The 107,706-nt window shown below is 50.1% G+C and overlaps 5 protein-coding genes across 7 annotated transcripts; 2 read left to right on the top strand and 3 right to left on the bottom strand.

Annotated features, from left to right (window-relative positions):
- Positions 1-588: 588 nt before the first annotated feature.
- On the top strand, positions 589-10,559 carry TGM2 (transglutaminase 2). The gene is made up of 13 exons (XM_072350521.1): positions 589-727; positions 2,212-2,391; positions 4,006-4,248; positions 4,961-5,079; positions 5,582-5,710; positions 5,949-6,129; positions 6,907-7,042; positions 7,128-7,231; positions 7,338-7,577; positions 7,661-7,933; positions 9,165-9,325; positions 9,404-9,540; positions 9,724-10,559. The coding sequence occupies exons 1-13, from the start codon at positions 718-720 to the stop codon at positions 9,878-9,880; spliced, it is 2,070 nt and encodes a 689-aa protein (XP_072206622.1). The 5' UTR covers positions 589-717; the 3' UTR covers positions 9,881-10,559.
- A 3,769-nt stretch (positions 10,560-14,328) lies between these two features.
- On the bottom strand, positions 14,329-34,969 carry RPRD1B (regulation of nuclear pre-mRNA domain containing 1B). 2 transcript variants are annotated; one of them, XM_072349927.1, is made up of 7 exons: positions 34,491-34,969; positions 33,113-33,242; positions 31,914-32,047; positions 27,224-27,339; positions 25,281-25,407; positions 24,267-24,442; positions 14,329-16,817 (listed from the first exon to the last, which is right to left on the bottom strand). In XM_072349927.1, the coding sequence occupies exons 1-7, from the start codon at positions 34,912-34,914 to the stop codon at positions 16,668-16,670; spliced, it is 1,257 nt and encodes a 418-aa protein (XP_072206028.1). In that variant the 5' UTR covers positions 34,915-34,969; the 3' UTR covers positions 14,329-16,667. The 2 variants fall into 2 exon arrangements, with proteins under 2 accessions (XP_072206028.1, XP_072206029.1); XM_072349928.1 differs by having other exon boundaries at positions 27,224-27,333.
- TTI1 (TELO2 interacting protein 1) lies at positions 34,945-45,879 on the top strand. Its single transcript, XM_072349926.1, has 7 exons — positions 34,945-37,380; positions 37,826-38,014; positions 38,706-38,851; positions 39,700-39,840; positions 40,822-41,026; positions 41,704-41,791; positions 44,800-45,879. The coding sequence occupies exons 1-7, from the start codon at positions 35,094-35,096 to the stop codon at positions 45,020-45,022; spliced, it is 3,279 nt and encodes a 1,092-aa protein (XP_072206027.1). The 5' UTR covers positions 34,945-35,093; the 3' UTR covers positions 45,023-45,879.
- A 1,661-nt stretch (positions 45,880-47,540) lies between these two features.
- VSTM2L (V-set and transmembrane domain containing 2 like) lies at positions 47,541-55,003 on the bottom strand. 2 transcript variants are annotated; one of them, XM_072350462.1, is made up of 4 exons: positions 54,787-55,003; positions 49,677-49,846; positions 49,297-49,347; positions 47,541-48,298 (listed from the first exon to the last, which is right to left on the bottom strand). In XM_072350462.1, exons 1-4 carry the CDS (start codon positions 54,893-54,895, stop codon positions 48,026-48,028), a joined length of 603 nt encoding a protein of 200 aa, XP_072206563.1. In that variant the 5' UTR covers positions 54,896-55,003; the 3' UTR covers positions 47,541-48,025. The 2 variants fall into 2 exon arrangements, with proteins under 2 accessions (XP_072206563.1, XP_072206562.1); XM_072350461.1 differs by having other exon boundaries at positions 49,297-49,350; positions 54,787-55,001.
- A 4,815-nt stretch (positions 55,004-59,818) lies between these two features.
- CTNNBL1 (catenin beta like 1) lies at positions 59,819-98,030 on the bottom strand. The gene is made up of 16 exons (XM_072350035.1): positions 97,843-98,030; positions 91,875-92,063; positions 89,752-89,858; positions 89,290-89,429; positions 86,874-86,971; positions 85,305-85,398; positions 84,336-84,427; positions 81,866-81,938; positions 81,532-81,590; positions 80,615-80,763; positions 76,196-76,377; positions 72,552-72,649; positions 71,382-71,462; positions 65,429-65,566; positions 64,711-64,783; positions 59,819-60,071 (listed from the first exon to the last, which is right to left on the bottom strand). The coding sequence occupies exons 1-16, from the start codon at positions 97,870-97,872 to the stop codon at positions 59,983-59,985; spliced, it is 1,692 nt and encodes a 563-aa protein (XP_072206136.1). The 5' UTR covers positions 97,873-98,030; the 3' UTR covers positions 59,819-59,982.
- Positions 98,031-107,706: the final 9,676 nt, after the last annotated feature.

Here is a 107,706-nt window from a genome sequence, read left to right as displayed (position 1 = left end):
GATGCAGAGCATACGGGGGTCTCGTGATTTCCGATGGGGTCGGGGTCTCTGCAGTGCTGATAGGGTTGGGGTCTTGGAAGTGTCAGTGGGGTCCGCAGTTCTGATGGGGTTGAGGTACTGGTGGTGGGGCCGTGGCAGCACTGGGGCACAGGGGGAGCGGCGCTGCTGGCAGGGAGCGGGCCGGGCGCTGTGGGGCTGCGGGTGAACCCTCGGAGCCCTCCGGCAGACCTTCCCTCTGGCATCGCTCGGGGCCGTGTTTACGAGAAGGGGGCGGCTGCGGCGGCTCCGAGGCGGCCGGGAATGGCCGGGTATGGAGATAAGAGACGGGGGAGGAAAACTTTATAAGGAGAAAACATTCCCCAGCTCCTGGCACCGCGGTGGGGGCCGCGCAGCCCCTCGTCCATCCCGCCTCGCCCCTTTTCCCGGAAAGCTCCGGGGCTGCGAGAAGGTGCAGCTCCGGGGGAGGGGCGGCAGGTGCGGGTCCGACACCCCTCCCTTCACTCCCCTCTACACGCCCCCCCCCCCCCCCCAAAGTGCCGTGGGTTGGGATTATTATTTTTTCTCTCGGTTGGTTAAAATAGGTGGGACCAAACCCACTCGGTTTCCTGGAAACTTTGTTTTCATTCCCCCCCGGCCCCGGCCCCGGGGGAGGGCGCTGCGTCCGCGCTATAAAGGCAGCGGGAGGCGGCGGCACCGGGACCGGGACCGGACGGGACCATGGCTGAAGGTAAGGGCCCGCCGCCACCGCGGGGCTTCGGCCTCGCTCCGGTTCCGTCCCCGCGAGCCGCGATCGGGAGCGCGAAGGGCGGCAGCGGATCCGTTCCCGGCCGCGTCGTGCGGGACGGAGCGTCGCTGTGCCACGTACGGGGCTCCGCGGGGCGCTGCGGGACCGGGTGCCCGCAGCTCAGCCCAGCTGGAGGAGGCGGTCCTCCCGCAGAGCTGCTGTGCCGGACGGGATCCTCCGAAGCGCTTTTGGGAGCCTCGTGCGGGGCGCGGACAGCCCGCACCTGTCCCGGAGCAGCCGGGGGCAGCGCTGCGCTGCGGGCTCACAGCCGTCCCACCGCATTCAGAGAGCTGGCAGCCGGGGGGGAGCTGCTGTGCACTGCTGTCCACTGTGCAGGGCTCCGCTCTGTGCTAAAACCTGCGGGGATGAGCCGGGATGGCCTGGAAAAGGAGCGGCTGCAGCCCTGCGCAATTGTTTGCAGCGTCCCAAATGCGGCTTCTCTTTCGGCACAGTGTCAGCGAGGCTCCTGCTCACACAGCGTGCGTGGTGGGGTAGCACGGAGCAGCGCTTCCCCTCACAGAGGGGGAGGTGACAAGGACGAGGCCCTTCCTGCGCTCTGTCCCCACTGCGGGGCCCCATATGGGCCTCCAGCTCTGCACCCGCACGCTGCGCTGCAGCAAACTGTGCCCGAATGACCTGGCGTGGGGTTCCTGTTCTGCTCGGGAAATGCAGCACTTTGGGTCAGCAATTCCCATCCAGCGCTGCCCAGGGACGGCTCTGAGATCACCGCTGCAGAAAGGCACAGCACAGCCCCAGTCACCCTATGGCCCGGCTGCTGCTGAGTTTGCTGTGTGCTCTCCAGCGTTAAATGCTCTCATTTGCTCTGGCAGCTCCACTCTGTCTGCACGGCGTTCAGGGGTCAGTGGCCCTGAATGATGCTGAGCAATGTCGTGTTGCCACGGCGCAGTGCTGGGGTTCCAGCTCCGCTCCCAGCACACAGCCCTGCGTCCAGCCTGGGAACCAACTGCCGTCTCTGTCACTGCATTTCTGCTCCATCCATCCCATTTCTCAGCAGTCACAACGCAGGGAAGTTGCCCGCTGCTGAGGCACAGAAACATCTCTGGCATTCCCAGCGCTCAGCCAAGTTCCCCATCAGAGGGCTTTGGAGGGGGACGCTGACAGCAAACTCTGGCTCAGAGCCTCCCAGAAAGCAAGAATGAGCTCTGGGCTTTGCTGTGCTGCTGGATGCTGCAAGATACAGAGCACGGCTCTGCAGTGGGGATGCTTGAGACTCAGGGCTGTGCTGGGCACAGCGTTTGCACAGGGCTGCCTGCTGCAGAGGGGACTGCTGAGGGCCCACAAAGACCCAGGGTAGGATTAAAGAGAAATCCCAAAGGCGGGGCAATGCTCAGGGCACATCCATACCCCGGGGCTGGGAGCACGAGGAGATGCTGCTGGGGCAGAACCTCACACGGTATCTCTTGCAGAGCTGGTGCTGGAGACGTTCGACCTGCAGTGTGAGCTCAATGGCCGCGAGCACCGGACAGCAGAGATGGGCAGCCAGCAGCTGGTGGTGCGACGTGGGCAGCCCTTCACCATCACCCTGACCTTCGCAGGCCGGGGCTATGAGGAAGGGGTGGACAAACTCGCCTTCAACGTGGAGACGGGTGAGTGTCACAGCTCCCATCCCAGGGTTGGGCTCAGGGTGCCCCCAGCATCCACGCACTCCAGGGTACAACCGAAGTGGGCCTTCAGCCAGAGGCTGTCTGCAGGGCTGGGACCCGTGAGCTGCTTGGCCGTGCTGTGTGAGCCCACATGGACAGCAGGGCGCAGGGGGAGGGATGGGGTGCTGCTCCCACAGCCACCAGCTGGGTGCCCACACCCCACATAGGGGTTAGGCTGAGTGCAGCTACAGGCAAACAAAGAGGAAGCTCTGTCTGGGGCAAGAGCTATTTTAGGGATGCTGTATCCTGCTGAGTCAATCAGGCCAGAACTCGGAGTGAAACTGCACCAGGGCTCACGCAGGGCAAGGCTTCCTGGGAAGATGAGCCTTTCTTTCCTTGTGGTGACACTGCAGTCATTCCCTGCACACCATGCACTCTGTGAACTGCATGTTATGGGAGCCCTGGGTGCAGCAGATCGGAGGCTGCAGGCTGGCTTCCAGCCACTGAGCTTGCACAAAATGGGCCAAGGAGCTCTGGCTGCAGCCAAGGCACAGCCCTGCTGGCACGGCCTGGAGCAGCACCCTCACCAGGGGCTGTACCCTATGGAGCCGGAGTGAAGAGGGGAGCTGCCATATATTTATCCCCCTGGGGACAACAAAACTGCCCCAAGATGTGTGCCACCTCCTGCAGCACAGAGGAGGATCAGCTCAGTGCAAAAATAGCGCCCATATATTTAGAGCTGATGGGATTTGCAGAGCCCTGCCCAGGCCCCCGGGATGCTGTGGCAGGACAGCAGGTTCTGCAGCCGGAGGAGGCGGAGGCGCAGCCCAGAGCTGCCAGAAGGACAGGGATAGCTCAGCCCAGCCTCCCCGAAAGGGCAGAGAGGAGAAACTGTGTCACTCTCATGAGTTCATGAGTATTCTCGGTGGCTCGCTGCTGTGCCGCCCTCTCTGCGGGTGTGGGCTGCTGGGGGACCGGCGTGCTGCTGCTACGGAACACAATGGCCACCAGCCAACCCCATCAGCACCGGCAACCATGGGCTGGGCTGGTATCCGTGCTCCCAGGAGCAGCGTTTGGAGTCGGCCACGTGGGGGTGGCTCGGGCTCAGGGGGAAGGCACGGATCGCTCTGTTCTCGGCTCGAGCATTGCGGCCGCTGAGCTCATGGCTCACCGTGGGCTGTGTGCACTCAGCGGAGCTCCTGCTGAGAGCAGCTCCGCGCTGAGGGCTCCAGGCTCTGCGCCAAGGGCTGTGCACTCACACCGTGACCCAGCTGCTTGTTGGGGGGGGGGGGGGGGAGCCCAGCAAAGCCTCACCCTGGGCTGTGTGCAAACCCCTCAGAAACAAAACCTGATGGGGAGGGCTCCCTGCCCCCATCCCAAAGGCTCTAAGCCCAGGTGGGATTTTGTCGTGGTTTTATGACAAAATTATGACAGATTTATGACAAAATGGTTTTACCTGTGACAGATCTGCATGGTTTTTCTGCCTGGCCCCACTCCTGACTCCCCAGTGGGTGATGTCTGTCCCCTCCAGCAGGCACAGGGGCATCCCTGCACTGCACTGCCCTGCACAGGATCCCTGGTGCTGGGGAAAGCTGATGTATGTCCCCTTGCTTGCAGGGCCCTGCCCCATCGAGACATCGGGCACCAGGTCACACTTCACCTTGACTGACTGCCCCGAGGAGGGGATGTGGAGTGCCGTGTTGCAGCAGCAGGACGGGGCTGTGCTCTCTGTCTCGCTCTGCTCCCCCAGCAATGCCCGTGTGGGCCACTACCGCTTGACACTGGAGGCCTCCACCGAGTACCAAGGCTCCAGCTTCCACCTCGGGGACTTCATTCTGCTCTTCAATGCCTGGCACCCAGGTGAGGCTCTCACCTTCCCAACACCAGGAAGGACTCAGGGTTCTTTCCCCTCTCTATGGATCCCCGCAGAAGGCCACAAACCTCCTCCTCTGCTCAGGACACGACTCCTTGTATCAGCACCCAGTACCTGATGTCCCTAGCAGCAAGACAGGAGGCAGCAGGGAGCCCTGCTGGAGGAGGTTAATTACAGCTGGCAATTGGCAGTCATTTGCTCACATCCTTCCGCTGCCCCAGGAGCAGCCCTGCTCTGCCCTGCGCTGACCTTGGCTGAGGGACCAATTTCCTGAATCCCAGTGCTTTGTGCTGGCTCTGGAGATAAGGGCGGCGAGGAAGCTTTGCTCACCCAGGGCTGTGCTGAGTGCTGATGCTGTGGACGTACGGGTTTTGTTCCTGAAAGCCTTTCCAGTAAGGGGTGTTGTTTCCAGCAGTGACCCCTGCGCAGGTCCTGACGTCCGCCAGAACTCCCAGTTCCCACCATTTGCTTCTCAGCCACGGAGGTTCCCGCTCCTGGGGGAACATCTACTGTGTGAAACAAAAGGGGAGGAAAGTGAAAGAGAAGTCAGGAAAGAATAAAAAAGGGAAACAGAGGCTCCCACTGATAAACATCAGCTCGGGTCAAACCGAGTGGAAATTTTGAGCAGCCTTTTGGACAGGAGCAGCCCCGCTCCCTGGTGCCCCGTCCCAGCGTCCCCATCCCTTGCTCTCCCCACAGAGGACACAGTGTACCTGCGGGAAGAGGATGAGCGCCGCGAGTACGTGCTGTCCCAGCAGGGGCTCATCTACATGGGCTCCCGGGACTACATCACCTCCACACCCTGGAACTTTGGGCAGGTGAGCGCAGCACAGCTCTGGGACCCCCAGCACCACACAGCAAACAAATGAAAACCTTATTGCTGAGCTGCCTTCAAAACCTGGGAGCACACGGAGAGCTCAGGGCTGCACGCTTCTAATCGGTGCCACTGGAGAGCTGGTGCTTGATAGCAGCTCCCCAGGGCTGCACCGGCCGTGCTGATAAGCCGCCAGTGCTGCGTGGGGGCCCTGGGGGCTGGAGGGGTGCAGCCATGTTCCACAGCTCACGACAGGGCTGTGTGCAGGGCAGCACAGGGCCACGACTGTCAGAAGACCCTAAGCCCAGACCCACCTGCAGGTGGAGAAATAGGGAGTTTTCCCCTTGAGATTTCTTTCCTCTCCACGCCTGAAAGCCGTGCATGGCAGCAGGATGAAACTCCTTATCACGGCAGCACAAATGGGACAAAGTGGTGCTGCCACTGTGCCATCCCCGCCAGCAGACTGCACACCTCACCCGTGTTCTTTCCCTTCTCTCTTGTACCAGTTTGAAGATGAGATCTTGACCATCTGCCTCAAGATGCTGGACATCAACCCCAAATTCCTGCGGGACCAGAACCTGGACTGCTCCCGTCGCAATGACCCTGTTTATATAGGCAGGGTGGTGAGCGCCATGGTGAGTGCTGCAGCACTTGCAATGCATGAGCATACAGCGTGCTCCTGCATCACAGCCACGTGCATCCTGGTGCAGTTCTTGCACCATGTAGCTCTTGCATCCCTCTGTGCTGCCTAACGAAGGTGGCAATGAGAGTAAGCTGGAGGCAGGCACTCCATCCAGCCTGCTCCTGGGCAGTGCACCCTGTCCCTTGGTACCCAGGGGCTGCACAGTGCCATCTCCTTGTGTCACCCCACAGGTCAACTGCAACGATGAGGACCACGGGGTGCTGCTGGGCCGCTGGGACAATCACTATGAGGATGGGATGAGCCCAATGGCATGGATCGGCAGCGTGGACATCCTCAAGAGGTGGAAGAGCTTGGGCTGCCAGCCTGTCAAGTACGGCCAGTGCTGGGTCTTCGCTGCCGTAGCGTGCACTGGTGAGCACAGCCCCCTATGACCCCCCTGCCCCCCCACAGCCACCTGCCACCCCACGTGCACTGCAGGGAAGGCCACAATCAGTTCACCTCGGTCGCTGAGCAATTAAGCTCACTGTTATTCCAATTTGTCAGGAAACTGAGGGAAAAAATGATAAAGAGCCGCTCTGGCTTTGCAATTAACTCTGTGCTGTGCCAAAGACAGCCCCGGCCGGGAGGGAGGGGTTGAATTTGTGGCTCAGGAGAAGGAAAGCGGTGTTGAGGTCAAGTTTGCAGTGAAGTAATGAATCCACTGAGAACAAAATAATTTCAGTGCCACCATCATAGTCAGTTCGGGACAAAAGAGAAGGAAAACCCAAGGCCATCCTCTGCTAAGTGCACAGACATGTAGGCACGTTGCAGCACTGCTTTACTCCCTGGGCTGCCAGTGTGTGCATGGTTACATATTTCATGTCCGTGAGACTCTGTAGAGAGGAGAGAAATAGCAGAGAGCTAAAGCAGGTTTTCTGCACATCAGAGGAGCTGACAGCCCTCCTCTGGAACATCACAACTGCTGCTCCCTGGAGTGCCTGCGTGCAGTGAGAGACAGCACTGAGATCCAACGGAGGCTGTTGCACGCTGCCTCCATGCTCCCCCAGAGCGCTCCCAGTCTCACTTGTGTCTGTTCCCCACTGTGCTACCAAACCCAGCGGTGTCCCAGCATGCTGCCACCCCTTATGGCACTATGGGACTGGTGGGTTACCCCCAGTGCCCGCCCCAACACCAGCCTGCTCCCCGCAGTCATGCGCTGCCTGGGCATCCCCAGCCGTGTGGTCACCAACTACAACTCTGCCCACGACACCAACGGCAACCTGGTGATCGACCGCTACCTGAGCGAGGCAGGCGTGGAGGAGCGGCGCTCCAGGGACATGATCTGGTGAGTGCTGTGAGAGCTGAGATCGCGGCATCCCCAGCACGGCTGGACGGGGCAGGAGCTGCTCAGTGCCACGCTTCCCTTGTAGGAACTTCCACTGCTGGGTGGAGTGTTGGATGACCCGGCCGGACCTGGCACCTGGATACGATGGGTGGCAAGCACTGGATCCCACGCCGCAGGAGAAGAGCGAAGGTGCGGCACGGCTGCGTCCCCCCATGCCTTGTCCTCAGATGGGGCATCCCCCTGGCTCCCACGATGGCCGGGTTTCAGGCAATAGCAGCTGCCCTGCTCCCTGCAGGGGTTTACTGCTGCGGGCCGGCCCCTGTCAAGGCCATCAAGGAGGGAGACCTGCAGGTGCGGTACGACATCCCCTTCGTCTTTGCGGAGGTCAATGCCGACGTGGTGTACTGGATCGTTCAGAGTGACGGCACGCAGAAGAAGAGCACCCACTCCTCAGTGGTGGGGAAGAACATCAGCACCAAGAGTGTCGGCAAGGACAGCCGTGAGGACATCACACACACCTACAAGTATCCAGAGGGTACGGCAGCTGGAGGGAACACAGGGTTGGCTCTGAGGAGGGGGAACGTCACTCAGCTGACTGGAGCTCTTCTTGCACCGCAGGGTCTGAGAAGGAGCGAGAGGTGTTCAGCAAGGCGGAGCACGAGAAGAGGTCGCTGGGTGAGCAGGACGAGGGGCTGCACATGCGGATCAAGGTGTCGGAGGGTGCCAACAACGGCTCTGACTTCGACGTCTTCGCTGTCATCAGAAACGACACGGACACGGAGCGTGAGTGCAGGCTGAGGCTGTGCGCCCGCACCGCCAGCTACAATGGCGAGGTGGGCCCGCAGTGCGGCTCCAAGGACCTGCTGAACCTCACTCTGCAGCCCCGCATGGGTAAGGCAATGGGGGGTGGGGGTACTGGGCATGGGGGCCATGCTGCAGCACCAGCAGCCAGCAGCTGTCCCACTGCCAAGTCCCAGCATGTGCTGGCAGCTCCCCAAAGAGGAAATTCTTCCTGCAGCCACCAACCGCACGCACTGTGCACACAATGGCTTGAGCAGCAATAATATCCGTGCAAATCTTGGCCTGGGCCCGGGCCAGGATGCTGCAGGATGGGCAGAAACCGCTGCAAGGCACACACCCAGCACCCAGCCATGTGAAGTGCTCCTTGTGCTCACTCACACTGCACAAGCACTTGTGGGTCACTGGCTCAGCACACTCCAGGCTGGCAGAATGCAGCACTTCTGTTTAATCCTATGGCACAAATGCAGCATGAGTGCCGTGCTTTAACCCAGAACAACATCCCACAGCAGCCCTGAGCTGCCCCCTGCTCTGCCAGCACCCAGACAGCCCTCACTGGCTGCAGCACTGACCCACCCCACAGCAAGCAGCACCTCCTTGGGGTTCCGTTCACACCGACTTCCCACTGTGGTTTTTAAATCTGATAAGAGGATAAAGGATGTTGCTCACTCAGGCAGGAGGCCGGTGATGCACTCAGAGCAGGGCGGAAGTTTCTGCTCTTGCACACCCACTGTGTGGAGGCAGCAGGCAGAGGAACAGATCCCAAAGGGCTGCATGGGATTTTCCCAGCAGCTCCGGCCCCCACAGCCCTGAACTGGTGGGAAAAGCAGTGCTGAGCTCAGGCTGTGCCCAGCAGTGCTGACATGCTCAGCATCCCCTCCGCAGAGGACACAACCTCTTTCATCTTCACATTTTCTGAGTCAGAGTTGTCCTGGCCTGAGCCCAATGCACTGCTGAACCCTGCTTTGCTGTTATTACAAATTAGCGTTGCCACCTGGTAATTAAACACCACTCTGATTTATATCACTTCCCTTCAGAACCTTCAGGGTTTGGAAATGCCATACAGCTGATACACTGGAACAAGCTAACTTGGAATGCCAGCCAAACTTTGCTCCCCTACAGGGACCTATAACAAACGCTATCAGCAGCTGCACACTGGGATGCAGCAACCAAACAATTTTTGCACCTTATGCAGCCCAGGGAAGGGGATGCTGCCTTTGCCCCTCAGGCACCTCCATGTTTGCAGACCCTCCTGCAGCTCCTCTGACCCAACCCTGTGTGCTGGCTCAGGAGCAGCACTGACCCTGCTCTGCTTTCCCTGCAGTACAGAGTGTGCCCTTGCGCATCCTCTATGAGCAGTATGGGCCCAACCTGACCCAGGACAACATGATCAAGGTGGTGGCTCTGCTGACTGAGTATGAGAGTGGTGACAGCGTGGTGGCCATCAGGGACGTCTACATCAAGAACCCGGAGATCAAAATCAGGGTGAGTGGGGCCTCAGATGCTCCATGGGAGCTCGGTCCTGGTGCGGTCCTGCAGTCCAACCACCCCCTTTGCTCACAGATTTTAGGGGAGCCGATGCAGGAGCGGAAGCTGGTGGCAGAGATCACACTGGTGAACCCACTGGCAGAGCCGCTGTACAACTGCATGTTCGTGGTGGAAGGCGCCGGCCTCACTGAGGGGCAAAGGATCGAGGAGCTGTAAGAACCACAGCTGGGTGGTGGGGAAAGAGCTGGGGGGTCCTGGGGCAGCTCCACTGGGACAGGGTGGGAGTGGGGCTGAGCTGGTCCCAGGGCTCACAGTGCCACAGGGATGCTGGGGGTGTCACGGCACAGGGGAATGGGGACCCGGGGACCCACACTTGACCTCTCCATCCCCTCCAGAGAGGACCCTGTGGAGCCGCAGGCAGAGGCCAAGTTCCGGATGGAGTTCGTGCCGCACCAGGCTGGGCTGCGCAAGCTGATGGTGGACTTTGAGAGCGACAAGCTGATGGGAGTGAAGGGCTACCGCAACGTCATCATCGCACCCCTGCCCAAGTGAGGGCCCCCTGAGCCCCCATCCTGCTCCAGCCCTGGGCAATGCTGCAGAAAAACAACTGCAAACCTTAGCCCGACCCACACCGAGGGCACTGGACTCTGCACCTCCAAGTACCCACTGCCACCACAGCCCCTCTCCATCACTGCCACTCCCAGGGGCTGGGGGACAGTGACAACCGTGGTAGCACTTGTGCAGCCAGGGCTGAGCTGTGCCTTCTCCTCCTCTCCCTCCCCATGGAGGAGGACACGGCTCCAGCTCCGGGCCCTCCTGCAGCAGCCCAGCAGAAGCCTCACTCCTTTCTGCAGCTCTAAACACACCCCTGGGACGCAGAGCACATTTCATAATGCAAACAATAGAAAGACAATCTTCTCCCGCACCGATCGCGCAGCAGCAGCACTCATGCCTGCCAGTTAAAATGCTCTGAATGCAATTTGGTAGAGAAAAGATTGTATACTGTGAGCACAAAGCTGTTTATATGCTATAGACACATATAGCATAAATCTATTTATAGCTCTATAAATACATACTGCCTAGAACCCTGCTGCATAGGTAAAGCAGGTTATTTGCTTTAATAACTGTTCCTGTCACCGCAGAGATGGTGTGGTGAGGAATGGGACGTTGCCTTGACGGGAATTAACTATGCAAGCACTGAATAAAACCTCTATTTTTCACTTTTAAAGCCATGCCTGGCTCTTGAGCATCCTTTCCACCAGAGGGGCCCAGCAGAGCCTGACATCCCTTCCCTCTCCCCACTCCTCCTGGCTTCTCACCTTCAATGCAGCACTGGGTCCACAGCGCAGAGATGAAGAGTGCCTACCCTACAGCATGGGAACCACAGCTCTGGGGGGCAATGGGATGGGGTTTGTGCCCTCACCCTGCAGCCAGGGGAGCCCGAGCCAGCCCTGAGCACCCACACCGCAGAACCTCAGGGATGGCAGTTTCAAAGCACGGCCCCAATGGTGCTCCAGAGGGTTAACAGGCACGAGCCCTGTGCTGCTCTCCCTTGGCAGGAGCATTGCTCAGAGCCAGAGATGATGCACAGCCATACTTTAAAGAGCATTTGTTACACGCAGCTCTGCTGAGCCAGGCTTCAAGCTGCTCAATGCCTGGTTTAAAAATAACCGGCAGCTCCTCTGGTTCGAAGCTGGGTCCTGATAAAATAAACATTAGCACAGCTCTTTCTGAAGGTCACTCCCATCCATCCGAAGCACAGTGGAGCAGGGCTGCTTTGACAAGGAACAAAGCTCACATGGCAGACACCAAATACTGCAGTTATGGTCTGGCTCTGGGGTTTGGCTCTTCCCAGAGCCGGTTTCTCTTGAATTATCCCCAGATACTTTGCAGCCCCCTGCACAGTGCCAAACAAATCCATGCTGTGGGCTTTGCCCTGTGTGTTTCCCAGCTGCCCCAGAGCCCTGCGCACACACACACACACACAGCCCAGCAGTCCCTGAGCACAGCACTGCACCATGGGCACGGCCACAGGCACCGCTGCTCTGCAAGCAGTGAGTTATAGATAGTTAAACAAGGACAGCACCCGTTGCTCAGGAGAATTCTTAATGCAGCATTAGCCCAAGTGCCAAAGCAAAGTGAGACCATTCACACGTGGAGGAGTGGTTATTAATACACCACAGCTCGCTGAGATGCTGACTGGCCAAAACTCAGCTGTAAGCTCATTTTAGTCCTGAGGACCTCTAGCTTGGCTTTATTGATGGACCGAGGCAAGGAAAAAACCAGCCATAAATCAGAGCGCTGCTGTTAGCTCTGAGGAACTGTCAGGTCTCAACAAAGGCCTTTCTGATGAGCAAGGGTGGACATTCATATTCACCCACGGTGCAGGCAAGAGAAAAACAAACCAGGACACAAGGAACAATGCAAAACGGGTCCTAGACTAGCACAGCCTTTACCCTCAGTTCCCTGCATAGCACACAAAACATCTTGCAACCCATTTGTGACTGCTGCAGTGGGGTACATGGCTGTCACTTGCTGTGCAGGTATAGCAGACACCCCATCATCCCCCTGGAACAGCAGCACCAATGCACACAGCAGAATCTGCACTGTTCTGCAGCAAGAACAGAGGGTACCAGTGATAGGACCCTCACAGCACTGAGTGAGGCCAACCCTAAACTGCCCTCTCCTGCAGGAGGCCCAGAGCCCGTCCCCCATCAGGACCCACTGACCCATAGAGCCCAGCCTGCAGGTGTGCAGAGCTCACACTGCTGCACTCCAACTCCAGGGCCACTCAGACTGAGCCTCCCCAGCCCAGCCCTCCCACCACCCATCTGACCGCTGTCTGAGTTGTGAAACCACCACTGGTATTTCCTGGAACACGGAGATTGGAATCTGAGTCTCTTTATTTGCCATATTTTAAGAGGAACATTTTTATCCTTCTTCTCTGTATAGAAATGACTACATTTCACTTGGCTACTCAGACAAGAGTTTACTTTCTAAGGCAATAGAAAGGTAATGCATTCAGTACTAAAGCAAATTCCTTTACCTTCATACTGCAGTAAAACTGAACCTCCGAGCCTTCCAGCTTCTGAGCACAGCCTATTCTCCTTACTTGCTTATCCAAAAACCTCCAGACCATGACTAGCCCCAGGAAATCTGGTGAATTCCAAAGTTGCAAACGATATCAAAAGTTCAGACGCAGCTGACACCTCTGGCACCTCTCTTAAAGGCAAGTAAAATTACAGGAAAACGCTTGTCCCAACCTCACCCCTTCTCAGCAGCCCACCACAGCATCTATGTGATGACTCAAGTATTTATATATATATAAAAATATATACATATTGTTGTAAACATACACAAATATTGTTTAAAAAATATATTGTTGGTTGGCTTTGTTTTGCACAGCCCTGAATGTGAAGTCACCTCTGACCTGATTTCTTCTGAAGCTACAGCTCTGGACAGGCTCTGATCTATAAAATAAGTTGCCCAAGGTATAAAACCTGTTTACACGTAACAAACTTGAAAAGTATTTATGGCATTTGCTTAGCTTTAAGTTTCCTAAGAACAGCCTGTCCTCATTTTCCCACTGCAGACGCTTGTCAGCAGCACCCACCTTCCTTCTGGCGCTACATACATTGGGGAATTGCCCCATACCATTCATAACAAGATTAATCACAACCCTTTTACCCACAAGGGTCAAGACTTGCCATTAAGACACAGCTCCTAATTCTGACAATCACTTTTTCCCCCACCTCTATCTCACATTATCCGTCATACCCCAAAAGCGAAGGTGCTGCTCCAGCTGTGTTGCAGACAAGGAATATACTCTTTCCCTAGTTGGTTTCCACACAATAACTGTTTTGTGGGGGCTACCCCAGCCTTGCTTCAACACTCTAATTATAACCTGTGATCTTACAGGCCTCAGCATTAGTTTACCGGAATGCAGTTCTCATTCCCTACATAAGTGTAAGCCGACATCAGTTTGTTACACAAATACCTGGTGAGCAGGAAGACTGAAGGGAATACCCCAATGCACTGAAGTAGTTAACTGCATAGGAAGCTGCAAAATAGGCAGATAGGTTTGGACGAATTTGTTTCAGCTCTGCAAAAAAAAAAAAAAGAAAATAAAATAAAAATAGAAAAATCTCAAAGGCAAGAAAGGACACGCAGTACTCAGCCACATTCCAGGTCACTGAAACCTCCCCAGCTCCTACAGACACCATACAAAGGCTGCTTTCCACTGGAAGGAATCGTTTCAGTCTCCCTTCTTCTCACAGAAAGCTGCAGATCAAACTTCCTGCAAGTCGATTACAAAAGCAGACTAAATATAGCCTCCTTAATGAAAGATCCGTAAATTGCTAAAAATCATAAGCAGCTTTGCTGACACTCTCCAAGGCACATGAAACAATTATCAAGTTTGCCCAGAGAGACTATTGAATAGCAGTTAATTGGAGTGAAGAACCCACAAGCTCCCCCCCAAAACCTCTAAGAGAATTAATACACAATAAGATGTGAAGATCCTCCTCCTCTACAGCAGAAAGGCTTTGATTAGACAGCATCAAAACCCTGTAGGAACAGCAGCAGCTCCCAATGCTTCGTACAGGAAAGTCAGTTTCCAAGCTCCTGTTTGGGTTTGGTTTCTGTTTGTTTGTTTCCAAACCTCATCCTCCATATAACCTGAATTAATTTATGAGTTAGGAAGCCGGGAGTCTTCAGTGCCTCATGCTCCTCATATCAGAGGTTAGTTCTGAAGAATGCTGCAATAAAAGTAGAATGCAATGAACTAAGAACGCTGCGCATCCATTCGGTGTAAGCACTGCCACAACATGCAGATCACAGCTCGACTCTGTCCAAATAATGGTCACATCTTCAAACTCTGCTGTAAGGACCGTTCAGCAGTTTCTGCCCTGTCAATGCAGAGGGTAAAAACACCCAAGCAAAACCCACAGTGAGTCCAAGCAGCACCTGCACTGCAAATGAAGCAAGTAAAACCAGCGCTATTCAACGACACCCTCTTTATTCAAAAATATAGATCTATGAGACATTTCAGAATATACTGCTGTCACAAATGGCAGCCAATATGCCTACATTAATTCCTAAAACCATTAATATACAGATTTTAGCATTAAAAAAAAAAAAGAGAGAGAGAGACAAACCTTGAGAAAATCTGTTTGACCTTCAGAGAAGGTTACTCAGTTCGCCAGGTGCCCTTTGCCCATAAAGTAAAATAAAACCTATGAGACTTTGTTTAAATTAAGCAAAAGAAAACACACGCACACTTGGGGGGAAAAAAAACAAACAACCAACAAGTCCAAACATTTCTAGAGTAAGAAAAGACAGACAGCCCGCTTCCTCACACGAGGTCTGCCCAGAACAACAGCGTGAGATGGCAACACATTTTGTCTTACAGTGGATATGAGTTCAATCCACAGTCAAAGCAATCACTGCTTAAAGCAACCTCAAGGTAACACCGGGAGCTGTGGCAGGACAGAAATTCATCTTCAGGTTTGGGATTCTGGAGCTTTGGTGGCTTTGTTTGGTTTCCTTTGAATATTATCTTTTTTTCCTATTTTATTCCCTTTTTAATGTTTGGTAAAAGCAGACAGCGTTGGGTGCCTGATGGAAGCGTCATTTGGTCCACAAATGGTTGCAAGATCAAACCAATTCATGGAAAAAAATAATTCACTGCCATTGTAAAGTTTCCTGTCAATGACAAAGGAAGAGCATTGCCTGGCTGGGCAACAGGGGTGCAAGAAGTTTCCTTTTCACAGGAAAAAAAAACAAAAGGAAAAGTGAAGCATCAGTAAGAAAAGCACAGGAGCTTTCCAAAAACCAAGCCACCAAACACATGGTGCTATTTAACTGAATGCCAATAGGCTACTTAATACTCCATAAAATAAATTAATGCAGACCAAGATTTGCATTTCTATAGGTATCTTCTCACGTCTTTGAGAACTGCAGCTTCAGACCAGAGCGAGGCACAAACGCAGCACACCAAGGTAACTCATTTCAGCCTCTCTGTGATAGAGCTTGTGCTGTCAGACCAAGTGTTTCCAGAAACTTCAGGTGTTCCACAGCAGGAGATATTAGATTTAAACAGATTATTTTCCCAGACAGGAATGGTTTTCAGTGATGAGAGTCCAGCTTGATAGACCTACCTCACAAACTGAAATCTAATGACATCCATGGCAGCTAGAACATTAGCTAGCAAATCAAAGAGTACTCTAATTTCCCCCCCCCCAATAATAAAATCAACTCACAATCTGTGATACAAAATTAAGTACATCCTCCTAATACATGCATAGATATAGCACATGTGCATATTGGATGTGTATATGGGTCTACTTTCTAGATTTAAAAAAAAAGGGGGGGAAGTTTATATCACATTTAACTTCTGTTCATCAAATAACTTGACTAAAGCTACAGGGAGGATTTATAGAATGCTTTCAGCATGACCACCTTCAGAGCAGATCTGCCACTGGGTGACGGCCAGTTACAATCCACCACACTCCAGCCTCTCAGTTAAACCAAAGCTTCTGTGATCGTTTATTTTGTATAATGAAGAGGAAAAATATAGTATAAATCTAAGGTAGCTAGAACAAAATTTACTTCCACTCTCGTTTAGGTAATATCCAGTTCTGCATGGCTCAGCAGAGCTTAAATTATGAAGCTCTCTAATTCACAAAGAAAAGCTGTTTATTTTTATTGCCTGTGGTGAGTTTCAATTTATGTTCATGCCAAATAGGAACTATTTTTTATGTGAGGCCTACAACAGCATGAGGAACTGTAGATTTAAAATATTTGTGCCATTGTTCAGTAGGTGCCTTTGTCCTTCACTGACATGATATAGTACCTGCAGACACAGATGCACGCACCCCTACGAAGCCCACTAGCCACTACTGCTTTCAGATACGAGCTTCAGAGACCCAGCAAAAACAGGCAAGGCGATCTGAAATAATACAATAGTTTTACAAAGGAAAATGTTATAACGGTCAGCCTTTCGTTGAACACTTTCCAGATATATATGTACACGATTCTCATGACTTTCGTGGGGTAACAAGTGCTAAGAGCAAACAAACTAAAGAGTAAGGAAAAATTATGAGAGAAAACTGCTTATACGGACTATCCCCACTCCCTTAAGAGCTCACAAAAACTCGCTCTTTATCCTGCCCTCCTTGTGAGCCAGTGTACACAGAGAGAAGGTGAGCACGAGCAGCCAAGAGGTTGAAAGCAGGGTCTGAAAGTTCTTTCCTACTGTACATCTGGGAAGACTGGATTTCCAGTCAACAGTCTTCTTACTTTTGCTGGTAATAATGGAAACTAGGGGACACCATTTGTTCTAGTCTGTTGAAAACAGGTCACCAGCAGACGGCAGAGGTGCCAGACCTCCTGTGACGTTGGGCAGCAGTGACAGATCCGGAAGGCTCTGGATGTGAGATTTCAGCTCCTTGCGGACCTGGGTTACCCGAGCAAGCTTCTGTTTATATTCCTGCAGGAAAGAGACGAGAGACCAAGCATCAAACACAGGTTAACTTACAGTGCTTTTAGTTAAGCCAGGATTGTTTGTTTAAATGAGGATTCTGGGAAAAGGTGGCAAGGTATTGGTTGTTCTCTGGGCAGCTACTGCACGACTGTAGAGCTGCCATCTGCACCCAGACTCACAACCTGCCCCAGTAGGAAGCCTGCAAGCTTCAGCATCTCAGAGCCACTGATCCAGCCACGATACCTCAGCAAAAGTTACGTGAATGTCCCCACAGACACTGAGACCTGGTGGAATATTTGACACGACTGTCATTATATAGTTGCTCTATTCCTACATTCTTCTCCAGACAACTGGCTTTTGTGCAGATCCAAAGGAGGAAACTGACATAGCATTCTCCAGACTCATCCCACTGACAAAGGCAGCAGGCTGAGGAACACCCCAGGTATTACTAATCTGCTGAAACACGCTTCCTCCCACCCCAGCTTGATGAGTTTTGAGAGTTCGGTTGTGAAACAGAGGCTTCTTGTCATGAGATAGACGATACATGTTAGCAACCCCAGCAGCTGTTACATTAGACTGGCATGTGAGCTCAGAACACAAGTGATCACTAAATATAAATCAGACAAAGGTTTGTCCACACTGGATTGAAATCAAGCAAAAAGGAGTTGCCAACATTTTTAGATTTAAATACAGCAAAGGGAGAAGAGCGGTAAGTTAAATTTCCCCGAAGCAGCAGCTTGAAAGTAGTTTTCCCACAAATGAGTTTCGGATTGAGTGTTAAAATCCCATTTTATGGACAGTTCTCTTCAATGTTTTTATAAACAATCCAGACACGGGACTAATGCAGACTAAGCAAGTTTGCAGATGGTACTAAATTAGGAGTTGTTGATTCCTGTGGGAGTGGAAAGGCTTCGCAGAGAGATCTTGCCAGATAAGAGATGGGCAGCCAGCAGCTGTCCCTGAGGTGCTGCTCTCAGACACCACGTGGTGGGACTCCAATCCACACAGGTCCCTTCCAACCTGGGATGCTCTGTGATTCGATGCAATATTTACCATTCTCAGATGTCTCTACAGTCCAAACCAAACCAGGTGATAGTGATCGGGATTTCATAATGAGAAGACAAGAAGACCTTGGACTCTGGCATGAAAGACCCTTATCTCGGTATGTTTAAGAGCACACCAACATACACTCAAGTTATTTAACACAGACTTCTCAATTAAGGGTTTATATTTGTATTATTTTCAAAGTTCTGTGACAGTTATGTAAATATTTAGAGTCACAAAATCCAGCTGTTTAAATAAAAAACAGCATTACGTAATTTCTTCTGGAACTCACTTATCTTTACCTAATGATGCGTGTCAGCAGGGGAAGCATCTCCAAAATGAAACTGGAAGAATTATGTGCAATAGGCTTCCATAAAGCCTGCCGTATCATTAATATACATTTCTTAATTACTTGGCAAAGAGAACAGTTTACCAGAGAACAGAAGTTTGTCTTTGAAGATCAAATGGAACCAGTGCATATGAAATCAAAATATGTTTCTGAAGGGTTTACAACTTTAATCCAATCTTTCTAACCTTCTCAATGATGGAAATTCTCTTCACCTTCTCCAAATATCAAAGCCAGCAGTTCCTGCAGGGTTACAAGCAATGAGTTTACATTCTCTCTTTTGTTACTTTGAATTAGAATAGTGAGAGCAGCAGAATTGATTACAACAACTCAGAACACACCTATTATAAATATATCCTGCAAGTTTCCAGCCAGCCCCAAACCAGAGTGTCCTTTAATACCTTTCAAACTTACATTCTTTTACAAGGCTCAGCGAGTTAACGTAACAACTCTGCTAGCATGCGTGGGTTAATACACTGAAATAAACTCAGAGCTCTACCAGGTACATGAAGTGTGCTGTTCACAAGTCCAGAGGGGAACAGCAACAACAACCACAAAACCACTCAAGAAAAGGTGTGCTCATTCATTTAGGGCTGCTGGGTTTTGGTTTGTATTAAAATAAGAATGCACCCAACATCCCCAGTCCTGCCACTCCAGGAAATATTTCAGCAGGGAAACAAGGCAAGGAACCAGAATTATGAAGACAAATAAATACCAGAAAGAGACAACAGGTTTCTAAGAATGAACACAGAATAAAAGCAGGTGAAGATGAAAGCCATCGAAGCACTGAATTCCTACATCTAACACTTTTCTCTAAGAGAACACAGAAGCCAGTGCTGGGAAAAGAGACTGAAAACTGTATTCTGTTCAAGACTGGGACTTCACAATTCAGGTGAGATGGGGTGATGGCACAATGCCACCTCCTGCCCATATGGAAGAGACAGCAAGAATTCTTGTCTTCCAAATGCTTACAGAAAGAATGTAGAGGAGGCTGGATTTAGAGTGGGGTTTTTTGTTGGGGGGGCGGTTTGGGGAAAGGTGATAGGGCAGAAGAATGAAAAATAAACAAACAAATCAGTCAATCAATACTATCATTGCAATTCAGGAGGGAGTGATGGATTCCAAGCCAAGAAAAGGCAGCACATCCTCAAGAATGACAAACTATCAAAAGTGAATATCAGCTGATTATTTCTTCCCTGTAGAAACTTTTATTAAAGGTAGGAAAAAAAAAAAAAAAAAATCAAGAATAGCAAAGGAGCAAACAAATCATCCACATTCAGTGAATGGTGAAGAAAGCACAAATTCCAAGAATAAGAAGAGAACTTCAGTGCTGCCTGAATTGCCCTGATCCATGAATAAGAATGCTATAAAAGCAGATAAACCCAACGTCTACCTCCGCTGGAAGATTAATGTCAGTTGTACCCTGAAAGAAGCAGGGCAGGAGGAATAGGACAGTCCTGGTGGAGTCTAAGTAAGGCCTAAATCCTACCTGTTTAAAAAAATAAAGACAAAAAACATACAGGAAAAAAGCCAAGAATACAAAAAGACCCACAGGGAAGAAGTAGCACCAGCCTCAAATACATTAAACACTGTCTCAGAAAGGACACTGTTCAGGAATGGAAACAATGTTCTAAGGGTGTAATCCAGGAATTAAGATTTCCTAGAAGAGATGGACTCTCACTAGGCAGATTAGATACACAGCGCTGACCACATTAGAGAACTGCCTCATGTGTGCTTAACGCTTCCCATCTGCTCTGGTACCGAGGTGTGCCAACTGCCCACAGTGCAGTGCAGGCCTGCAGAGGCTGAGCACCATTGCAGGGGCAATAGGAGCTGCAGCAAGCAAAGCACAGAAGGGAGTGCTTCTAAGAGGGCTCAGATGCAGCCACTATTGTCCCAGAGTTCTGAAGGCCTGCTGCAACATGGAAGAGATGCTACCAGCGAGATACAGCCCTGGATCCTCTTACCTTCACAGGAAGCACGAGGTGTATTTATTTGGATTTACCATTTGCCATACTCAGGAGCACACCTCAGCTCTGCTCAGGAACACATGGAAGCAGAGGCATGTAACCTCCTTCCAGGCTCAGTGGTTTTTCTCTCTCCCCACAGACCAAGTGGTGGTCATGTTCTGCATTACAGAACTGGAAGCAGCTTTTATAGAGAAACATGTTTTTCATTTAGCTACCTTACATGACAAGCTTCAAAACTGCATATTGCGGATTCTTGCGTAAGGTCCATCTACTCGATAAAAATCCACAAGAAATGAAGTGCACTTACAAGAAATCACTGCTTGCTGAGATCTTAGTTTGGACTCCATGCATCTAGCTAATTGCCTTGCTGCAGAGTAGGTTTTCATTAAGATTAACAGTATCTGGATGCTATTTGCCTTTTTTAGGCAAAATAATGAGATCTTTGCTGTAAGCAGGACTTTGAGACAGGAAAAAAAACTGGCACTGTGCCACATGAATGCCTTTGCTAATCAGTATTCCTCCTCAGTACGCAGAATTCTACATCCACACCGTCCAAGTGAATTGGATGTTTAGTCCCTGAAATAAACATGAAATCAGAATTAAACACCACTGAATAAACCTGATGGAAGCGTTTCATTCAGAATAAGCCTTGCTAGAACGTTACCAGACTGGCTGGTATTGATGTGATGGGAAATTCCTTCCAAGGAGCACCACACAGCTCAGTGCATCTCAGTGAGTTACACAGTACAGACTTCACTTGAGCTTATGATTTCCTCTAGGTCAGGCAGCAATATGCAAAATACCTAGTTAAGCATTACTGAGAATTTAGAAAGTGAACAAGAGCCCTCAGTCTCTGTTTCAAAATGCTGTAAGTAAATCAGAGACATGAAAGCAAAAGACCAGAGATGTCAGGGGGAAAAAAATGCACCAAAGGCTCAATAGACCTGAAAACTGCGTAGTGAGTGAGGTCTGGCAGTAACTGCAGTATCAGGCCTGTGATTCCTGGCTGAGGGGAAGTACTGTTTCAAGTGAAATTCAGTGTTCAGATATTGAACTGACAGAACCTACCATAGCATTCAGTAAATAAATCTAAAGGAATATTTATGCTTAAAATTACATGCCTTGTAATAGGCTGTTTGACATCAGCTTTGGTCCAGCTGCTTTCGCTCTGCAGCGCGCTGCCAGAATTGAAGGAATCCTTCCTTGCTGTCCTTGTAACTGTTTTTAGGCTAGAATCAAATCACCACAATCTTTCTTTTCAATAAAGCAGCCCTAATTGTTAGGCTTTCAATTTTTCTACTGCGCCCTGGAAATTGCTCTCTTAAAAGCAGCCTGTCCATGTGCTACGATCTCCAGGCTCTGTGCTGCCTTTCTCCCTTCCAATTACCGGCGTTTCTCAGCACTATGTTTTTTTTCAATCCTTACTCATGCCAGACCTCACCTGTGCTGAAGGGTAATTCATTGCCCAAGGCCACCTTTCTCAGCACACTGCCCCTTGGTAACAGTTTTTCTGCAACTGATGACAAGAGCTCTCTCTGCATCCCAGGGTTTTGGCATCACACAGGATTTTGTGCATTAGCCCATCAGGCATAAATACGCCCAGTTTGTAAGTTTTGAGAATTTGCTGTGCTTCACAAGGGATAGTATTAATAGGGTCATGAAAGTGTAGCTCTTCAGATAGCAAAAAGCTGCTATTCAGTACAGAAAGATTATCTGTTTTCATTACTATCACAGTGAAAGACATTACATTGTAAGTAAAACATGAGAAATACCCACGGTGACTCCTGAACCATATATTCACGTACCTTAAAGTAATACCAAGTCACACTAACACCAAAACCCCCCATTCCACTGATACCCTTACTGGATTAGAATCAGGATGTGAATGGTCTGCCCTTCTCATCTGAGGGTCAACAAACTTACTTCACAAGAGTCCAAACTCACAGTCAACAGCACCAAGGATCCTAGGAAAGGTATCTCAAGAGCACAAATCATTCCAACAGAAACTTATACTCAGATTGTTTTCCGTTGTTCCCTCATTTCAGCCTTTGCTTAAGAAAATGTTTTTTTCTTTATGGTGCTTCCTAACAGCCGCAAGAATTTCAGATACCGCCACTAAAATACTCATTAGCACTACAAAGAAAAACCCAGGCCCTTATCAAGTGGTACTGTGAGAACATCAAACAAACCCGATAAGCAGATATGGCCTCATCTGTAATCAACAACTTCCATTATTGATTAACCCTCAACAACTCGGCAACAATGGGGTGCTTTAATCAGCCAATATACCCAGCTAAGAACTGAGGTGAGCACAAATCGTGCCTTCATGTTAAACAAATATCAGCAAGCAGCATCTCCTACAACTAATTTTAGACTTCCATAGTACCAAGACCACCTTATTTTGGCAGAAGGACAAAGACTACTCTAATCGCTGATTAAAATCATTCTCGAGTTTCCAATGTATTAAAAACATGTTTACTTTTAAGAGCGTACAAACAACCCATCCTGCTACCCCACAGGATTATTCCTATCAAAGTAGCTCACTCACTGAGCTGCTTAACCTTCAATTTCCAATTTAATTTACTTTGTGTCTCTGCCAGAGTTAGCTTTCAAATAACTGTCCTCATCGGCATCAAACCACAACAAATACCCAAAATTGTACGAACGTTTCAGTCGGTGCATTAGAGACCTCCATGCTATCTCAAGCAGACTCAAGTGTACAAGCTGTTCCTCCATTTTTTGAGAGCATTGCTGTGCAACAGGTTGCCATTTGCCTTAAAAAAACCCTAAACAACAATGTATCATATTTAATTTCATGTTTTTTTAATATATGTATGTTCTACTGGACAAGATGCATCCTCTCAGCAAGGAAAAACCTGACCCGAGATTTCCACTAGCATTGAGCCAATCCATGCCAGAAACAATTTGTTGTTATGGCATCTTTCATATTTGTGTTTGAAAGCACTTCTTAAATGTCTCAGTCATAAGACAGATGTTACATTTGAAGAAATTCAAGCTAAACAAGCTAACAGAATCAACTAGCTGCACTTGCCTGGCTGATTTAGAAACACACTGCTTTGCCAGAGCAAGACTTTTCACAATCACAAGACATTTAGAAACTCCAATATAAACACACGTGGCAAAGAATACATTCAAAATGAAGTTTACCTCAGAACAATGTTGCCTAGCTGTCAGAAAATTAGGTTTGTCATGGTGGTAAACACAGCTTGCAATTGCTACAGCACAGTCTCCTTCCAGAAGACTTTGTCCTCTACAGCAACTCATGTCCCACCCAGCAGCAGCTGTTCATAATAATCAGCAGCCGACAGTGTAGAGGAAGCCCTTAATGTGCCGCCAAGGGGCAGTTTAACAGATGGCAGAGTGACATACAACCAAAATCATTAATTAAACTTCCATACCAGTCCCAGGGTGCACTGCTAAAAACTTCTCTGAGGAAGAACACTTCAGATAAATGGCTGCCTGCCGCAGCCCGTGCACTCGCCATGGGCTTGTGGCTAATGCTCAGGTCCAGCCAGAGCACTCCCATTTTCAGTTTCACGTCCTCCTCTCTCAAAAGAGCTATGGCAGGAAAAGCTTTTGGTATCAGCCCAATTTGTACTCTGCTATTGAAGCTGTAGGTAAAAACAGCTGTTAAACAATGAATGCCAGAAGATTTTGCTTAAACTGCATCTCTATTGGGTAGAGGTGAGAAGGCAGATGAAACACTCAGTAATAAGAAAAAAATAAATTAAATAAAACAAGCCACCAACCTACCAAAAATACAGCTGGCTATGCCAGAGGGAGCTTGACTTTCTGGGAATGGAGATTGCACGTAGAAAAGTGAGTATATGTGAAATGCAGCTCTACTTCTTTAAAAACCTTCAAGTGATGGGCCTTCCAAAGCCAACACGTAGTTAAAAAACCAAACTCAACTTGTTTCCTCCAGAGTTTTTATACCATTCTCCTCCCTGTTTTACTCTAAATGGAAACACCACCTACAACCATCATCTTTTAGATAAACACATACATCTGGAGTCAAGTGAGAGCATTTGGTGAGACAAACAGCATGCTAGCACCGGATCCATCAGTACTCACTTCTAGCTTCTTCTCTTTCTCTGTCAATACGTCCTTCTGGTTCTGCGTGTACTCGATCAACATGCGTGCCAGCTGGCGCCGGTCCTCCAGCTCAGCTGCCAGCCGCCCATTGTACTCAGCCAACAACAGGCACGCTTCGTCCACGGTCTTCGAAAGGCGCTCGGCCGCCTCTTTGTCTGCAAACAGGAAGGTTTGGTTTTAACTCTAGATTGCTGATTTCTGATAGAAGGGTGACAATTCACCATCTGCGTGAGCAGTAATGTGACATTCATAAATATACCTCTGGCTCGGTATGAGAACAATTCTGACTGCAGAGCACATGAAGGAAGCAGGCAGAGCTAGAGACCCAAGAATGGTGTTTTTCAACAACTGATGGGATCGACTGCATTTTGCTCTTGCAGAGATACTAACAATATGGGAGGGAGTCCTATAACCACGTTAATTCAACTGCTACTTCAGGCTGTACTGCTAGGATACAGTTCAACAAATTAGATGGCGTGTTCTTAACACCTTCCTATGAAAAGGTCCTAATTACCAACACAAGCGATCCCATGGATTGCACACCACTCCTGGACACAGCAAGAGTATCTTCCAAAATGATAAAGTGACTGTTCGTAGTAAGTTATAAATTAAACTTCTTCCAGGAACAAAAACCAAACTGGTTTCAAATTACTTCTCAAAAACAACTATAAAACTTGGTTCAAATAAAGGCTGAAAGACTTATGAGAGTGGTGAGTTTCCTTTTCCATAGCAATCACTGTGTACACGTTTACTCAGGCCAATTCTGACAAAACTCGGAGGTATGTACTGTTCAAGGTGCTCAAAAATCAATCATCCATTTGAGAACTCTAGCTCTGTTTCCTTTACATTCTGTCAAAATGCCAAGAATGACAAAACAAGGACACAAAAGCAGAATTTCACCCCCAGGCACTGTGATTATTCCAAATGAACATTATACATACATATCTGAAGTTTTTCCTTGGACCAAGGTTCTTTTATCTTCCAGTTTCATACCTGTAATTTTCTCCAGTAATGAAACATCCTGAACTTCCTGAGGCAGAGAGGCAATTTTTTGCCGCACTGTTGCATCTCCTGATGCTGCGTTCTCCAGGTCCTGCAGAGCTTTGATCAAATCCTCCGTCTACAAGACAAGTTAGCTCACATTAAAAAGAAGGTAACTTCTCTGCCAGTTCCTATGGATGTGTCCGCTCCCATCTAAAGTCAACTACTTAAAAGAAGCTGCTTCCAGAATGCTTTTTGCAAGTCATCTTTAAACAGTTGCTTCCTAACACAGGAACTATCCATTAAATTCACAGTACTCCAGCACTGAGGTAGTTGATGCACAATTAGAGTAGGATCATCATCTTCAAGACTCCACAGTGGAAAACTTATCATTCCAATTAAGATAAGTGATGGTTTAAGTCAAAGCCTAAAAGTACACCACGTGCCAGTCTGAGGAACAACCACCTGCCCTCTGCATAGCATCAGATTTGGGCTGTTTCTCAACATCTTTCTGATGTCTCTCTTAAGCTGACAGCAGCACGTACACACACCGCTGTTGAATTCCACAGGTGCATTCTGACATGCAAACAGACAGAGCCCCTTGTAACCGTGTAAACAAAAGGGCTCTGTATTTCCACAGTTACACTTTTTGAAGTTTCCTGAACTTCTGGTAGGTAACCAACAGATTCAGCTGCTAAAGCAACGTTCACACTGTCCTGATTTTGCTGACACTGCTATCCTTAGTTAGGAAAACCAGCTCTTTGGAAGTGCAAGGCACTCACACTGCACTCCACTGTATCTCTTCAGCTTCACCTCTCAACTGTTTTAACACACTGAGAAAAATACATCAGCTTAAATGAATACATTCAAAAGATATCCTAGTTTAAAAATAATGTGGATGAGAACAGCCTAGATAACAGCTCCGCTGACCCAATGTATCTACCCTATATAGCTCCAGAAAGCAGAGGGAAGGAAGGGAGACTTCATAAGGAGAAAGAAAACATTTCATTTCTTTAGTACAAGCTTTTGTAACCACAGTCCTTGCCCTGGAAATGCCATTGATACTTAAGCAGCATTTCAATAGTTTGAAAACTGATAAAAACACTGAAAACTTTCAAATAAGTACTTATGAAAGTCTCACCATTTTATCTGGAAGAGAAGAAGAAAAAAAGAAGCTTATTGCTTAACAGTTATAACTTCTTTGGAAACTCCTAATGATTTCCAACAGTAACAAAGACCACTCATCCTCAAGAGAACCCAAAAGTTGTGAGGCCTCTGGAGCTAAAAACAGCCAAAAAAAGCCACCCAACAAACCTCATTTATTTCTTTGACAACAGATTTATTTTTATTTTTCAAAGTTTACACTCTACCAGATGCACAGCGTCATTTTTTGTATCCTTTTCAAATGAACATATGTTAAACCATTGTGTATTTTGTAGCCTTACATGGTCAGAACGATCCTCTATTTCATTCCTATTGTTTCCACACCCCTAACAAAACAGCCTCAAGAAAAAAAAACACCTCATTTTCCTAACCAACTCCCACAGAAACCTATCAAAGTTTGAGCTTTTTCATAGACAACTGGAGATACGTGCTACCAATTAAAAAGACCCCAAAAACCTAGCTCTACTAGCATTAAAGCCTTAAGTTTAAGAGATTACCTGCTGATTTGAGATAGATTTAGAATACAGTTTGTTATTTTAGCAATCCTTTGTGATTTTTTTTTATTGGTACCAATACTCAGATCTTAGTTTGGACTACCTGAAATCATTTAGAATTGGCACAGCGTTTCAACATGAAAGAAAAAGAATCTGTTCCATTTCACACTGACATCTCAACCCCCAAGTGAACTTCCCCATCCAAAGTATTTTACTTGTTGGGAGCTCCACCTTGTGGTGGGACCACAAGGGAGGAGGCCTCCTGAATTTCTCCCACTCCCACTCCCTCCCACCTACCAGCAGTGGCCCAGCACTGGGGTCCTGGGGTGAGTAGCTCCCAGGGTAATCGTCATCTTCCTCCTCTTGTATTTGCTGAAAAGTCCGCTTCAAAGACGATTTCTTCTCTTCTGCAACTAAAGACACATGAGCAACTCATTTGGATACCAGATCTGCCTACGTTCACAATCTCTACTTCAAAACAGCCTGCACCCTGTGCTCCAAGGTTTAGGCCTCTCTGAAGAAAAGGACGACCACAAACAGGATCCAACACCTACATCACATTCCAAATAATCAAATACAAAATATCAAGAACAGGCTGATTTTACCCACACAGTTCTCTGCACATACACAAACTACAAGGTTACTGTCTTCTTACTGCAGTATCCACAGTGCACATCTTTGAGCCTCCTATGTTAGAAGGAGGAAAGGCAACTAAATGCCCCAAATTACCTATTAAACATCAGGTCTTCAACACTGCTAGGATTCCCCATTTAATACTATGTATGCTAGTAAGGATTTTCTACCAGTAGAAATGAAGCATGGATCCTAAGATACACGTGGACAGAGGAATTTCAAGTTCTTTTTTGCACCAAGCATTCGCCTGCTGTAGTCTCACAATCAATTGAGTAACTGCTGGTTATTCAACCTTTCACTCTTCCATCACAACAGACTCCAGGATAGCTCTGTCAAACTCAAGCTCTGAGGCATGATGTGATGGCAGCAGCAGCTACAGGCAGAGCGTGAACCAATCTCCCAGCAGGAAACCTATAACACTTGAGAAATAATTTCATAAGGCAAGACAGTGGGGTGAATGAACCTTAGCATAGCATATCTTGCCTTGAAAGAGAAGACAGTTTATTAAATGAGTCAGAAGTCTTAACATAGCCTTTGATCCAATTACAGAACCTCCAGAAGACAGACCATTCCTCAGACTTGCCACCACAATTTATAAATCAGGCTCATTTGTAAAAAAAGCAGAGGACAGAGACCAGGGAACATCCTTGGAATCAAACCTTGCCAATGGTGCCCTCAGTATTTACCACTTGTATGTACTTAACATAAAGTAATTAACCAACAGAAGATAAACACAAGAGAATCAATATAAGAATGAATGACCACAGCGCACACAGAAGCAAAAACATGAATGAGAATGGGGATTCAAATTGCTGAAAAACAGCTCCTGCTGTGCAGCCAACTGTTCTACCACAAGACGCAGTTTTATGTTTGGTAATGATTAACACAGAGGATTTGGCATTCCATTGAATTTTGTCTGAACAAGTTTGACTAAAAAGACACTACAGAAGCTAGGTGCATGGACACCTGCAGCCCTAAGCAACAGCAGCCAGCTGTTGGTATGCTCCAAAATCGGCCACTCCATGATGGGGGCATGGCAGCCAAGGGACACTGCGGCCAGGTGCCTAAGGAGCAAAGCAGGCTGCTTTGCCATAGTGCTTTGGGCATGAGTGGCATAACAAGTGTTTTTTAACTCCAACACTGGTAAACATGGGCAGTGAAAGGCCTCCCTGAAGAATACGGAATTACCATCTCCACTTCATCACAACAGAAAAAAAAGTAAACTTATTTGCAAATCGAGAGTATACGGTGGGAAGGGACCCCTGAAACAGAACAGGATGCCAGGCATGAACTACAACATACCCTGCCTGGATAGCCTTCAAAAATCTAGAAGTCAGTATTAATTTATCCACTGCAGTCTACATATATATGAAAAAGCCTGTCAAATCCAACAAGAGGATGGAAAGCGCTAAGAGCATCTAACACTGATCAGAATATAACAGTGGTGTTCTGCACACAGTTGATGAAACAACCAGGGTATCCCTGTGGAAGATGGAAAGATCCTTCCAGGAGAATCAGAGCCTGCTGATGCCAACATTAAGACAGAAGCCATTACTCAAGAGGATTTCAGTTTTCCTGCTTCTTTTGGGGTCTTTTTCACAGCTCAGAAATTGAACTACTCCCTAAAAGCCTTAGAAAGAGCAAATCACTCTCTCCTCCAAAATAACTGACAATTGCTGTCATAACAGCTCTGCAGTGAATCTCCAGATTGCTGTTGATCTCGTTGCTGCTGTAGTGCCAGGAAAATCCAGAGAGAATTGTAAAGGTATTCCTCCACCAACCAGCTTTTCAGCCTTCAAATCATCTCTTGTGGCTAGAGAAAACTTACAGTGTCAAATACTTCAGTGACAAAGGAAGACTTTTCCTACAAGCTGGCAAAGCAGGAGATCTTCCCATCTAGGCCACCCACCTCTTTGTTCTCATTGCCTGCAGACTAGTTTGAGAAGTAAAGATGCTTCTTTGATTTCCCTCCAGGATCATATGCACAGCAAAGAGAAACTGATTGTGGATCCTATGCTGAACATAGGATAGGAACATATTGAATAGGAAAACTAGGAATTTAAAACTTTGTTCTTAATCCTTTAGCAATTCTTATTGTTCAAAATAACCATTAAATTCATTTATATATTTTTTAAATCTCAACCCAATATAAAATAAACAAATGCCTATCTGAGGCAATGTTACTAACGTAACAAGAAGGAACTCCATCATGCTGCAATATGAAAAAATGAGGAGAACTACCTGCATACACTAGTTGCCGTGCCTTAGGCTGAACAAAACATACTCCTTGTCACAGGACCAGATGTTCTTATGCTGATAGTTTTGAAGAGCCTTAAGTTTGCATCAACCTGGAGATGCTAACACTACCCATCTCTGAGCTACACCTACCCCAGATGCTCACAAAAACAAGCAGATAGAAGGGCTGTGGAGGACTATCACCTCCCATTGTCATGACACATATTACATCTGTAAAACAAGTCATCGCCCGCCCTGATTACATTCACCACATCAAAGCCTTCTGCAATACAGATAACTGCCTACCAAACACCAGCTCATCTAAAGTCTATAGACATCCCATGTGAAACAAGACCTCGCCATGATTAAGGTGCATTTGAAAAGCATGACAGTGAAAACAAGGAAAGAAAGCTCAGAGCTCTGAGGGTTTTTTCAACTGAGGAAAGAAAACTGATTTTTAAAAAAACCAAATGAGGAAATCCACCACAGTGAACTGACAAGGCAGCAACACTTGCACTTCTGAAAAGGTCTGGGCTGTGCTCTCAAATAAAAGACAGCATATGTATGTCTTCAAGTACACAGCCGATTACTAAGGTCCTCACCAACTGAACAACAGCAGGCTCACTCTTCTTCCCCCAAAGCCCTCTTCTGAAGACCACGATTTCTCATCAACTGCTTCAAGTTCAAAAGATAACAACAGCAGCACTGATTGATACAATCTAACAACCAATGAGTAACAGTTCATTGCCAGTTCACCTGGAAGTCACAGCTGTGTTTCTTGGACACACTGTATCATTTTGTTTAGCTAAAAAATGAAACATTTATCTAGGTGACTTCAGAAATCAACAGTTTGAGCTAATCAGTTTGAAAAGAATTCAGGAATGTTAAGTTCCATCCTTTCCTGACAAACAGTTTCCTTAGGCCTTGTGACCAGTCTGGAAAGAACACAAAATGAACTATTCCACTTCCAGACCATAAGTATCTCAGCCCTCCCAGAACTCATTTCTTCACCTCCCAGCCCCAGAATGGAGACCTGCGTGGGAGGTCCTGATGGAAGAGGCAACAAGCCCTTCAGCCAAATCAGCTACTGTGGAAAAAGCAGATGCTACATATCAAAGCTTTTGTTGTAAACTACTAAAGCACCCATTCAATAATTTTGCCTGCAACGCATTAAAATCCTTCAAACCGCAGCCTTAGATGTCTTCACATACTTTACTCATGTTCATTCCATACAATTACCAACCTCAGAAGAAGGGCAAGACATATCTTCCTTGTTTTTACCATGTAAGAACGGCCTAAGAGTACTTTATTAATAATGAAGCTGTCTATCAAAGCATCATACCTCTACAGGAACCAAGCAAAACTGGTCAAGCAATCTGACTCTGGCTTACATAAAGATGCTGACAGCACCTTCAGCTGCTGAGTGAACAAATTCCCTTGACAAGAACAGTTGTCATTTTTTAATGACCTTTACTTTCCACAGGTCAGGCATCCCACTGCCACCCACTTCTCACTGCAGTAAACCAATAAACACAGACACCAAAGAACAGGCAGCATCTGTCAAAGCAGTACAAAAATACAGTAAATACAGGAAGTTTACACTAAGTTTCTCATCTTTCTAATGATAAGAAATCACAGAAAATTATTACTTTCTCCTGAGATGACTCCAGCTGGTGTAAGAAAAAAGACACAAGCTTCTGCAAATATATGCCAGCTTTCATTAGCTAAAAAGCCCTTGCCAAACTGTAATAAAACATCAATATGCAATAAGAACAACCATAATAGCCCAGCTAACTACCCACAGACATTTAGAGCAGGACAACGTAAAACTCCTATGGACATGACAGTCCCCTACATCCTGCCTGCTCCCTGGTGCAATCTGCTTGCATGTGCAGAGGCAGAAATTACCTGGAGACTTACTAACATCCATAGGGCAACATACCTGCAAACCAGAACATCAAGTTTTATATCATCACACTTCTCCCAAGAGAACCCTGCAGAATCTCCATGACCAACTCTGAAAACAACCCAACTACAGCAAAACAAAGCTTAACTCCTCACTGTCACTCCATATTTAATAACTAAAGTAAAATACACTACAAAAACCACATGCATTTACCTTTAGTTTGGGGACTGTTGGAGTCTTCCATAGAAAGTTTCAGTTGTTGTATGAACTCACTGCCATACACGCTTCTTTCTTGCCAGATGTTAAGCAATCTTTCCAAGGGCTTTTTGCAGCCCTCATCTGCTTCTCTGCTCAAAGATGAGAAAATAATTATTGTTCAGCTGAAAAACATACAGAGTATTTTAAGAGAGCATCTTACTTCCATTGCATCCATGGCAACACTCATACATTTGGAGAGATTCTCTCTCACCATCTAAGACAAACTCTGTAAAACACATTTGTGATCCATTTTTCCCTATTGCTGGAACCAAGGATCGCCTGAAAGCATCCCACATCCTCACCCCAATGTATGGGTAAGAACAGCTTTCAAGGAAAGAACCCGATATCTCTCTGAACTTCCAAGAACAGTTATAAAACACTTTCAAGTTGACACGCTTACAATTCACAGTGTTAACTTGAAACAGTTGTTTCAGTCAATAACATCCCAATTAAAAAGCAGGTTGTTTGGCTCATTAGGCACTTAAACATACTCATTTGGCACACTGAAAGTTAGACAACCATCCGGAACAATATGCCACTAAGAACATTAAAGTTGTTTAGCTGAGATAATAAGACTTATTACACTGTTTAGAGAAAATCTTAACTAAGCGATACTTTATCCTTGCTAGGACTGCGGCTGTCTCACGTCTCTCCTTTTATGTATGAAACCCTTCCTTTATCTAGCAAGGAAGCCAATGATCAGATAACTATTAAAACAACCAATAAAACAAAAGAAGCAACACCCAAACCAGAAGAATGATGAGGATGCTGCAATCTAAGATAGCAGGTCTGTTTTAGAGACTTCCAGTAATGAAGAAAAGACATTCATTAAGAAGCTTCAGCAAAACAGAAGCAGCTGTTCGGTTTTACTACACACAGAACAGACCTTCAAGATCTTCTGGTAACAATTAAAATAAAGCATACAGGAGCTGCACAGAGAGCACAGATGTCTGTATGTGAATCAGTGCCTCACAACTCTATACAACTTTCCCCACAGAGAAATATCACCACGGAACAGTTCCTAGGTGCAAAGCAGGCCGAACCCAACCTCTACTACAGACAAGGTGTGAACGTTCCTAATGCTTCAAAAAAGTCAACTAATTAGACTTAGTATTACAAGAACAGTTGAAGAAATACAAAATGCAACAACATACCTGGCAACATGAGAAAATGCATCCACAAGAACAGATTCAAACTCCCTGGTAAATTCAGGACCTTTCCTCTTACTGTTCTGGATGACATCATTCGCTAAGTATAGGAAAGTAAGTTTCCTACTTGATTTTGCTGGAAGGAAAAAATACATATAATAAAAATAAATAAATTATATTTATTTCTCATTCTTTGACCCAAAATCCTCAGCATTATTTTCAAAGTGACTTACAGCTTTTTAGCCTAAAAACAAATCTAACAACATTTCAATTTTACCATGGCAAATCAAAGGCTTTGAAGTCAAGCAGTCCTTCATCTCTTTAATTCTGTGTTTTCTTTTGGTTTCCACTAGCCAACTTATAAAACAAACCGGAGCTTCAGGGTTTTTTTCACCTAACACCTCATCTCTGAGGAAAACCCTACATTTGATTCTTGGGAAGTTTAAAAAGAGCTGCTCTAACCCATGTGTAATATAGTAAGATTTTTTTGTTCATTAGCTTCAGGAAAAAACAAAACAGCACAAAAAGCCCCAACAATTTGATACACAACATAACTCAGAACTGAATGAAACTGCAGAAACTCAGACGTTTTTCTAGATGATGCTATTTGGAAATAACTTATCCCGTAACTTTTCCCACTGTGACGCCACCAGACCCCATTTCACCATGGGCAGAGGCCATGAGGGACACTGTTCTCCTGAGCACATCAGCAGAGAGAGAAAACAGGGCTCTTGTTCTCACAGCAGGCCCCACTCAGACCTCTGGAAGTCCAGCCTGAACGGAAGGGGCACCAACTAATGGTCCCGCGGAGGCTCCTCCAGCATCACACACCCCAAGGGTGGGTGCTGGCAGCTGAGCAGGATGTCAGAGGTGGCAGCAACTGCTTTCAGAGCACCTCCGGTGTCCATAAACTCATTGCAAAGCTTTCTGGAAAGTCAATAGTGCTTCCTAAGGCAAACTTCAGCCCAGCTCTAAGCACAGTGAGTACAGAGCGTTTCTGGTCAGCACTATCAGTTTCACAAACCTCTGCTTTTACTTTGCTGAACTCTGACTGCCTCCGTACAGCTCAGCAACAGACAGATCTAAACCCACGATTTAACAGGTGCCATCTTTGTCTACAGCAGGAGGTTGGAAATAGATAAACTTTAAGGCGCCTTCCAACCCAACAGTTCTATGGCTCAAAACCCAAACCTTCTATTCTCTTTTCATAGCCCCACGTTCTGCTCTTCTCCCGAGTTCCAGGGCCGGGGGAAGCACCGCCTGAGGCCGCAGCCGCACAGCCCCGGGCAGGCAGACGGGAGGCAGCTCAGCGAGGGGAGGGACGTGAAGGCGAACGGGATGAGGGGCAGCCCCGCACAGGGCTACGGGCCCGCCCCGCGCCCACCTTTGCGGAGCTCCCGGTGCCAGACGGAGACGATGGGCCCTGCGTGCTTGCGGTGGTGGATGAGCCACAGCGACAGCGTCTGCACGCTCTGCTGGGAGTTGCTCAGCTCCGACAGCTTCTTTTCCAGCGCCGACTCCGAGAAGGAGGACATGGCGGCGGGCCGGCCCCGCGCCGGGCCTGCTCCGCCCGGGGGAGGGCGCGACGCGGCCGCACCGACAGCAACCCGGTGCCACAAGATGGCCGCCCGCCCTCTCACCCCGCCGCGGGGGGTCAAAGGGCAGCGCGTACGGGGCGCCAGAAGGGACAAGCGGCACAGCGACCGCCGCGTAGGGAAGGAGGGCGGCATACGGCGCATGCGCGGCCCGTCAACAGAGCCCGCCAAGGCACCGCGGACGCGCGCTGCCTTTTTGAAGAAGTAGCGCATGCGCAGTGCCGGCAACCGCGACTTTTCTGACAGCTCTGCTCGCCGCTTCGGGCTGCGGCCCGGCGCTTCCCACACGAGAAGGCCTCGCTCCGGCAGCAGGTAGACAGCAGGTAGGCCGCACGTAGGCCGCAGGCCGGCATCGCCCCGTTCCGAGGTTGGAGCCGCAGGGCCGTCCCGCCATGGCCGTGTTCGACACCCCGCGGGAGGCCTTCGGGGCGCTGCGACCCGCCTGCGTGCAGCTGACCAAGGCCCAGACGGTGGAGAACGTGGCCCGGCTGGAGGCCCGGCTGGCGGCCGTGGGCGCGGGGGCCCTTCAGGAGCTGCAGGAGTACGTGCTGTTCCCGCTGCGCTTCGCGCTGAAGGTGCCCGGGCCCAGAAGGGAGCGCGTGGTGCAGCGCGTGCTGCAGTGCCTCGGTGCGGTGCTGCTCAACACCCGCGTCCGGAGCCCGCGGCTGCTGCAGGAGCTGCTGTCCGAGCTCTGCTCCTGCCTGCCCGCCCCGCACGGAGCCCCGGCGCCGGCCGAGGAGCTGCAGCTGGACGCGGTGCGGGCGATGCTCGCCCTGCTGCATTCGGCTCAGCGGGACGCCATCGCCGCTCTGTATCAGCCTTCCTGCCTCCCGCTCCTCGGGTTCGCCGTGTCTTTGCTCCTGGGTCTGGCGGAGCGAGAGAGAGCCAAGCAAATTAAGCTGGCCGCTTTGGAGTGCTTGCAGGTCCTCACGCTGCAGTGCGAGTGCCAGGAGCACCGATGTCTGCGCGAGGAGGAGGAGCAGCAGCGATACGGGGATTTGTTTGCTTCTTTTCTGCCCGGTGTTTCTATTGTGTTGTCTCGGATTATTGCTGGAGACGTCAAACAAGGGCACAGAATCACCGTTTCTGCCATCAGACTCTTTTATCACATCGTTGGCTTGGTAATGGCTGATGAGCAGCTTGCCAGGGTTCCAAAGCAGAAAGAGAAGCCGTCGGTAGAACAAAGTAGAATAGCAGAACTGATAGTGCACAGGGGGCCTGAGTGGAGCAAAAGTACCTCAGAAAAACTCTCCCTCCTCCTCCATAAAATCGTCGAACTTTCCTCGATTCACTCGCACTGGAGGGTGAGACTGGAGCTGGTGGAACTGGTCCATCACTTGCTGAGCAACTGCAGGCTGTCACTGGTGGACTCGTTCACCCACCTTCTAAAGGCTTTGGTGGGGCTGGTTAATGATGAGAACAGCGAAGTGCAAAGCAGGTGTAACGAAGTGCTGCAAGGCATTGCAGAGCAGCAGCTGGTAGCACAGAACAGGGCCCTCGCTGATGTTCTCTCAGAGAACCTCCATTCCCTTGCCACAGCCCTTCCTCGCCTGATGAACTCCCAGGATGACACGGGCAAGTTTTCCACTTTGAGCTTATTACTTGGCTACTTGAAGCTGCTGGGCCCCAAGATTAACATCGTTCTCAACTCCGTGTCCCACCTCCAGCGCCTGTCCAAAGCACTGATGCAGGTTCTGGAGCTGGATGTGACAGATGTGAAGATAGTGGAGGACAGGCGCTGGGGCTGTGTGGGTGGGTACGACCCCTCCATGCAGCACGGTGTGCAGAAGGGCAGGTGGCAGAGAAAATACTTCCGCTTCTTCACGGAGGAAAAAATTTTCCAGCTCCTTCAGCAAGTTTGTCGTGTTCTCGGCTACTATGGGAACCTCTATTTGCTCGTGGATCATTTCATGGGGCTGTACAGTGAGTCTGCTGCGTACCGAAAGCAGGCTGCCATGGTCCTCAATGAGCTGATTGCGGGAGCTGCTGGCGTGGGGGTGGATGTCCTTCAGGAAAGGGAAGTTTCACTGAGCATGGATGATCTCAAAGGGTCCATAACATCCATTCTCGAGGAGTACACAGACCAGGCAAACTGGTATTTGGTCACTAGCATTGATACAGAGGAGATCAGCCATGAGCAGCTCTCTGTGCCGCGTTCAGGACTTGCTGCCCTCCCCGGAGCTGCATGCAGCAAAGTTCTGCCATCCCCAGGCCGACATATAACAACTCACACCATGAACAGCAACGTGTGGCAGCTCTGCATCCAGCTGGAGGGGGTTGGTTGCTTTGCGACTGTCCTGGGGAGAGAGTTCCGCTTGCTTCTGCTGTCAGCTCTCTACCCAGTGCTGGAAAAGGCTGGTGACAAGACTCTGCTCATCAGTGAGACAGCACAGGGGACGCTGGTGGACATATGCGAGGCCTGCGGTTATGACTCTGTGCAGAGTTTGATTAATCAGAATTCTGACTATCTGGTGAATGGGATTTCCCTGAACTTGCGTCAGCTGGCACACCAGCCTCATGCTGCCCAGGTCCTGAGCACGATGCTGAGACACTCAGATGCCAGCTTGCTGCCACTGGTAGAAGATGTTATCCAAGATGTGCTGTCTGCACTAGATCAGTCCTATAATAACCAGGCTTCCACCTTCCTCGGTGTCCTCCACTCCTTAACGGCAGCTCTAGGTACCTAAGTGATGTTTGCTTTGCACAATTCAGTGTTGCTGTGACGAAGGGTCCTGGGCTTTGACATTTAGACTTGCCATGGGGAGGGGTTTCAAGTAGCTGAGGTACTGCAACATTTGCTTATGGGCAGTAATAACCAGTTTCTTTGCTTATAGGCAATAATGATAACCACTTTGTCTTCCTGGCCTGCAGAGTTATGGGGATGTGGTTCAAAAAGAGTAGTTTTACTCCTCCCATAAATGTTCAGTAGAAGCACATGGGATGTATTGCTGTGTCCATCAGGGTTTTAACAGTCACGTGAGGTCCTGGTGATGCGACAGCTTCTGCCTAGTTATGTGCTTCAATCCCATGCTTAAAATATTGATCTCAAGGAAACTGTGATAACTAGTTGTCTTGCAGGAAAGAATTATGAATGCTTAGTGATATATCAGTTCCTCTCTTGCAGTCCAGTGGTTTGGACCATCCTGCAGCAAGGAGCACCAGCAGAGGCAGGCTGCAGAGGGGCAGAGCAGGACTTTGTCCCACATGCAGCAGGAGATAACAAGTCAGGAAGTGGAGCGATTCTTCCTCGACTACGTCAAGCAGAAGCAGATTGCAGAGGGCAACCTTTCTGACTCGGGTGATGAGGAGGCAGGTCAGTACTGGAGCTGAGTATCTTCAGCTTAGAGAAAAATAGTGATTTCTGAGGCTTCCTTTCATCAGTTGAGGGTCTCTGGATGGTACTGTAAGACTGACATGCTCATGACAATCTCAGGTTTGCTCTGAGCTGTCTGTAGCTCATGTGAGGTACTGCTTGGTGTTCTTGTTTTGTTGGGTCCAGTACCCAAACTTGCCTCATTTCAGAATCCCGTTTCAGCTTCCTCACCCTCCCTGAGGAATCCCTATGCCATTTTGTCCTGTCTCATAATGCTGCTGCTTCTTTCCTACCTGGCCTTGGAAGGCCCTGCAGACATTCACGTAGGGAACTTTGTAGTCTTTACTGGACTATGCTGCAATCTTGACCTTTAAGTACTTCATCTTTAAATATCCAAGCCTTTCATTTTTAATAAAAATCAATGGGAAATAAAGAAGTGTATGGTGAAGAGAGACTGTAAACGTCAGACCAATTGCATTGTGTAATAAAGAAAGCAAAACTTCCCCAGTCCCACAGTCTGAATCTGCCATTTAACTCACAGAGCTCAAGCACATAATTGGCTATATCTAAACATGCTCAGAAATGCTAAAGGTCTCATTTGGGAATTTGCAGAGTAGCCCTGGGTGGGTATTCTGATCTCCCAGAATTTCTAAGTCATTTTCATGGTTTCAGTAATAGTTTTGTCCTCCAGATGAGGTTCCCCTCCTTGCTAAGCCCGAGCCGAGCAACTCTGATGCAGGAGAAACTCCACTGCCAAGCCATGCTCAGCTGGCCAAAGATGTGATGGAGAGGTGCATCCATTTGCTGTCTGACAGGAACCTCCGTGTGCGGCTGAAGGTGAGTGAACAGTGGTTTAAGGGACAGGTGGTGCCCATGGAGGGGCTGATAGCCTCCTTGATGTGTACACGATGCATGTGGGGCTTCCTGCTGTCTCAAGATTAGTGCTACCGGATGCTTATTCAGGACAGGCCCTTCAAGTGACAGCAAGAAAAGGGAAAGAGTTTTCTGAAAGCAGTCTGTTAGGAGTGGCAGCCAGGCTGTGTGTGATCTTAAGGGTGCCTTTGTGACAAGCACGTTTCCTTGGTGCTCCATCACACCTCAGCGTTTGGTGGAAGAAGGAGAAAGCATCTTTCTCCCATCCTCCCCTTTCTGGCTGTAGACTTCACAGACTAACAAACATTTCAGAAGTTGCTGGGGTTGTGATAAGCAAGCCGAGGAGCCTGGCTTTTTTCTCCTTTTTTTTCTCCTTTCTTTAAATTATAAAATCCTTTGAAGGTGTCCTCCTTTTAAACTGCAAAGCAAGACAGAAAAATGCAGCAGTGAGGCATAACCCAGATTCTTACTACAGCGGCCTCAGCCCTATGAGGTGATCCTGCTGCTGTGCAACAGGAACAGTGGGGTCCTAGTGCACAGCTCAGCCTGCAGGATCCAGCTAGAGATCTCGTCCTTATTTCTGCCTGGCCATGTAGCCCTGCATGAGTTACATCACTGGGCTGCTTGTTGATTTCAGAGTAGGCCAACGTTCTGTGCAGTATTCAGTTATCCCAGCTCACGCTGAGGTGAAACTATACCCCTTTGTGTTAGAATCTTTCTTTATCCTCACTCCCTGCTGTGATGCCGGGCATCCACCTGAACGCCTGGTGCTGCAATGTTCTGAAAGTCTGTTTCCCATCTCTTGTGCACAGGTCCTGGACGTGCTGGAGCTCTGTGTAACTGTGCTGCATCCTCACGGAAACCATCTGCTTCCCATGGCTCATCGTGTCTGGCCAGCTCTTGTCACTCGGCTGATTAGCGATGACCCTCTGGCAGTACTGAGAGCCTTCAAGGTACAGCAGTGAATCTTTGCCAACAGCCTTCAAGCTGGCACTGAGAAGGCAAGCAGCTCAGAAGCTGTTATGGCCAGTGAGAAAAACTCTTGAGTTTATGGAATTATTTTTATGAATATATATTTAAATGTGGTTCAGAAAATAGGATCATCTCCCTGCACTGGGTAGGTTTGTAGCCCTCCTAACCACAGCATGTCCACAGATAAAGTTTTGAGACTAAACAGTGCAACTTACCCTTGCTGGAAGCACAGTCTCAGCAACCCCCTTTGGAAGTCTTAGGCTGAAGAGAGGGGAATGTTTTGCAATTGAAACATTGGCAGGGGAGGGGAGAGGTTAAGTGCAGACTTAGCCTCATAATAACATTTCAAAAGATTTCGTGGCCATGCCAGCTGACAGCATTCTCTTCCTGAATCACTGGTTACACAAAAAATGCATTGCCTGAGGTTGACAGCTCTGGAGTTTCACTGGGCTTCCTCTGCTGTGCAGAACGAGACTCATTTTCAAATCCTTCAGTGTGAATAAAAGGAAGGTTTTGATTCCCCAAATTCAAGAAGCCATGCACTAGAATTTCTGAGTAGCCACACGTCCCGTGTGCCTGCTCTGATACAAGTGCAGGATCACTGTGCAGGACTAACTCTTGGAAAACATCTTCCATCAGAGGCTCCACCAGCAGTTCTGAATAGGCACAAACCACCCTTACCTTTGCCTTGCTGAGGAGAGAAGAGCAATCCCAGAAAGTTAGCAGTGTGAAACCAAGCAGCAAGGTGCAGCTCACCCAGCCTCTCTGTCAAAAGTTTATCTTCTGCTTTGCACGGGAGGTGGTGGCTGGTGTGGTCATGTTCCTTTCCACTGTAAAAATAATAAACACAGAATGTGTTATCCAGATTTACTGCTGGTGCTGCTGAGTGTGGTAATTCTGAGCAGCCAACTCACAGACCTGTGGGTGCACTGAACCTCCAGTAACTGAACTTTCTCCACTAGGTGCTGTGTACCCTGGCACGAAAGTGTGGGGACTTTTTGAGGCAGAGATTCTCCAAGGATGTCCTGCCTAAGCTGACCAGCTCCCTCCTCAGCCAAGCTGCAGCAAGTGCTAGAGCTGGGCCTGTGTACAACCACACGCTTGCCTTCAAGTTACAGCTCGCTGTGTTGCAGGGACTGGGTTCTCTGTGTGAGAAGCTGGACATGGGTGAGTACCAGGGGAGGTGTGGACTGTATGAGATCTCTGTCTGATGTAACTCCTTTTGTCATGGCTAACTGGGCCTGTACTTGGTTCCCATTCTTCTGGTGCCCCACAGGCTGATCTCCAGATCTTCTCCAGATTCATCACATCCAAGTCCTGCTGGACCTTAATCTGTTCTATTTCTAAAGAGAGTGTTTCCCTGTGCCGCACAGAATCTGACTATCTATTTGTGTATTAGAATGGGTACGAAGTGGAATGTTTGAGTTGCTGCAGTCAGACCTGTTGGGCCATGCTTTGTTCTCAACTGAAAACCAGCACCCAGATGAGACTTCTGGCTAAGCTGACTGGTTCAGTTTTGAGGTATCTCTCTGGGCGACCCTTTACATGCAACACATTATTCTTCTATGGAATGAAACTCTCTGAAATTCTTCGAGGTTAAATTTCTGGAGCTGACTTTGATGAGGGAGAAAGCTTGCTGGCTGGTTGCTATTTTCCTCTCTCAATACTCTTGATTGCTTTCCTAGCTCCACAGCAAGATTTTCAAGAGGAGAGGTCAGAAGAGCTCTGGGTCAGACAGTTCAAAGGCTCAGAAGCCCATTGCTGCCAATTTAGAGCAGATTCTATTAGGTGGCAGCAGCTGAGTAGGTTACCTCCTACCCTTCTTTTCTGTTCCATTCCTGCAGGTGAGAGTGACCTGAATAAAGTGGCAGATGCTTGCCTGGTGTACCTCAGTGCCAAGCAACCCATGCAGTTGCAAGAAGCTGCCCAGAGGTAATGTCTCTTAAATGCAGATCTATCTGGTGTACAAGTAATTTGGGGAGAGGGAGAAACACTGTAACCCCTTTCCTCTTACTCCTTTCTCATTCCTTTTCCCAGCATGTCTGTGTCTGGTAGAACACTGTCTCTCATAGAATTTCTCAGGTATTATTCAAGATGAATTATCCATGTGGGTCAGACCTATCAGAAGAACAGCTCTGCTGTAGGGCCCAGTGAAATGACTTACCTCCTCCACCACCAGCCCGCAGCTAGGCAGGAAAAAAGGCCTGTTCCCCCACCCCAGGCTCAGCCAGGTAGACCTGTGTTGTTTAGGTCGCTGTCAGTCTTGGCACCAGTCTTGCTCTGCAAAGGCTGGGAGAGGTTAAAAGAGCACAAACAGTTTAGGTGAACATGCATTAGCCCTATGAAGCGTTGACAGACACACTTTGCTAGTTGCTGTTCGAAATCCTGCTCAACATGTTCCTGCTGTCAGGATAAGAAATCACTCCTGCCATACGTTGTCACCTGGAAACAAGGGCAGACATTTCAGCAGACAAAATGTGTCCAGTTATGGAATGTAGGAAACGAACAAGAACGCCACATGTCTCTGTTCCTGCTGAAGGATGGGGAAGAGCCACCCTCTTTGTGTGGCCCACCTTCCCTCCCCTAATGGGAGAGGCAGGCAGCTGCGAGCAGGTTCAGCGGGCACAGCAGATTTCAGAGGGCAGGCTGTTAAAAAGGGAAAAAGCTGTCAGCTCCCTTTCACCTGAGTGCAGACCTCCCAGGGGTGTGCGAGAGCTTTTGTGTGGCTGGGCAGCAGCTGAGACAGACAGAGCTCTCAGAAGCTGAAGCCATACCTTTGTTTGTATTCCGGACTTGGTGAGACTCAGTTTATTTTTACCTTAGTGGCTTTTATGGTGTCGCAGCAGGTTTCAGCAGCATTTGTTCTGCAAAGGGGCTCTTTGCTGTAGGCTTGCATATCCTCGATACAATATAACGTTCATCTGTGTAAGCAACGCCAGCATGGAAAGCAGAACACCAGGATTTATCTGTTTGGAAACTTAAGCTTTTAAATCATTAACAAAGCAGGCTGAAAAGCTGTGTAATTTCTCACACACACACTAGGGATGGGGGGAAGGGAGGGGGGGGGAATACTGAATTAGCCATATGATGTGCATTTAGGCAAGGGCAAATGATCAGCCTGCTACATGAAATATTCTGCAATTTAAATGCTTCTAAAAACAGATAGAACAGAACTAATCTTAGCTGCAGCCCGAGTGCCAACACACATCACATAACTCAGCTTTATCACTACCGAAATCATACAGGGTATAAGGATGGCTGGGACCCACGTGCCGTGCTGATTTATGCTAACTGGTTTTTGCTCACCTCTTTGGTTTCTTACGCCACTCATGAGTTGTGACCTGCCAAGGAGGAAGGTCAGCTCATCCAAAGGCAGCTGCAATAACTCCCCTCATTGTCTGAGCCTGATTTTAAAGTGAAGGTTCCGTAGTGATGCAAAGGGCTGAGCAGCAATTTGGGGCCAACGTGCTGCCATCACCAAAAAAAAAAAAAAGTAGATTTTTGTCTTCCAGGAACGTTATGGTGCTCCAGGGAGAACATTTAATCCCATTTATGGGACCCTGTAGTTTTATTGGATGAAGCAGTGGGAGTAAGTGAATTTGGTAAATGCAGCTTTGTGCAGAACTCAACAGGCAAAGAAAGAAGAACTCCAGAATGTCTGAGGCAGGGAAAGGGAAAGGAGGGCTTTCCTATGGCTGCTGGTGGCATTCCAGGGGATAAACATCACCCACGTCTCGCTTGAAGAAACTAAAACACCAAAGCTTGGGAAAAGCAGGGTACGTAGGGACGGCTTTGCTGTGATTGAAGGTGAGCCAACACGCCTGCAGGGAAGGTGACCAAACATTGTGCAGCTGAGAGGCTGCGTTGTGAGAGGTCAGGAATGAGACTAAGGGGGGGGGGGGAAACGGTGTAAATTAAAACATGGAGTTGAGCATCTGATCACCTCACTGAGCGGCATCACCCCGAGCTCCTCAGCTTGAGGAAAAACAAAACATCAAACCCTGAAATGGGGGGGGAAGGAAGGAGATGAAGAAATAAGTCAGCAGCCCATGTCAGCGCTTTACAAATAGCGCCGCGTTTCTTCTCAGTTTGAAGCGACTGTTTTGAAATTTACACTTCTTTTTAATCAATGTTTACAGCCTGCAGAGCTCCCCATCTGACCTTTCTGTCACCATTCTGGGTACGAATGGGGTTTTTTTTCCCCCCCTCTGAAAGCACAGAAATAATTTCCCCGCTCTTCCTGCAGCCTGCATTGACCTGCCTCCACTTAATACCCAGCACAGCTGCAAAAGCCAGACAGGCTGGTTCTTCTGCCAGCCCGTTTGCTCCATGGCTTTGCTCAGAGCTTGGGAGAAGCCCAGGCACCAGAATAGCCTCCCTGCCCAGTGCCACAAGAACCGGTTGGTTAACACAACTGGAACAAATTTGAGCTATTTTGGGATCTTTTTAGATCCCCTGTTTGATTACACGACATTAAAGACACCCCTTGGTTTGTCTGTGTAGCTTATTGGATTCTTAGTGACAGCTGTCGTTTGCAAGCTGGGCTGGAGCCCACTAAGAACCACCTGCACGAGGCAACATTCAATGAAATCATATTTAACTTAAAAAGGGGAAAAAAAACCACAACAAAACCCAAACCAACAACAACAGAAAACAAACCTGGATTAACCCCAGGTTTCTTTGCCATGGAAACAGGTTGCTTAGATACTACCCAAAGAGTTAGTTGGGAATTGTAAGAGTCAAGTTGTTCTCTAAGCTGCACAGCACTCCGGGATACGGGAGATGATCCCATGCTGTGGTGGGCACGAGAGGCAGCAGAGTTCTGTGGGGAGCAGCAGATCCCCTGGGGAGGGGTTCTATGCTTATAATGACCCCATTGGATGTAAATTAGAAACCTTTCTCCTTACTCTTCTCTCCTTTCTTCTCATCACTTTCTGAAGCGTTTTCCACCACTTAATGCGTGTGGACCCTGACAGCACCTGGCTGTTCCTGTCCGAGCTGTGCTGCCCGCACCCATACGAGCCACCCCACCCCAGCCTGCAGCCCGTGAAGCTGCGTGGGATGGGGAAGCAGCGCAATGAGTTCACTGACAACATCCTGCTCCTGCTGGAGGAGCTGCAGCAACAGGAGAGCACTGGGGCACCGAGGGCACCTCCTCCATGAGGACCTACACAGCAGCTGGCAGAGGAGAGGAGAAGCACCACCATGCAGAGCTCACCTGGGAGGATCCCATTAGCAACACTTGGAGTCATTCGAGGTGACACCACAGCCCTGTCTGGGTACTGACTGAGGCTCCTTCCCCATGGCTGGAAGGTTTTCTATTAGCAGTGTTTGAAGGTGAGGTTTGTGCCTTGTCCCAGCTCCTCCATTCCTGGTGCTGGAGGAGATCCAGGGCTCGCAGCCCATCTCTTCCCACATCTCCAGGACAAAAAGTGATTTTCCAGACACGACTTCCCAGCACTCACCTGTTGGGTGATGTCCTGCAGCACCAGACTGGCACCCCCAGCCCTCACCGCTGTGCTGTCCCCACCTGGAACATCGCTGCCAACTGGAAACTAATGCTTCACCCTTATGGAGGGGCGGCGCTTCCAGCACATTGGAAATCCTCTTCTGATATCAACTGAAACCAAGAACAAGAGTTACATGCATTTACAGCCAGTGCCTCACCAGTATTACTGAGGACGACAACAGCATCCTGATATCCCCTTAGCAATAGGGAGGCTTTTCCCTTACAGTTATTTAAGTCAGGCCAAATGAATTGTGCTGCCTGATTCTCGCTGTTGAGCCGCGGCAGATCCTTTAGATAAACAGCCAGCCTTGATTTACAACTTGCAAGTGATTTAAGAGTCCCCCTTATTCCCAGATTGCCTGCCATTTCTTGCAGGCTATTCCTCAAACCTCTCCAACTCTTAACGCCCACCCCAAGGAGAAGCATCAGGCTGTTGGTTGTGCACACGTGGCCGGACGATGACATTTGGTGCGAGGCTGCAGGTCCTGCTGCACATACCTGGGGCTGCCCCGAGCCCTGTGGGCACTGCTCCATCCATCCATCCCCAGGTTCATCAGCCTCACCCCACTTGGCCTCTGGCTGCTCACAGACAGAGCCTTGTGAAGGTTGGATGCTGGTGATGTGGGAGGGCAGATCTCGACTCTTGTTTCAGAAGTGAGCTCAGAAATAGAAAATGCAATGAAATAAATGGGTTGTTAATGGGACCGGCTTTGTGTGTTACTGCTGGGGATCCTGGGTGAGCATCTGGAGGGCAACGCAGCCATGGGGGCTGCTGAGAGGGTTCCTCTCACCTTGTCTTTACTCCTGGTTGTTTCTCCATGAGGAACACAGCTCGGTGGCTTTTCACCAAGGGCACGAGGCTGCGGCTCAGCTTTTACCCCTCATGCTTCTTTCTAAGTACATCCATTGCTTCACATCAGGCTGCATTTGATCCAGGGAGCCTCTCGGAGCCCATCACCCAATGAGGGAAAGCAGGAGAGGCGGGTGGGTGAAACATCACCTTTAGTCTCCCAAACCCTCCTGGGATCGCTGCAGAACTTCCAGGGTCGCTGTAGCCCTGTTCAAAACCCACCGCTCAGGTCCAGCCTGCAGACACAGCTGTGCCAGAGCCCACGGTGACAGTGGTGGCACCGCTGCTGCTCCTCAGCTACCTGCAGAGACCCACCGGGCCAGGAGACGGCACCGGCTGCGGCCACATCAGCACATGGGACTGGGCAGCAGCCCAGCAACCACGTCCTGCAGCAGAGCTCTGGGACCCAGCACTGCCATCTCCATGTCCTGCAGGGCTCTGCGGGCCCGGATCTCCCCCGGGCTTCATTGCAGCTGGAGCGAGCAGCTTTTCTGCCTGCACGCAGGTGGCAGCGCCGCGCACATTGGGTGCAGCCCCCAGCCCCGCTGCAGCCCCGCAGGCCCGTCTCTCCGTGCTCCATCTCCCAACGTTTCCCATCAACTCCGCGAAATGAATCTCTTCCAATAAAACCTGTTATTTTTAACAGCCTGCCTCTAGGTTTTGCAAATTGCCACGCCAAACAGCCATTTGTTTGCTCGCCGTTTGAGGTGATTTGCAGCCTGTTCCTCAGCGCAGCCCCGGCTCTTCCCTCCCCCCCTTCCTCCTGCAGACGGTTCTTACCCGCCGGCTGATCCTCCCTCCCACCCCGAGTTCCATTCCCTGGCGGGGAGCAGCCGAGCGGATCGCACGGAGATGAGCGGAGCCTCCAGCAGAGCCCAGCGCTGCTGCTGCTGCTGCACGCGTTTCTGCCCTGCCGAAGTACCGCTGTATCGATGGGCTCCGGAGCTCCTCGCTCGAGGTGATGATGGCGTCTCCTGTCCGCGGTGAAGCCCCCAACTCCAGCCGCGTTGCCCCCAGTGCTGCTGACACCGGGCTACTGTTACTCCATCGCGTGACAGATCGCTTCATAGCGGCGCACCGAGAGGGCAACGGAGCTCCACGGCTTAATAAACAGCGGCAGAACTGAGCTCTGCCAACAAGCAGCAGGAAGGAGCTCCTCCAACTCACGGGGCAGAGCCCACCCAAACACCTGCTGCTCACTGTGCCCAACCCCTCCCACTGCTCCCAGCCCCACAGTGCACAGCAGCCCCCAGCGAGACCCATCCGTGCTGTGGCCCCTTTTATCCCCCCCTGCCCCTCCAAGGACAGAGACGCCTACAGGATTCGTTAAGGAGCTTTATTAGCTGCAGGTGGTGCAGGCTGGGAGGGGGGGAGGTGAGGGCAATAGGGCCCCAGGCCCTCTCCCCTCTGTAGTCCCCTCCCCAGCGGTGGTGCCCCATGGTGGGGTCCCGGGGTGTGGGCAGTGGGGCGGCAGTGAGACCCTCCCCCCTCCCGCACCATCCTTCCTGCACGGGCTCAGGCCTCGGCACGCTGGGGCAGCTGTGGGGCAAGCAGGGGAGAGGCAATAGATACAGTCCCTAAAATGGCTGCTGTGATGACAGATGGGCTGCAAAGTGGGGTGAGTGAAAGGGAACGAAGCAACTAAACGGGGCCTTCCTACAGGGGGTGCGGGTGGGGGTCTGCTCTGCAAAGCACAAAGGGGAGCAGGATAAGGGGGTTCCCAAGGGGCTCAAAGCTGGGAGGTGCAAACCGGGTCGGGGGGGGGGGGACCCCAGCGTGGAGGTCAGTCTGTGGGGCAGTGTCAGTCCTACAGCGCGCAGGAGGCATCGGCCGCGCGCTTCCTGAGCTCCCTGCCGGCCTTGTGCTGGTGGTGATGCAGATGGGGGCCGGGCGGCTGCGTGTCCTGGGGGTGTCCGGCTCCGCGCGCCGCCTCCACGCGCAGATACGCCTTCACCTTGTGCTGCCTGGCCGAGCCCTCGCTGGCGTCGATGACGCGACACTCGTAGGTTCCTTCATCCGCCGGCTTCACCCGCGACAGCCGCAGTTTGTGCGAGATGTTGCTGCCGACCACCTTCACCACCTGCAGCCCAGCGCATCGTCAGGACCCCCCTAAGACCCCTTTTGGGACCCCCCCCCGGCTCCCATCCCTGGGTGCAGCCCGGAGGTATTTGCCACGTTGCTAATTAGCTTTCCTTTAGCTTTCCTACCAAATGGATTGTCTGGAGGTATTTATCACCCAATGAAATTTAAGACTTCTTCAGCAGCCTGCGCTGCCGTGGGCTTGGGTCAATAAATCAGATGGATGTTCCGCCCCGAGGCCCCCGGCTCCGTTCCCTATAATCACACGGGACGGCACAGGCCGTTTTTCTGCCGGCCGCTGTGTGTGTGTCAGCTGGGGGCTCCTGCTGTTTGGAAATGGGGCTGAAATGGGGCCGGAGCTGCTGCCAAAGAGACACAAACCACCCCTGGAATGGGAGCAGAGGGGGGTGGGCAGCACAGCACCATGGAACAGGGCACCCAAGAGTTGCTTCCAGGAGTGCCGTGCGGCCCATGGGGAGGAAGGTGACAAATGGGGCTCAGCCCTGAGGAAGGCACACAGCCAATGGATCAAAGGGGATGTGGTCTGCCCGGGGTGTTCATTACCAGCAGTGGGATGGACGGGCCTTAATCCCTGCTGATGAGGAGGGATGGCAGCGCCCACATGGCGCAGGTTGGGCTCCGTGTCGCTCAGCACTCCCTGCCCTTCTGCTGGGATGGATGCTGTGGGGCCAGGCAGCAGCACACGGCCAGGAGGATGCGTTTAATTGAACTCATTGGTGTCTCCTCATTCTGATCCCATGAGTGTAACTGGATTGGGAACGCCAACCCAGGGAGGAAATCTGACCTCTCTCCCCAAAGGGTCACACCCAGCGTGGCACTGCTGGGTGCTGCACTGCTCAGCTTGGGCCGATGGGGACTGAAGGAGCCCCCGTGTGGGGCAGCCCCCCCGTGTTCCATGCAATGGGTGCCGGGGTTGGGGGGTGCGGGGCAGCGTTGCCCCCAGGCACAGACCTCCTAAGAGCCACAGTCGGAACTCACACTGATTTTTGTCGCGTCCTTCCCAGCCTCCTCCTGCTGTGATGCTTTTAGCTGCTGAGAGAGAGGAACGGGAGGAGATGGGAGGAGATGGGAGGCCATTAGTTGGGCTGGAGCAGGGGGGAACCCATCGGCCGATTCCCACCCCATGAGGAGCCGTGATGGGAGCGGGGCTGGAAGTGACCCCCATGGCCTCAGCGCACGGCACAGCCCACACAGCTCTGCAACCGTGCAATAATGAGGCTCATTAAGATCCCGACAGCCGCCCTCCCTTTATTGGGCCCTTATCTCTGTGCAAACAGAAAGGGAAACGGAGACAGCCACGTGCCAAGGCCGATAGACATGGAAACGGGGGGGAAGAAGGGAACCGGCCGCAGCGTTACCTGGCCTGAAGCCCAAGTCTGTTTGTCCGTCCAGTCCTTGTGGGTGCGGACGTACCACCATTGGATCTCAAGGGAGTACGACGGGGAGCCGCTGCCGCGGAAGGAGCAGGCCATCTCCACGTCCTCACCCGCCTGCGCCGTCACATCGTGCGGGATCTCGGTGAACAGCGCTGTATGGGCAGAGCGGGGCTGCGGGCACCGCGGATGTGCCGTGCCCAGAGCGGGGCCGTGCCATAACCCCAACATAGGGACACCCCGACCCCCCTTCCCCGGCTGCTCGGCTCCATCCCCATCCCTGTGCCTCCACCACCGCGACCCCCCGAGCCCTCTGCCCCAATGCAGGATCCAAAAGGTTGCGATATGAATGCAGTGCGATGGCAGCTCCGCCGAAATCAGAGCATAAATGAAAAGCAAATCCTTGTTTAATGCGGCCCCCAAACAATCTCCCACATGCCATATGGTTTGCTTTCCTCTCTCAAAACAAATATTGTTCCGAGATGTAATTAGAATTCTTTTCAGCTCCTCTGGAGAGATCATCGTTCCTCTGTACGTCGGTCTCAACGTGGGGGTCACTGGGAGATGGCACAGCCACAGCGTGGTGCGGGTACGGGGTACCCAGGGCTGGCACAGCACTGCCCCCCCTTTCCCCCCCTCCACAGGCACTGCTTTGAGTTGTGGTACTGCTGGCACCCCCCCCAGCCAGGCCTAGGAAGGATCCGTCCCCAGAGGTGGCTGCTGTGGCTGCAGTGGCCATTCAGTCCCACGGTGCCCACACAGAGCCCCATGCACAGCCCTGATCCCATCAGAACACGACTTATTATCAGCATGACAGAAAAGTTAATGCCTCTAATATCGCTCCGTCCCCCCGGACGCATGGCAATCCCATCGACTTATCGCTTGCCTTTAATCCATCTTAGCAGGGAATGGAGGGACGCAGGCACCGCGGGGCTGACGGTGCCCCAACGCTCCCACCACGGGTGGGCTCAGCACTGCAGCTGCGGCCCCTCCATCCCTGCCTGCCAGTGGCAGAGGTGCATCCCTCCACACTTTGGCTTCCAGCAGCCGGGTGGGAGCAGGAAGGGCCTTCATGAGCAAACCTACAGCAGCCCCAAGTTCTGCCAGCTGTGTGCTGCTCTCCTCATCATCCCACGGCTGTAATGGCACAATGGGAGGTGGGTCCCCATCAACTCCATCCCCATCCCCTTCCCAAGCAGCTCGCACAACGCGGGGCTCCTGCATTGGAGCTGTGGCACTAAGGGGTGGTGCAATGGGGCAGCCCCCCTTGGTCTCCAGCCCATCCCTGTCCCTGACATTGCACCACGTCCTCACAGACGGAAGGAGGGGGGGGGCTGCAGGGCCCGCGGCTCCGCTGCTTTATGGTTCTACCTGTCATAAACTGAGCAAATCAGGATCGATAAATCTTCCAGGAAACAAAAATCAGGGGAAATAAAATGAACTCAATGGGGAAACACAGATAAACGGAATTGAAAACGCCTGCTGGGACGGCTCCGTGCGCTCATAAACTGCAGACAGAGCGGCTGCTGCCCCCCCTCCCCCGCAGGGCAGATCAGCCCCCACAGCCCCCACAGCCCCCACAGCCCCCACAGCCCCCTGCCCCATGGCCACGGCCCCAGCAGTGCCTGGAAGCAGCTCAGAGCCCCTCTCAGCACCTGCAGCCCAGCACTCACAGCAGCTCACATCCCAGGTGGGGGCAGCGGGGCTGCAGACCCCAAACCTTCAGTGCTGGCAGTTGCTGTGTCTGACATCGCAGTGCAGGCACGCAGCCGGGTGCTATTTGTGTAAACACGCACCGAAGGGTGATTAAATATGTATTGGACATTTGCAAAAGCATATTAATTACTGTCTTAGTGCACCAGCTCGCTCCGTGAATTATTTACCCCTCTGAACCAGCGCAGCCCCCATCGCACCACGGAACCACCAGCACTGGGGATAAACCAGCCCTGCTCCAGGCTGTGGGGCTCAGGGATGGAGATTAGGGGCTGATGGTTGCAGCTCTGTTCCGCAGCCCCTGAGCTGTGCTGGGCCAACAGGCAGAGCCCACAGAGCAACCAGACCACAGCCTGAGCCCCTACATGGGGGTCCGGGCACCATCGCCCCACATCCACCCCGCAGTGCAAAGCACAGAGGGCAGAGAGAGGGAGAAAAGGGGGGTGGGGAGGGGGAGAAATGGCCCTGAGGGTGCAGCAGAGCGCGGGGTACAGAATGTGGGGGGCAGTGCAGGGCATGCACGGCTGCTGTGAGAGCTGCTGCCCCCCTCAGCCCCCTCCCAACCCCCGCTATTGTGTTTCGAGCAGCGATCAAGTGTGGCTGATTCTTTCTCTTCATAAAGCTCCGAGTCATAATTCACGGTTTATTATGGTTGGGTGAGTCAAGACACTCAGAGCGCTAATTGCCAGCGGGGCCACGTGCTCTGCTCATCCTGCACACAGCTGCACCCCCCCCCCCCACAGCCCCATAGCAGAGTGCACGGAGGGCAGCGCAGTGGTGCACACAGCTGCGTCCCGCTGCAGCCCAAACCCGGTCCATGTCAGCACCCTGCTGACGACCGACCCAATGGGACCGACAGCTTTGGGGCTGCAGCACAGCGGTGTCCCTGAGCAGCGCCCAGGTGCTGCCCCACACTGCAGGGTGAAACCCCCCTCCTGCTCCCATCCACCACATCTCCTCCCAGCGGCCCTGCAGACAGCAATGTAGGACATCTACAGACAGCAATGCGAGCCCTGGGCCACTGAAACAGATCACAGTGAGGAACTCAACAACGCAACGATCACTGCGCCCACCCAGGGACCCCAGAGCCCCCCACCCAGCCTCAGCCATGAACTGAGGCCTTTTCCCACTGCACACAGCTGTGTCTGGCCCAGCCCTGCAGCACCGGGGCTTCACCACTACAGGGTCGCTGCTGGCACCTCCACCACAGCCGTCCTGCAGAGCTCACGGTGCCATCAGGCCGAGCCAACCCAGAACCTGGGGGGATTTCTGCCATTGCAGCCCCATTTGCAGCCAGCACCGGGGCTCTCTGATCCCACAGCAGCCGTGTGGGGCTGGAGCTCTGGACACAGCACTTTGCTCCCAAAGGGAATGAGGGGGTTATTTGATAGTAGAAGTGGCAAAAAGGAAATGCAAACGGGCCTGGCCCTATGGCTCCTGGAGGGACCCCAGCACAGCACCTGGCAGCTCATCCTGCACCGCTGGAATGCATCCATCTCTCCTTTACGGGATGATTTCCCCACTGGGGAGAGCAGAGCAGAGCAGAGCACAGCACAGCACAGCACAGCGGGGATCCACGTGGGGGTCCCTCACCCCAAGCACTGCAGCAGGGGGCTGCAAGGATGCGGGGAGGCGATAGGGGATCCCTAAGTCCCGATCCCAAAGCTGCTGACACAGAGGCGGTGCTGAACGTCCCCAGCACGGCCACGGCAGCAGCGAAGCCCCCGGCCCTGAAGGGGTCCCATCCGCAGCCCCACCGCCGGGCTCTGTTTAAAACCAGCTGTCGGCGTCCTAACGTAGTAATTCCCAGCGCCCGGCCGTCGCCTGCCAGCCTTCTTCAAGGGAAAGGAACGCGCAGACATTTGATGAGGAGAAGTGTCAGAAGTAATTGCGCTGAATGACTGCACGAACAGCAGCAGGAAAAACACATCGGATGGAGAATTCCCAGCAGGAAGCATGAAAAAATCCGGCACGACGCAAAGTGTTTATGAAAGTAATTGATAGAATAATCATTGGCGTGTGAGACAAAGGAGCGGGGCAGCACCCCGGGGAGCCGGGCCAGCGCTCCCGCAGCCCTCAGCCATTCAGCCGGCGGTTATTGATGGGAGCCGCTACCGCTTGCAAACGATGCGGGGAAGGAGACGGGGCTCTCCAGCTCGCGATACGCGCTGCTTCCCGAGCGGCTCGGGGCTGGAAGCACCGCCGGGCACACGCTGCCCACTCTGGGGCCACGGAGCCTTCGCTCAGCTCCTCCCTGCACCGCCTGCGCCCGGGCTGACCCCTCTCCTGGGGACGCGGTGGGCTCGGCGTTGCACGGAGCTCAGGGGGAGCCCGGAGGCCTCAAGGAGGGATCGCAGCCCCCCGATCGCGGGGATCCAACCGCCTCCCTTCTGCCAGGCGGCGATTGATACGGCGCACGGATCTGATCGAATTGGTATTCACCTACTGAACACGGATGGCTTATTATCCATGACCCACTTACTCACTGCTTTTCAGTATCGTTAATAAAGGTTTCTGTTGTGATTAAGGGAGTCGCTGCGGAACCGCTCGCAGCCCAAAGCCGTACCGGGGCTCCGAGGTGCGCTCCCCTCCTCCACGTCCCCCCCTCGGTCCCTTCTCCTTCGCAGACGCCGCTTCATCTCATTATTTTTACCGATCGCTCAATGTCTCAAGGATGCTGTGCGGGACCCGCACGCCGCTCACCCACCTCACCCACCCCACCGGCCGCAGCCCTTCGCCTTCACCCCATGGAGCGAGGACAGATCCCCTCCCCCCGTCCCGGCGCCGGTTCCGGCCCCAGCCCGGCCCCTCCAGCGGCTCCCGGGGCGGGGAGGGATCCCCGACGGCCCCGCACATCCGCGGTCGGTTCGGGTCGGAGCCCCCCGTGGCGCGGGGCAGCGCCGGCTTCCGCGATGCCGCGATCCCGTGGAGATCCCGGCGCCGTCCTACGGGCGGGGGATCCGCGGGGACGGAGAACGGGAAGGAACGGAAGGAGCCTCGAGGGGAGACGGCGCTCCCGCCGCGAGGGTTGTGCGGCGGGGCACGGGGATGCGCGCGGCGGCGCTCGGGATGCAGACGGGGCTGCACCGCGCCCGGCGGCGGAGGCCGAGGGAACGGAACGGCGGAGCGCAGCCCCGACCCTCAGCCCTCGTTCCGCCGCCGCGACGGAGCGCTCCGGTGTGCCGAAACCCGGCCCCGCCGTGGCCCCCGGGACCCCCCCCGTCACCACCGCCGCCGCCGCCGCTCGGTCGCGCTCCGCCGCGCCCCGGGGAGCCGCACCGCCGGGACCGATCCCCGGGCGCGCCCCTTTCGCTGCCGCCCCCTTCCCCGGGCAACCGGCCCCATCCCCGCTGCCCGCCGCCCGCCCGCTGCCCGCGCTCACCGCTGCCCTCCGCCGGGGCGTCCCACGGGGGGGGCCGGGAGGCGGCGCCGAGCTGCAGGTAGAGCCCCAGGTAATGGAAAATCCCCACGGCCAGGCCCAGGGCGCCCATCGTGCCGCCTCCGTCCCGGGGTGGGAGGAGGTGGGGGGGGGGAGCGGCGGCGCCGCCGGGCCGAGCCGCGTCCCCGGGGCTGCGCCGCGGTCCCGGCGCCGCCGCGCTGCGGAGCTCTTCCCTCGCTTTGCGGAGGGCGCCGCTCGCCGAGGCGGTGCCGCGGCTCAGCCCGGAGCCTCCCCCGCCCGGCGGAGGGATCCCGACCCGCGCACACCCCCAAAGTTTTTTCCCACGGTTCATTCTTAAAGTGCGCGGGGCGGGGCTGAGCGAGCGCCGAGCGGAACCGCGGCGATCCACGGCACCGGAGGGAGCGGGGCCGTTAGGGAGCACCGGGCGCTCTCTCGACCCCCCCCCCCCTTCCTGCTCCCCCTCCGCCCGCCGCTCAGCCCACACCCCGGGGCTGCTCCGGGTCGGCCCGGCACCGCCCGCACGGTTCGCGTTCTTTGTGCTCAAACGTTCAGAACACGAAGAGCCCGAAGGCGGCGGCCCGGCAATCTCGGCCCGGCACCGCTCGGGGGGGATGGAGGGGAATGTGGAGCCGTCTGAAGGATGTTTCCTCTCCCGATTAATCAGCCCATCTCAGGTGTTCTCTGCACCGAGACCGCAGCTGCTGCCTGCAAGGAGCTTCTTTACGTTGGGCTTGAAAACGCAATGGAAACACAAACAAACACCCCTCGGTTTCTCGTAGGAACCCTCGGGAAGCACCGGGGCTGGTTTTCCCATCCCGGCCCTACACGGAGGGCTCAGGGGACACACGGAGCCGCTCAGCCATCACCAGAAAGGAGAGGTTGGGGAACAAAAAGTTCAGTGCTCTGCGGTGCTTCCCGCATGGCAAAATAAAGCCCACGGAAGAGCAGAGCAGCCAGCATTGATCTCTGCTCGACTTCATTACTCCCTCTAGAGTTACACGTGGGGGGAAGGAGGGAGAGAGCGCGGTGATGGATGGGCCGGGGCGGCGGGTGCTGCGTGGATGGGGGGGGGCTCAGTGTACTGTGCTGGGGGCTCATACACACAAACCCACCAAGGGACCCGCCTCAATCCCTGCCAGGTCTCAGCGCTGTCCCCACAGCTCCATACAGCACCGATCCACCCCAGGAGAGCCACGGGATGCAGCTGTCCTGGCACCCCCAGCACAGCCAAGGCCACCTACTGACCCCCCTCCTGTCATCACACACACTTAAATCATGCCCCGAGGAAGCAAAAAGAGCATCGATTTCTCCCGGAGCTGGGAATGTCTCCGCATGCAGAGGCAAATGAAGCCCCAGTTCCAGCTGATTCCTGCAGCTGCAGTGGGATGAGGAGCTGACAATAAGGCGGCTGTGTGCAAGAGCCGTGCGCCCTCGTATCTCGTGCACACGTGGAAGGTTTCATTTTCCTCCTCGATTTTAATTCACCAGCGATCAGGGCTGGAGCAGCTGCTGGCTGCTATCGCTGCTATCGCTGCCGTGCAGCCCCACTGCGCCCCACACACCGGGGATGGCCGCTCACACCGCAGCCCGGAGCAAAGCCGGCTGCTGCCTGGTGGGGAGCGCGGCACAAAGAGCCCTTATCTGCCCACGCTGATCCTCCGACGCAGGCGGCACCCGCGCAGGGCTCCTGCTTCAGAGGAGCACGCCCAGGGCCTCGCTCTGGAGGATGAAGCGTTTCTTATCTCCGTTCCTGCACAGCCTTTCCGCTCGCCGTTTCGTTTTGCATACGCCGTTGGTTCTGCTCAGCACGGCACCATCACCCAGCCCGGCAACGGGTGCCATCCACCAGCACTGCTGCAGCACCGGGCAGGCGCTGCCCCACATCGTGCACAGACAGGAGCAAAGAAGAAGAGCACGAGGAGGGGTGCCCCCCAAGTGGGGGCTCAGCCCCACTGAGGGGAGGAGATGGGGCTGTTCGTCTCCGTGCTGGGCAGAGCAAACGCCCTCAGCATCGATAGCGAGCGCGGCGCTGCTGCTCGCTTGGAGACTTGACAGTCCTTGTATAAAAGGATTCCTTTCCGCTGCTGAAGTTTGACATCCCTGCATTATTAGATTATTTGCAAAGGTCTGTGTGCGCTGCAGGAAAACAATGCCACCAACATCCCAAATTACAACCTTCTCCTCCACAAATCACCCGGGAGGCAATAAGCTGCAGTGACAGCAACGTGCTGGAGGAGTGCGGATGTTAAAGGGGACACACAGGACACAGCCCTCAGCCCTGCCCTTATCCCATAGCCCCCACCCCAGGAGGAGCCCCACAGCAGCCAGCATTACCCAGGTATCCAACACAGAAGAAAATTACTTGGAAAGAATGATCACTTTCACGCTCATTTCCAGCCCATGATCTCCTCCTTTCCTCCTCTGCAGAGCCACCGTGGGTTCCCAGTGCGGAGCAGGGCTGTCACAGGTGTCAATCATTGCTGCAGTGCTCCCCACTTCCAAACCACTGCTGTAAGGACCGAAGCATTAAACGTGGAGGGTGAAACAAAACACCCTTTCCCCCTCCCTTAGGACTTCACCCAGCTGAGATAAAAAGAGCTAAAGACAAATGAAATATAATCTTAAGTGCCTTTTACTCGCGCTGCTGAAGGTTCACTGCCCACTTCTGACAGCGTCTCTTCAATTCAGAGTCTCCTGGTTCTCTCCACCGGGATGTTAGGAGATATTCCTCAGCCCTGCTTTGCGTTCACCTCACCCACCATATGGAGTCCAGGGGGAGAAGCAGGGCTGAGGGCGGACACTGCAGCCCTAGGGGGAGCTGAGGGCCCTGGGCTGGGGCTTGGTGCCACTGCTGGGAGCAGGGGGGTGAAGGCGCTGCTGCAGAATCCCTCATCTCCTTTCCTTCCTTCCTGAGCACGGACGGGGCGGTAGGAAACTTGCAGAGTGCCTCATCAATCATGTTCTTTCTAATTAACTTCTAATTTACCTCTTTAGTCAAATCTGTTTACAATCAGAGACAAGAAAACACGGCCCAATGAGAGGCGTGGTGCAGATGGGGCTCTCTGCACTCATGCTCTGCTACCTCCATCCCCTGCCCAGCTCCCCACTGTGAGCCAGCCCAGCCCCAGTCCATGAGTGGGGTTTTTGCCTTCCATGGGCCTTGCACATGATTGGGGTTCCAAGCAGCAAAGCAAGAAGTCAGGACACAGGGACTGCCCAGCAGTGTCCAAATGCATATGCAGGGGGTCCGTGCCTCTAAAACACTACAGAGATAGAGAATAATTCATTGCCTGCTCTGTAGAAACCCGACAGGTCACACTGACCCCCTCCTGTGAACCACCCAGAGACCAAGAGGCTCAGGTGGAGCAGATTGAGGAGTTAACAAATGGCAAAGAAGGGGGAAAATAGCAATGACAGAAATGCTGCCTTATAAAGCAGGAACACCACGGCAGCTTCACTTCCTGCAGCAGTGCCGGAGAGCTGGCAGCCCAGCCATTAGAGCAGGGAATTATTTCCAGTCCAGCCTCCATATTAAGTAACGCAGCTAATGCATCTGGAATGGAAAACAATAAAGGGGAGGGAAATGGATTTTCTGAAAGCAGAACCCCAGCAGAGCAGTGAGGGGGGAGGCAGCCACGCTGCTGCACAGCCCTGTGAGCAGGGCTGACGTGGGCAGACATAGAGGGATGGCACTTCACAGCGTGCTTAGATCCAAACCAAAAGCAAACCCCAAAGCCTCATCTCACACTCAGGCACCTTCTAGTACTATTTCCAAGTGCTCCTCGCTCTTTTTTTGCCCCAGGTACGTCCCCTACTTACTCCACACATTGCTTCACATTCGCTAAGTCCCCCCCACTGTTCTGCCTCTCCTCACCTCCCTTCCCTTCTCCTCTGCCTTTCAGGTGTGGTGGTTCAATGACTCGAGGGCCGTGGAGTGTCTTCCAGCAGGGAACACAGCAGCTCAGCCACACACAACCTGCACGGGAGGGAGGAATTCCAGGAGTCGTGCAAAGTCAGAAACTAAAGACAGCTAAAAGGTAGAAGGAAACAAAAAACCCTTTTTAAGGAAGGGGCAAGGGGTGAAAATGGTTGTAAAAAATAAGGAAAGGAAAAGAAATGAGGAATTCAAACAAGTCCTGCACCAAAAATGTGTTTTGCAGCTCCCCGTGGCTGCTGAAGCCACTATTTCCATGCTGATCCCCTGAATAACAGCATTTGATGCCACCCGGGCCAGCAGTGCCTGCTACAGTCGTGATTGAAGGCAGCCTTTAAGCTTCCCTGACAATGCATTTTTATTGGAGATAAAAAATGAATGCTGCCAGCATGCAAATCTCTCTAAATTAGGCAGGGCCCAGCTTGCTGGAGCAGCGATGTTTTGTGATGACAGTCATTAACTTTAGCAGAAGGGAAAGGGGAAAAAAAAAAAAGGATGCAGGAAAATCATCTCAGCCACTTCTCATCCCAGCTGGGAGCTGCTGCTCGGGGAAGCGGTGGGAGCCAACGGGCAACGTCTGGGATTACACTGCAAGGGCAGAAGGGCAACGACACAACATTGAGCTGTGGGCTGCTTACTGCAATCGCAGTCAGAGCACTTGGTCCTCCTGCAGCTCCCCCTGCACGGTGCTGGTAGGGCTTTGCAGTTTCTGCTGGGGAACCCGATGCTGCTGTAAGAAGTCAGACTCCCACTTCCAGACTCAGAACGCTGACTTCCTATAGAACGCATACAGCTGAAGCACAGGGGCTGCTGCTCCTGGTCTGTGCTCTGGTAGCCCACTGAGGAGCAGCCAAACTGCACACAGAGCCAACCCCTCAACCTCCCCATCTCACACCGGCACAGCTCCCAGCGCCCTGGATGGGTACCACGCTCCTTACCCTTAACAAGCACATGGTTGTGGTCCTTCATGCTCTGATCACAGCAGTCTGACTTCAACAACGTCCTGAGCTACCCTACAGCAAGGCAAGCAGCTGTAATCCAACTACAGCAGACTCCTTACATAATGAACAGGGAAATAAATAAATAAAAAAAGCAAACTAATCTTTAATATCTCCAACATCTCGTTTAGAATAGTTTCATAGAAACATCACTTTTATCGTGCAATCAAGGCTGGAAGAGAAGAGCAGCAGGAGGAGAAACTGCGCTGCATCGTGTTGGAAACCACACAGCTCAGCCCTGAGGCCTCAGAAGTTCTCCAGCAGGTCCATGATCCGCTTCTGCTCGCTCTCACGGAACTCCTGGTTCTTCCCATCCCCGATGTTCTCTGCATACTCTGCAGGAGAGAAAGCAGCACAAACACAGGCTGTGAGTGATACAGCAGCCAGCAATGGCCAACTTCTCCTGTGGGAATCTGTGTGCACTGCAAACAACCAAATGGGAACTCATGCAAGGAGCACTGATGATTTTCTTTCCCCATCTCCAGGGTTAAAGCTTTGCCTGACAAGCATCCGCCAGCCCTCATTAGAACTTCTGTAGCAAAGAGAGACTTAAACAGGAACATGATGCTCCCATCACTCAGCAGCAGGAGCAGACAGCAGCACTGGGACACGCAGTGTTCCACAGGGCCAGACCGTGAGGCCATCCCATGTCCCACCATCCCAGAAGGAGCAGACACCAGCACTTGGAAGTGCAGAGCTGCAGAGCTGGCTGCTTTCAGCCCAAGAAGCCCAGCACAGATCTGGTCCCCTCTGACACCAGGTATCCCCAACGAGGTCAGAGAGGAGCTCTTACACATTGGTCAAACTTCCCTAACTTTAGGTTTAACGTGTCCATTTTCCAAGCAACCTGAAGGAGGAGTTTCGTAAAGCTGGTCCAAAGGAGACCAATTCCCCAACCTATGAGCATCTTTAACCCTATGGAAGGAAACACACCAGTTAAGACTCAACTACAAAGCAAACTCCTTGCCTTCAGCTAGACCCTGCTGGAGGCTTTGCCAGTCCACATGGCCAAACACAATACAACAGGAATTCCCCTGCAGCTCTCTCCCAAGATCCACCTAAAGCTCGTAGCTCTCACCCCCCTCACCAGCTTGGCTCCTTTCTGTCACCAGAACCTACGTATACAAGGATGGCTTAAAAAGAAGAAAATGAAAAGCAGGTTTGGAGCTGTAAAAAATAAAAAGCATCAGCCCAAATCTCAGTGAATCCGGAGCAGCCTGCCTGGTTAGATGGTGTTTTCCAGCCTCCGCCTTCTCTCATTCTTTCCCTTCTTCCTAAACAAACAGAACAGCTTGCATTCAGCATCTGAATGGTAAGTTGCTGTAGAAAGTTTGCTTTAATATTTATACGTTCAGCACTGCTACATGCCTCTGAGCTTTATCAAAGCCTTTATTATAGGAGCACTGAAAGGAGTGAGGACAGGGAGAAGTTAGCTGATGTGGGAGACTTCCCTCATGTGTGCTCTCTCTCTCTCTCTCTCTCTCTCTCCACATACAAAAAGCAGAATTCTTTGCCAGCGCCTCAGGAAGAAGTTCTTTTAATATTTATCAACTGCTACAGTACCTGTAACAAGAGCAGGCAGTAGCACTACAGCTTGCTGCAGGTGAATCCTGCTTCCTCTCAGTCCTGGAGAAGGGGGTGAATGCAGGGAACTCCCCTCCAGGTGAAGGAGCAGCTCTCCATCCCACTAATGAAGGTAGCAGCAAGCTCCTGGCTGTGCTCCCTGCAGCCACCTGCTGAGCTGCCTGCAGGGCAACCCAGGGGCAAGGTGCTGCTGCACAGTGCAGGTGGGAGCTGAACTCCAGCGTGGCACAGGGTTAGAGCCTATGAGATGGATGTGAGTGCTCAGCTCAGGCTCTCCAGTCCCCTTCGGGCAGTATCAGAGTGCTTTGTGTCACACAATACCCCCAGGAGGAACAGGCAGTGTCCACAAACGAGGAGAGGCCGTTCTGTGCTTTGTCACAGTAAGTGCCTCCCAAACAGATGCAGCAGCCACAACTGCCTTTGTTTATTGCAGCCCAAGGGCAACGCTTTCCTGGCTGCTGCTGCTGCTGCTGCTGCTCGTGGTGGCTGAGCACTGGGTTGCAGCAGGGATGGTGTGGCTGCCTGGTGGCCTGGCTGCTCCTGGTGGCGGGGTGGCTGCCTTCAGAGCAACAGCCACCAGACATCTGGCAATGGGGCTGCTGTGTGCCCCCCAAATCCGTGCTCTGCTGCTGCCCCAGTGAGGCAGACAAAAGCAGGACTCAGATTCCCTTTGCCTCCTCCAGAAGCTCTGCATTTTTCCTCCCGAGCATTCTGGTTTCACAGGACCAGCGACTCCCAGGGCAGGCTGTTATTGGGGTACCAACAGTGGTTAATACTCATTTGAAAAGAGCAGATAAAGCTCTCAGAACTGGACTTAAAAAGCATCACCACTCAGATTTTCTTTATTTACTTGCTTATTTAAAATTTCACCACTTCAGTGAGACAGCAAAAATCAGACATCAGCTCCCTTTGCCTACAGTTAAACAGAGCTTACACATTGCTGTAGCTACACAGAGGGAAAGGACCTGAGATCGGTTTCTGCTTCATTAGACAAAATACAATGGTTACAGAACAGTAAAAATCAATAAGGAAATATTGAAGCTTGTAATGGATATTGGAAGCCATAAAGCCTGCACATACAGAGGGACCACAGGCCAAATTTAGCATCGTCCTTACAACATCCCTGCCACCCCTTGTTGGTTACACATGCTAACAGGTTGGCTCAGCACTCCATAACCCCCAGAGGGTTTGCAGAGGCTGCTCCCTGCCCCCAAGCACTCCTTCCAGCCACAGCATGCACTGCTCAGCCACATCTCCAGAGGATGAGCTAACTGTCCCACTGCAGGAATGCTGATCTTCAAGGGAAAGAAACTGCAGGGCAAGTGGTCAGCCTGCAGGAGTGCAGCTAATGAGCCTCCAGCACTCTCTGCCCGCTCCTCCCCCTGGAAGTCCTACCGTAAGGAAACAGTCCTGCTTCCTCGCCTGCATCATAAGTAATTCTGAGCAACCCCAGGGGATCCATCAGCTGTCAGGTTGCCAGAGAAACATGGAGAATATGTAGGCCATAAAATCAAACTAAAAACCAAGCACCTAATTAGTATGCAAAAAACAGAAAATAAAACCTGAACGGGAGCAAAACACCGAACAAAAAGTAAAAATAAACCGGCCCTCATCTGTCCTGAGAGCAAGCTGCAAACCAGCTCAGGAATGCTTCAGCCAACGGGAAGGGCTCCCAGCATCTCACTTGTTTAGAACAGAGCCTCCTCCGTTTCAGTTCCAGAAGCTGCTCAGCATCCCAGCAGGATGTGCTCAGGGCCCCCAGCCAAGCTGTGTCCAATGGATCGGCCCTTCTGGAAAGGCAGGGCTTTGTCTGTGGTGTAAGTTCAGTTACAGCCCCATCTTTGCTGACAAGGTACTTGTCAACAGGGGTATAACTACTACTGAAATCTAAATGTCACACCAGTAAAGGTGGCACACGAGCTCTGTGCAACCCCTGGCTGGCAGGAGCCTTCAGGCACTCCAGCCCTGTGCTTCCTATGGACCCACCAAGAAGTTCATTTCTGAAGTTACCAACAACTGTGACGGCACAAATCTCAAGCACTGCCAAGTGTGACAGCTGGGGATGAGCTGAAGAGAAAGCCCCAAACACTGCACCCATCACTCCTATTATGAACATGCCATTTAAGGTCTCTTTAGGAAGCGAACACATCCCTGCTGACACTGCTGTACAATCTGTACTTTCTCTAAGCAGCTCGGCAGGCATGATAAAACCATTACACAAGTTTCACAATGCAAGTCACTGTCTGTGAGAGAAGGAACTGGATGAAGTGTTCGTGCAGCTGCCCCCAGTCAGCATGTGAACCAACACACAGCGGGGAACACGATGTGTGCTGGAACAGGAGGTGCAGTGCAGGTAAGGCTCTCAAGTACCCGTGGCCTAAGTCATGTATGGAAGTAGAAATGGACCACATTCTAAGGTGCAAATGGGCATTTGGAGGCAGGAATTATCAAATATTGCTTGAACTTTCTGGGGAAGGATAAGGGCCAAAGAGCTTACCTGTAGCGCCAGGTAATCTCATGCTGTCAAAAAATCACTCTTTTTTTATACCTGGTTGCTATTCCCAAAGAAAGCAGAGACATTAAACAACACAGCCCCAGGCCCAGAGCCCCAAGGATGCTGACAACTTTCCCTTCTCTTCATGAGAGAAATCCTCCTCTCCAAGACCTGCACGGCCTCTCAGGAGCACAGACCTCAGCTACACAAGCAGAGGCACTCCCAGGGGCGATGGATCAGTGCTGGCAGCTCAGGCTGGGCTGCAGTGAGAGCCCCAAGCCCTGTCCCTTCCCACTCAGTCTAACTGCCTGCTTCTGCTGAAGGACAGCAGGCGACATGTGAGAGGCACAGCTCAAATAAGCACCGCTCTAATTCAACATAAGCATTCAAAATAACAAGCAGTACTTTAGAATCAGGACTGCAAGTCACAACAGCTACATTTTAATGCTACAGAGGATACTTTAATGCTGTAATCCATATTAATCTGACACTAAGAACAAGACAAATACACCACGGATACCAATATGGTGCAGATGGTAAAGAGCAGGGCCATGTTAATGAAAGATGCGACTCCACTATTCTTTCCTCTAGCATGCATACACACTTCCCTTAAATATTTACTCTAGTATTCTAGTGTGGGCCAGTCAGTCTGCAGCTGACAGCAGCATGAAGTGCTGTAGCGTGACATGACAGCAGACAACAGCAAGCATCCTAACTCCAAGGCAAGGCTTGCCTCTTATCAGGGATTTCAGCCCTGGTCAGATCTCACAACGTAACTGCTGCTCAGAGATGCTTCTGAAGTCAGGGAGAATGACGTGTGAAGGTTCATCCTACAAAGCGATGACCAAACTGACCCTGGTACAGAATGAAACATGCACGGGAATATCTCAACTCACCCTTCAGTATGTGCCGAACAATTTTAATGGAGCTGCCTCTCATGTTCAGAATCTGATGGACTCTCTGACGAATCTGATCGGGAAAGAGAAGGAATCTTCATCAGAACATAAAGCCGTGCACAACCCCCCTTTTTCTGCTCTTTTTGAGTGGAAACCACAAGAACCACAAAACCCAGTTCTGCCCTGCTAGCCCACAGTCCCAGAGCACTTAAAGCATTCAGGAAGGTATATGGCACACATACAAGCAACCACAAAATACAGTCACAAACCCCAACACACACATGCCAGAAAAAGATGCAGTATTTCACAGAGGTGAGCCCCCATCTGCAATTTGTGTCTGAGAAGGCTTCCAAGAGAGACCCCCCCTTTCAGCACTCCCAGCAGTGGTATAAACAGGGCCTTCCAGTTTCTAGCTGTGACCTTGCTCATGGCAGTCTGCATGAACTCAGTGATGACCACCAGCTCCTGTACCCACCACCGCCCTCCTAACTGCTGTAACTTCATGGAGCTGCACGGACACAGGGCAACAAGCAGGATTCCTCCCCAAAAAAAGGAATTAAGAAAAGACTAAGAGGCAATATTTGCAAGGATAGTCTTGCTTGTATCATGCCATATTTGCAATGTTTTTCATTATCATATCATGCAACCATGGCAATATTTGCAATATTGTCTCACGGATGGAAACACGGTGATGCACTAGCTCTGTGTATAGCTTTACCTGGGGAACATTGGCATTACAGATTTCTGCCATGATGTAGGAAATGAGCTGTAGAACAAAGAGACCAGCATCCAGGCGGCGGAGATAGAATTCGTCTTCCATGTCATCATCTATTATCTCTCCTCGGCGCACCATGTCCTGGAAAGCAGTGCAGAGAAAAGGGGTCAAGGCTGTCTCAGAGATCTTCCCATTACTCGTGGTGAAATGCTGGTGATAGCTGCAGTTTCTTAAGAACAGCTCTGTTCTCCCCAAACATTAACACCCAGACATTTCTTACCAAAGAAATACTTCTTTTGATAATGTATTTAAATCCACAGAACATTTCACTCAATGTTGAGCACGGTTTTGCCCCTGCTGGTGTGAAGGGTGTCCATCTGCAAACTAACATCTTAATTGCAGCACAGAAGTTACGTTTCTAAACCGAGAGATCGGAGGCTGTGAATAGGAAACAAACCAATTCTTTGTCGAGGTGGAACAAAACCCGTGCTCTTTTGCTGGCCATCTGAGGGAGCTGTTCAGCAGTGCAGAACATGACTCCAGCAGCTCAAAGCCCTGCCGGCCTCCGAACTTCATCACTGACTGCTGAATAAGAAACCAGGGCTCGACTTCTGCACGAGTGCAGTCTCAGGACTTGCAGCCATTCTCTTCCAAAGCCATTGGCTGGGCAGAGCAATGGGGCTGAGGCTCCATCTGCAACCAGCAGAAGAGCTCTGCTTCCATGGCACGGTTCTTCCTTTCCCTGCACATGGGGTGCTTTGCTAGAGGCCCATGCAGAGCCCAAAGGCAGAATGCAGAAGGCTGCTCCGTCCTCCTGGCTCAGAACACTTGCTGGTTCACAACAGCAGCAAAGCAACCCAGCAATGAGCCCTGAGCAGCCCCCTGCAGAGAGGGGCCCCTCCACGTCACAGGGTGAGCCCACCCTGACTTTTCTCAGTGACCAACAGTGCAATCGCTGATGGCACACATGACCTTTTGCATTTCAGGGCTTTGTTTTTTGTTTTTGCCTTTAGATAAGGGAAGCAGCTTGTCACACCCTGCGAGCTCGCTGCAGCCCGCGTGATTTATTATGCAGCAGGCTGGCAGGTGGGCACGCACAAGCAGAGCAATATTTTCTCATTAGAGCCATCACCGATGAGAGCACTGTACCTGGAACGCTCACAGAGCGCTTCCTTCACACACACATGCTCCAGGCAAACACACTCACAAGGTCATCAGCACCAAAGCTGATTTCAGCCACCAGATCTTCTTGTTTCATCAAACCAAACCCTTTTGTCTAATCACAGGGAGAGCCTTTCAGGCACAAGAAGAAGATGAACCCTGCACGCTGGACAGCACAGTGAGCACTCACCATACACAGATCTGATTCAGTGACTTCGAGCTGTTTATTGCTGCCTCCCAAAACTGACAACAGAAAGCACAGGTGATGAAATGCTTTCCTCCCGTTCCTCCTAAGGAACCCAGTTTGCCAATGAGAGAACGAGGTAAGTTTAGGTTGCAAGCAGTGCTGTAAAGCCAACTGCATGGGCTACACCTCAGGATGCCTCAACTCCAGCATCTGCATAACTGCCATTTACTCCAGACTCTCAAAATCACAGGCATGGGCATGACTGGGTAAAGCCTGCAGGCAAGCTCCTGCCAGAAAAGAAATCCAATATTGTGCAAGCAGCAACTTTTCTCATCCTACATCAATGCCAAACTGAACGAATCTGGTCAAATCTGGGCTGTAAAGCTGAAGAATGTTGAGTCTGGCAAGCCAGAGGTAGGCAGCTATTCAATAAAATACCCAAAAACCCCGTTCAAGGAAAAGGACAAGGCTCTCACTCCCAAAACTACTGCTTATGCTCTCAGTGCACACAGGTTTAATGGCTGCTCTTCTCAACAGCACTACATTCCCAAACAGAAAAACACCAACAGGCAACAAGGATTCTGAATTGCCAGAGCAGGAAACAAAGGCCATTTCTGCTCTGTATTCTGATCCCAACATGGTGATCACAGGAGCAGAATCCAGGCAACTGTCGACTTGATTGCGCAGGGAAGGCAGCAGCCTTAAGAGCCCCTCTCGACAGAGAAGCAAAATTATTTCGTACCGGTGAATTAAGCAGATACGAATTAGAAGACAGGTACAATTTTAGGTGTTTTTTTTTTCCACATCCTTTTTTACTATTAAAAACAATAAAAACCCACCAACAGCCTTTAAATGCTAATCTGCCTCCGTACAGTACCAAATAGCCACCTTTCCACTTTGTCTCTCTTTCAAAGCTGTCAAGTCGCTAACCTCCAAATGAGCACTCAGATGCCATTTCTAATCTGCCAGCAATATGTGCTGAGATGCCCCTTGCTGATGGGAGAAGACAGCAATGAGATGGGCTTCTGTGAAGCTAAAATGAGCTTCTCTCGCACTAATGAGGCAGGACTGACAGGCCTCAGGGTGTCAGGTAAAGACTCAAAAACTGAAGATAGAATGGATCGGCCGCTGCTACACCAGGGATCACATCTGCTCCACGCAGCCACCACATCAGGGCCCAAAGCATTCTCTGCATCCTCTTCCTTCCTCACGTAACACCCACCATTCCTCAGCAAGGCTGAGAGCAGACTTTGCTCGGAGCAAAGCAATCCTTCTCATAGCAATTAGGCTAATCGTGGCATTATCTTCTCTGATCACTTCTGAACAGATCCCACGGAAACAAACAGCCAGGTGACAGGAGGTGAAGGGATGCTCTCCTGCTGGTCCGTGTTCTGTTTCGTTGTCCAGATTCATGGTGCAGTTTTATAACAACTGTTATTCAGAAAAAGCTGGCTTAAAAAATTCCTCCCCTCCCTCCTACTCTCAGCAATTCCCACGCCTTCACTGGCAGTCTGAAGGGCTGAGCTATAAACCAGATCACTGAAAGAAAGGGAAGAGAACTGCAAGGGCAGGAGCTTCTTATGCCGGCTGCACTACTGAAGATAAAACTCCAGGTATGATACCTTCAATCATTCTTTGTATAATCAGGTTTCCACTTCTTGTAATGCAAGACTTACACCAGGATACTCTGTCCATCAGGCTCAAATCTCTCTTTCTCTCTCTCTCTCTCCTCTGGATAGGATGAATCTGTAAAATCTCATTGTGTCTTTTTTTTCCTTTGGGGCAGGAAAGGATCCGTATTCCAGGATTCTGGAGTACAAACAGTGTCCTCAATTGCAAGAGGAAGGTCAAAAAGCCCCCCAAGTGACAAAGCACAGCTTCCGCAGGACTGTGTTCACACATCCACTTCAATGATTCATGAGCAACAACTACAAACTCTAAAGCAGCCCATAAATCCTATCAGAGGCAGACAGCTCCCTGGGCTGATGAGCAGAACGATGGCTTCTGCCTGAGGAATCCACTGGAACCTCTTCAAATCTCAGCAGACCGTTTCCCACTGACCATTTTAGAATGCTGAAAACCAAAGAAATCCACAACCCCAGGAGCATTCCTAGTGAGAAGTGAAGCTCAGCATCGTATAAACACTGTGCCCAATATTCTAACCCCACTCAGGATGTTAGGGGAGAAAAAAATAAAAGCAATTTATTTTCGGAAAGCAGAAATGTACTTCATAATGACTGCAAATAACCATTAATACACTCTGAAACCCTGGGCTCCAACCACAATTGGAAGGCACACAAAGCAGAGCAGATGCATTTCTGACCCCTTCTGATGAAGGAGTTCACCAGCAGCTACCAGAACAGAGTGATTCTAAGTTCCTGGTGCTTTATGTTATTGTCTTACAAAGGATAAGAGTTATCAGGTAATATTTAGATAGACCTTATTCTGTACTATTCAGAGAGCAGCTTATTCACCTGCTGTTTACTACCCTGCCCGTACATATAGAACAGAATAATAATGACAATAAAAACCTAATGCTGCTTTGGCATTTCTCTGTCACCGGGGACCTGTGCGTCGTTGAGCCCAGAGAACATTTGTGCTGATGCACTCCCTGCTCTAACAGCTCTAACAATAATAACAAACTTTGAAAGACACCTCGTGGCTCTGTTCCATGCTGGAATAGAAGAGGATGTTAGATCTGCTGGGAATTGCTTCGTTTGGGGAAAAGTGGAGCTGTGGGATATGTGACGATAGCACTGGATGTAATTCAAGTTTATGGACCTGTCACCAGAACACAAACACAATACAGTGCACATATTTTAGGGCATTTAATCTCACAACTACTCTGAGAAATAGCAAAACATTTTATATCCCAGCTGTGGAGTGGGGATACAAGTAAAACTAGTAGCTTGGTGACACGCTGAATACCATCAGTGGTGCTTACAGATGACTGGGATTGGAACTGGACACATTTCCAGTCTAGTCCAGCCCAGCCTCCTAATCTTTACCACCAGGCTCTGAACACTGCTTTGAAAAACCAACGTCCTTCACATGCGGAGTACAAATCTGCTTCTCAGGGGGTGACATGCAGCCCGAGTAAATCTCAGTACAACACTTTGATATTTTCTGTTGAAATATATTGCAGAAGGTCAAAGCACATATGGGATGTTTCTGCCAAATCCTATTACTAGCACTAATAGGAGTGAAGAACTGAGATCCATTTATTGCAGCCAGGCCAGCCCGCAGAGCCCTACAGCAGGGCAAAAGCATACTGGCTTCTGGATACAGGAGGAAAACCTGAGTGCTTATGTTTTGTCTGCTCCTGTGTACCACTAAACATGACTGAATTATTATTACTACTAATCATATGGCTTCTACACAAGCTGCCTCACATCCAAACAGCTCCCTTCAACCCAGACCCCCTGCTCTGTGCTGGCTGTTTGCTACAGGTGTTAACATCTGCAGCCAACTTCAGGACCTGCTTGGGTACAGGGCACACACATGCTGGCTTCTGCGTGCTGCCTTTAAGAGCTCTATACAATAGCTGCCCAAAAACTGAGATTTTAGCCAGAAAAAGGAAAAATTAGCTCTGCTTTTTGAGTTCTAAAAGCCACACACCGACATCGAAACACAGAGAATAAATAATTCCTTCTTTTTTGAGGTGGATGAATGGAGAGCGGAGGGATAGCAGAAGAGGGTAAAGGCCGTTTGTCTTCAGGCCACTGTCCGTTTGCGAGGCTGCAGCTGTCCATATGGAGCCCAGACGCTGGCAGCAGCAGCTCCATTCATCTCTCTGCCCTCTGCCTTTTGCTGCCGAGCTCCAGCGCCCCCCCAGCATGTCTGCTGGTGCCCAGAGCAGCAGCCTTGGCAGTGTGGGGATGGCTGTCTGCGAAGCTGCTGGGGGCTGCAGCCGGGGCACACCAAGTGCCCACACAGGGACGGCGCTGCGGTGATTATCTCCGTCAGCACTAATCAATCTCATGCCCTCCTCTGTGCTGATACAGATAATCTTGTGGGAAGCGTGCCAAGCTCGCTAACAGCTCTGCAAGCTGCTTCCTGACTCCGACAGCTCGTCCTCTTTCACAAAGTCTGTTCCAGACTCAGTTCCAAGAAAGTACTGTGCAGTACCCAAGCTCGTGTCATTCAAAACGATTCGCTGCTGGTGTGCTCACAGAGCACCAGACTTTGGCTCTGGCCTCATCTAGCTAATCGAAATAGAGGCTTCCTTGCAGGCAATCAGAACCCTGCAAACCAGGGTAGGAATCCTCGCACATCACAATGTAATTGTCTCTCTGCATTTCACTTACTCTCCATCTGCCAAAACAAGCAACATTTCAGCCAAGTAAAAGTGACGGCACACCAAAGCACAGACTTAAGCCCTCCTAGTAAAATTCACTCTGAGACATGGCCATCAGCACTGCTGTGAGTGAGTACCCGGCCCATCTCATCTGAGGGAACCAGAAGCTGGAGGGGGGGCAGTAAGAGCTGAGGGGTAACAGGATGGGGATGAGTTTGGGAGGGCAGCTGGGAGATCAGCAGCTCTGTGCAGTGCTGTGCCAGTGCAGAAGCATCAAAGACATGTGGTAGTACAACTTATGCAATACATACGTGTTTCTCTCCATCAATCTTCTTATCAGCTGCCTGCATTGCATCCAGGTACTTAAAATACAATTCCATCAGCCTATCAACCTGCAAGGGCAGAAGAGATAGACCTAAGCAAGAGAAAAAGAACAGTGCAATCATCTTATCCTTAATGCTATGCTGTTTTCCTCCCAGCTGCAGTCTTTGCAAAATAACAGGTAATTCTGTCACTCACAGGAAGGAATGCACTGGAAGGCTGCTACAAGTGCTGGACAGATGAGCATGCTGAGTCTGTGAGCATCTGAATGTAATTCCATATCACAATACAGCCTCATCAGCTCCAGCTAAAAGGAAGCAAACAGACATGTTCCTGACTCTCTTTCTCTCTCTCTCTCCCCCATGTTCTGCTTCTCCAGCTCTCCAGCTTAAACAAACTTTTCTGTCTATAATGAATCTAATTGTCAAACTTCTGTTAAATACATGAGACACTCTGGCTCTCCTGCTCTCTGTATCAGGCAGCTGAAACCCTTTCTAGCGACAGGAAATTTTCTGCAATTGGTAGAATGAGTTATGAAAAAAAACACCTTCAAAACATACTGATGAGAAATACAGAAGAACCGGCATTTCCCCAGTGGTGGAATTTACAAATCCCCTGAGAGCTACTGGTTTGCAAAAGCTGCTGTTACTGTTCCACAGCTATTTGATCCATCCACTATCATGTAAATATTTTGGAAAGAATTTCCCAGACTAAACGCCACCAAAGCAACGCATTTTTAGAAGAGGAATGGAGAATGCTAAGCGTGTACTATTGGAGCTCCTACAAAAGAGCTTCACTAGATTAAACAGGCACCTTTCCCTGCTTCCCTGGTACCATCAAGGGCAGCACAACATGTTACAGGGTCAGCCCTCAGCAAAGAGGCACAGCACAGCACTGGGAACTCCTAGATCCACATGCACCCGGAAACAAGAGTGCTTATGATGCAGGAGGCCATGCACTAGAGGCACTGCCAGGTCTCCAGTTTGCAGGCAACAACATGAACAAGAGAATAATGGCACATGAATGTACAGGCCTTCACGAGCAGGAGCAGGGACTGCTTTTTAGTAACTCGGCACGTGTCTGCAGGCATTTGGCCTTACCAGGCTCCCCCCCAGCACTGCTGCCCATCAGCTGCAGCACACAGCAGCACACTCGCTCACCTTCTCACTGTCATTCTCTGTAAATTTATTCAGCAGCCGCGTCCTCTGCTGCCCTCTCAGGTTTCGTAGGAGGGAGGCCAGGATGGAGCAGACATGTTCTAGAGAAACAAAATGAAAATTGCATGCTGAGATCAGAAGTAGGAACTTATTTTCTCTGTAACATGCCATCAAATTTACTACTACCACTCCCACACGTAGCCTTGATGAGCTGGGTTTCCTTTCCAGCACAGTGAGAGGGAGCAGTGCAGCAGTGCAAGCAGCAAACTGTGTTCGTGGGGTGCGTGGGCAGCTCCCATCCATCACAAGCAAGCCAGGAAGGCCTCCCCAGCCGTGCTGCACTGCTTCTGCAGCCACCCTGGAAAAAGTGACTTACATAGAGCACAGATTCTGCATCGGTGCAAACACCCAGGCTAGTGTGCAACCCAAGAGCACCACCTACATATAATCTAAGCAGGACCTCAGGGATTTTTTGCCACTGACAGTTCCAGAGCTCTGCCACAGGTGGCTCAATGCACCCATTCTGGAGCTATGGCAGTGCCAGGGGTGACCCTGAGCTCTTGCATAGGTGGAGGCTGCACAGCACTGCCATGAAGCTGCAGGAGTTCCCACTCCCATGCTCTGCTGGTGTTCCAGTTCCTCACAGCATTACTGCAGAACCAGGATGTGCTGCTCAAATGCTGGAGCATCCTGCAGGCTTACCTGCTTTCACATGCCCTAACTCACATTTTTAAGGAGAAGCCCTCTAGGTATCCCAAAATGTTTTGCAAAGCAAAATCTTACTTGAAAACATTGACAGTGGCATGAAATAGTGATGTTACAAATCTGCAAGTGGGGTCTGGAAAGATCCAACCCCAAACACAGAGCCCAGCGAACTGCAATCAGACCACAACGCTTCGTGTAGGACAAAACTCCAATGACTGAGAAAAGCTCATTTTTGTGATTTCTAGTAACAAAGAATGTTAACTTTAACTAACGCACACAGAACTCTGCACTCAGCATTGTGGCTCATCCAAATAACAGATTCCCGTCCTGTTTGGAAGGGCTGATGTAGCATAAGTAACAAATTGGCACAATCAAGGTCTGTTTAAGCAGACTGATGCCCATCCTGGGTGTTCATTTCTGAAGACCATCAAACAAAGATGCCTCCTGCCTTCTGACTGAAGGTCTTTCACCAATGACGTTCGCTATCAGGTTGCTGTTCTGTTGCTGCCCTTTCAGTTCTTCATGCCCAGGGAACTTATCTATGCAGGTATTCATTCCAAGGGCTTTGCCAACTTTCAATGCATGTCACAGAAGAGTAAGAGCATACTGACTAAGGAAAAGGTTCTGCTGCTGTTGTTTCTAAAGGCTGTATGCAGCTGACAGGCTCCAAGGGAGGCTTCCTTTCTGCTGGAGGGTGAACGGGCAAAAAAACCCCACAGAGATAGGAATTCTCATTTGGAAATTGGCTGAACTAATTTCTCAGGTTATCAAATTAAGTATTCCTAAGTAAAACTGACATCTCAGTCAAGAGAAAGCATTTAAATTAAGATGAATTGAACAAACATCCTTTTATAGTTCATTAGACTCTCCAAGTGAGCAAAACTAGACTGCAATAACTGTATAGAGAAAGAGCAGAACACGCAGCCCCATCAAACAAGCTCTGATTGCTTCGCCACAGCCTCTCTAATTCAGAAGGAATTGGTGCTCTCTATTTTTAGCTCGCCGAGTCTGCTCAAGAATGTCAAGTTGGAATCCAGCACTTGGACTTTTCCAAGCCAACTGTCGGATCCAGAGCCCCAAATCCTTCTGCCTTTATGGACAGCTGAAATACGCTGACCCTCAGCTCTGTGAGCAGTTTTGAAACACAGCATTCAATACCACATCATCTGCATTCCAAAATCTTCAATACAGAAGCATTGCTTCAAATCCCACCCCCAAATGCACCTGAAGAATTACTCAGAGCCCATGCAGACCAGGGGAGCCTCTGACCTCAGGGTGCCCACATCCCAACACAGCCCTGCTGTGCTGCACACGGTGCTGATCCCTCAGAGCCGCTTTGTAGTAACCACCAATGTCTCCACTACAAAACGATCCCAGCTAATCCTCTAAGGGAATGCTTCTTCATCAGACACGCTGACACGTACACGAATGCTATCCCAGCAGAAGAAGATCAGTCTTACTCTTACAAAAAACACCAGACTTGGCACCACAGCATTTGAGAGTTTATTTTAATAAGACTCATTTTGAAATTCAATCTATGAACGCCCACCATTCCTTCTGAATATTAGTGAACGGATGAGTGACGTGAAGGCCATTTGCACAGATAACCCCATTTTCCCAAAGGCAGATTTGCTTTTTTCTATTACAGAAATAGGCCCCTCTAGGGAACTATTCCGATCCCTTTAGGGCTCCCTAAGCTGCTACCTGATGCTCACAGCAGCCAGTGCTGCATGTGGATGTCATCTGCAGATGAAGCAAAATGACAAGTTAAGTCAGTGATGCAGACTGCAGGTCCAGATCTCACTACTCAGCAGCCCATATTCTAGCTACAGATGAAGATTTCAAAGCACCCCCAGCCTCCATCACTTAAATGCAACCACAGAACCATCCCCTCAGCGCTGCCTTCCAGGAGCTGCCTTGCCAAGCCATTACCCTCGTTAATGTAATGTTAGCAACTTTCTGATGCTGGTGCTCCAAAACAAATGTACTGTTACCAGCTCACCACTGGCACATCTTTCAAGAAGAAAACAGCCTCTTGCTGAATCTGTCACTTCTCCTCACCATCCTGCCTGCCAGGAAGGAACCACCCTCTGCAGCCTGCACAACCTGCCCCAGCTCTGCGGCTGCAACAAGCTCCACGTGGCAGGGCAGCAGGGGGCTTCCACCCCCACCTCTCCTCCTGGGGACACTGAGTGTCTGATTCTAACTGCACTGACATGGTGCCTGGGTTCAGAGCTCCCTTTTTGTTGCTGTTTCCCAGCCCCTTTCCCATGGCTTGCTGCAGCAGTTAAGGATGGATACTGGGCAAGCCTGAGACCCACTCACAGCTCATGAGCTTTTGACAGTATTCATCTCTTACAGAACCAGGAGGAGTAATGAACAGGCACGACATCTCAAGCATCACTGAAAGTATTTACAGCTTCTTCCAAAAAGTAGTCAAGTATTAACAAAATGGAAATGGCACTGTTACCAGGAGCGGGCTGGCTCTGACCCCAGATTCACAGGGTCTCGCAGTAATATTCCAGAGCACATTTCTGTTAAAACAGAATTTTCCAGGAGAGAGAAGGGGGAAAAAAAAAAAAAGGAATAGAAAAAAAGCTACTTCAAAAGCATGCAGTTTATTTCTGCAATGCTTGATGTTCATCGAGTCACACTTCAGTGCCCAGAGCCACAAAAACACTGCTTTTGAGGTGACATTTGTAGTTGCCTCATTACTCTTTTCAAAAGAGTTTTGCATCAAAGAGTTAAGAGCTTCAAACAACAGACCCTACAGGAGTAAAATAACTTATTAACAGCACATGAAATGGAATTGCCAGGAACTGCTGATACCCAAACAAGCAGGGCAAGTGTGTCATCAGCAGCCAGCACTGCAGCAGTGAACAGGCAGGCTGCATGGGGCTGGGAGCTGCAGGAGCTGCGACGGGGCTGGCACACAGACCTACCTTCATGCTCTTTTTCAGTGGTTCCAACCTTCTTGATCTTCTTGGGTGACTTCATGAAGAGTGGGAAGATGGTTCTCAGGCCAAGAATGTCAACGAATTTGTGGCAGTTGTCTGTGCCCTCGGGTCCGATCATGGCATGATCCAGCACCTTCAAGGCACTGCTGCGGGAAATCTTCTTTTCTCTATGGGAAAAAAAAAGGTGCAACTTAAACTTCTCAGGGACGTGAGGAGCTTTGGACTGCACTACTTCAAAGAGAAGGCATGAAAAGGGAAATTAATGTGACAAGGGAAGTCACAGGGAGCCAGAGAACAAGCTCTGAGCAAGATTTCCTTCAAGGAGCCAAAACATTACACTGACAAATGCTCTTTTCAGAACTGCAGTTGACGACAAGCTATTATCTTTTCATCTCTTTTCATTATTTTTTATTTCTATTTCCTATTTTCTTTTTATTTCATTTTATATATTTTATATATACACACACATATACGTATTTACTCTTTCTCAACTACTGAGGAAGGTATTGCTTTACTACCTTATAAACATTAGCATAGAACACGCAGGGGAGACTCAGTGGGTGCACCAGACAAATACTGTCACACCACGAGGATCAGGATTTAGGGTTGGCAATAATTCACTTCAATAAAGGAGTGTGCCTGATGAGCGCAGCCTGGTGGTCAGCTGGAAGGAAGAAACCCCCACCATCCCCATACAGAAAGCTGAAAATAAAGTACTGCTCAGGCCAGATAATACAAGAAATGTTTTCGGGGGAAGTAATTGCATATTGATCAGCATTTAGGAAGGTTGCACAGAGCTGATCTCTGGAATATTCATTGGGTCTAAGTTCAGGCTTTTAGAGATCAATAGTTGCTTGACTGGACTGTCTAGAGTTGATTTTATTTGAAATATTTATTCTGCTGGAGGGTAAGTCGTTTATCTTAGTCTCATCTCGGTTTATTGAGGTAACTTTTAGCTGAACACTAATTCAGAGACAAGCACACAAGTATCACCAAACAGAGAGTGACTTCAGACTAATAGAGAACCCTGAATTACAGCTTTATTTACAACCATTGTTTCCTCCTTTAATACCTCCATGTCTCGGGGAATTTATGACTCCAAAAAGAAGAAGTGCTAACATTATTCGGACTTCCCATATTAGCACCATCTCTCACCGACATATAGCAAAAATTACCCACATTTCATGGGAAAGTTCTGTATGAAATGACTCTGTTTAATTAACCACAAGACTTCAAAAAGAGATGGTCCAAATTTCCAGAGGGTCATTAGGAACAGCAGGACAAGAAAACATTAAAGCATTTTAATCATCATGAAAAATAGACCCTGAAATAATTATTGCTGAGCTTTGAGGAACTGCACAGAACTGTCCATTTTCACCTCATTTTTGCTATACAAGAACAAATGTTTTCGTGAGGGTCACAGCAGAGCTTCAGAGCAGGAGGTCACGTTGCCCAAGCGATGCACTTTCCTGTGAGCTTCAGATAGTAACAGAGAGCCATGCATTTTCCCTAGGCAACAGAGAATCTTCTTGACACATCCCCCTAGGGAATCCGGAGGCTGTATCCCCTCCAAACCCTAACACAATTTTACAGCAGAAGCAATAAAAGCCTCATGTCAGCATGCACAGAACTGACACTAAAAGCCTGCTCTTCTCTCTTTTGGCTTTGTAAGGCAAACTGCTTCTAGGTTACTAAGGCAAGGCTGGAGGACTGTGTACTAAAAAGTGTTTCCTGACCTCAAAAATAGCACTGAAATTAATTCTACATGACATTTACAAACTTTCCACTGCTGCCTACCCCCTGCCAAAGCCTCTTATTTTTGGTAATGACACTCCATTAAACACCCTGCCTCCGTGGCTGCAGAGATGCAATCAAATACCAGGAGATATCACAGCTCTCACCCCAGCCCCAAGCTGCTGCTCGCTTCCTGCTGCCACAGCTCCATCCTCACAGAGCCCTCAGCACCCTCTGCAGCTGCCACCTGGCATTGCAGACCCACACAGCCCTGCATTCAGGTGCCACCACAGCCTGCCCAGGAGCCCACAAGGCAGCAGCACATCATGCTGACGGCCACGCATTTGAAGTCTCAGCATAATGGGCAGTGGTGCTGCTTTCATTACTGTCTGGAAGAATCTCCCGAGCATGTTAAACGTTTGGCTGAAGGATGCTGTGCTTGCCCACACTTCTGTGCACGCAGCCATCAGCAGAACAACACAGTGAGACGTATTTGGTCGCAGCAGATACAGAATCCTGTGTTCTCTAAGACAGTAATGGAGATTCAAGCCTGATATCTTTATTCTCACACAGCTTATCTATCTCGCATCGTTGTCAATAAACTTTCAACACTTTGTCCTTTCATCTGCACAGACTATGGTACAATGATTAACCGCCTTTAGAGGAAATACAAAAATAACAGATCTTTCCCCCCCAGCCTTCAGAAGGAGAGAAAAATATTCTGCCCTGTTGTGGGTAAGGTGGTGAATCACAGCTGAATGACATCTCTATTCTTTGTTGTTTATCATGAACATATAAAGGTACAGAAGTGTGATACTCTCAGGCAGCTCTCCAGATAACAGCCATCAAAGTGTGTTTCCTACCTACAGAGTAGCCTGCAGGCTCCACGGCCGCGCTGCCCAAGGAAATGGGAACACCTGCAGCACACACCGACTCCCAGTGACAGAAATTAACAGAATCAACTGTCATCTTAATATCCAGCAGACACTAAATATGTAACAAAAAACACAAATGCACACCGAACGCCTGCAGCATCAGTGCTTTGTCTCAATCAGCAACAGAAGTACCAGATTAACACTTTCAGCTCCAGTCTGAAAACACCATGAGGAGCAAGCAGCTTACTATGCCCTGCTAGGCACTGCTCTGTCTAGATGAGTTTTACAGTGTGGGACAAGTCAAGGTCAGAAGGAAGTTGGGTTGGGGGTAAGACTCAGAGAACCATCAAGTCACAGCATCTGCTCAAACAGGTAAGAACAATCTCAGCTTATTATTTATCTTGACCAGACAGGTGAAAGGAAAGAAGGGAAAGGAAGAAGAGAGGGAAAAAATCTAACGCTAAGCACAGCCCAGGCAGCAATAAAGAATTAAAGCTTCCAGAAAACAATAACTGAACAGTTCCTTTTCTTCCACTGCCACTTTACCAATCCCATGCAGAGGAAGTTAGATTCAGAAGCAACAGAAGACTGAGGCCTTAGAAACTCCATCCATCTGACACCATGGAGACAAGATGACTTGACAAGATGGAGCACAGAAAAGTCAATGCATGGAACCATGAAAACATGACTGCCCCTACAGCAGGGCCAGCTTCAGCATGGCGCTGTGCTCCACCTTACCACAATCTTAGTTCTTTCTGTGCCATCACAGATGCTGCTAGCAGTGACATCAGGCTTTGTCTTCCTGACCCCTTCACAACTACTAGGAGGGGGGAAAAAAAAATGCATACAGGGAGAAATTTTCCTCTTGTCACAGTTTTCCAGCTGGGCTCCAAGTGCAAGGAGTGGTAAATAGTAGAGACCAAAACTCAGGGAAAAGCTATCAAAAATCCAAGTGTTGAGTCCCACCCACATGGCACGAGAACTCCAAGTAATTAGTTCTGCAAGGCTAGCTCAGCAGCTTAGTACTTGAGGCAGAGGGAGGCTTCCCTCTCATCCTTAGTTTTGGAGCTTTTCTTTAATTAGCCTGAAGAAAACTCAGTGTTCCTATTTGAATAATCCACACTTGGTTATTTATTCAGTTCCCTGCTGCTGCACATTACCCAGCCATGCGCTGCAGGAATACATCACTTCTCGTTGGTGTTTGCTAACCAGCCGCTGCATGCAGCTCAGCACACTGAGGGAAGCAAGACAGAGCCCTGCTGTGCCCAGTCCTGAGAAGTCTCAGAAGACACAGTTCCAGGCTAGAAAGCAAAAGTTGACACAGCAGAGAACTCTCGAGATTCAAGGTGTGACAAAACACATCACAAGAAGAAATGAATATTTACACCTATTTCGCAAAAGCAATTTTTGTATCAATGTCCACAAGAACAGATGACATACAAGGCAGCGAGACCTAAACTGGGGAACTAAAGGAAAAAACATTCCTCCTACAGACATCCAAAGGTTCTCTTACCCTTATGAGGGTCTTTTGAATCCCGACAGGATTAGTGGCCTAACTACAACATTCTCTCATGTGGGAGTCTGCCACAGACCTGCACTGGTAGTTTCCAGCAGCTATTAAACCCAAAATTAAAGAAGTAGAGTTTGCATGTCTGAGAAGGTACAAGCGACATGCTGGAAGAAGTCAAGTATACTAGAACACAAATTGTATAAACAGAAAAGTACAAGTATCTATTCTGAACATGTGCTGGTGGGCCAAAAGCAGGCAAAAAAAAATCACTAAGTGACACAATACCTAAGCATCAGATTCATCAGCTGGAGACCCTCGCCTTTTAGGAACCGATCCCGGTTGGAACTGAGCATCAGGCAGGAACAAAGAGAGTCAAACAGGTTCTCCATCATTTCCTGTTCTTCTGCTGTACTGGGGTTATGTCGTTTAAACACCTGCATGACAAAGAAAACCATTTCCCCACAGTGCAGGGCTTGGTTTGACCCCACACTGTTGCAGTGTACATGAACGTTTTGCATCACAAGTTTTAAGCATTTGATACTCATAAACCTGCAGTCATCCAAACAGCAACCAAACACCTGACTGATGCACTCTTTTGTAGCTCTGCTGCCCTTTTTGCTGTCCTGACTCTATACCAACAAATGAGCAGCAGCCTAATGCATGACTTGAAGGATGATGCATGGCCTTTGAAGAGAAACACAAACTCACTGAGAACATTATTCATAAAACTACGTGGATAAGCTTGTTACAAGAGAACTTCCAGGCTAATGCATACCTGCAGGTCTGCTCTGCAGCACCCTGCCCTACCAACAGGGCTACTGCCTGATTAAGAAACATAAGCAAACTAAGAACACATTACCTTCAGCTAGCTCAATGCTAGAAGCAACACAGAACAGCACTTGGAGTGTTCAAGATGGCCAAACTGTAACCCCCCCCTCTCTCACTCTCCCCACAATTGCAATAAAATTATTTAACTTCTGTGTAATTTAACATTAATGCCTGTGAAACAGAGATTGTCCTCACTCACCATTGACACTGTGCTCATTTGGCAGTTACTTGGGAACCACTTAGTGTCACCGCTAAGATAATGTGCTCATCCCTTCTGGTACCCACAGACTGCTGGGACAGCACTGCATCCCAGCTCTGTCCCACCTGCCCACCCCCAGCCTGCAGGTCTCCTGGCAGCAGGGAGGATTACTCACAGATAACTGCTGAAGCAGCACATCGATCCCATCCAGCTCCCCGAGCAATTCTCTGTTGTCTAGACGGGAGTGGGGGAAGGGAGAAAACAGAGAAAAATGAAGCTAACTGTCAGATTTTACTGCCATCTAACACTGATACATCAGCAAACAAAATCGATATGGCTTGACAGCATACAAAAGCTGCAGAGAAATAGTGAGCACATGCGCACACAAGAGCATGCATGGGAATGATAGCATGAGCAAAGGGCAGCTGAAGGCAAAACGGTGCTGCCGTGATCTGAAACCAGCCCACAGCCCATCCTAACAGCACATCAATGCCAGAGGCAGCTCTCACCATCATTATTCTGGAGCAAAATAGCCAGCACCTCACTGCAGTACAGCTTGTTGGCATCAAAAGGCATCTTAGCCTGTTGGGGGAAGAAGGAACAAAAGACTCATCAGGGACTGCTTTGTGTTCCATTGAACAAACTGGGGAATGCACTGATCAAATCACTGACTGTATAAGCACTGCTAAAGCAAAATATAACAGCAGTAATTTTGCAGTAAGACCCAATGACAAAATAGCAATGAGCCTTTCTGACTCAGGAGCATGAGTGCATATGTAGAAAATCACCTCCAATTCTTCACACCATCCTATATCACTAACTTTGAGTTGGCTCAAAAATAACCTCAGAACACTCCCCACTTGTGGGCAACACAGAGGCTCCCTCCTGTGATAAGACTTCCATGGTGTTACATGTTGTATGTATGGCTTATCCCTATTCTGAACGTCTGCACCTGCCACCAAGAAAACACATCACAGTCATGTTAAATAGAAGCTGTCAATTGGATATGAAAACCAAATGTCATAGTTGGGTTTAGACATTATGTGACTGTGCAGCTATTTCATATGTCCCCTCCATCTCCAAAAACATTAAAAAAAGAAAATGGAAAAACAAAACAAAACAGGGATTATTGCTTCTCCTGGAAGAAAAGGGACTCCAAACACGAGCCAGTGTTCTTCTATGCTGCCCAAGGTGCTTCATGGGCAGAAAGAGACTAAACTTCAGTCAATCACACAATAATATGAACTGGTTTGCTGTTACTATAAAATTAAAACATAAAAATACCTCTTACCAACTGACAGTATCCAGCCATTTACATTCACTGCTCTGGACAAAAAAAATGCATGAAGTAATGAGCACAAGGCTTACACGTACCATTTCTCACCCACTATTATTCCCTTTAGCACACAGCTACCTGCAGCTTGATTGAGTAACCCTGGCTGTACAGGGCTACCATGGGCAATTATCTCAGCCTGCAACCAAAAGAAAGTGCCTGCAACAGGAAACATGAAAAGCGGGAGGATCCCAAGTGTCACAAGTATTGACTTTAAATAAAGCTTCTCATTCAAAACAATTCTTAGTCATGCCACAGCTGATGGTGTTTATAGCAACCACGCAGCCCTTCCAAGCAGGTGCTGGCACAAGTTGGGCATTGCAGCAGGCACTCGGTAGCCATCAGCTCCCATCACAGCATGCACCAACTGCTGTCATACAGCAAGCATTAGGAAATAACGTCCTGTTCTTTCAAGGCTGCACAAAGCACCATTAAACCTTGCTTATGTTTGGAGAAGCGAGCGATTACATTCTGCATCTGAGCTTTCTGAGGCAATTCTGACCATCAGAACACAATTATGCAACTTGAAATGTTGTCGGCAAACAGAAATTCACACCCTGAGCCCTGTGCCAGATGTCCTTATCAACTTCCAGACAGAGCCTTCATCTTAAGAATCACCCTAAGATGGCCTTCAGCAGCACACTGCTCTACCCAGATGCTGAGATACCGGTTTAATCCTAAACACATCTGTCAGGGCGAGAGATTCAGGACCAAGCACCGCCAATAGCAAAGGCTTCTGGGCAAGAGTTTTATTAGCATGCATCTCCCCACAACGACAGCTTGTAAGCAAGAAAAAGCGCTGCCTGATCACACTTCCCTGAGCCCAGAGGGAGTTAACACATGCCAGGGCGAAGGGAACGCACACATTCAGCACCGAGTTTCTCAAGCCTTTAACATTCATGTTCTGCTGCAACAAGCAGGGGAATCCAAATTGTGATTATTTTGCTTTCCCAAGTTTCTAAGTCTTTCAGCTGCAAGAGTAATTATAAGGCAGGCAGCAGACCTGCACTCAGCACATACCTGCCTGGAATAAAATTAACTTTGCCTTTTGTATTTAAGCAGGAGGAATATAATTATGTTACTACCTGTAGTGAGAAATAATGCGTTACTCCTGCTAACAAGTATACAAGGGGCACAGAGGAGTCTACGTATGACCACAAAGCTGTATTTCTGTGATACAGAGGGCACATTGGCTGTACAGACATTTAAATGAGGAGGTACTAATGCCTTGCTAGCGGAGTTAGGAGAAGGCTCAGAATCTATTTGCTGACTTCCCTTCATGAGCTCTGTAAGAGTGTTCAACTATCAATTCATTTCCTAGATTTTTCTATGGAATATTTAGGTGTCTCTTCCCAAAAGACAGAGTTCAACTGTGTAACTCACTGCCACGGGATGCTAAAAATATCAATATGTAAATGCAAAGCCAAAGGCAATCTACTTTACAGTTGGAGGAGAGTTCTGAATTCACCATATTCACAGATGTTAGAACGTGTCGCAAAGATACCCTATATAAACTGAAGGAGCCAATAGCATCCCAGGATTCTAATATTATGCCAAACACCTTCTCTAGCACATCAGCTCCTGGTCCAGTGGCTTGTCAGTTTTCATTGCGTGCCTCCCAAGTGACAACAAGAAAATAAGCTCACCTTCAGCCTCTTGAGCAGCCACTGCATGAGGCCCTGCTGCGCGGCTTCTGTGCACATCTCTGGTCGGAATTCTGCCATGTTCTCAACGATTGCTAAGAAAAAAGGCATAGAAAACACGCATTTTTTTCTCCCCGCTTGCATATCAGCCCAGACTTATATCAACACGGCTTTGGCAGGTCCTTCCTGCTCTTGTCAAAACAGCGTATTTGCAAAATCACCTTTTTTGTGTGAGACTTAAGCTCAGGTAAACAACACTGTTCCAGTTTTTACACTGCCAACACAGCCCATCTTCAGACAACATGACACCAGCTCCTGAGACACCTTCCCGATACTGAAGAGCAATTCTCATTGCAGAGAACTATTTTAACAAGATTTTGCTGCTGAAGATGTGCAGGAACACAAGTCCAAGCCCCTTGCTTCCAGTCTAACTCATTCATCCAGTCCCCAGCAACAGCAAGGAATCCGAGGGATTACAGTCCTGAATGACTGGAAGGTGTGGGTGATGGTGTGCTAACAGAAGTGCACTGCAAAATAGTTACTGTGCTGTGCAAAGGTTGGTGAACAGAGGTGTAAGGATGTGCTTGCATGAATTACAAATGTTTCATTATCTGAAAGTTAAAGATATTGCTAAGATATATACAGCTCTCAACTGGGTAAGCTCACATACAAGTACGTAGGAAATAAGAGGTCAGCACAAGGCACAGAAATCCATCTGTGTATCAGCACGCTAACACAACAGCTTTGGGAAGAGGCATCCTACCAGCACACACGCAACAAACGTTAGCTGAAAAGATTACACTTTACTGTGATTTACAATTGTGCTCGGAAGAAATTCACCGCAGGTTCTCTACCTCAATGTTGGCAGCTCAAGGGCAAAGCACGTGAGAAGGAAAGGAAGGGGAGGGATAACCCACCCTCCCTTTGTACAAAACACACAAAGAAGTGAGAGGCTGCGCAGCAACCACTTACCAAGTGTGTTGTGGACACCATCAGCTTCCTCTTTCACACTTTCATCCAGGCGCTCTAAATTCTGCACCAGCAAGGCCACAACCTGACCCTCCACCTGCAGCGCCGTGGTCACAGGCAAGATAAAAAACATGAGAGCACAGTGGAAAAAGGAAGATGACAAAAGAAGGCCTAATAGACAATAAATAAATATAGGTAAGCCCTGCTGAAACATCCTGCCAGACACGATTCTGATCAGGAGACATTAACAACCATGCTCTAAAATCTCAAAGGTAGCAAAAGGATTCACCAAGTAAATCTGACACTGTTTGTCCTAATTAATTAAACAGGTTTTAGGTTTCAGATTAAACAGAAAAACATCTGGAGGGAAAACACGAACCCTGTCAGACTTATTTCCTGCATCAGCCCTAATTGATTTATAATCCCACAGAATTCTTAAGGCACCACAAACCACCACGTTCTAGCTGTCAGCTCTGCGACCAGTTCCACCTTCAGCAGCTTGCAGCTGGTCTGTCTGCACTTTGTTACATCCTCTACCTTAGTGGGCACAAAAAGCTGAAGGAACAATGTTCACACATGCAGATTCAAATCTGAAAGATGAATGATCACCAGCTGAAGTCTGACATTTAAATCCTGCTACGATGAATGTACCAAGCTGACTCCAGTGAGTTAACGAAACGCTGACAGAAGAGCAGGAGCAGAAACCCACACCTGCAGCTGGGGTTGCAGCCCCTCACCACAAGCAGTCTGCACTTACAGCTGCAATTGGACAGAGGCCAGATTGACTTTGGCTATCTTCCCATTGTGGATGTGAGCTTGGAAAAGTTAGACAAAGTAACATTTGCAATTCAAAACGCTTAATTGGTTTTGTGTTCAGTGAAACCATGGAAGAAAACTACAAACTACCCTAAAACATTAGATCTACTTCTTTTAAGTAATCTAAAAAGTATCTAAACATTTCTCCCAAGACACGCCTGACCAGGTTCTTTCAGGGAGAACAATAAAACAGCTAAAACCTGGCCATTACCTGCGGGCTGGTGACAAGGTACATAGAGAAAGAACTTTACTTCATTTACTCTATCCCCACACATTCTACAGAGAACACCTTCTCTACCAGCTCCTCTCTGCCATTTCATTCACCCAGAAACCCTTCCACAAAGGCAGAATAATTAAGAACAGCCCAGAGCCAGCAGAGGAGCCCAGCTCCAGGCCAATGTCATTAACCTCTGGAGGCAGCAGTGACCGGACAAGAGGGACTATAGGAGAAAACACAGTCACCAAACAAAACAATCGGAAGAAAACCAATAATTTCCTGTCTTTCTCTTTCAACCTAACAGTTACAGAACAAGACAGAGTCACAATGTTTAACAACTGCAGCAATTCACCAACAGCTGCCTGAAGGTAGAACAGACAAGGATATCTCAATCCTCGCTGGGCATTGCTTCTCTCAGCTTGGCATCCCCCTGCTGAGGGATGGGAGGCAATCAGCACCAACACCGAGATGGAGGGAAGCATGGCAGTTCAGAGGATTCACGGTTGAGTCATTAAAATAATGTGGAGTTTATTACTTACCAGAGCGTCTATGAGGACTTCAGCTCCTTCTTCACTCTCATGGAGAGTATCTATATCTGTCAGCTCTTGAAGCAAGTCTACCACAGCTATGGAAACATGTGCTAGATGTTAAGGACAATCTACACAGCGCCAAACATCTTCGGTATTTAAAATAAACAAACAAAACCCAACAGACATTGCTTTTAGGCCAGAGAGCTCATGACATGACACAGAACAGGTAACTCATTAAACAAGTGGGGCACAGCAACACCAAAGCACCAGAATCAGGGAATCTAACTACTGAGAATGATAAAAATGCACATAAGTGTGTGCTTACTGTGACAGGATACTTTGCTGTTACTTGATAATGCTAAATTTTTGATATTTTCAAATTGAAGTTGCTATAGTTGGCATAACTAGGCACCATCTTGCACTGCCAAGATTGAACACAACCCAGAAGAAAGGCATTATAATAACCTGATTAGGGTTCAATGCTCGCAATGATAACCCGATTCAGCAGACACCTAACAAGGCCACAGCATGGAGCAGAAGCACTAACCCCCTTCTGCCTGGCCCAATTAGGACAGAACGCTCCTCTAACCATGTACCTCTCAGGAGCAGCAGAGCTTCTGCCAGCCCAATTTTCACTCATTAACACTGGACTGCATAACACACGGTTCCCCTGACTGCTACACAGCTCTCTGCTACTAAGAGATGTATTCCACCTCATTAGAGCCACTTTCCTATTCTCTCAGACACTCCAATCAATCTTGCTTGATTCCCAGTAGGGTAGAACAGGGTACGCAGTTTTCCACATGTCCTATATAACAACTTTGTGATGAATCTCTTTAAAATTCATAGGCTAACAACCCAGCCTCCCAGTTCTCCTGTTTGTGCACATGCTCAGGAATACATGCAGTGACAGGAAGAGTATTTTAAAACATCTTTTATAGCAAGGCTACAGTCATGACTTACCAGGAAAGACTGTAAGAGAGCTGCCTGTCCCACTCCCAAGCTAGCCTACGTTGGGCACTGCTGAAGGTGTTTACCAGTACAATTACTGCCCTCATCATACTCTACAGCAATCCTCAGACAAGCCAAAGCTATCTGGACATTTTTATGATAGGAAGATGCCACTTCCAGTTGCAGCTGCCATCAGGAACCAAACAGAAGGGTGGCTGTGACTTGCTGGGCAGGCAGTCACCTGCACTTACATGACAACATGCTCAAAAGTGGCAGAGAACAAGTTTCGATAGCAAGCTAAAGCGTATCTTAATAAGCTGGTTGAGTGAAAATAACCTGCCTTGCATTTATCAACTTCTAAGCAACTTCTCTACACCAGACCACAACATTTTCTCCTTAACAGCCCTTTTAAAGTTCCGTGTTTCAAAACACCTCAGAAAGACTGATGAGTATTGTCTACTTTATAGATAAAGTCAAGGATTAATGACTTTCCCAAGGCCACGAACAACAAAAAGAAAAAACCACAAACCTCCTGTGGTCTCAAGTCAAAGACCAGTGCCCTTCCCACTCAGGTTCATTGCTCCTTCCATTCACTAACGTTTGTCAACAGAAGACCTCTTAAATCATGTCACAACACTTCAGTTTAATCTACCGTAGAGTATTTTACAAGCAATGCAGATTGAGCCCTATTTAAAAGGCTGCACAATGGTAGGCAAAGCACAGTTCTATTTATCAGCTGAAGGCTAAGCATGAAAGCACAAGGATATTCAGCAAACAACAGTTTTATACCAGACTACAAAACTTTAACAGTATAGAGAGAAAATTCTGAAGCATCCTCAAAGGAGCAAGGGAGAGCTGCAGACAGGGGTCAGGTTTAGGGACACAACTGGAACTGTCACTGCTATTTACACCATCAGAGCGGCTACTCACAAATTCCAGCTTTGAGAATAACACACTAAAGCTGGGGGCACACGACGGATATTTCACATGTAGGGCGTAGCACTGTGGTGAGCTAGTCCATGGCAAAGAGCTGAAAGCATAAACTCAGCCCTCTATAAAAAAGGGTATATTAGTCTCATTTTTACTAGGGATTGTTCCAGACACAGGCTGCACGCAGTTCAAGGTTATATGCTGTTAAGCCCCTGCTTCACAGTTTTTTGCTGTGCTGTTTTGCTGCGTTGCTTCAGCTATGCCATTCGTCTGTTTATACTCCAACACAGCCACTCAAACTTAGATGAAAGGTTCATAAAACAAGAAAGGAGAACAAAAACAGTGAGGGGGGGGGAATCAGAATCAATATTACTTGAACAAAGAAGGCCTTGCTTGAAAAATAAAAAAGAAGGCATAAATTCAGTGTAGTGGAAAAGAAGAGAAAAAAACACATAGCAGCAGCCTATGCAAGCAGGCTATAGGAGATTACAGAGGAGTGCAGAAAGCCTCTCACGGGAGAGCTGCTTTAACCACTGGAGGATATCTGTGTTGTCGTGTCCAAGCAGCCCAAGGAGAGACTGCACAGCATTCAGTTCCACCAGCAGGTGGTACAGGTCCGGCATTGTCGCAATCACATGCATCTCCTGAATGATGTCATTTAAATCCAGTTCGGACTCCATGAACCTGAGGCAAGACAAGAAAAGCACATTGTTTGTGCTTCACAGACACAGCCCTCCTCCAAAAAGAGAGCAACAGCCTCTCATAAGATCCCACATAAGCCTCAGTCAGCCCAGCTACACGCGGCCTCAGCAACGATTCCCTGTGGTCACGTGGAATGAAAAGCTTACAGCTTTAGAAACAAAGCAACTTTCAAAGGCAGTTTATAAGAACTCAATGGCAATAACTGTTGTTACGTAGGTCTCGTGTAAATGCAAGAAGTCACTTTAGGGCTGAAACAAAAGCCAAGGCCACAGTGGTGGTACAGAGGGGCCAACCACAATCTTACTTCTCTGGATTGTCAGGAAACTTGATCCGCAGCTCCTGGTTTTTGTAAGATCTCTTCTCAAAGGTGAGAATCATCTTTTTCACCGAGCTTTCATCCAAAGGTTCCTCCTAATCAAATTGGAAAGGGCAGAAAACAGAACTTAGCAAGGTTAGCTTCAAGGGGGTGCGCACAGCAGCTTAGTGAGAACACACTGTCTGAAATGAAGGATCAGCGACAAAAACAGCCATTTGCAATGGCCCTATCTGGCACCATCAGCCCTAGTGAAGCTTTCTGCTACTGACAGAACACAGTAAATTTACACTAGCAGCTTAAACCCATGGGCCATTTCTTTCCAGAAGTTCATTGTGCCATGTCTTTCTGCAGATCTACATTTAACTGCCCTGAGTTTATGTTCGTTCGTGTTTTCCTCACTTGGATAAGCCTTCACTTCTATTTTGAAGTCTTTTTTGAAAGGAAAAAAACAAAATAAAATAAAAAAATCAATATTTTACTACTTCCCTTTCATTTTGGAAAGTCTTCTAAAGCATTTCTCAATTGGCAGCGTTACATCAGTAGTGCAGCTTTAGCTCCCTACCTGTTACCTACAAATACAATCCCATTATTTTCCTCGTTTCCTGATTTTAAGGCACTTCTTTTATCGCAATCACTACTACAGAAAAGTTCTTAAAACAGAAAACAAACCAGGCCTCTGCACCCCTTACACTGCGTCCCACTCATGGTTAAACCAAGAACTGCTTCTGATATTAAGGATTCCTTATGGAACGATTTGAAGCAGCAATCTTAAAGCAGATAAAGAATTTCAATTTCTTCAGCAAACTCCATTACAATAACAACAGCAGTCCAAGGGAAGATAGTTGAAGCCTTCCATTACTATTGGATTTTCTACCTTCTCAGGTCCAACCTGTCACAGCACTTCAGAGTTATGTCACCACCTCATTCTGGTAATCAATAGTGCAACACCTAGACCATTCTCCCTCCAAGGGCACAATTTCAATCCACAACAGCACTATCACAGGTACTGACATCGCTCCCCTCTATTTCATTTGACTCTGCTTCCTCTAATATGTATTACTGTAACATCTCCATTAGAATCTGCTTTTTATGCACACCACATTACAGTGCCCTACAGATTAGCTTGCCTCCATCACATTTACTGCTACAAAGAGCCTTTTGATGGTGCTTGGATTAACTGTGCTCCAAGATAATAAGAAAGAGATGGGAGTTCTAAAGGAACGCTGGACTCCCAGCCCTTCCAAAGGCTGGGTGGGAGAGCTGCACCTGACAAAGGCTCACACAGTGCAGGAATCCACACGACTCGAGCCGCCCAGCAGGGCTTCTGCCTGCAACCATTCATCCTGGAGCTCAAACGCTACAGAAATCCAGCATTATCTTCTTCAACTACCAACTACCAGCAGCTAACTGCCATGGCAATAGCTCAACACCAGAAACACAAGGGAGATTTTCAGCGATGAACGCTAGCAATGCCATACGCAAAGGGGAGAGATATTATAGAAACTGACAAGATTGTGCAGCGGTGAGTATATTTATTTCAAGTTAAAAAAATAAAATCAAACAGGACAGAGACATCAGGAAGGGAATATCTTTTAGATTCACACCAATCCACGGGTCACATTTATAGCAATCTCTTCCCTGGCCCTTGGCAGAAGGGCCAGTGCCGCATTGAATTTCTGTCTCCAAGGCTTGAAATCATTTGCCCTTGACAGCTGCTACCCCCCTCTGCTGACCCAAGACCTTTCTTGTGTAGAAGAATGTTTATTTGCAGCTGCTGCACAGTCAGAAACAGAAGGAGAAGGGGAGCAGCTGCATGCCTGGGAGTACTGATGAGAATAACAGTTAGAAAACCATACAGAATCCAGAAAACATCTAAAAATACAATTTAAAAGGTAATTTGCATCTCCTCACCTAAAACAGGCTGAAATCTTTATTCTCTCCCCTCACTTTTCCCCCCTTTAAAAAGTTATCCTTATGTTGAAAGAACAACCCCACCTCAGGCTGCACATGGTACGTGACCAGCCAGCTTCATCACCTACATGGTACCAAAAGGACAGCTCAGAGAAGCAGTTTAGTTTTTGCTCCTTTCCCACAGAACACCCGTGATTTACCTCCTCGTCCTCCTCTTCTCCATCCCTTTCAATTATCTGAAGAAGTTTCTTCTTCTCATCATCGGTTTCCTCTTGCACAGCAGACTCCTCTTCCCTGTGACGCCCATGCTCCCGCGCGCTCACTTGTTTCCGACGTGCTTTGATTTCTTCCTCCTCTTCATCACGGGGCCGCTTCGTCCCTCGGTTAGGCTACAGAGAGAGAAACAATGTGAGTGAGTGCAGCCCTCCCGTGCCCCTCACAAAGCACAGCACCAACGTTACCAGACGTGCTGAGGAAATTCGGACAAGTTGTTTAAAGCGCTTCCTTACACAACGCCAAACTCTGAAAACCAGAAAGGAAATGAATTTAGTTAAGGGGAACATCATATGATGAGATGGATGGCTCTGCCAAGAGCTGTGTCAACAGCCTGCCTTGTTTGATCTATGAATGTGATTCGTGGGAAAATATCTCCATAGGGAACAGACCGGTACTTACAGATGAGAAGTGCCAACATGCAATGCTCAGAGGCTGGGCAGCCTGAAGGCTCTGGAATTAGCTGGGGCAGCTGAGAGCCTCGTGTCTAAGGCACAGCAGAGCGATACGCTTAAGCATATAGGAGTGAAATACAACATTTTTACCCACCTAGTATGTGAGTTTATGGTAACTGCTCGCATGCAGCTTAATTCCCCTTGATTTCCCCCATCCCTTTGTCTGAAGTTGGCGAGCACCGTGCACAGATCAAAGCCCAATTAATGCAATGCAGGATAGGAGCACTGTTGCTCGCTGCAACTCTGCAGGGCTCTGGCAACAGATTAAGGAGTGGTTTATTTGGAACAACCTATCATTTTATCCTACAATTCCCATTTAATTGGAAAAATTAAACATAATTTGCCAGGGACAAGAAAACATCCATTAACCCTAATCCCATGTTTTAATTCAGACTAGAGGGGATGAAAGCATTTGCATTGCAGAAGGAAAAACTCTCTCCAAAAATGATAAGGATATTACATTTGGTCTTGCTCACACTTTTTGAAGGACAACCAAGTATTCTGTGCTCTGTAGCTACAGGAAGACAGAATTTGATTCATTATTACTTAACAGCAGTAAGTGTATTAAGAACAGAATGCAGACACATTCACACTCAGTGAGCCACTCAAGTTGCCTGGAAGATGGTTTCTTATTTTCTCAAGCCTAACGTTTGTCCAACCTATTCCCTCATGCAGCAGAAATACCAGCCCCTCTAGTGTGGGGCTCTGTCTGACACACTGCAAGTCACAGCACACTCACACGACTGCAAGGCTAGCTTTTAACTGAGCTGGAATCAGACCAGAGAGGAATCCAAAGGCTCGCATAGAGAAAGGAGCGACCTGAGGGCTGGCAGTCACAGGAGGAAGCCCTGCAACATTCGCCTTCCATGCTTCTCAGTTAAAGTTCCAGAAAATCATTCCTTGTTCTCATTTCTAAACATTAAAAAAGGAAAATCCAATGAGACCGGAGCAGTAATGAGGGACCAAGGGAGCTGTGCTTTGTCAGATGCAAAGTAATGTACCACGGGCAGGGACTACATCAACAGAACAAAACCTAAATTAAAACTCCATCATGAAACCAACCCCATTTCCTCTGAGTACACAATCCACAGCAGCAGCATTTACATCCTGTTTCAATCTCAATTATTTTTATCCTTTTTTGTATTTATGCATTGTTGGGGGGGGGGGGAGGGGGGGGAATCTTCTATAATACATAACAGAAGTCATTATGATAAATTATGGAAGTGCCCAGCATGCAATTATTAATGCTGCCAACATACTGGCAATAGACAGTAATTGAATTCCCAGGCAAGCGTTATTAAGCAGGCATTAAGGTTTTTCCTTTTGTTATTGATGTTATGCTAAACCTTACTGAGAATATTGCAATTTTTCCACCCGGTGCTATTAACACTAAGAAATCAAGGCAGAAGTGAAGCACCTGCATTCCTGCCCAATACACCAGAGATGCGCAGCCACGAGCAGCTGATTTAAAGCAAGCATTAAACTTCTGCTCATTGATTTTCAGCTTTGTTTTGCACCACTTCTTCCTAAAGGCCTGTTAGCAACCAACAAGAATTAAGCAGGCGCAGCGCTGCGCTTTGACCGCAGCATTTTGCTAAGCAGCCACACACACACGGTGCTTAAACACGCTTGTTTAAATCACTGCTGAGCTGCACGCACCCAACTTTCAGCTGGCTGGAAGAAGAGGGAAAGTTAATTGTTTAATAAATAAAACGTGGGTGGGTTTTTATTTTTTACTTGGTTGTGCTGAGGTGCATTCGGCACAAAGCTGGAATTAATTCATTGGAAAGAGCACAAGAAAACCATTCTTAAACGGCTTTATTAGTTGAGCTTAATTTTGTTCCCACTGAATGCAGTGTGTCTGCAGTCATTTATTCTGAAGATGTTTCCATTTCAATCCAATACCGAGATCAGCACAAACACACACACACACACACACACACACACACACACACACACACACACAAGGTTTTTAATAAGGAAGCTGATGTTTATGAAAAGCAGTGAAACAACAGCTGCTGTGTGGTACAGAAGGATCCTCCTCCTGTGTCTGTGCTGCACTATCTGCATTGGGGGCTCCCCCCACCCGCACAGCACAAACATGCACTCCCTTTGTGTGCTGGGTGATGCCCCAAACCTCAGAGTGAGGATCAGCTCGAGGCTGCGTGGAGATAAAAGATCTCCATCTTTAGAGCTTGCCTTCAGTATCAGGGAGCTTCGGAGAAACCTCGCCAAAGGAATTTCATATTACCAAGGCATCTACCTCGTAAGTAACCTTGTTATTGTGAAGCTCTGAAAGTATTAGTTCATGAAATCGGAAATAAATCTTCATAAGTGACACAGCTGCTGTGTGGCCACGTCAGCCAACTGCAACACACGCAGAGCAGCGCTGCAGATTGCAGCTGTTGGGTCAGGGCCCCAAAAGCAAACCTCACACCTCCACAGCCATCTTCACCTGCTTCTGAATTTTGCTTCCAACCTTCCAATCAGGCTGCTGCCAATCTCATTGGCACCAAAGCACAGCACTTCTTGGTAACCCATTACAGACTGAGAGAACTGGTACCAGGACAATGTGGTAACCTCAGGAAACCCAAGAATTCCAAATGAAAGAAGGAAGAACAGAGCTGCATCTGCATGGACAGTTTATTAAGTTAAGAGAATGGATCCCTTCCCTTTTCACCTTTCCCCACAGTAAGGCACACAAGTCCCTGAGGCAGCGTCCTACTATGAGAAGCACACAGATGAAGTTTCACCTCCTTGTTCTATATGGCTGCCATATGGAAATGTGAAACAAACAAACAAAAATATACACAATGACCAAAAGCTGCGTGTTTGTCTGGAGGGTACAAACACTGTTCCATCCCCGGACCTGGGATGCAGCCACCTCTGCAAGGACAGAGCCTGATGTGCCACAGCCCCAGCACAGCTGGCAGCCCCAGCAGCAGGGCAGGCAGGCACACCAGTTTCCTTGGCTGACTATTTCACTCTTCCTGGTTTGATGGCCAAAGATACAGGCAGAAAAGAGCACAAGGTCTGCACACAGCTGCAGGAGCCACACCAGAGAAGCTCCCGGCACGGGGTCACAAGCATGAGGCCATCACACTCTGACCAGGAGGCACAGTGAGAGCAGCCAGCGGCCTGCCCAGCTCCGCTGCCTCCACCATCAGACACATCCATTATGTCACAAATCCACAGCAAACAGCCTGTGCCAGCAGCTGGAATTACTGCGCCCCTCCAACGGCATGCTGAGATCCAGCCCACCACAAGCAGTGCTCCACCAGTTCCAGCAGCAGGACAAACCTGCTGCACAAATTGCACCCCATTACGGCTTCCCCTTTTGTTATTCCGTATCACAAATATTTCATTAAGAAATTAGCAATGCATAATCATCACTCAGTGGTGAAATCTGCATTTAACGAGAATTGAAATAATCTCCCTTATTCCCTCCCACACCAATTGAAAGAGATGCCTGAAAATAAGCAGAGCTGGCTTTGTCCCTATAATTACCCGCTGTAATCAGAAAGCAGACACGGAGGATCTGGGCACAGTCTTTCTGGGCAGCACAGCAGCAATATTTAATCATCAGTTTAGACCATCTGCAACTGTTTTGCAGCAACACATAAAGTTTATGGATTACTGAGCTTTGTATAAGCTGCCAGGTGCCGGCTCTGTTTATTTGTCCTTTTTTTTTGCTGCAGGAGGTTCCTTTTCCCATTCTGACAGACACCGCGTGCCCAGCTGGCAGCACAGAACCCCAAATCTTCCACGCCAAACCTGGCACTGAGGGAGAACATCTTGATTAAGCAAAGGCATGGATTAAGTGTTTAGAGGAGAACATTCTGAAACAATACAAAATTGGGCTTCTTTGCTGAGGGAAGCTGAGAAGACTGACTCATTTGCAGCAGGTTAAAATCAGACAGCAGCCATCACACCCAGCCCTCCCCTCACAGCCACCACTGCCCTGCAGCAAGGATGGATGCAGCTATCCCAAAGCAGAACATTGCTCCATACGAGGAGAGCATCAGAACTCACATTGGTTAACCTTCATGCAGGCGGAACCAGAGCAGGGCAGGAGCTGCTTCACAAGCTATCCATCAGCATTGCCTTGGTAGCAGCAGCTCTATCACTGACCTGGCTCTGTCCCATCACACACAAGGCAGCATGGGCGCAGGCACAACACAGGGCTGGCTGCTGTGAATGTTATGGGAATGAACACAGGGCAGCCTTGCTGTGCTGCCTGTAGGACAGCAGCTGCAGGCAAAACCCACCACTGCCTGCTTTCATTCCAACGTTTCAGCCACAGGTACCCCATGGAAGGGGACTATGCCTTCCCAGAAACAGAGCTCCTGTATTACCTCCTGCTCCCTACCCCTCTCACCTCTGTTCACCTTTTCACCTAATTCCAGAGCTCTGAATCTGGGAACACGTGAAGTCCAGCTCTTGCTCTAATGCAATACTTCACCTCCTGACACAGAAACATTGGTGTCCTGGGAAGTGACCTGGAGAGCACAAAACCAGAACACCTTCAGAAACAATCTCAATTGAAACCTGAGGAATAAACTCAACAGCAAGAGAAGCTGCTGCAGCACCCGGCAGCCACAGAGCAGATCTCCACGTGCAGCTCCCACAGCACCCACACCATGCTGCCATCAGCAGCAACCCAACGGCAGGAAAAGAGCCCAACACAGAGCTATAGGAAAACCAAAGAGATCAAAACACAAGCACGCACTTTGCTCCAGGGCAGGATGGAACTGAGAAGGCCTCAACATTTTCAGAGCATGAGAAAATCAAGAAAAATCCAAACCAGAATCTGATTAAAAGCTTAAAACCAACACAAGTTCAACACAGGTTTACCTTTGCATTCCTTAGGTATAAACTGCATCACGCAGCAAATAAATGACAACGCTGCCATCAACAACACTTTACTCTTCTTCACCTCAGCACAAGAAACGACTGTTCTAACTCGATATGTAAAAAGCACAAGAAAAAAAGCAGAGAGGAACCAAATGGGAGCAGAGCTCATTAGAGCAGGGCAGCACGGCCAGCCCTGTGTGCACACAGCAGGAGGGGCAGCCACGGCAAGCCCCAAACTTTAAGGGATGAAGAAAGCATCGACCTGGAGCTGCCACAGGTGGAAATGTGGTGGAGTTCTCATGGAAAGGCGCTGAGAGGGAGAAGTTTCTCAGCCCTACACGTAGTTTTCCCTCTTTCCTCCTAGAATAACACGCTCTGAACCTGCAGCAGCAGCAGCGCGGCCTTCTCACAGCCGAGCAAAGCCCGGCAGCGCTGCACGCAACGATGCGAGGCCTCCACACAGGGAACCCCGCAGAGCGGCCGCATCCCGTCCGGTCCCGGCCCTGAGGCGGCCGGAGCGGCAGCTGCATTGCAGTGTCAGCACGGTCAGGGCCTCCCCGCGGCCATCCCGGCCCGCCCGCCGCACCTGATAGCTGAGCAGCTCCCCGACGTCCATAACGCCGACCGGGCCGCACCGCCGCCAAACTGTCGTTAACCGCCAGGACCGCACGACACCGTGCCGTAAAGCGAGCGGCGCAGGCGCACTGCGTGAGAGCCACTCTGCCGGAAAGCGAGAGCTGCGCCGCACTGTCGCAAAGCGCCGCCCCGACAGTTGCGGGCTGCGAGCCCGATGTGAGCGGGGTTGGGGGCGGGGGCCGTTCATGTTGGCATAAAGCTCACGGTTTATTTCAGCTGTGATTTGAGTGCCTCGGAGCCAGCAGCGTTGTTCACGGCCCGGCTGCGGCGTTACCTCGGCAGGAGGGCGCTGCGAGGAATTAAAGCCATCCATAACGTGTGAGGGGGGCACGGCGCCCCACAGGGAACGTGAAGGGCTGGAGCTGCCGGGCTGCGAAATGAGAGCTACAAATCTGCGCCGTGGGGTCGAGATACGGAGCAGAGCGAGGGAGCTGCCATTGGAACAGCCATGGGCTGCTGCCTCCTGGATGTGCCCCCACCGCAGCCTTATTGCAGCCCAGGAAACCCAGTTCTCACCGAGCTGCTGCAGGGCAGGATGCGCCAACAGCGTGTTTGCATCCAGTAACAACACAGGGACAAAATATTGAATTAACAAAGCAAAACCAGAAGCAAAAAACAAACAAAAAAACCCAGGCAGCCAACTCCAATAATCATAAGGACGGATGTGAACAGAAGCTCTTGGCACTGAGCGTGCAGCAGGTCCAGCACCCAGAGCTGCAGGAGGGCTGTGCTGCACCCCTCACCCTTAGAGCACAGCCCTACGGCCCCCATAGCACTGCAGAGAACGTCTCTGCCTTCGTTTGATCCCTGCTTTGCTTTTCAATCCAGATGCCTCCGGATCTAATTCCGAATAAATAATTGTACTGAGTAACCCGGCTCCCCTGGTGATTAACTAAACACACGGAGGCTCGCTGCAATTGAATTAGTGGTGTGCGCTCAGCCGTTATTGCCCTCCCCGCGTCATGCATATTAATGAGGGGTTATTAAGAAATGTAAATGATGCCTCAGGGGGTTGGGAGTGCAATGAGGGGGGGGAAGGGGTCGGGGAGGCGTGGGTTGATATGACAAAGCATTAGGAAAACAGCCTGATTGAAGGCACTTTTTTAATGATGTCAGATCTTGCTCTTTCTTGGATGCCGCGACGTTGCCGGATGTTTTCGTTTTTTTTATTAAAATGAAGGAAAAAAAAAGGGGGGAACGAGTCAGAACTGGAATGTGAAATGAGTGTTTTCAAAGCAGAAAACCCACTGGTGCTAAGCAGCCTTGGGGAGAGCTGGGGGCTCTATGGGGTGGGAGATGTAGGGATCTGACCCAGCCCAGCCCCAGCATTGCCCGACGTGTGTTGGTTTGGCACCACTGGCCAGGGGAGAGCGAGCGTGCCAAAGCTCATGCATTTTAACAGGCTCTCTCAAGCACTCCCCCACACCGCAGAATAAAAGCTGACAGGTGCAGCTGAGTTAATCAGAGTGGATAATGGAGGGAAAGAAAGAAATCTCATACCAAATTGCTGAAGGAATCGTGAGCCCGGGCTCGAAGGTATCCAATTAAATGGGGATGAAGCTTTAAGGCAAAGCCTGCCTTTCCCCTAGCCTGCCATGATGCACAGGACAGACAGGGGCCTGGGGTTTTGCAGGGACCTGCCCCCATACGGGGTGGGCACAGCGGGGTCTCAGCCCCTCAGTGCTGTGGGGACAGCCCCATCCCTACGCTGTTCCCTGCAGCCATGGTCAGGTCAGGGCATGAGATGTCCCAGTACCACGGCCCTGCAGCCAGTCCTGTACCAATCCCACCCCTCCAGTGCCGAAGGAAGGCTGTTCCAGCAAGCAGCTCACAAATGCATGCTTAATGCAGCCACACTGTGGCTGATGCCATCAGCTGGCATCACTGCCACTTCATCACGGATAAATCAGGTGGCCCGGGATGGCAACTGCACACAGGCGTTTGTTAGTATTCAGGTCTCTCCGTGCTGATGGCTTCATAACTCCAGACTTGCCTCTTAATTGCACCCGTAAGTGTTGAAATTACTGAAGGGTAAAATGCAGATGGGCTGTAACCTTTCTGCAGCTCAGCACTGTGCGGGCGGATATTTCCTCTTTGCTAAATGCTGGTGGAGCTGGGAATCATCCCACACCAAGGAGAGGAAAAGTCCTGCCTGGGGGCAGCTCTGCCACGGAGCTCCCCAGGGCTGGACAGCACATGGTGGAACAGAGCAAAGCCATGGAATCATGCTGGGTGTGCTGGGCTGGGTGGCTTGGGGTGTGCAGGAGAGAGGTGCTGGGAGTGCCATGGCCAAGCAGCACAGTGCTGCTGCTCCCAGCACAGCCCCCACAGCACTGCTCAAAGACCCGGCACAGCTGGAGCTACGGTGCTAGAGTGGCATCTTATTTATGGCTCTGCTTCCCCAAGTTAAGCTCTACAAAGTGTGACAATCAAAATTAAGGATTTCTCCAGAAATTCAGCCTGGGGGAAATAGCTGGTGAGGCCGGTGGAGATTTCCCAGCGGTGACTTTTAAATTAAAGGGGAAAAAAAAAAATAAATAAAAATCCTTTAATTTGGCAGCATGTTTGGGATGCAGCTCACTGGGCGCATTATTATCCGGCTCAGCAAACACTCCTGGAATGCACCCACTCCAAATCACCCCCAACCCTTGTCCACATCCCCACATCCCTCACACCCCACTGCTGCACTGACAGACTTCTGCCCCACGTCGGGCACCGCTGGTCCCACAGAGACCATGGTGCAGCTGCTGCGGCTCCAGCGTGGCACAGGGACACGGGGACCGAGCCAGGAATGCGGTACAGCCATCCCCAGCACAACACATCCGCCTCCCCCGATCCTTCCAGATGAGGCAATGAAATTATTTTTCTACTTGAGTAGTTTTCAATTTAGATTAAGAAAAATCTGTGCTCCGTTAGCGGCGTTGCAGTAAATCACGAGTGAGAGGCACGCCGCGGCTGACAGCCCGATCGCTTATCGGCTCTGAAGCTTTCTCACATTGACAGGTCCCGGGGTGTGACATTGAGCCAGGGTGGGGGCGGCAGTGCCTGGGGCATGGGGACCCCACGGTGCCCACATAGTCCGTCAGGGCCAGGCCTCCACATCCCATCGCAGAGAGCTGGAACAGCCCAAAGGGGTCGGGGTGTGAGGTGCAGCCCTGAGTCCTCACCATAGCATTCAGGGGGTCCCAACTCTCAGACCCTGGGGATGGCTCTGCCTGCACCATCACCCCACGTGCCCTCCTGCACAGAGCTGAGCCTCACCTGCATGCAGCACCCAGAGCAGCAGTGGCTGTCCCCATTGGCAGCTGTGCTGCTGCTGAGCTGGGGGCAATCCCCACCGCAGGTCCCATCCTCACGCACGTCTCCGTGCCGCTGGCGCTCTGCAGGGAGCACCTGGCCCAGCACCATCAGAAGGAGCATTTGACAGCAAACAAACCATTTTTTTCCCTCTGGCTCTTTCAGCTCGTTTATCGCCTGCACAGGGCAAGCAGAGCTGTCATTGCCTGAACCTCACTCATCCGTTTAACCTTGGGGGAAGAAACACATTTGTGGCGGATAGCATGCATCAGATGGTGGCACGGGAAGCGCCTGTAGCTGCTGCGCCTGATGGATGGGCTACACGGGCCTCGCCTGACCTGTGCTTGTATGTTATCTGCATTGCTGCAGGAGGCTTTTCATCACACCGACAGCTCCGCCATCACCTGCCTGGCAGAGCTCCTTGCTGGGCAGCAGCCACGCAGCTGCGGTGCCACCACAGCACCAGGCAGGAGATGGTGAGCTGCGGTGTGGGAAGGTTGTGCCATATGACCAGCAAGAATGGCATCACCACATGCACTTCCACCTCCTCTGGATGGGCCTGTGGGGAGCAGCCAGCTCTGGGCTGCACAGTGTTAAGAGCTGCAGTGTCCATGTGGGGCTGCCTGATTCTGGGCACAGCATCCATCCATCCCTAGGCACAAATATCATCCATTCCTGGGCACAGACACCCATCCTTCCCACTGCTGGGGGGGGGGGGAGGGGGGCTGTGGCTATGCCCTGCCAATGTGTGTGGTGTCAGGTACAGCCCTGCACACAGCTCAGCACCGGGGCTGCACCACCATGGAGCAGCAGCAGGCACAGCTCCCATCCCCGGAGGCACTGGAGCAAAGGCTGCAAATAAACGACTCTGTTTATGAAGCCCATAATGGAGCCAGCAAAATCAGTCACTCAGCACAGTGGCGGCGCTGCGCTAATGGGACGTTATTTATGGCACTTCCCTGACGGTGCAGGAGCTCCGTGCATCCCACTGCCAGGCATTGCCCCCTGTGCCCCACACCGCATGGCACAGGAGGAGGCAGGAATTGGGGCAGGCAGTGGGGCTGTGGTTCTGGAACCAGGGATGATACGGGGATGGCACACGAGGAGCAAATGACACTCACAGCGCTGAAGCTGCAAGGCTGGGGGGCTGTGGGGGCCGTTGCCACCAGCAGTGCCAGCAGAGGGAGAGTCCAGGCTGTCACACGTGTCCTTTGGGTGACATTTTGCCAATGAGGGGTCCTGTGACATTGACGGAGAGGGTATTGAGCCGGGCAGCGCCGTGCCCGGTGACGGATGAGCGCTGCCAAGCGCCGACACAGAAGCCATTTGGTGTGGGGAGATGATAGATGCTAACACTAATTTTAAACACAGGCAGCCGAATTCCTCCAGACAGGCGAGGCACTCAGGATTTAGGGCACAGCTGCTGGGTTCAGATAAGGTGTGAAATCAGCCCGGTGTGCGGGGTGTTACCCAATAACGAGCTCCTCGTGATGGATGGGGGGCATCTTCCCACTGCAACCTCACATTTGGAGCCTTTCATGTCTCCTGGCATCAATTCTTCACCCTGGCTGGGGAATGTGATCCAACCCCAAACCCTGCGTGCAGGGACCCACAGCCTGGGCACTGTGCAGGACTCATGGCTCTGCCCCATGGGGTGACACAGTGCCTGCTGCCACTTCCATGTCCCCTCCCTGCGATGCAGCCTGGGGACGGCCCCATGCCAGGGGGCTCTGAGCCATGTGGGCAGCACCAGGACACGGCTCAGCCCCAAATAGTTACGGCAAAAGTGATGCTTGAAATGGCAATCGCTGTGCTTGTCTGTAGCATTTAATCTTTCTTCTGACCTTATAAAAAAATCTATTTGTGTTGCGATTTTAAACTCAGTTCTTAAATCACCCACTACAGGCTTCACACTGTATTAATTTCTCCTCAAGCAAATGAGTTTGGTATTTGCTCTTTCCCAGTAGCATCAGCACTGGAGAGCACAGCGGATGCATGGCACTTCTGCCCCTCGGCTCAAAGCTGAGTATGACATATGCACCTCCTTCTGAGAGCTGGAAGAGTAAAAGCAGCACCAGGAGAGCCATCCCATTGCATCCCATTGCATCCCATTGCATCCCATTGCATCCCATTGCATCCCATCCCATCCCATTGCATCCCATCCCATCCCATCCCATCCCATCCCATCCCATCCCATTGCATCCCATCCCATCCCATTGCATCCCATCCCGTTGCATCCCATCCCATCTCATTACATCCCCCTTAACTCCATCCCATCCCACTCCATCCCATCCCACTTGATTTTATCCCATCCCATCCCACATCCTCTTCTCCACTGCCAGGAGAAGCAGGAGCTGCACTGCAGGCAGCGGGGCAGTGCAGGGATGCACAGCTGCAGTTGGAGCCGACAAGCTGCCGGCACACTGCTGTTGATTCAGGGGTGGTTGCTGCAGAGGTGATGCGTGGTCAGCTAGCCTCATTATTGTGCAAATTGCTGGAAATGCAAATCTCTAGGTGCACCTGGGGAAAATGTATTAATAATATTACTCCTGATTAAGGTCACAGGGCACTGTCTGCTTGTTTGGTGGTGTCTGGGCTCCCTTTCCTCTTCTGAATCTAATACCGTGTTTACTTCTATATCAATGACATTGAAGTCCTAAGGAGATATTTTATCATTGACAACTCTCTCACAACCACATGCCAAAGCTCTGGCAGCAGCGTGGGGCTCCAGCACCAGGATCACCAAGTGACACTGCATCAAGGATGATAGGTGATACCTACACTCCATAGGGCCCTATATAGCTCTACCAGGCGCTCACCCAGCAGCCTTAGAATAGCCAGCAAGGAGTGTCACCAGTCGGGCTGCCAGCCTTCCACCTGGGCACAGCAGAGCACAGCTAGGCACATACCAGCACGGTATGACACAGCTTGGCATGGCACAGCACGACACAGCTTGGCATACATCAACATGGCATGGCACAGGTTGGCACACATCATCATGACACGACACAGCTTGGCCTTTCACAGCTTGGCACACATCAGCATGGCAAGGCACAGCTTGGCATGGCACACATGAACATGGCACATGTTGGCATACATCAGCATGGCATGGAACAGCTTGGCATGGTAGAGCATGGCAGAGCTTGGCACACATCAGCATGGCATGGCACAGCTTAGTATGGCACAGCACGGCACAGCTTGGTACACATCAGCATGGCTTGTCACAACATGGCACAGCTTTTCATGGCACAGCTTGGCACAGCACATCCCCGGTTGGCTGCAGTTCTGAGCCCCATGCCATCTGTCAGTGGGAGCCATGATCTTGTGATCATCTGCATGGGCATGAGCAGAATGCCAAAGCACTGCTGATTTATTGCTGAGGAAACGCTTAATTTGGGCAATGTACTTAAAGGAACTAATTAGAATTGCATTAATATTTATGGACCTTCTGGAGAAGCTGATAGTCACTATTTGAGGGTATTAACTGTTATCTTACACCAGGCAGTACCGTGGTGTTTGGAGGCAACTCTAATTGTGGCGAGGGCAATCAAGATCTCACCAAACAACAGCCAGCCTGGAGCTGCACATCCACACCACATTTGCAGTGCTAATGAAAGTCAGTTGCAATTAATAACCCTGCTCAGAGTCACTGAGCATCGCCCCAGGAGGAGGCAGACATGGTTCTCTCATCCACCTGTGCAGGAGGTGGGCAGTTACCAGGGCTGCAGAGGGGCTGCTGGCTGTGGGTACCTGTGGGGCTGGGGCTGCTCCTTAGGGGGAGGTGGGGTACATTGGGCTGTGCAGGTGGTCCAGGGCAGAGCCCCTCTGCATAGTGCCCAACACAAGCACAGCCATCGCCCTGCCCGTATGGCCAACCTTTCACTATAGCGAAGTTCACATCAATTCTCTTTCCCCTCATTTGTCTGTAAACCATGAAGAAAAATCACCTCCGTCTGCCCACATCGGGCTGCTGCTGTGATGTATGGCTGTAATAAAAACCCCATTTTGGGAGGCCACCTTCCTGTGCCTCCAGCCGGGCTGTGAAATGGTCCAGAGCTGCAGCCAGACCTTGGGCAACAGCACATGCCCCATCCCCCCGGCTCTGTGCCACCTGGCTGGGGCCATTACGGATAGGGCTATTGGAGCTGCATTGAGACACTCGGCAGAGGTGGCCACAGTGCTGCTGTCATTAGCCCAGCATCCATGAGCAAAGCCCAACTGTCCCACTGCTGCCCCGTGGTCATGGCCCCTGCCCCATCCCTGCCCCATCCCTGCCCCAGTGTCCCCGCAGATGTGCTGGGAAGGCAAGACAGAGGCAGTGGTGCTGCTTCAAGCCAGGTGTCCTGGCATCTTTATTGTCTGGGGCAGAGCAGTCAGCTCTGCAGACCTGGGTGGGCTGTGGTGTCCTGAGGTCAGCGCTTGTGCAGCCCTGGGGAGAAAAGCAGAGCAGTGAGCAGGGCTGCAACCGGGTGGGCTCTGCCAGGTGCTGCTGCCCACCATGGGGCTGCAGCGGCACTGCCAGTCCTCAAAGCCTGCTTTCCTAAATGTGCACAGAGAAAGGGAAAGATGCCTGCAAAGAGAGCCATTTCCTCCTCTCCCGTGCAGGCTGAGAGCGTAGGATTGGCAGGATTAATATTTTGATAATCAGGCACAATTATTATTGCTAAGAGCATCGCCTGCCTCATGCCAAAGACAAGCCCAGCTCCCAGGATGGAGTCGTGTGCTGATTGGAATCACCGAGTAGGAACGCTTCCAGTCCCCGCGTGGCACCCAAATGCACAGCGGCTGAGCAACCATGGCTGCTGCTGCCTGGCCACTGCAGCACAGCTCTAAGTGGGAGAGCTCCGTGCAGACCTGACAGCAGCAGCCCCAGCAGCACTGGGTATTTTCCCCAGGCGCACACTGTGCTGCCCAGCACATCCTTCATCCCCCTCTGTGCTCCCACTCACACCCAGCTCTCACCGTGAGGGCAGGCCTGCAGGCACTCATGCATGGTATTGAAGTAGACATTCTTGATGCAGCCATGAAAGAATGTATGACACGACTTCGTGTAGCCGTAGCCGTAGCAACAGAGGTTTTTCCTGCACAGGCCATAACTGAAGACCTCCTTGCACCTCCCTCTAGATAGGAGTCTTAAATCGACACTAACGAGCCTGGAGTTCCTGCGCCGGGGTGGGCAGGGCTCCAGGTGTTTGGGGCAGTTGGTGTCACTGCTGTGGGTGCTGCTGCAGCAGCCGATGGTGTGCAGCATCTCCTTCTTGGGGTTGGTGTCCTGTTTGGCTGCAGATGGGAAAGGAGAAGGGCTCATGCCCATGGGGTCTGTCCCAGCCATGGTACCAAGAGCAGAGCCCAGAATGACCTTACCTGGGCAGTCGAGCTGGCACATGATGTGGCAGCACTTCATGTTGCCCCTGCAGATGCTGTTGTCTTTGCATTTGTTCATGCAGTTGGTCTTCAGGTCAGGGTCAGTCCATGGGCAGACATCTTCCTTTCCTGGGGGTGAGAGGGGGTCAGAGCCCCACCAGCCCCTGCCCATGCCCATCTCTGTCCTATCTGTCAGGTGGGGAGCAGGGGGCACAACCAGTCCCTACAGCAGGGAGACTGAGAGGTGGGAGAGTTGTAGTGCAGGGGACTTGCAACAGCCTTTGTGCATGATGAACCCACAGGCAGTGGGCAGTGATCAGACCTTCCCAGACCAGAGCATTGTGTCTCTGTGACAGGATGGGATGCAGGACCCGGCTCACCCCCCGTCTGCAGCAGAGCACAGACTCTGTGGGGCCCATGGGGCTGCTGGGAGGGCAGGACTCCTCACCTTGCTGGTACTCTTGTCCACAGCTGGTGCTCCCTGGGCACTTTGAGGAGCAGACATTGTTACAGGGGCTCTTGGTAGTCCTGCTGGTCTCATGGCACTTACCAGGCCAGGAGGGAGAACAGTGGGGGAGTGACCAAGCCCCCAGCATGGCCCCAGCAGCTCAGCACAGGCAGCAGAGCCCAAGCTGCTCAGCCTCACTGCAGGTCCTGTGCCACCCTCACACCCACCACCCCATCCACAGTGCCCCTTCCTCCAGCACAGCCCGGCAGCAGCGTGGGCACATGGAGCATCACAGTGCCCACAGGAGCACCGCTGCTGTTGGGATGCATTGAACGTGGGACAGAAGGAAGGCTTTCCTGCCACCGCCCTCAGCTCTGCGTGCATCCGAGCGGCATTCTGGCCCTGGGGGCCGCACTGGCTTTTCTTCCCATTCCCCTCGCAGTGTGATGTCCCGCCACGAATCCCATGGCTCGGTGACCATGCCCTAACCGGGACACACCGGCACTCACCGGGTTGATCGTCATTCCAAACGTTCTCCCCCGACAATGTCTCCTCCGACTCTGCCCAACTCCGGCCCAATGGGGCCGCCAGCAGCAGCAGCAGCAGCAGCAGCGGAACAGGTTCCATGGCACTGCCCTCGCAACACCAGCACCCCGCCGACCTTATGTACGGTCCGGTGCCCTGCCCCGGGCCTTGCGCAACGTC

The sequence above is a fragment of the Excalfactoria chinensis genome, chromosome 15 (assembly GCF_039878825.1).
Source record: "Excalfactoria chinensis isolate bCotChi1 chromosome 15, bCotChi1.hap2, whole genome shotgun sequence".
Taxonomy (NCBI): domain Eukaryota; kingdom Metazoa; phylum Chordata; class Aves; order Galliformes; family Phasianidae; genus Excalfactoria; species Excalfactoria chinensis.
This window is presented reverse-complemented; position numbering and strand designations above follow the sequence as displayed.

Coding starts and splice junctions, on each gene's coding strand:
- TGM2 (XM_072350521.1), top strand. Junction 7,043..7,127: donor CGCTCCAGGGACATGATCTG/GTGAGTGCTGTG, acceptor CTTCCCTTGTAG/GAACTTCCACTGCTGGGTGG. Junction 7,232..7,337: donor GCCGCAGGAGAAGAGCGAAG/GTGCGGCACGGC, acceptor TGCTCCCTGCAG/GGGTTTACTGCTGCGGGCCG.
- RPRD1B (XM_072349927.1), bottom strand. CDS start 34,914: ATGCGCTACTTCTTCAAAAAGGCAGCGCGCGTCCGCGGTGCCTTGGCG. Junction 32,048..33,112: donor GCATTTTCTCATGTTGCCAG/GTATGTTGTTGC, acceptor ATCTTTGAGCAG/AGAAGCAGATGAGGGCTGCA. Junction 24,443..25,280: donor ATTACTGGAGAAAATTACAG/GTATGAAACTGG, acceptor TCCTGTTTGCAG/ACAAAGAGGCGGCCGAGCGC.
- TTI1 (XM_072349926.1), top strand. CDS start 35,094: ATGGCCGTGTTCGACACCCCGCGGGAGGCCTTCGGGGCGCTGCGACCC. Junction 41,027..41,703: donor GTGTGAGAAGCTGGACATGG/GTGAGTACCAGG, acceptor CCATTCCTGCAG/GTGAGAGTGACCTGAATAAA. Junction 41,792..44,799: donor TTGCAAGAAGCTGCCCAGAG/GTAATGTCTCTT, acceptor CACTTTCTGAAG/CGTTTTCCACCACTTAATGC.
- VSTM2L (XM_072350461.1), bottom strand. CDS start 54,895: ATGGGCGCCCTGGGCCTGGCCGTGGGGATTTTCCATTACCTGGGGCTC. Junction 49,847..54,786: donor CGCCCCGGCGGAGGGCAGCG/GTGAGCGCGGGC, acceptor CTGCCCATACAG/CGCTGTTCACCGAGATCCCG. Junction 48,299..49,296: donor AGGACGCGACAAAAATCAGT/GTGAGTTCCGAC, acceptor GCTGGGCTGCAG/GTGGTGAAGGTGGTCGGCAG.
- CTNNBL1 (XM_072350035.1), bottom strand. CDS start 97,872: ATGGACGTCGGGGAGCTGCTCAGCTATCAG. Junction 80,764..81,531: donor TGCTGCTTCAGCAGTTATCT/GTGAGTAATCCT, acceptor TTTGTCATGCAG/GTGTTTAAACGACATAACCC. Junction 65,567..71,381: donor AGATTGATGGAGAGAAACAC/GTATGTATTGCA, acceptor ACTGCTTTCCAG/GACATGGTGCGCCGAGGAGA.